Here is a 144,179-nt window from a genome sequence, read left to right on the forward strand (position 1 = left end):
CTAAATCCAGTTAACCTTCAAAGTGTTTCCATTAGAATAATCCATTGTTTAGGAATCTCACACACAATGAGATACAAAGTGAGTTTTGTGGGAGGATACGCAATGATCAGTGTCTGTCCAGTGAGATCAATATACAAAAGGCAGATATGGAGAGGCAGATAAAAGGCAGGTATTGAGTTTAACAGATTTTGTTTTCCTTCTCCAGCATCTGAGCCCCCTATTTCTATCTGGGGAATTCCTCACTGTGGGAACTTGCTGTGAGGCATGTCTTTCTACTACACCTGAAGCATCCTTTCTTCCTGCTCCCTGGCTCCCAGCGCGTGGACCTAGGCTTGATCAATGGGCTGTTCTTGCCCAGGATGTGAACCTTAAGGGAACATCTCAAGTTATCTATTGCTGTGTAGTAAACCACCTCATAGCGGAGCAGTTTAAGACCACTACCAGCATTCACTGGCTCACAGTCCTGCAAGTTGAGCAGAGCTTGCTGGACTCGTCACCATCACGTATGGCAGTGTGTGACTTCAACCGGGCAAACGTGGCAGAGGTTGGCATGTCGGGGGCTTGCCTGGGCCTCTCACTCTCTGTGGGCCATCTTGGGCTTCCTAACAGTATGGCGGCTGAATTCTAAGAAGGGGCATTTCTGTGAAAGCTAGAAGGCCTTCTCAGACATTGTACAATATCTCTTTCACTCATATAACTCAAAGCAAATGAAAATGCCAGACCAAATTCACAGAGGTGGAGAAATACACACCATGTTCATGCTGGGGGTAGCATTCAGCATTTAGTGGTGGGTGGCGGCAAGGCCAGGAACAGCATTCAGGGTAGCAACCACAATACAGCACCTTATTTAGATCAGTTTAGGATGAGATCTTGGCCATATTTCCACTGTTAGCAGGTATCCTTGGTTCTATTTTCAATATGGACATTTTTTAGTCTTTGTTAAATTTTGTTACAATATTTTTCTGTTACATGTTTTGGTATTTTGGCCATGAGAAATGTGGGATCTTCGCTCCCTGACCAGGGATCAAACCTGCAACCACTGGACCACCGGGGAAGTACTATTTTCTAAACCTAATTTTCCAGCCTTGCTATCTATCTTGGAGATGTATTGTATCCTTTAAATAGATCCCATTTCTGCCTAATTTAGCCAGAACCAATTTCTGTTGTTTGCATCTAAGAACCTTGACTGATACCTCAGTCAATAAGAGAATCATTACAGACTGTACAGTAAAATGGTAAAGTAGATAATTTACAAAAGAGAAAATGCACGTGGCTAATGAACACCGGAAAAAGTTCTACTTCACTAACAATGAAAACAAAACACATCTAAATTAAAACAATAGCTAGCAGATGCCTTTTTTTGGTCTATAAAATTAGCAAATAATATAACCAATGTTGTAGAGGGCAAGGTGAGACAAGCGCTATTTAGACCTCTGGTAGGATTGTAAATTGGTCTCATCTTTCTGGGGATTTGGAGGCAATACTCACCAAGAATCAATTGAATCAATCTTTTTCAGTTACATCCAGAAATCCAATCTGATCAAGTACTTAGAAATTTAGATAGAGGGCACCTCTCTGGTGGTCCAGTGGTTAAGAGTCTACCTTGGGATGCAGGGGACTCTAGTTTGATCCTTGGTCAGGGAACTAAGACCCCCCATGCTGAGGGGCAACTAGACTTGCATGCCACGACTTCTGAGCCCGCTTGCCATAACTAAAGAATCCTCATACCACAACAAAAGGTCCCCATGTGATGTAACAAAGATCCTGCATTCCACAACTAAGAGGTCACCTGATGCAACCAAAAAACCCAAAAACCAACGCCCCACCCCCCGCAAAAAAACCCCGGTTCTGAATGTTTAGAGAAAAAAAGAAATGTAGATAAAAATTTATTTACAACAATGTTCATACCAATGTTACAATCTAGCAAACGTTACAGATTTGAAAAACACAAATCCATTAAGGTGTGATGTCATGAGACATTGCTGCTAAGTCACTTCAGTCGTGTCCGACTCTATTCGACCCCATAGATGGCAGCCCACCAGGCTCCCCCGTCCTTGGGATTCTCCAGGCAAGAACACTGGAGTGGGTTGCCATTTCCTTCTCCAATGCATGAAAGTGAAAAGTGAAAGTGAAGTCGCTCAGTCCTGTCCGACCCTCATCGACCCCATGGACTGCAGCCTACCAGGCTCCTCCGCTCATGGGATTTTCCAGGCAAGAGTACTGGAGTGGGGTGCCATTTCCTTCTCCACATGAGACATTATGCAGCCATTAAGAAAGATTTTTAAAGAAAAAAGATACTGAAAAACCTTTATAGAATAATATTGGGTGATAAATTAACCAAAAAGTATAGGTGTGAGTGACATATGTCAGTCCTAGTCAAGAAAATAAAGGGCATTTTCCTGCCACTCTAGGCATTTTAAGCAAAGGGAATTTATCATGGGAAATGATTCACAGGAAGTGGAAGGGCAGAGAAGCAATCCTTATGTTGAATTTACCCAGAGATGAGTGACAGCCACAAGCCACTGCACTCCCAGGGCAGGAAAAGGTGATGTCATCAGAACCCAGAAACTGGGCACTTGGTGGAAGCTAGGACCACAAAAGAGATATAGCCACTGCTGGAAAATTCCTCCCCAAAGCAGAGGGGAACTAATGCTTTGGTTTAAGCCTTCTTCCCACCCTAACCTTTTGCCAGAGCCTCCCATCACCCGACTAACCAATGGCGCCAAGGGCAGAAATGCATCTGCAAGTAGGTGGAGCATGATCTCGACCAATTGAAAATTACGCATATTAAATAGTGTTGAAAGTAATAGTTATTTTGCTGATGGAATCATATGTGACTTTTATTTTCATGTGTTTTTCTGTATTTATTTGTTTTGGCCATGCTGTATGGCTTGCAGGATTAATTCCCCAACTAGAGATTGAACCCCAAGCCCTTGGCAGTGATCCTAATCACTGGACTGCCAGGGAATTCCAGTGTTTTTCTGTATTTTCCAAAGAATCCAAACAATATTACTAAACTAAAAAAATGGTGAGTATGTGCAGGGGAGATGTCAAATATTTTTACAAAGGTAATACACATATAAGGATGGGTGTGATGCAGTCAGACGATGGAGTTTTAGATACGGAGTCTCATTCATCTCCAGGCTTTAGGGAGTGATCCTCCAAGCCCTGGGGCTTCCCAGGTGGCTCAGTGGTAAAGAATCTGCCTGCCATCCCTGGGTGGGGTAGAGCCCCTGGAGGAGGAAATGGCAACCCACTCCAGTATTCTTGCCTGGAAAATCCCCAGGACAGAGGAGGCTACAGTCCACAGGGTTGTCAAGAGCTGGGTGTTGTCTCTTCACGATAACCAGCAGGGGGCTCTCCAGCCCAGCACACCAGGCTTGCTCTGCCTGCTGGTTGGCCGACTGGGATTCATGGTGGCCCTTGCTGAGTGGGACCCAAGTGGACAGCTTGCCCTGTTGACTATCCTTGGCTCCAACAGGTTTGTCTCTGGCGTTCCCCATCTCAGAGCTGCCCCTCCCTTCTATTTTAGACAAGTTATTGCCAGGATTCATGAGAAAAACAAGGCATGCACCACTGGAACTGGAGGGTCTTTGATTTTTCCTTTGGGGTGTTGGACATGTGTTTCCAATGAAGCTTGACCCCCACTGTACTGATAAGGCCTGGTCTAAAGAGACTTTCCCAGATGTGCCAGTGGTCAGAGTTCTCGGTCCTAGATGTCACGTAATAGTAAATGCTGTTTGAATCTATCTCAGCCTTTCCTCGAATCCTTATCTCAAATTGCTGTGTGCAAATCTCTGTATTGTGCAGTTTCTGCTGGTTCTTCAAACCATCTCACCCAAAGTGACTGATGCTAGTAGACCAGCTTGGGCAAACTAACCAGCCAAGGGTCAGAAGTAGTTTGAGCTGCGTTAGTGAGTGGCAGGGGATTTTTCTTTTTTCTTTTTTTTTTGCAGTCAAGACAAGAAAGGTACTTCGGTTCATCTAACCCTTGCCTCCATCTGTTCCCCTGGATGCACAGAGCTTTCCCATGGCTGGAAGTGCAGGCTGGGCTGAGCTGTGCTGGAATTCCCACCTCACCAAAACTCCTCCATGACCTCTTCAGGCAGACCATCTTCCCTGGACAGCTACATACAAGTCCCCTGGGGTCACAGGAGATTGCTCCAGGGTTAGGGAGTGGGGAAGCTTGACTGGGGGATAAAGAGTCAAACTCTGAATAGTGAACACTGTAAAATGTAGCAGATCTCTGATACAGAAGGCACCTGCAGCCCCTGCAGGAGCCTCACTGGGCTGCCACTAGGGCTCCCACAGTGAGTGCTGCCAATCTGCTGCCTGTGCAGAAACTCTGGGGTAAGAGCTGGGCCCTGGCTCTCACCCAGGCTGAGTGTGTGTATGTGTGGAGGGGTGGAGGGGTGGCTGGGTGGGTTTGGAGAATCCAGAGGAAGCCCAGGGAGGTGGAAACATAATTTCATATCATTCCAGGTAGTTGGTCTTTTCCAATTTACTTACTTTTCCAACTTACTCCTCAGCTGAGAGAGTGTGCTTTCATTTCTGTGGTTTCCTTTCCCTCACTGAGCATAGAATGCTTTTCAACTTTATGCTTTTCTGATTTGGGAAACGAGGAAGGAAAAGATTGCTTTAGTGAAGAGGAAATAAAGAGATTGTGTAAGCAAAATACAGTTGCGAGGGGTTGAGGTGGTAGATGCAATTTTGTTTTTTTTAGTTTTATTTTAATTGAAAATAAATTTTCAACTAAAATTAAGTTTTAAGTTGATTTATAGTATGTTAGTTTCAGATGTACAGCAAGTGTATATATATATATATATATGTATGTATATATATTATTTTTCAAATTCTTTTCCCTTATAGATAGATGTAATTTTAATTGGAGAAAATAAGCATAGTTTCATCAAAGTAGACTATTTTAAGCATGAAAAGTTAAGTCTCTGAATAAGCATGAACCAAGGCTGCTAACACTTGTAAATGTGGATCTGGAAATTTTTTTAACTTTTTATTTTGTATTGGGGTACAGTCAATTAACAATGTTGTGATAGTTTCGTGTGAACAGTGAAGGGACTCAGCCATACGTATACATGTATCCATTCTCCCCCAAATACCCTTCAACATGGGAAATTCTGGAGGTACTTTGCAGACCTGAGAGCTGGGTCCTTTGGGCTGATGGCTTAAATCAGCTTCTTTCCCTCAAGTACAATTTCTTGGGTTTTATTTAATGCATTCTTATTTTTTATTGAGATATAATTCACATAGAGTAAAATTCACCACAATGAATTCATCGTCCTAAAATTGATGGTTATTATGTGAGATGTGGCTATAAGTAGCTTTACATTTAAGTTTAAAAGTTTTGAGGAGAAAGGAGGACTTCTTTCTCTAAGTAATCTCATTGACTTTTGTTTTCAATTATGGCAAGTACTTGTTAATTATAATTTTTTCTTTGTTTCTATATTTTTTTCTTTTTAAAATTTGAAGTGTAGTTGATTTACAATGTTTCAGGTGAATAGCACACTAGTTCAGTTATAGACATTTACATATATATATTCTTTTTCAGATTTTTTCCATTAGAAGGTATTACAAAATATTGAATCTAGTTCCCTGTGTTATACAGTTGGTCCTTGCTTGTTTTATATATAGTAATGTATAATATTTGTTAATCCCAAATTCCTAATTTATTCCTCCCCTCTCATTAATTATAACTTCATTTAATGGGATAAAATATATTTTCTGCATGCCCCTTTCTATAGGAACCTCAGTGGATCATCTCATTCATGTATATCAGATATAAATAATGGCAATGAATTGCTATTGTTATTTAGTCACCCAGTCGTGTCTGACCCTTTGCAACCTCATGGACTACAGAACGCCAGGCCTCCGTGTCCGTCACCATCTCCTGGAGTTTGCCCAAGTTCATGTTCATTGCATCAGTGATGATGTCCAGCCATCTGGACAGCAATGAATAAATGACCCCAAATATTTATTCAAATAAGAGACTGAATTCTAGAACTTATTTTTAGAATACTTTTCTGTAATTAAATGATTAACACTTTGATAACTTGAATTTTTATATTAAGGACAATTCTAAAAGAATTTCAAAAGTTTTGGTTTGGAAGTAGAAGTATTACTTTGCTCTATAGGGAGAGTTTTGGAGAAGGCAATGGCACCCCACTCCAGTACTCTTGCCTGGAAAATCCCACAGACGGAGGAGCCTGGTGGGCTGCAGTCCATGGGGTCGCTAAGAGTCGGACACGGCTGAGCGACTTCACTTTGACTTTTCACTTTCATGCATTGGAGAAGGAAATGGCAACCCACTCCAGTGTTCTTGCCTGGAGAATCCCAGGGACGGGGGTGCCTGGTGGGCTGCTGTCTATAGGATCGCAGAGAGTCAGACACGACTGAAGCGACTTAGCAGCAGCATAGGGAGAGCTTATACAGTGTGTAACTCTAAGTCTCGCTTCTTGTTATGACTTTTCTAACACTTCAGGTTTTGGTTTCAGTCCACTTTTATTAAAAATGTACTTTAGAGCTAAAACATTGTTTTCTTCTGTACTGTATGAACGTTTTATCAAGTTCATGGATTACTTTTCCAACAATTAAATAGAAACATTCTCAGTAAAATATTCAATGCCTTTCAGTGTTTTTCATTAACCTATTTTTGCCTTTTAAAGTACTTTCCAGAGTGGAACTAGGCAAATGAATGTGAGAAGTTAGGGAGAAGTTACTTAATTGACTAAAGCGTGTATCTGTCCCTCGACATGCAATGTCAATTTATTTTAGACAATTGTCTAAATGTAAAGTATTTTCAGTTTTCAATACAGAATGGCTGAACTTATTTTTATTGTTCATGTGTCACTTGATAATAAAGGATAATTTTGGATTCTGAAAAGTATTTCTGTAACTGGTAGAATTTAACCTTTCAAACCACTTAGTTCAAACTGTTAGGAAACAATAAGCTCCCATGTTTGTCAGGTTAAATAATGGTGCTTTATTTACTCTAGGCAGGGTCTCCATGGCTGGAGAATGATCTGCCCAGGGCCTCGCACAGAGCTGTGCCCAAGAGGGATTGTGTGTGTGTGTGTGTGTGTGTGCTCTCTCAGTCGGTCAGTCGTGTCCAACTCTTTGTGACCCGATGGATGATAGCCCGCCAGGCTTCTCTGTCCTAGGAATTCTCCAGGCCAGAATACTGAAGTGGGTTACCATTTCCTTCTTCAGGGGATCTTCCAGACCCAGGGATTGAACCCATATCTTCTGTGTCTCCGACAGTGGCAGGTGGATTCTTTACCACTGAGCCACCTGGGAAGCCCTTTGATCTATCCAAATTGGAAAATAAAACAATGGTTTATTTCTGACTTCCACTGTGCAATCTTAGCAATGTTTTCCCTGTCCTAAATATTACTTATTGGAAAATTATACTCTGATAACAAAAACTTGGAAGAAAGTTCATAAATTTTCACTTTAATAGAACAGCTTAATGTTTTGTCCATGTTTTCTTTTCCGGCCTTGCTTGTAGGCACATGCATTTTTACATGTGTGAAAACATGTAAAAGAACAAATTGTACGTTTGATTGGGCTTCTCTGGTGGCTCAGATGGTAAAGAATCTGCCTGCCAATGCAGGAGATCAGAATTTGATCCCTGAGTCGGGAAAATCCCCTGGAGAAAGGAATGGCTACCCACTCCAGTATTCTTGTCTGGAGAATTCCATGGATAGAGGAGCCTAGAGTGCAGAGTCCATGGGGTCACAAAAAGTCAGACATGATTGAGTAACTAACCACTATACTAGGTTTGCTATTAATCTTAGCTAATCATCAGAGTCACAGAAGGAGAGTAGACAAAAAGAAAAATGCCCTAGTTCAGAAATCACAGGAACCCCTTACAATGGTGAAGCCCTTTATAGTTTACAAAACTCTTGTACACTCAGAAGTATGAATACATAAAATCAAATTTATTTGCTATTTTATGAAATAGTTTCTTAATTGGCCAACATTTTGCCCCTTTATAGTACTACGGTAATCTTTTGTGAGATTCTGAAGTGACATTTGCTTTATCAAAGAAATAAAATTACTAGAGAAAGGAAACCAGATCTACTGATTTCCTTTCCTTCCTGGTTTTATTTAATTTCAGTCGTGATCTTTTAAAATCTATTTAATTTATTTTAACTAGAATAACACATCCGTTAGGTAAGGCAGCAAAAAGGGAATTTTCTGAGGTTTCTTAACAAATTTTGGCAATTTCATTAGCCCTGCACTGGATGTTTTAATTTCGACTTCTGTGAAAGAAATGGGGTTTGTGGATTTTGATAATGGCACACAACAGATATTAAGTCATCAGGTTTTGATAGAACCAGGAGGTCTAATGACAGGATTTAAACTGAGATTCACAGAATCCTTTGAGTTTGAGTGTTGGGTTCTTGGGAGGAGGAGGAGGAGAATGGTAGAGTGTATCCTGCTTTATTGTTAGTGGAGCTCTGAAGATGGGATTGATAGCTCCTGTTCCAAAGTGAAGAAACTCCAGGAAGTATTTTGTCTAAACTTGCAAATAGTAAAGCAACGCCTGTGTGTAGGTTGATAAAAAGAACAAGGGTACTTTCTTTTAACCTAGGCCCTGGACTTGGTTCTTTCGTGGTGTCTCTGTTCTTACAGTAACCTTAAAGAGGTGGTCTGTTAATATCTTAAAATTACAGACTAAGAAACTGAGCTTTTGAAAGTGTCACTTACTTGCTCAAAGCCAGTCACCCAAGTTATAGCAGAGTTGGATTCAAAGTCAGGTCTGCCTGCTCTGAAGTCCATCATCTTTTCATTGTACTTTTATTATTATACTGAGGAAACTATGATTAAATTTTTTTTTTTTTGCTTTTCTTGACAATTTGTTCCAAGATTGAATGATTTCCTTTTTCTGGACATGAGTGGGTTCTTAATTTCTCTGCCTCTGACCTATGGCTGGGCTGGACCAGACCTTCTGTTGTTTCCTATTCCTCCTGCTTAATCCACTCATGGGAGTGGGAGAAGGGTACTCGGCATGAGCCAGGGTATTAAACAATCCCTTTCTTTGACTTTTCCTTGGCTTCTCTGTGACTCAGATGGTAAAGAAACTGCCTGCAATGAGGGAGACCTAGGTTTGATCCCTGGATCAGGAAGATCAGCTGGCAACCCACTCCAGCATTCTTTCCTGGAGAACTCTGTGGACAGAGGAGCCTGGTGGGCTACAGTCCATGGGATCGCAAAGAGTCAGACATGATTAAGCAACTAACACTTCACTTCTCTTTTTCTTACTTTTTCCTTGGTACTAAGAGGACAAACTTTGTAGTAACTGAAATTGGGAATCTTAGGAGGAAAGGTCCCACTCATGGGGTACACATCAGCAGCATTTTGCTCCTCCATTGTGGCTTAAGCAACCTGTGAGTGGACCCTCACTCCAGCGCAATAGTGAGAAGAGCCTGTTTTCATTTCTTCTTTTACCAAGCCCAGCTGGATAGCACAGGTGCAGGGCTGGGCTCTTAAAATAAAAAGTCTTTGTTCCATGTTGACGTGGCGCTATGGAAACCCCCTTGCTGCTTCACCTGTTGCTCAGATTAATGAAATGATGATGATCTGTTTTCCATTGTGCTGTTTTCAACTTCTCTGAGACCTTTCATTTATCAGTGGGCATTTCTACTATCTTCACTTGTTAAATACAAGGGCTTATTCATGGTAACCTTGAGGATTCCTTTCAAGCTTTGATATTCTGTGCCTGTGTTTCTGATGAGGGCTCAGATCTTAGAATTCACAGTCTTTATTTTGTTTCATTTTCTCAGCAATATTATTCTAGCAGGAGTAGCTGGGCCTGCAAATGAGTCTTGGTGGTTAGAGTAGGTTATCTCATTATTTTGACTTCCCTTTTGCTCTGTATCAGCAACCCTCTGGAAAGCAAGGGTCAAGCATCATTTAAAACCTTGAAGAAATCTCCATGTGTATGTATGGGCTCACAGAAAACAATGGATGATTTAATTTCATCAGGGAGGGTTATTTCCATGACAGTGGTTCTTCCTTTCTGACTTAAGAGTTAAAGATTCCTCTCAAAAGTTGTAAATCTTAAGAAATTAGACTTTAAGAAATTGATATTTATATATCATACGACATCCCTTATATGTGAAATCTAGAAAGAAATGATACCAATGAACATACTTACAAAACAGAAACAGCCTCATAGATTTAGAGAATGAACTAATGATTATCCCGGGGAAAGTTGAGGGGAAAGGATAGTTAGAGAGTTTGGGTTAGACGTGTACATACTGTTATATTTAAAATGGAAAACCAACAAGGACCTACCGTAGAACACGTGGAACTCTGCTCAATATTATGTGGCAGCCTGGATGGGAGGCGAATATGGGGGAAAATGGATACATGTCTTAATATATGCATGGCTGAGTCCCTTTGTTATCCACCTGAAACTCTGAAAACATTGTTAATAGGCTATACTCCAATGCAAAATAAAAAGTTTATAAAAAAGAAATGGATATTTATAAAATGGCTATGGCATTTTTTCTGATGGTCAAATCAATCTTTGAGTCTTATTCTTCTTTGTTGGGGGGTGGTTTCCTTGGTGGCCCAGTCAGTAAAGAATCTGCCTGCAGTGAGGGAGACTTGGGTTCAATCCCTGGGTTGGGAAGATCCCTTGGAGAAGGAAATGGCTACCCACTCCAGTAATCTTGCCTGAAGAATCCCCATGGACAGAGAAGCCTGATGGGCTGCAGTCCATGAGCGACTAAGTCAAATCAATCTTTGAGTCTTATTCTCCTTTTTTCTTTTTCTTTTTTTTTTTGTAATTTAGGAATAGTAGTACCTCCTTTATGGGATTGTTGTGGTAAACACATGCGAAAAAGGATGTAGCCCTACTTAGCAAATGTTTGACACATTTTAGGCATTCTGAAAATGTTCACTTAGGGTCAAATAATAACTTACATTTTTTCTGCTCATGAGTGCTAGCTATTGATTAACCTTGAGGCTAAAAAATTGGCCCCATGATCTTGAGAAGCTAGCAATATTTTTTTAAGCTAACAATATTTTAATGAAACAAAACAAACATATATGAAACAATTAGAGAACAGCTGAAGTCAGGACACGACCGGTTGTTGTTCTGGAGACAAAATACCCCAACCAGAGCAGACAGATTCTCACAGTGATGGTCTTTGAGTCAGATTTTCAAGAAGAGTGGTGTGCCAGCATAGCTGACCACCCTAAAAGTCAAGGCCAACAATAAAGAAACGACTAAGTAAAATTACACACTATCAATAGGAGAGAATGATGTGTATCTGTCAAAATGATCAAGATAACATCTAAGTCAAAAACAGAAGTGCTGGCTTGAAAATGTACGGGTTATTTTCAAATATCTTTTGATAATGATTTCTAACGTAATTCCACGGTGATTAGAGAACTGACTCTGCGTCGATTTCAATACATTTAGATCATGAAATTTTTGTACCTTGTTTTATGTCCCTGGATATGTTCCAGTGTCTCCTAGTTTATAGTCTATGGGAACTTGAATAGAATTTGTATCTTATTGTTGTGTGAAAATTGTACAAATCTTAATTATGTTGAATTGGTTCATGGTGCTTTTCAGGTCTACTATATCCTTCTACTCTGCTGTATGTTCATTCTATTAATTTTTGAGAGTTTGATCTTGAAGCTCCAACTAAAAATCTTAATTTATCTCCTTAAAAATAACTGTAATATATAGTAGAACTATATGTAACATTTTTCTGTATTTTCCAAGTCTTCTGTAAATGTGTTATCATGCTTTTATAGTTTAAAAGATTTAAAAAGGAGAAAAAAACAGAAGTGCTGGGAAATAAAAGTAAATGAAAGAAGTTGTACACAAAATTATGGTAATAGTGTGACTTACTCCTATCAGTATGAATGAAATACACAGATAAATATTAGAAAGTAATATGACATGAGAAATGAAAATAATAGATGTATTAGGGTTATGGAAATGATAAAATTTCATAAACATGCTCTTTAGTAGGGTTTCACTTATAAAAATTGACATAGACCAAACATTTTAGATAATTTCATACTGGATAATGGCTGGGATTGAATATCGTACCAGTCCATGAGTGAAGGTTCCACCCTTCTCTGGGCTAAGACTTCCTCTCTGATGTTCAATTCACTGTGATCTGTCTTGACTGACTCAATTTTTTTTTTTTAAGAGAAAAAAAATACGAATCCAGTAGGTTGAGAAGCCCTCTTCCATTTACATTTCTGTGGCTCTTCCGTCTGCAACCTGTTATTGAATCCAAAGGAAGGAAGAAGCCCTAGAAACTCTGAGTTTGAGCTTTATGAATTTGTTTTGCTACTTCTGTAGAAAATGTCTGGTTCCACTAAGAATCAGTCAACCCCAATAGAGGCTCATATCCCTTTAAGATTAAAAAATATACCCATAGTCAACTTGGCAAACTTATGTTTTATTTTGGTAGATGGACCCTTCATTTTCAAAGAATTCTCCATAAATGTCCCTTAAAAATATATTAACCTTTCAGGGACACATTGATTCCATGCAATGATTTGCCTTATAGGTCAAGTCATGAATACTTAGGACTGGTTCTTCCACAGTTTGATTAGGTGGGTTCTTATTAAGGGAAAGATTCTGAGAAAATGCAGCACAACAGGGACCCTCAGTCAAACTGATTCAACTCTATGCAAGCCCATCTATTGAAAGCTAGTCTCATCTAACCAATCAAGAAAACACGTGGGTATTTAAGCCAGTGACTCGGAGGATCAGTCATTCCCTTTAGATCAGAAGTTAACAAAGCAGCCTGGCCCAGGTTGCCCTCTAGTCTTTCCTGCCACCTCAGGGAAGCCTGGGGTCCTTTTCCACTCACTCTATGCGCCAACCTTTCAAAGCCTCCTTGGCTAAGTCTGCTTGAAAATGTAGAGGAAGGAGAAATGGACAGAGAGCCTCAAAACTGACTTCTAATGTTGGCTCAACGTCAACTACTAAATCATTGGAAGTTAAGCTTTGTTACTGTTGTTCTGTCACTAAGTTGTGTCTGACTTTATAAAAATTAATCTATTTTTTAATTGAAGGATAATTGCTTTACAGAATTTTGTTGTTTTTCTGTCAAATGACAATATGACTCAGCCATAGGTGTACACATGTCTGACTTTTTATGACCCCATTGACTGAAGCACTCCAGGCTCCTTTGTCCTCCATTATCCCTCAGAGTTTGCTCAGATTCATGTCCATTGAGTTGGTGATGCTGTCTAACCATCTCACCCTCTGCTGCCGCCTTCTCCTCTTGCCCTCAATCTTTCCCAGCATCAGTATTTTCCAGTGAGTTGGCTCTTTGAATCAGGTGGTCAAAGTATTGGAGCTTCAGCTTCAGCATCATCCTTCCAGTGAATATTCAGGGTTGATTTCCTTCAGGATTTACTGGTTTGATCTCCTTGCAATCCAAGGGTCTCTCAAGGGCCTTCTCCAGCACCACAATTCGAAAGCATCAATCCTTCGGTGCTTTCAACATTTTGCAGTTAACTAGTTAATTACTTAGTCAACTACAAAGTCAGTCAGTCAAACTTTTGAGGGCTTAGTCTCTCCTTTTTTTATCTGACTGATTTTTCTGGCCACTTTTCCTCAGTCCTAATGTTCTGTGAATTCACCTTTAACTCTCTTATCCAAACTTCATGATTAACTCAAACCAAATCCCAATCACTCTGATACTTTTACCTGGTTCTTCTTGGGGTGATAGTGTTCAATTTGGCACTGTTCTAATTGCCCTTGTTTTTACCCATTTTAGGGGATGAGGGTTATGTTTTATTTTTTACACAGACTTCTTGAGGGTAGAACTTGTGACTTCCATGTCCTTATATCTCTTCACAGTGAGTTGACGTCTCAGGGCCATTGTCAAATGACATTCTTCCTGGTGAGTCTATCCTTTATGTTAGAGTTTTTCTCATGTCTATAAAACATTCTTAACTCAAGAATAGAATGTTATTAAAATTTTAAATAAATACTGGAATTTTTATAACTTTAATATTTCTTTTTGGAGTAAGTGTTGGAAATAACTTTATACACACAATTTATTTTGAAAACTTCTTCTTATAACTGAGGTTGTTTGATAAATCTGTCTGGTGAGAAACATAAGCAATCCTTTCCAGTTGTGAAAGAGCAGTGATTCTTAGTCATTTAGTGCAAATAAGTTCTTTCCTGTCAACTCAATGACTTCTTACCTCTGGTCAAACCATTCTACCCAAAAGTGTACTTGCTTTCCACTCAAAGAGGAAATGCCCATCATGTGTGCGCACAGAGTAGAGAGAGTGGCAAGGTGGTGGGCGGGGGTGATGTTGGTGGATTTGAACTAGAATATTTGGGATTGTGAGAAATGATGCTTAATTTCTAGGTGGCTGGCTCCAGAAGGTGCAATCTCCCATCCTTACATGAAATCAGAACTTCATAATTTATTAGCTGTGACTGAAGACACAATTCATTGTGACTGAAGGCAGCATAGAGCAGGTACACCACACATGGACAGCAAAGCAAGAAGACCAGTCCCTGAAGGTCACTTTTGGAAGGTGGATTCCAAATGCAATGGGACTCTTCAGGAAGATCTGGATGGTCAGATCCAATGGTGTTTCAAGCAGTTGGTTGTGTTGAACAAAAGGAGGTTTGAAATCAGAGGGCAGGTATCTGAGAGACGGCTTTTCCACTTGGGCAAGTTTCTCAGTCTTTCCTGTTCTATTTCTTCATCTGTAAACTGGGGTAATAATGTCACACTCTATGAGTTTGTCTATCCAAATAACAAATAAGCACAATCACACACACAGAAAAACAACCCCTATAATAGTTACACAAACATGTATCAACCATAAATAATTCATATTCATTTACTCATTTGTTTATTTAACAAATGCTTTTCAACCAAGGCACTGTGCCTCATATGAGGCACTAAAACAAGTATACAACTGCATAAAGATGAAGGTGCAAAAATTCTAGTTCGAGGTCTTAATACATGGTAGATGGATCATCAACCAAAGTATGAGAATAAAGAATGACTTTCAGTTGGTTCTCAAACTACTATTGTGATCTTCAAATATTGTTTTGTTGCATAGTTTTCAAGAAAAACACTATCAGTTTCTTTATAATGGACAGAATTCCCTGCCTTTTAGGAGCTTATATTTTGATGGGAAATAAAGACAGAAATCTTTGGGTCTCACACAAATCAAATACATGAATGATGGATGGTATGTACTGAACACAGTGATGCAGGGAATCAAGAGAGTAGATTGGGTGAAATCAGCAGAGTTTCTCATTTTTCAGAGATGATCTTTTAGAGGAGATGGGATCTCTGGAGGTCAGCTGAAAATAGAACCAAGTTTTCATTGATTTTCAGACATACCTGCAGATAAATAGCTAATAAATTATGAAGTGAACAAGTTTGATATTGTGTCATTGCACAAATCACTTGTGCTTCATTATTTCGGAGTGTGTCGTGAATCTGACAACACAGGTTAAAAGTATATTTGAAATTGTCATATCAGATAGTCCTATGAAAACACAATTTGTTTGATTTCATTTGTTAACTCTGACTACAGAATACAGTAACTGGAAGACATGCATTCGTTTTTCTTATGTAAAAATCAGGTGTTACTGTATTTCTGAGCAGAATGCACAATTGAAAGCCATGTTGAGATTGAGGGTGGAGATGCTCTTGTCAGATACCAGTCTGTGGGTCTGCGTGTGTGTTGCACTATGTCATTTTCATCTCTCTGATTACTGTCTCCTGTTTCAAGAACTTTGGATTTTTAGTCAGTTTGGGAGAAGAATCCAAGAATAGGTGTTGGGTCAGAAGTTGTAACAGAATGAGTTGTTCTGAGTCCCCAAGTTACTTTTCTATTTATTTTCTTAAAATGTTCTGTGATGTTTATTTTTCCTTGTTATGTGTCTTCAAGCTTTTTCAATCCTCAAAGAGTGGGCAGGGGGAGGGGAGGAGAAGACAAGCTCTCAAGGAGAAGAGCAGGAGGCCTCAGACCTAACCAGCCCTTGGGCTTGGGGCTCTCTTCACAACTGCTGAAATCTGAGGAAATCTTTCTATCTTAGGGTGGCTGCTCTGGTCAATAAAGTCAGTGGAGACTCTTTCCTAGATCACCATTACTAGAGTATTTAATTGCTAGGTTATCATCTAGCAGCGGAACCCTAGATGATACAGTGCATGGCAGACAAGCTGATCACCACCTCAACAAAGAAGTTCTCAGAAGCCTGTGGCCTGGGCTCTCAGGGGAAAGACCTAATGAGAACTCTCTTGAGAGCTACCCAGTTTCTCTGTTTCTTTTTGTCTTTCTCTTTTTTATTCCAATTTCTATTATCTTTTGCCTTTCTTCCAGCTCTCTTTGGGCTTCCCTGGTGGCTCGGATGGTAAGGAATCTACCTGTGATGCAGGAGACCTGGGTTTGATACCTGGGTCAGGAAGATTCCCCTGGAGAAGGGAATGGCAACCCACTCCAGTATTCTTGCCTGGAGAATTCCCTGGACAGAGGAGCGTGGCAGGCTATAGTCCATGGGATCTCAAAGCATCGGACACAGCTGAGCAACTAACACTTTCTTTCACAGCTCTCTTTATTTTTCCTTTTCCCTCTAATTTTTTAAAAAATATTTATTTATTTGACTGCACCAGGGTTTAGTTGCTTTACATGGGATCTTTGATCTTCTTTGCAGGATGGAGGATCTTCAGTTGCAGCTCGAAAACTCTTAGTTTCAGCATGTGGGATCTAGTTTGGTGACCAGGGATCCAACTGGGCCCCCTGCCTGGAAGCCCCCTGTTTTAGCCACTGGACTAGTAGGGAAGTCCCCTTTTCCCTCTAATCTTTTTCCAAATGTTCTTTAATTCAATACACTGTGGAATTAAATTACAAACATTAATTTGTTAAATAAAACACTGTGTGCTGCTGCTGCTGCTAAGTCGCTTCAGTCGTGTCCGACTCTGTGCGACCCCATGGACTGCAGCCCACCAGGCTTCTCCGTCCATGGGATTCTCCAGGCAAGAACACTGGAGTGGGCTGCCATTTCCTTCTCCAATGCATGAAAGTGGAAAGTGAAAGTGAAGTCACTCAGTCGTGTCCAACTCTTAGCGAGCCCATGGACTGCAGCTCACCAGGCTCTTCCATCCATGGGATTCTCCAGGCAACAGTATTGGAGTGGGGTGCCATTGCCTTCTCCAAAACACTGTGTACCCACACACAAAATATTTTCTATTTGTTAAAACAGAAGAAGAGAATTTAAGCAGCTCCCCCAGAATGTAGACGTCTAGGATAGATTATCCATTTAGATTGGTGATCCTCAATCCAGAATTTCCTCACTTCTGGATCATTGTCTTTGGTGGGCAGTGAAAGAAAACATATGTGGGAAGCTCATATGTGGATCTTTGAGTCTGTGGCAAGTACAGAGACATGAATGGGAGTAGGGAAAGGTCCTTATTTTATTCAGGTCCAGGGAACACATTCAAGCTTCTGTGGTGGCTGAGGATCTTAAAGGTCCCAAGGTGAGTGTTTGTAGGTCATCTGCAGCCTTGTGAAGTTAGGGACATCTGTGTCTTCCTCTTTACTGTGCATCTTCCCTCACCTACCCACCAGCCCCCAGGACACAGACCCAAGTGCTCGTAAATGTCTATAGAATGAAAGAATCCAGGAATAGGTGTAGGGGCAGAAGTTGTAAGAGAATGAGTTGAATATATTCTGACTCCCCAAGTTATTTATCTATTTATTTTCTCATTCCTCTCTATCTGTGGTGCTCATTTTTTCCTTGTTATGTGTCTCTTTCCAATAGGGAAGGGCAAAAAACCCAGATCGGGTTTTTAGAGGACTTCAGTAAATGAGCCGTCACCTGTGCCCATGTGAACCCAGGTGAGAAGCCAGGTCTCGGCTGGCAGGTCGTCCAAGAAGAGTCTGTGATGTCTTAGACTCCAGAGCCTCCTTTCCACAATGATATAAACACACTTTTAGTTCACCATACTTCTGGTGAGAAGAGAGCTGAATGGTTGGACCACTTGAAACCATGTGCTGATGTTTGGAGAGCTCGTTTCTTTTTTTTATTTTTCCAGTACGAAATTTTAGTCTTTTGGGAAATGCACCTTCCACCTAATCCTACAACACTTAAAATATTTTTATTTTGTATTGGGGTATGTGGTCATGTATGGATGTGAGAGTTGGACTGTGAAGAAGGCTGAGTGCCGAAGAATTGATGCTTTTGAAGTGTGGTGTTGGAGAAGACTCTTGAGAGTCCCTTGGACTGCAAGGAGATCCAACCAGTCCATTCTGAAGGAGATCAGCCTTGGAATTTCTTTGGAAGGAATGATGCTGAAGCTGAAACTCCAGTACTTTGGCCACCTCATGCAAAGAGTTGACTCATTGGAAAAGATTCTGATGCTGGGAGGGATTGGGGGCAAGAGGAGAAGGGGACGACAGAGGATGAGATGGCTGGATGGCATCACTGACTTGAAGGACGTGAGTCTGAGTGAACTCCAGGAGTTGGTGATGGACAGGGAGGCCTGGCGTGCTGTGATTCATGGGGTCGAAAAGAGTCGGACATAACTGAGCGACTGATCTGATCTGATCTGATCTGATAGCCGATTAACAATGCGGTGATAGTTTCAGGTGAACAGAGAAGGGCCTCAGCCATATGTATACAAGTATCCATTCTCTCCCAAATTCCCTCCCGTCCAGGCTGCCACACAACATTGAGCAGAGTTCCTTGTGCTATACAGCAAGGCTACCATTCTTCAGGTCATTGAGTGCAGATACAATCCCAAACCTATAGGATTATGATTAGAAAAGGAATGAAATTAAGGCTCAGAGCATAATTCCTCAAATAGCTACTGTCCAGTAATTTCAAGGACTGTTTGCCAATCTTGCAACATTTTATGTTCCATAACAGTGTCAGGCAGGATGCCCTGGAGGAGGAAATACACTGAACTGAAGTTGATCCTTAGGCCTGTGGGCGAGATATTGTATCAATAAATGGTTCTACTTTGTGTCTCAGTATTTCCATTTTTCAGAAGGTTGAGAGAATTTTCTTGCCTTTACATATCAACTAGGTGAAGAGGAACAGAAGGACTGTGGTGTATTATTGCAAACTGGAAGAAATGAAGATTTCACACAAAATTAAAAAGCTTCCTTGTGGAATCACTGCAGGGAGAATATTCACTGAGCTCAGCCATGGAAACCAAGAACCTATGAAACATTAAAAATCAGAAAAGATTGTGGATTGTCCACATTCTCTGTGACATGCCCTATCCTAAGTGAATTACACACAATATTTCATTTAATGTTCATAGTAATACTGAGACAGAGGTTTTATTTCTATTGCTTTATTATAGACAAAGAACCTAAGACCTAGACAGGGTAAATGGGTTTCCAATTGATGGATCCCCATGTCACAGTGCCTTAGCCCATGGCTTCCCACTCAAAGGGTTGGAGCACTGGAGTGATTCATGAGAACACCCTTTTGTTGTTGTGTTTAGTCACTACGTTGTGTCTGACTCTTGCTATCCCCATGGACTGTGGCCTGGCAGGCTCCTCTGTCCATGGGATTTCCCAGGCAAGAATACTGGAGTGGGTTGCCATTTCCTTCTCCAGGGGATTTTTCTCCACCCAGAATCAAACCCACCTCTCCCACATTGACAGGCAGATTCTTTACCACCGAGCCACCAGAGAAGCCAGAGAACACCCTGGGGTGTTTACCTGGGGTCAGGTAAATCCCAGGTTGGCTACTCTTTGGGCAGGAGGATGAAGGTATGTATCTTTCCTTGTATGGAGGTTTTCTGACCTCCAACGTGTGTTATGGGCCCATCCTGTGTGGTTCCACAGGGCCCTTAGACATGCCACTGCTCTGGTGGGATTTCTGCTAGCTTGTTTCCACACTAGGTTGGGAGCTCCTTGAGGTTGAGAGCTCTATCTTGTTCACCATGTTTCTGCAGAACATAGCACAGAGCCAGGTACTGAAGATGCTAATAAGAAAATCTGTGGAATGAAGGAGTGTGGGCATCCATACAAATGGATATTACCTATATTAGTTAGGGTTGCTTGGTGTAGAAGTGCAAACAATTAACCCTGTGACTTGAGTGAGGACCAACACATGGCTGAATGGATGTGTACATGGCTACATGCATAGATGGAAGGGGGGAAAGTAGAGGAGACTGCTTCTGTCCTGGGAGCTGGGAAATTTACTGAAATGTGATCTGAAATGTTTCTGTGAATCATCCCTGTGTTCCCAGCCTCCTATCCCTGAGATGCTCAAACTATTCAACATGAATGGTTTCTTTAAAAATTTTTTTAAAATTTAACCTTTTTATTTTGTATTGAAAGTGAAAGTGAAGTCGCTCAGTCGTGTCTGACTCTTCGTGACCCCATGGACTACAGCCTACCAGGCTCCTCAGCCCATGGGATTTTCCACGCAAGAGTACTGGAGTGGGTTGCCATTGCCTTCTCCTATTTTGTATTGGGATATAGCCAATTAACAATACTGTGATAGTTTCAGGTGGACAGCAAAGGGGCTCAGCCATAAATATACATGTGTCTCCATTCTCTCCTAAACTCCTTCCCATCCAGGCCACCACATAACATTGAGCAGAGTTCCTTGTGTTATACTGTAGGACCATGTTGGTTATCCATTTTAAATATAGCAGTGTGTACATGACCATCCCAAACTCCTAAATATCCCTTCACCCCTGGCAACCATAAATTCATTCTCTAAGTCTGTTGAGTCTCTTCCTGTTTTGCAAGTAATTTTGTTCGTATCATTTCTTTTTAGATTCCACTGAATTGTTTCTTGTTTCTCTCAGACACTTCTTCAGGGGCCTCATGAGGAACCTGACTGCTCACAGCTTCCTTCTCACATACAGTGTATATGCGTTCTGTTACCACATCAAGCCACTTAGAGGATGCTGACCTTTCTGGGCTGAGGTTTTCAAGCCTCTAGGACTGGAGATGGGGCAGTGGGGTTAGGCAGGATGGTATTAAACAAGGGTAGGGTCCATGCTGCTTCCATCCTAGTGCTGGACACAGACTTGGTCGGGTGCTGTGGGGGTCCCAGGTGCAGGGGGCCATGGAAACTAGTGCAAGGGTGTGGAGTGTGTGAACCACACAGGCTGTTGAAGGAGGATGGGAGTGAAACCAGCAGATGTGCTCAAGGTTCTGTTTTCAGTTCCCCAAAAGATCTCCTTGACCAAAGCACTGTGACCGTTGCTATGACAGTTGCTATCTTGGTCCTTGGGGTTCTCCCTTGTTACGATTTCATTACTTTTTTGGTCTTAGGCCAGTCACCATGAAACTCAGTAATAACCAGTCTGGGGTTGGGGTGGTTTGGGCATGGTTGGGGCCTGAGTGCTGTGATGGTGGAAAACACTGGGGATCCAAAAAGGGACCTTTGGTTAATGAGTTATCTTTCCAAACTAGACCAATACTCCTAGTTGTCTTGGGCTTGGATGACCCTCCATTTTTGCTGAAGGTCATGAATTCCTCCCTTGAGAAGTCTTTAATTAGTTCATTGCTGCATCTGGTAAAAACAAAACAGGTAGAAAGAACACTGACTTCAAATCTTGATTCTGTCTCCCAGTGACCATGTCATGCCATACTTTTTAGTCTCTAAATCTGTTAATGAGATATTCAATTTCCAGCTCCTCTCATTCAAAGTTCGGTGATTCTTCGATCCTGAAAATTGCAACCATGAATAGTAGTTATCAAGGGACTGCATTTTAGAATTTGGCTCTTGATCAGGCTGCCTGAGTTTGAAAACTGATTTTAGTATTTCCTGACTTAGGAAATGACCTTGGATGTAGTATGTACTCTAAGTCTTAGTTTGCTTATAATACAAACTACAAATGGGTTGTTGGTGGATTCAGTGACATGATCTCTGCCAGTGTTGAGACATTACTATCCATTACTGTATCATAGTGTACAAATCTGTTACAACTTGGTATGTGTTGAGCCACCAACAGTATTGCAGAAGGTCTTCTCTGTGTAATTTTTGTTTCCTACCTTGACCATCAATATTTTGTTACTACGTCATAGGTTGGAGGTTGTTCTTTGAGCCTTTAATGAAATAAAAATTTGTGTTTTTTCCAGATAAACTTACTTGCAAACAGAAACAGACTCACCAACTTAGAGAGCGACCTTATGGTTGCCAGGAAGGAAGAGACGGGGAATTCGGGATGGCCATGTACATTCCACTATATTTAAAATGGGTAACCAACAAGGCCCTACTGTGTAGTACATGGAACTCTGCTCAATGTTACATGGCAGCCTGGATGGGAGGGAAATTTAGGGGAGAATGGAGACATGTTTATGTATGGCTGAGTCCCTTTGCTGTCCACTTGAAACTATCACAAAATTGTTAATCGGCTATAGCCCAGGATAAAATAAAAAGTTTAAAAAAACATATATATATATATATTTTTTTTTTTTTTGAGAAGGACTAATAGAAAAGATTCATATTCACTGTAAAGTTCAACTGTTTTGTTAGTATTGAAAAGTGAAAGTGAAGTCACTCAGTCCTATCGACTCTTTGCAACCCCATGGAATGTAGCCTACCAGGCTCCTCTGTCCATGGAATTTTCCAGGCAAGAGTACTGGAGTGGGTTGCCATTTCCTTCTCCAGGGGATCTTCCCAACTCAGGGATCGAACTCTGGTTCCTGCATTGCAAACAGACGCTTTACCATCTGAGCCACCAGGGAAGCCCTTTGTTAGTATTAGAGAAGTTAATTGAGGCTTAACTAGTACTGTTACAAACCAGTAACATTGAAAACTTACACAGAACCTGCCATGTGCAAAACTATGAGAAAAACTGCTGTTTTGGGCTTATGGTTTAAGACATAGTTCTACCTCATATGAACTCTGTAATCTTAAGCACATTACATAACATCCTTAGTAACAGTTTGCACGTCCACAAGGAAAGGTTAATGTCATCAGTGCCTGTGGACACCCCTTTCTCTTCTGTTATGGGGTGAGCTGTCTGTGTTCCTAGGTAAGGGTAACATCTCTACTTGTGGTCCCCCTTTCCCACCTCACATACTAGATATGCCTCAGCAATTTTTCCTTCTCTCTCTTACAGCACCGATCTTCTTTCTCTGCTAGACGATTTTCACAAGCCTTTGTCAGGAAGGAATACATTTTTCTCTACTGCTTTAGATTCTTCTGGCTGGTCTGACAATTAAATTGACCTGAGACACATTAACAGGAGAAAACAGTTTAATCACATGGATAAGTGGGAGAGATCTAGAAAAACTGAGTAACTTGCCCAAATGGCTGAAACCGTCATCTTAAATATCATCTTCAGCTAAAGACAAAAGAGGATGTTGGAGGTAGTGATTTGACACTTCAAAGGAGAGGAAGGCAATTCATATGAAGATGGAAAAGTAATGTTTGGTATCACTTCATGGCAAATAGATGGGGAAAAAGTGGAAACAGTGACAGATTTTATTTTCTTGGGTTCCAAAATCAATGCAGATGGTGAATGCAGCCATGAAATCAAAAGACTCTCCTTGGAAAAAAAGCTATGACAAACCTAGACAGCTTATTAAAAAGCAGAGACGTCACTTTGCTGACAAAAGTCTGTATAGTCAAAGCTATGGTTAATCCAGTAGTTATGTACGGATGTGAGAGTTGGACCATAAAGAATATTGAGTGTCTGGAGAATCCCCATGGACAAGGAGCCTGGCGGGCTATAGTCCATGGGGTCACAAAGAGTCGGACACTACTGAATGACTAACGCTTTTTCTTTCACTTTTATGGTTAACTGTTTTTCAACAAATGTGCCAAAGTAATCCAACAGAGAAAATTAAAATCTTTAAAAATAAATGGTGCTGGGGCAACTGGGTATCTGTATGAAAACATAATATTTATGTTGACTCTCACACCTCATACTCTATGCAAAAGTTAATTCTAGATGGACCAAATTGAGCTTTTCTCCCAGACTTGCAACTTCTGTAAGCTTCCTCATTTCATTAAAGCAACTCTATCCCAATTCCTCAGGCAGAAAATCCTGGATGCAACCTTGTCTCCTCTGTCTTTTTCTGCACCCACATTGTCAGCATGTCCTGTTAGTCCTGCTTTCAAAGCAGTGTGACCTCTTGCCTTAGGTTATTCTAGTAAACTCCTATCGATGGGTCCTATCCCACCCCTGACAGTGTATTCTCATCAGAGCACTCAGGAGGGTCCGGTTATGTATAAGTCATGTGAAATTATTTTGCTCAAAACCCACTGTTTGTCTTACTTGGAGTATAAAAAATTTTCCTGTACCCAACGGGCGCCTGTAGGACCTGCCCCTCCCCGCTGTGACTCTGTGCTGTCAACACTCTGGGTACACACCTACTTTAGGACTTTTCATCCATTGCTCTTCCCGCTGCCTAAAATGGTTATCCCTTATCATGATTCACTTCCTCACTTCATTTAGGTCTTTAAATCTAAATGTTACCTTATTAGTGACAACATTCCTCATGACTGATCTGACCTTATAACCTCACTCTAACAATCACTGCCCTCTTTCTCTGCTATAAATTTGTATTTAATACATATAATTATTTAAGATATTGTTTATGTATTAATCTTATTTATCATTTATTTCTGCAGCTAGACTATAATCCTCACAAGGGCAGGGAATTTTACCTATGTTGTATCTCCAGCATCTAAAACAGTGCCAGCAATATTTTAGGCATTCAATCACTACTAAATGAGAAAAGGAATAAAAGGAAGTGAGAAAAGGAAGTCTCTCAAGGAAAACTTGGGGGCCCTACACTGGCATACCCCCACCTTCAGCTGGGTTGGTAGTCTTTTCCTGGGCAGAGACAGCGTTTCAACAGTGTTCGAGACTTACCAAGCATGAAATATCAATCATTCGTGAGAAAAAAGAGGTCCACATCTATGGCATGGAGCTGGGCATCACCTGTTGGGAATAAAAATAATTGGACATCTTGAAAGCAGCATATGGATTGCATATACACTAAGACACAGTTAAAAGAACCAAAACTTCCTGGTAGTTGGGAGTGGGTTTAGAATAATAATAAATGTTTAGTGTCATAAGATTGGGATAGTCCAATGGCTAAACCCCTACTTCCACCCACCACTCCTAAGCCACCTGTTCCACCCACCACACCACCCCAAGTACTCTTGGATGCATCATTTCCCCTCTGGGTTTGTATGATATAAGACATTTGCATTATATTAAGACAAAGCTATGGATTATGGATCCTGGAGTCTTTTTTTCCAGCTCTAATGTCTATTAGAGTACATTAGAGTAGCTTCAAAACTATGCTGTAACTTTCTATTAACTTTCTTTTTTTTTTAATAAGAAAAGACGTTTCCAGAATTAACCATGGGTCTTAGATTTGGTGCTAACACATCCCCATAGGTTCTTAAACAGGTTGATAATTAAATGTAAAATTTGGATAAAACAGAGAGAAAAGAGGGTGAGTCAAGAAATAGTAACAAAAAAACAATCAAAAAATGGATGGTGGAGAGCAAGAACTGGGGGACCAAAAGGGAGATAGAGGAGGAGGAAGCAGCAGCAAAAGCTGATCGATGGAGGATAAGCAATGAAAGAGGAAAGGGAAAGAGGAAGTGAAGACAGATCCTTGTCTGTTTATTTTTTTACACTGTACCTGGTCCAAGCACTGACAATTCCAAGACCTAGCTGTTTCATTGTGTCCCCCAACCTAGTAAGTCTCTTTGTATTTTCTTGAGTTGCTGGACTTTGGTGAGCCCAGGTGGCTGCCAGGCCTATAGAAGGTGCCACAGATCTATAGACTACTGGTTTTTTCAATTTCCCTAAACCATTTTCTTTTCTGATGCTGTCATTTCATGGGGCTGATTCAGCTTCCTTGTCCTATTAACCAATAAGAGAATTAATGATTTTCTGATGCTGACTCATTCATCTGTACAGATGGAAGTTTGTTGAGAACTGAACTCTCATCCCTGTTATCACCATTATGTTAGTTTGCTTGGGCTGCTGTGACAAAGCATTTGTTGTTCTTCAGTCACTAAGTCATGCCCGACCCCATGGACTGTCACCTGCCAGACTCCTCTGTCCATGGGATTTCCTAGGCAAGAATACAGGAGTGGGTTGCCGTTTCCTCCTCCAGGGAATCCTCCCGACTCAGGGACCAAACCCGTGTCTCCTGCATTGGCTGGTGGATTCTCTACCATTGAGCCACCAAGGGAGCCCAACAAAGTATTGGGGTGGCTAAATAGTTTCATAAGATGGTACGGGCAAACCAGAATGAACTTTTTGGCCAACCTGATACCACGAACTTGGTGACTTGAAATGACACAAATTTATTCAGTTCAGGAGGCCAGAAGCTTGAAATTAAAGTGGTTCCTGCTTGAAGCTCTGAGGCAGAAGCCACCACAAGCCTCTTTGCTAGCTTTTCTGGCTCTCCAATGATCCTTGGGGGGCTTTCTTGGTGGCTCAGGGATAAAGAACCTGCCTGCAATGCAGAAGACATGGGTTGGATCCCTGGATTGGGAAGATCCCCTGGAGGAGGGCACAGCAACCCACTCTAGTATTCTTGCCTGGAGAATCTTATGTGCTGAGGAGCCTGGTGGGCTTCAGACCGTAGGATTGAGAAGAGTCTGGCATAGCTGAAGCGACTGAGCACACACGCACGCTCAGTGATCCTTGATGTGAATTACTTTGCAGTTGCTTTATTCCAATCTTTGCTTTCATCACCACATGACCTTCTCCCTGTGTGTCGCTGCATCTCTAATCTCTTTATAGAAGGACACTGGGCATTGGATTTAGGGACCACCCTAATTCAAAATGACCTCACTTAAAAAAAGATTATTTTGAAAAAAACTAGAGAATAACAGGAAGCTGCAGTGACAGAACATAGATGTCTGGTGTGCTCTTCACCCATTTCCCCCAGTGGTTACTTCTTACATAATTACAGCACAATACCAACCTCAGCAATGTCACATTGCTACAATGTGTATGTACCATGCTATGTCATTTGAAGGAATGATGCTGAAGCTGAAACTCCAGTACTTTGGCCACCTCATGCGAAGAGTTGACTCATTGGAAAAGACTCTGATGCTGGGAGGGATTGGGGGCAGGAGGAGAAGGGGACGACAGAGGATGAGATGGCTGGATGGCATCACTGACTCGATGGACGTGAGTCTGAGTGAACTCCGGGAGTTGGTGATGGACAGGGAGGCCTGGTGTGCTGCGATTCATGGGGTCTCAAAGAGTCGGACACGACTGAGCGACTGAACTGATCTGATGAAAGTGGAACTGTTAGTCACTCAGTTGTGCCTGACTCTTTGAGACTCCGTGGACTGTAGCCCACCAGGCTCCTCTGTCCATGGGATTCTCCAGGCAAGAATACTGGAGTGGGTTGCCATTCTCTTTTCCAAGGGATCTTCCCGACCCAGGGATCCAACCCATGTCTGCTGCATTGCAGGCAGATTCTTTATTGTCTGAGCCACCAGAGAAGCCCTATCACATTTCTAGATGTATATAACCACTACTGCAATCCAGAAATAGGATTATTCCCTTATCACCAATTTCTCCCCATATTTTTAAATTTTTAATTAACTGTTGGATGCACTGGGTCTTGGTTGCTGCGTTGGGGTTTTCTCTAGATGCAGTTGTGGTGAACCTGGTTGTGGTGGTGCTACTCTTTAGTTTCGGTATGCAGGCTTCTTATTGTGGTGCGTCTCTTGTTGCAGAGCACAGGCTCTATAGAGTGAGTTCGGGCTCTGTAGTTGTGGTGCACAGGCTTAGTTGTATCACAGCATGTGGAATACTCCAGAGAAGGGATTGAACCTGAGCCCCCTGCATTGGCAGGTGGATTTTTAACCCCTAGACCACCAGGGATGCCCACCAAGTTCTCCCTCTATAGTTACATTCAGTCTTCTTTTCCCCCACCAACCCTCACCCCTGGCAACCAGTAATCTGTTCTCCACCTCGATAATAATATAGTTTCAAGAGGGCTGAGTGCTGAAGAATTGATGCTTTTGAACTGTGGTGTTGGAGAAGACTCTTGAGAGTCCCTTGGATTGCAAGGAAATCCAACCAGTCAATCCTAAAGGAAATCAACCCTGAATATTCATTGGAAGGACTGATTCTGAAGCTCCAATATTTAGGCAACCTGATGCGAACAGCCAACTCATTAGAAAAGATCCTGATGCTGGGAAAGATTGAGGGCAGGAGGAGAAGGGGACGACAGAGGATGAGATGGTTGAATGGCAACTGACTCGATGGACACGAGTTTGAGCAAGCTTCGGGAGGTGGTAAAGGACAGGGAAGCCTGGTGTGCTGCAGTCCATGGGGTCACAAAGAGTCAGACATGACTGAGCGACTGAGCAACAACAACAGTAATGTCATGTAAAAAGAATCTTGTACTGTGTGACCTGTTGAGACTGGCTTTCTTTTTTTTCCACTCAGTATAGTACACTTCAGGATCATCCTAGTTGTTGCATATATATCAGTATTTTGTTTCTTTTTATTGCTACATGGTATCCATAAAACGGATATATCACAATTTGTTCAGCCTATTAGTTAGAGGCATGTTGAGGGATCTGCTGAGTCACCTTTCGAGTCATGTATAGGGGGCCATGTTGGTGGTTTGCAGTTATTACATACAAAACTGTTATGAATAACTATGAACAGGTTTTTGTGTATGTGTACTTTCTTATTTCTTGGGGATAAATGCTGTGGAATGCAATTACTGGTGTATTTTGTTTAGTTTTTCAGGAAACCAGCCAACTATTTTCTAGTGTTACCTGTAACATCTTACATTTCCGCTAGCAATGGATGAAAGATCCAGTTTCACTGCATCTTTACCAGCATTTCAGTATAATCTCACTTTAATTTGATTACATCTGCGAGAACCCTATTCCCAAATGAGGTCACTTTTATAGGAATGCGAGCTGGAATTTGAACGTATCTTTTTGTAGGATACAATTATTACCCGTAATACCTGTTTCTACTTCCTTGAGTCACAGTGGGTCTGTCTTCAAAGTTTTGCTTTATGAAAAGACCCTTGCATGGGATCAGAGATGCTATTGACTGTTGAGTTTTGCCTCCAGAGATGGATGAGAAAGTTTATGTCATTTGAAGGGACCTTACTAAGTCTTTCTGAACTTTGTTCAGACCTCCAAAATTTCAGAGACTTGATAAAAATAAATATTCTCAAGATGTACAATGTCAGTGTTGTCTCCCTACCCTCTTTTCCCATGAGAGTCCTTTCCCACTTGCTCCAGTACTGACAAAGGAAAGGGAAAAAATGGAAGAAAAACTGGATTATAAAGTTCTTGAGGGAAAGGACACCATCTTAGTTACTTGTGTACCTCTTTCAGGGTATCAGCTGAAAAAGGTGCTCAGTAAATGTTTGTTGGATGGGTAAGTAGATGAGATGGGAGAGGCTAGGATGCCTGCACAGAAGTGGGGGAAGAGAGTCAAGGTTGGTATTATATGTGGCCTCCTCCTGACCTCCCCGCTTCGCAAACACATAACCTCTCATTCATGGGATCCTAATATATGGATCAGGTTAACTACATTCTTTTGCCCATAGCTGAACGTCTGTTCCTTTCCATTGCTACTTATGTATGTATGCCTCTGATTTCCAAATGGAGAAGTCCCTGAGAAGGTAGCATTTGAGTTTCTGTTCTGTGCAGCACCCTAAGCACCGGCAGGCAGAATGATTATATAGATGTCAAGAGAGCAGAATTGGGCAGGAGGGGATTTGATCCTTGGCCCACCATCTGTGTGGCTTTGATCTATTACTTATTCCTCTTGGCCTCTCTTATCTGTAAATTGGGTATAAGATATTGATGTGAGCATATCTTGAAGTAGAATGCATATACAGAATCGTGCACAGATTATAATTTCACAGCTCAATACATTTTCACAAAATGGCATGCTTCACATTACCAAGAATACAAGAAGCCCCATCTTATATTCTCTTAGGCACTACCTCCGCTGCTGCTGCTGCTAAGTCGCTTCAGTCGTGTCTGACTCTGTGCGACCCCATAGATGGCAGCCTACCAGGCATCGTTGTCCCTGGGATTCTCCAGGCAAGAACACTGGAGTGGGGTGCCATTGCCTTCTCCTATGCATGAAAGTGAAAAGTGAAAGTGAAGTCACTCCGTTTTGTTCGACTCCTGGTGACCCCATGGACTGCAGCCCACCAGGCTCCTCCATCCATGGGATTTTCCAGGCAAGAGTACTGGAGTGGGGTGCCATTGCCTTCGCGGCCCAAAGTAATTCCTATCCCAATTTCTAATTGTATTTTTCCTGGTTTTGAACTCTTCATAGATGAAAATATAGGGCATATCTTTTGTGTTTGGTTTCTTTTGCTGATTGTCATGCTTATGAGAATCATCTATATTGTTTGGTATAGTTATAGTTTAATATACAAACATGCTACAATTTAATGACTCATTCTACTGTTGGTGGACATTTGGGTTGTTTCTAGTTTGGGGCTTTTATGAATGAAGATGCTCTGAAAAATTCTTACATAAGTTTTTTTAGTGGGCAGGGACATATTCATTCAAGGGCAGGATTGGTAGGTATTAGGGTATGAATATCTCTCAGCTATATAGAACCTGACTTACACTTTAATAAACATTTTGTGTTTTAACTGTGTTTTCTGGTAGCTCAGCTGGTAAAAGAATCCACCTGCAATGCAGGAGACCCAGATTGGATTCCTGGGTCAGGAAGATCCAGTGGAGAAGGGATAGGCTACCCACTATTCTTGGGCTTGGGCTTCCCTGGTGGCTCAGCTGATAAAGAAACCATCTGCAATGCTGGAGGCCTGGATTCTATCCCTCGGTTGGGAAGATCTCCTGGAGAAGGGAACGGCTATCCACTCCAGTATTCTGGCCTGGAGAATTCCATGGACTGCAATGGGGTCACAAAGAATTGGACACGACTGGGCAACTTTCATGTTCTTTCATTTTAACTGTGTAGTGTAGTAAGAATTAAATTAGGTTGTGGAAACATTTAATGTGGTCTTTGGCAGATAGGAGGCCTCAACATCTATTGCATTTAAAATGTAATGAAGGCATCGTATTCCCTTAAGTCAAAGTGCCATAATGGACTTAAATATCTCCCTATTGCTTCTTCACCTACATTATTATCATTGTATAGCCACAATGAATGAATCTGTTTCTAGCCATTCCATTCTTTTGAAAGATTTTCTGTTGGTAAATTAGATTCAACTGGATCAAAGACTATGTTATCATAAGAACCATCACCCTGCAAAGGGCTCTGAAGCCTGCTGAGAAGGGGAAATCAAAGAGGCAAGAGTCTCAATCCCAATGACATATATAACTAAGGAAAACTTATTGTATAGCCCAGGAAACTGTACTCTATACCCTGTGATGACCTGTATGGGAACAAAATCTAAAAAAGAGTGCATATATGTATATAGACAACTAAGTCACTTTGCTGTACATCTGAAACTAACACAACATTGTAAATCAACTATATTTCAATAATAAAAAAAAAAAAGAAGCAAGCCTCTCATACCATGGCCCAGGAGAGGGCTATGAATATAGATGGCTTGTGGGTTTCATGAAAGAGTAAGGTAGGGTAGGCTAGAATGGAGGCTGATGATTTTTATAAATGATGGTATGGTTTTTATCAACTCAATATTTAATTCCTTAGAAGATAAACTGGGGTCATTAGAAAAACAGTGTTTAAAAACCTTTGATCAAGGAACTTCCCTGGTGCTCCAGTGGTTGAGAATCTTCCTGCCAAAGCAGGGGACTTGGGTTTCATCCTTGGTCTGGGAAGATTCCACATGCTGTGGCTGGGCAACTACTGAGCCCCTGTGCTGCAACTACTGAAGCTCACATGCTCTAGAACCCATGCTCTGCAACAAGAGAAATCACCTCAGTGGGAAGCCGGTTCACCGCAACTAGAGAGCAGTCCCTGCTCTTTGCAACTAGAGAAACTCCGTGCAGCAATGAAGACCCAGTGTGTGCGTGTGTGCTAAGTCCCTTCAGTTGAGTCCAGCTCTTTGTGTCCCTATGGACTATTGCTTGCCAGCCTCCACTGTCCATGGAATTCTCCAGGCAAGTACACTGGAGTGGGTAGACCCAGTGCAGCAGCCCCCCATCCCCCCAAAAATTTAAAAAACAAAACAAAAACCCTTAAATCAGAAAGGAGAGAGAAATCACAGGTGCAAAGATTTACTTTATTTATTCATTGTCCCCCCAACATTAGCACGATTAAAGCCAAAGAGGGGGAGGGGGATGAGGTGGGGAGATGGGTCAGAGGATTGCAATAGGGGTTGATCTGTGGACAAAGGGCCTGAGGAGGGGTGAGGGGCTGGGACCGAATCAGCACAGGTGACTGGGGAGCTTGTAGACCTCTTGCTCTAACACTCGTTCTTACTGAAGCTCTTGACGAGGGCGGTAGTCAGGCTCTTGTGGCTGACCTCACACGTATAGGCGTCATGGCTTTGGTACTCTGAGCTGGGCAGTGTCAGGATGCTGCTGAGGCTGTAGGTGCTTTTCTTGCTGTCCTGGTCTGTGAAACTGTTTTGGAAGTTGCTGCTGCTCTGAGTAACCCCATCCACTTTCCACTTGACATTGATATCTTTGGGGTAGAAATCATTCACCAAGCACACGACAGAGACAGTTCCGGTCTTCAGCTGCTCATCAGATGGTTTGAAGAGGAAGACGGATGGCTCAGCATCAGACCCTGAGGAAGGAAGAACAGAGAAGGGTGTTTAAGTAACAGTGAAGTTGTCTACTGGGGTGCACTGTCTGGAGGTGACCTTGGAAATGCAATAGAAAGATGTGCAGAGAGCCACATGCTCTTTTTGTAGTATCCAGGGGCCACCCAGGGAAGTCAAGAAGCAAACTCACAATTGCCATGATTTTGAGTTTTTCTGTAGCCCCCTACTCCTTAAGAAAGCTCTGAATTTTTTGTACTCTTTGCAGCCATTCTAAGGCTGCAAAATAATATGAATTTTAGAAAAAAATGAAGTGAAATATCCCATGAAGATACTCCTCTTTGGGTCAATCCTTGATAGCTTTAAACATTCTCTCCTGCATTAAAGTATTAAATAATTAGCATATTTGATACAAAAATTCTTGTAAGTCCTTATATCTTCCAGGGGATTGTCCCAACCTAGGGATCAAACCCAGGTCTCCCACGTTGCAGGCAGATTCTTTACTGGCTGAGCTATCAGGGAAGCCCTATCAACTTTTTAATGGAATTTAAAAATTCATTAAAAGATTTTTTTAAAGCCCTAAATAATTTTAGAACTGTTTAAAATACTTAAATAGTTTGAGCAGTTTGAAAAGAGTTTTAAGTTTTCTGACCTTATCTTTCTTTCCTTCATCTGTGTTCCCTGCCTCCTACAAGGGAACCCAGCGCAAGAGGCCAAGAAACAAAACCACTTCATCAGACCCTCTTGGAGTTTAGAAGTGAGAACAGATCTAACAAGATCACTTCCCCCTTGCCTCTCCTAGTCCTGTGCAGTGATGTCAGGCTGTCTTCTACTTCCTGGGCTTCCTTTGGGTGTGTTGGGGTCAGACCCACCCTTCATGGGTGAGCCCTAAACTCTGAGTCTGGGTCCGAGCATGTGTGTGTGGGTGTCAACCCCTTCACCGTCTGTGATCAAGCCAGCAACTCTCCCACTCCTTGCAAAAGGCCTCAAAGGGAGACCCCCAGCCCTGGCCTTATGACTGTCACCATATGGGGCAAGTCTCAGGCAGACTCGTAGGGTCAACTGTAATTTCAGCCACCTGCCCAGGAGAAGCTGATGAGCTGCACTTCTGAGCAGCTGTCAGATGGCCTGCTAGAAATCCCCTTGGTGGGCCTTTGAGTTCTTGAATGGGGGAGTGTGAATTAAATAACAAAGAATTCTTTGCTGGGAGAAGTCACAGATCAGTGAACAGATTTTATAAAGCTATAAACCTCCATGTTAACCAAGCAGTTCAATATCAGATACTGAATTTTTAATGTTTTGATATTTTCCTTTCTTTTACTCTTCGTATTATTTTTTTCAGAGAATTTTATAAAATAGCCTATGCAGTAAAATAAGTTGAATTCTAGAAAAAAAGGAGATGAAATATCCTATGAAGATACTCCTATTTGGGTCAATCCTTGATGGCTTTAAACATTCTATCCTGCATTAAAATATTAAACAATTATCATATTTGACATGGAAATTCTTGTAAGACCTCATATTAACTTTTTAATAGAGTTTAAAATTAATTGAAAGATTTTTAAAAGGCCCCAAATTATTTTAGAACAGTTTAAAATACTTACATAGTTTAAACAGTTTGAAAAGAGTTTTAAAATGTCCCTAAAATAGTCCTGTCAGGTTGTCCACAAACCAAAAATAATCTTTTTCAAGTATCACTTTTGAAATTAGCCAGAGTAAACAACAATGACAATAACGAATTTTAAAATGATTTTAAAGGGTAAAACACCCAGATTGAAAATTTTCTATCATGGAATGAGGGGGTTGGAAAATACTTTCCTGTTTTTTATAAAAAATTTATAAAAAAATGCCATTTATAAAAAAATGCCATTGAGTTTTTATCAATGGCATTTATATACATTTAGATATTTTGTACGCCTGAAATATAATCTTACTGAAGCCATTACATTTCTGAAAATTAAAAACACCACAAATTTATCTAATTTTTTTTCAGCAATATAACTATAATGATATTTAGTTTGAACTTTTAACTCAGTAAGTTAACTGATCAAAACCTGAATGGCCAGATTGCTAGTCTTCAGTTAGATTTTTGCTGGTCTGAATTTTGCCCTAAGAGTTATATGTATAAAGAGAAAATTATATATATATATAAATATATAATGTTAACTTTTATATATATTTCATTTTGATTGAACATTTATTACTAAATATATTTGATGAGAGGATATTGAAATAATTATAGATCACTGAAAAAAAAACTAAGTTCTTTATAGTCCCCTACTGGTAATTTTTATTAAGCAGATACAATAATATAAGTTTTATTTTTGTAATTGCTGTCAAAAATCAGGCTTCTCCCTATTTTCCCCATGTTAGCTCACGTCCATCACATTTCTGTTCTCTACTGTTAGCGACATGATTCGTATCACTGTGTCAGGAAAGTGGGCCATAACACAGCTGAATGGGCGATCACCGGGTTGGCCATGCCTTTTGAGGCCTTTAGCGGCCAGGTGCGTGGCCACTAGAGCCCAGGGGCCTGGCCGCCAACGTCCTTCAATCATGAAAGAAGACGCCCCGAAGTCTAAAGACAGCCGCGAGGTCTGCAGACCACGTTAGCGGCCACAGCCCCCACAGCGGTACAAAGACACCGCCAAGTAATAAGAAAAATCATACTCATTAAAATATTTCCTATCTTTTTAACGTCTGTGGGCATCTAAAAAGTGCAGTTATTTTCTTTTCCTTCGCTTAAATTTCTTCAAAGCTGAGCTTTTGGGAGCAACCCTCTTGCCTTCATTTATAAGAGGAGATGTATTTATACATTTCCAGTACAGTCTAATACAGAAATTTGGCTTTTTTTTAGAGTCATCTGTCAAGGTATAGAACCCCTATAGCATTTCTGAATATTGACAGTTTTTCATTTATTTTAGACTCTAAAAATAACACAGCTGCTGATTCTCAATCAAGCAGAAACTTTAACATAGACAAGTATATTTTTCTAATGTCTTACTGATTTTTTAGTGCATTCCATTAATTTTTATTGGTATAAAATAATTTATCAGACACATTTCTCTACTTTTCTGTTTTGTACATCTAGCAAAAATCAGTACAATATTTGGCAAATCTCAATGAAAATTAATTCACTTTGGCTCTTTAGAGCTGCAAAGATTCCTTGTTATGGAGATATTTGAAAAAATTTTAATATCCTATCCCAGGGACATTCTACAAATCTTAAGATGTAAAAAATTTAAGTCTCTGTTATGATTTTTAAAAGCTAAACATCTTTATCTTTGGAAAAGTGTCCTTTTTCATCGACACTTATTTTTTCCCCCTTTGAGTCATTTGGTTTAGATTAAATTAATCTTTTTTGTCTACAAATCCAGTTTTGGAGCTGAGTTTAACTTTTCAAACTGATAATAAATCTGAAATAGTCTCATTTACCCATCTCTACAAAACTCATACTTAAGCCTCTAAAAGTCCATACTGGCATTTAGACCCATATTTCAGAAGGTAATAGAGAAAAATTATTTACGTCTAATCTTCAGACGTGTCCCTTGGCCAAAGATGATCCACAGATTTAACTTACTTTCCTCTCAACAAAAAACACTTTTTGCTGCTAATCTCTTTCAATGGTCAGATACAGAGAAAACCTGGTCATTTAGGTGCCACATTAACTAACTAGCTTTTTGCTCTTTCTTGAGACAAACTGATTTCCAGCCCCCGACTCATCTGATTTTTCAGAAGAACCCCATTCTCTTCAAAACTGACCTCAACTCATATCCCAAGCATTAAACCCCCCAAATTTCACAGCTCTATAAGAAAAAGGAGTTGAAAAGTGCACTTACGATTGATTTCCACCTTGGTCCCGCCGCCGAACGTAATTCACAGCGAAGTCCCTGACATATCCCCCTTAACAAAAACCTCCTTCTGAAGCCAATCACAGGAAAGAGCCCAGTCCACAGAAAAATCCAGTCATTTCTCTGCCTTTCTCTCCACAAACCCTACTCTCCTTACAAATTCAACGATGTGGCTGTTTGTTCAGCTTAAAAATTGACTATCTTCTGATTTTCTGTCTTTTACTTTTGGGGACACCAGGCATGGCTCATGTAACCAAAATATCACAAACCCGCACAACTGATACAACAGGACAGAAGTCTCCAGTACAAACAATTGAACAAAAGTTTACTCACATTTGATCTCCACTCTGGTCCTTGGCCCGAAAGTGAACCACAGTGATTCCCCCTAATTTCTGCTTGTACAAATACCTACCCTGAAGGGGCATCAAGCCCCCTTCCCCAATTACGTTAAAATTAATCTTAAATTTACCATCAGCTAGCCTCCTATGGAAGAATTTCCCTTCCCCTCCTCTGTACCTAACCTGGGAATGAAATTTGTTTTAGCCCTGACACCGAATTAATGAAAACAGGCAAAAAGGAACAAAAAGTAAACCAATTAGACAGAAACAGCAAAGGATTAGCTGAAAACAATACTTACTTTTGATCTCTACCTTGGTTCCTTGGCCGAAAGTATTTACACAACAGTTCCTCTTAACCTTGTTCCTATACAAAAACCCTTTCCCTTCCTGACCACTGAGCAAAGCTCTGTTTCAGAACAGACCCTTTGCTCCCCAATACATTTCTGAAACTATCACTCAGACAAGTTATTCTCACCCAGAGACTGGTTCTTCATAGAAAATGTGCAATCAGTTCTCCTGTTTGATTACGGATGGATTATAGCTTTGCCCTGGAGAATGGCAGAGTCTGGTTTCATAGAGTCAATGAATGTATGGATCATTTCAGAGACACAGGGATCATAAGACACAGACAACTGAGAAAGGAAAGTTTGGATTTTACTCACGTTTGACTTCCAGCTTGGTTCCTTGACCTAACGTCCATCACAATGATAGCTGTACGTTATCTCGCTGTATAAAAACCCTTCTCACTAAAGGGGAACAGAGCCTCGGGTCAAGCCGCTGAAGCTTAACTCCCATCTCAAGCAGGTGGGGGGGCCCTGGGGCTTTTCTGATAGAGAATGTTTGTCATTCTTAGGTGAATTCTAAAATCCTTAGATGATTTATTTATGTCGATGGCCTAAATAAATGGTCCCATACGTTAGCAATCTCCCACCTCTGGACTGCTACTTATTTACTGGAAAGCAGGTTGAGTATAAATTAGAAAGAAAGATAAACTCATTTTATAAAACCCTGTACTTTTAGACAGTTGAAGCTTAGTTGATTTACAGTGTTGTGTTAGAGACATCAAAGTGATTCAGCTATATACACACACATATATATTCTTTTTAACATTCTTTTCCATTATACATTATTATAAGGTATTCCAGTAGTCATGTATGGATGTGAGAGTTGGACTATAAAGAAAACTGAGTGCTGAAGAACCAATGCTTTTGAACTGTGGTGTTGGAGAAGACTCTTGAGAATCCCTTTGACTGCAAGGAGATCAAACCAGTCCATCCTAAAAGAGATCAATCCTGAATGTTCATTGGAAGGACTGATGTTGAAGCTGAAACTCCAATACTTTGTCCATCTGATGCAAAGAGCTGACTCATTGGAAAAGACCCTGATGCTGGGAAAGATTGAGGGCAGGAGGAGAAGGGGACGACAAAGGATGAGATGGTTGGATGGCATCACCGACTCAATGGACATGAGTTTGAGAAAACTCTGGGAGTTGGTGATGGACAGGGAGGCCTGGTGTGCTGCAGTCCATGGGGTCGCAAAGAGCTGGACACGACTGAGAGACTAAACTGAACTGAACTGACTGAATGTATTTCCCTGTGCTATATACAGTAGGGCCTTGTTGTTTATCTCTTTAATATCATGTATCTGTTAATCCCAAACTCCTAATTTATCTCTCCCCCGTCTTTCCCCTGTGGTAACCATAAATTTGTTTTCTATGTCTATTTCTGTTTTGTAAATAATATCATTTTAAAAACTGTACTTCTTTATACCTTCTCCTGGGGTGAGGGGAGGGGCGGGGCTTGCACATGACAAACCTCATTCAATGTTATTATGAAACTTCTTAGCTTTTCTCAGTTAATAATACTGAAATAATGTTTTTTTCTATTTGAAACTCTCTTTTGCCACCATGTTGTTTTAAAAAAAGACTAAATGTATTAATATATCAAACCAAGGCCCATGTCTTATTTTGAAATATATTTTGGAGTGAAGCTGTAGATGGCCCATGAAACAAAAACAAAGATCAAAAGAGTAGAAAAGTAGACTTTTCTTGGTTAGTTGTCTGTTGTCATAGGACAGGTAGAGCTGGAGGGGTACCCACCATGCCACAATGAGCTGAACCAGGTGTATGCTGTCTTTGGAGCTGCTAGAGAATTGTGGCATGCCTTGATGTTTCCATAGTAACCCCATCAAGGGCCCTGAAGACCTCATTTTGCTGTGAGCCCATCTCTACTTATTCTGGTCCTGTTTCCCTTTTAACTTTCCATTCCCACTTCAGCATACTAAAGTCCTTACTGTTCTCCTGAGACCTCCAGCTTCTACAAAGCTCCCCCTCTTCTTGGAAACACTTTTGTTCACCTGCCTTACTTGTGAACAACTAATTGTCTTTCAAGACTCAATTTAAGAGAGACTTTCTGTTGGATTATCTCCCAGCAAACAACTCAATGTTGTAGAGTACAGAGGCAGGTCACTGAGCCTGTAACACCTAGTTGCTCTTATCTGCAGTTAGATTCTTTCTGCCCTACTGGATTGTAAGCTGTTTGATGTTTCATTGCCTTATATTTGGAAGGTCCAGTCTAGTATCTTCACTTGGTAAATGCTCAACAAACATTTGCAGAATGAATGAAAACAACAAAACAAGGGACAAAAACAAACCATAAATAGTTGAAAAATCAAGACTAGATCAGAGCCGATAAATTATAAAGGACCAAGGATTAATACTGACTATGGTAATAGTAAGTTTTACAAAAGAAATTGTAATAGTAATTCTGAAGTAGGTTCAATACTATATACAAGACTACACATGAAATGTTGTTTAAAAAGTAAAAAAAGAGAAGTTGTGTTAGGCATATACAGTGGAATATTACTCATCCATAAAAAGGAACGAAATTGGGTTATTTGGAGTGATGTGGATGAACCTAGAGTATGTAATACAGAGTGAAGTAAGTCAGAAAGAGAAAAATACCATATATTAGTGCATATATATGAAATGTAGAAAAACGGTACTGATAAACCTATTTGCAAGGAGGAATAGAGATGTAGACATAGAGAATGAACTTGTGGATGCAGCAGGGGAAGGAGAGGATGGGATGAATTGAGAGAGGAGCACTGACGTATATTGTGTGTAAAATAAATATTAAGAGCTAGTGGGAGACTGCTGTATAGCACCGGGAGCTCAGTTCAGTGCTTAAGGATGACCTAGAGGTGTGGGATGGTGGGGGGAAAGGGAGGCCCAAGAGGGAGTGAATATATGTATACTTGTAGCTGATTCACTTACAGCGTATAGTAACTAACACAATGTTGTAAAGCAGTTATCCTCCAATCAGAAAAAAAGGTAAAAGAAGAGAAAAGAACTGACATCTTCATCATAAACTAATTATGTCAGAGCTTTGCAATGGAGCACAAAACAGCCACTAAGGGGATAAAGTAGGTTTCTGCATAGTCACGTAGAAGGTGATACAGAAGATATAGGCTGAATGGTATATATTGTATGATACTATGATCCCATTTTAATTGAATATGTATGGATATGAATAGAGGCTAATTGCAGAAGGAAATACAATCAACTGTGCTCAGTAATTGTCTCCTAAAATTGATTACAGTGGTGTGTTGTTGTGGAAGAAAGGGGAGCAATGTCTTCTCTTTCTACTGTACTATTGTAGATTATTTGGTTTTTAAAAATTATGGAAATATATTCCCATAGAAACACTAAGGCTGTACCAATTTTGATAGCTTGATATCATCAAGTAGAATTCTCCATAGTCATGAGCAATTGTAAATATAATTTTTAAATGATATATACATGTTTAATTTTTCTTTGTCATTCAAATACTGTTTTAATAATATTTAAATTAAGAGTGCAAAAAAAGGTAGGAGTTCTCCTGTTCTGTATAGAGGATATTGTTTTACCAATGTAGGACATATGGGTGTGATGTGGGGGCTGAAAAATGTATATTCCTAAGTGAGTAAATAGGAGATTGAAAGTGAAGCATGTAAGTAAATGACTATTAAAAGCAGAATTTGCTACTAATAAAAGATTCTTATTATAAGAACTGTTGTGCAAAAGCTAGTTTTTTTGACTACACGCAATAGGATCAATAGGAATGGTTGTGATGTTTGCTGTAACACCACATGGATCACTGAAAAGTGGCTAAAAACCTAATGTGTATGTGGTTTATTATTTGAAGGCAAAGGATGTCTTAGAAGCATCTGTGAGGACCTACCATTCTACAGAGTGTCCAGGATGGGCCTTGATAAGATTGATTTACTAAGGAAAAATAGAGTCAATAAACTGGTCTGAGGGGTTCTTAGATTTATGCATGAGTGATGGAAACAGAAAATTTAGGGGAGCATTCCAAAAAACTCATCACTAAAGCTGCTTTCCATGTGGCTGCCAACAAAGTCAGATTCTTAGAATAAATTCTCAACTGCTCATGGTGTGTGTGTGTGCTCAGCTGCTCAGTCGTATTTGACTCTTTGCAGCCCCATAGACTGTAGCCCACCAGGCTCCTCTGTCCTAGGGAGAGAAAGAAAACATGAAAGAGAGAAAGACGAAATACATGTGGATAAGTCATCCTGAAAACTGTTGAGAAGCTTTCTAATCAGTGTTCTCAGGTCTAGCATTTCAAGAAACACCATTTTTTTTTTTAAGTTTGACACAAGTAACCAGCCTATTTGAAAGGTCTGTCTCCCATCAGTACCATACAGAAAACCACCCAACATGTCAGAGACACAGTGACACAATTTTGCAAAGTTTGAGGACTGAGGGATTCCCTACCTGGCTCCTGAATGTTTGCGTCTGATAATCCATCCAGAAGTCTGTGGTTCAAAATTTTTTCCAGCTCATCATTCACAATCGGAGAAGGCAATGGCACCCCACTCCAGTACTTTTGCCTGGAAAATCCCATGGATGGAGGAGCCTGGTAGGCTGTAGTCCATGGGGTCACTAGAGTCGGACACGACTGAGCGACTTCATTTTCTCTTTTCACTTTCATGCATTGGAGAAGGAAATAGCAACCCACTCCAGTGTTCTTGCTTGGAGAATCCCAGGGACGGGGGAGCCTGGTGGGCTGCCGTCTATGGGGTCGCACAGAGTCGGACACGACTGATGCAACTTAGCAGCAGCAGCCAGAGCAGCAGCATCATTCACAGTAAAGTCCAAAGTAGGTGTGGTTCTTTTGGCTTCAGCTTGATTCCTTCCTCCTTAAGATCATACTGTCTGTCCTTTGTACTTGACTTAAGCTGATAATTCAAAAAATGAGGAGGAAATTCTTGAGCCACATTCAGTGGTGATCAGAACCTGATCAAGTGCTGTTCTCCAGGCTAGAGTGCCACAAATAGACATCTGACTTGAATCCCCAAGGGGCAAGGATGGCCTGCATTTGGCCAGAAGGAGGAAGACAGAGGAGGTCACTTGAGACCTGGAGATCACTGCTTCTTTGCTGCTTTGGGGCTGTGTCTATTTCCATCCATTTCTAAAGAAAGACATGCTGAGAGAAGCAAAGTCCTTTGCCCAACCATGTACAAGCACATAAGCTGTACTCCTGACCCGAAAGTCTGGTCCCGCTCTGGAAAATGTAGACGCTCATCTTGTTTCTGGGGCTTTCCAGGTGGCGCTAGCGGTAAAAGATCCGACTGTTGGTGCAGGAGATGCAAGAGACTCAGGTTCAGTCTCTGGGGCAGGAAGATCCCCTGAAAGAGGAAATGACAACCCACTCCAGTATTCTTGCTTGGGAAATTCAATGGACGAGGAGACTGGCAGGCTACAGCCCATAGAGTTGCAAAGAGTCAGACACCACTGAGTGCCTGAACATGCACACAAACACACATATCTTGTTTCCACGAAGACATGAAGGCTGCAGGTGTTTTTTTTTTTTTTTTTTTTTTCACTTTCTAGAGTGAAAGATAAAACAGTAGCAACATACCAGGGCTTATGAACCCTTGGAGAAGCTCTGACAATGAGATTTATATATTGAATGTTGTGGTTTCCAGTTGGTTTTACACTAGTGATGAATCTTTCAAGCTCTACCCTGGAGTTCCCTGGCCCCTTGTCTGTCTACTTGGCATGCAACTCTGTGTCCCCCTCACCCTGCTGCACAGAAACCCATTGCAGACAACTACTGTGATTGAGCCAGCTCTGCGAGCAGCCATGGAGTCCCTGAATTCAGGCTTGGTTCTGTCACGCGAGTGTATGTTCCTTGGTTCTTTGTCTCGTCACAACAAAGATTTGGAGCGACAGACATTAAAGCCCTCAGTGCGTCACAGCTCTCAGGTCTTGGACAAACCGTGTTATAGCTCTTAGGCAAATCAGTGTTACAGCTCTATTTTATTTAGAAGATAGCAGGAGAATCCATCCTCAAAGCGTGAGGGCATGCCAACCCAAAGACTCGAAGAGAAGAGTGTGGAGGAGAGTGCGGGGACAGAGAGAGAGAGTGAGCGAGGGAGAGAGAAAGAGCGCACGCATGTGGGAGAGAAAGAGAGCAAGAAAGTGCTTTGGCTCCTCCTTTTATATGTTTTTTCCTCCACCTGGGCCTGCCCTATGCAAATTGGGCTTAGCCAAGAGTGCTGTTTGTTCTACCTGAAGTCTTCACTCTGGTCCTCAGACCTTCCTTTGACCTTCCTTTGTTCTATTTTCGCAGGCTTTTCCCTTCCTTGTCTTTTAGCCACCGCCATTTTGGACTCCTTTTCCCTATTCTACTTACCTAACAGTTCCTCACATTTTTGCCTTTGTTGTCAAAATCTTCAAATCCTTCATGAACACTCTACCCTGCTTTCTGCTGACTCAGGACTACTCAGTGAGAGGCCCCTCCCACCCCTCTGACCACTCCCCACTTCCTCCTCTTCCCAGTTTTGCTCATTTTGACTAAGAACCTGGGCTCTGGATCTTTTCTGTCCACTGACCTGCATTGCCTCCTTCCCTTGATATGTACGTCCTGATTCCATTTCAAAAGGATTTCAATCTCACTCTACTTTCCAATTCTGCCCCCCCACCCGCAATTCTGTTCAGCTCCAGGGGTCAGTTAAGCTGCTTACCACACAACCTAATATTTTGCTGCTGCTGTCTCTGCCCTGTTCTTTCTGTTGTGGGTTTCTTTGTTTCTTTTTTCTGATTATACCACAAAACTTGTGGATTTCAGTTCCTTGATCAAGGATTGACCCTGGGGCCCTTGGCAATGAGAATGTGGAGTCCTAACCACTGGACTGCCAGGGAATTTGCTTTGGGTTTATTTCTTTAAAAAATCAATTTTGCAATTAAGGTTTAAAAAATTTTTTGTATTTATTTATTTAAAATTTACTTATTTATTTGACTGTTCTGGGTCTTAGTCAAGGCACACAAAATCTTCTTCATTGCAGCCTACCAGATCTTTAGTTGCAGCATGAGGGATCTTTAGTTGTGGCATGTGGGATCTAGTTTCTTGACCAGGGATGGAACCCAGGTCCCCTGCATTGGGAGCATGGATTCTTAAGGGGAAATATTGTGATTGAATGTGTGAGTTTAATCCCTCTTCTTAAACTTGATTTTTCTTAAATTGGCTCCTTTGGTTTCTAAGTGGGGTTAAACTAGGCTTGTTCTTGGCTCTTACTCCCATGTTGCTGTTCAGTTGCTCAGTCATGTCCAACTCTTTGTGACCCTGTGCACTGCACGCCAGGCTTCCCTGTCCTTCACCATCTTCTGGAGCTTGTTCAAACTCATGTCCATTGGATCAGTGATGCCATCCAACCATCTCATCCTCTGTCGTCCCCTTCTCCTCCTGCCCTCAATCTTTCCCAGCATCAAGGTCTTTTCAAATGAGTTAGTTCTTCACATCAGGTGGCCAAAGTATTGGAGCTTCAGCTTCAGCATGAGTCTTTCCAATGAATATTCAGGGTTGATTTCCTTTAGGATTGACTGGTTTGATCTCCTTGGGACTCTCAAGAGTCTTCTCCAAATCACAGTTCAAAAGTATCAATTCTTCAGTGCTCAGCCTTCTATATGGTCCAATCTCATATCCATACATGACTACTGGAAAAACCATAGCTTTGCTAGACGGACCTTTGTCAGCAAATTAATGTCTCTGTTTTATAATATGCTGTCTAGATCTGTCATAGCTTTTCTTCCAAGGAGCATCTTTTAATTTCATGGCTTCAGTCATCATCTGCAGTGATTTTAGGGCCCAAGAAAATGAAGTCTGTCACTGTTTCCATTGTTTCCCCATCTATTTGCCATGAAGTGATGGGACCAGATGTAGGGTTGTCCAGTGAGGGGACTTCCCTAATATTTGGAAACCCAAAGAGAAGTCTTCAATATTATCCACGGGTTATATATGCGCATGCATGCTCAGTGGTGTCCGACTCTTTGAGACCCCGTGGACTGTAGCTCACCAGGCTCCTCTGCCCATGGAATTTTGTGGGCAAGAATACTGGAGTGGGTTGCCATTTCCTTCTCCAGGCGATCTTCCCAACGCATGGATCAAACCCACGTCTCTTGCAGCTCCTGCACTGGCAGGTCGGTTCCTCACCACTGAGCCTTTCTGCAGGATAATATATGGACAGAGGTGAGAACCATAGGATCACCTAGTGAGGTGCTCCAGGCAGGTAGGAGCATCAACATCCTTCCCCCTAGGTTTCCTACCCAAGTCTGAGGACCACACGGTTAGGCAGTCTGTGTCTCCAATAGCAGAGGTGCTCTGGCTTTGGGGAAACCATGTGGGAATTTTCCATTTCTGGCATCCACTTCCCTTATTAGCATATCCCCAAGCATGTGGATATTGTACTTTAGACCCTAGTTTCTTGCTTTAAACAACTTCTGTTTGAACTATCTAGAGTGACTTCTTTTTGCTGCATGAACCCTTGTGTGTGTGTGTGCATGCCTGGTCAGCAGCTCAGTCGTGTCTGACTCTTTTTTGACCCCATGTAGCCTGCCAGGCTCCTCAGTCCATGGGATTCTCCAGGCGAGAATACTGGAGTGGGTAGCCATTTCCTCCTCCAGGGGATCTTCCCAACCCAGGGATCAAACCCACATCTCCTTCATTGGCAGGAGGATTCTTTACCGCTGAGCCACGTGGGAAGCCCAAATCAGGCTCCTCAGGGCAAATCATCTCTGTTTATGTTAAATCAGGAGTGACTTGGCCATGTCTGTGCTGCTGGTGCTGTGGAGGAAGAAAGAGGGTTAGGGTGTACTGAGGAGACTCCTGCCGCTTCTGCCAAAACCTTCCAGTGACTTTCAAAGTGCGGGTGCATCCGAGAGTATTTGTGCATTGTTTTCAATAGATGGAGGAACTAGGAGGAGTAGCTGGGGCGGCCCAGCTTCACCCATCTGCTTCCTTGGGTGGTCTATGTTCGTGTGTGTGACACTGTGGGAGGTAAACCATGATCCTGCTGACAGTAGTAAGTTGCAATATCATCAGCCTTCAGACTGCTGATGGTGAGGGTGAAATCTGCCCCAAATCCACTGCCACTGAACTGGGAAGGGAACCAGGAAGGCGACCTGGGTACTGCATAGATGAGGAGCTTAGGAGCTTTCCCTGGTTTCTGTTGACCCCAGGCTAATTTAGTGTCAATGCTCTGACTGGCCTGGCAAGTGATGGAGACTCTGTCTCCTAGAGATGCAGACAAGGAGGATGGAGACTGGGTTACCTGGATGTCACACCTGGCACCCGAGATTGGAAACATAAAAACATATATCCACAGGATTAACCAAGTTATAAGAGGACTTCCCTGAAGGGCCAGGTAGTACTGACCACACTGGGCTGCACAAATCCCCAGTGTTCTCCCTCCTTTCCTGGGAGCCAGAGCAGCAGGAGACCAAGGAGCTGCCCAGGGGCCCTCATGTTCACTGTGCATTCTAACCGGGACGGACTCCTGCCCAGGCTGTGATCAGACTATAAGGAAATGTCTGGGGTAGTGGGCTGAGCTCTGGGGACATGCAAATCAGCAGGGGAAGGGCAGGGCTGGTCGAGGCTGCAGGGCTGGTTGAGCTCAGTAACCGCACAGAAGCAATGAGTTCCCAGCATCCCACGTTAGACCAGAGCAACACAAATTAGCCTGCAGAGAACATGTTTCTTCATGCAGGCCATAGGGCACAATCAGCCTACCATGCTATGATTAGAATGTTTGATTTTGCTCCCTTCGGAGTTGAAAACTTGCTTTTCTTGCTATCTCTCCAACTAAGGCAGAGTCTTTCAGGTATGGCACACACTGAAAACTTCAAAAATTTTATAACTTTCTTCAAATGAGAACCTATGTACATGATGGAGGCCAGTGGGGCCTTCTCTTTGATCCTCTGATGCTCTTAGTAAGATAAATTATTAGCAGTACCAGCAAGAAATGCTATGAAGTAGAAGAGCAATAAAAATGCACACAGTCATGATTTGTAAACAAAGCACTAGACATTGGGTATCTGTCATCACTAACCTTTCATCTCCAGCTAAGCATTTATGTATGGTCTGTCCCATTATCTCCATCAAGACCAGCCAAGATAAGAAATTTTCTATCTGCACATCTGAGAAATATCAGCCATCTTCCTAATTCTGTGTGCTCTTACTTTGACTGTGTGGATCACAACAAACTGTGGAAAATTCTTAAAGAGATGGGAATACAAGACCACCTTTACCTGCCTCCTGAGAAATTTGTATGCAGGTCAATAAGCAACAGTTAGAACCAGACATGGATCAACAGACTGGTTCCATACTGGGAAAGGAGTATGTCAAGACAGTATATTACTTCTATGCAGAGTACATCATGTGAAATGCTGGGCTGGATGAAGCACAAGCTGGAATCAAGTTTGCCAGGAGAAATATCAATAACCTCAGATATGCAGATGACACCACCCTTATGGCAGAAAGTGAAGAGGAACTAAAAAGCCTCTTGATGAAAGTGAAAGAGGAGAGTGAAAAAGTTGGCTTAAAACTCAACATTCAAAAAACGAAGATCATGGCATCTAGATGGGGAAACAGATGGGGAAATAGATGGGGAAACAATGGAAACAGTGACAGACTTTATTTTCTTGGGCTCCAAAATCACTGCAGATCATGGCTGCAGTCATGAAATTTAAAAACACTTGCTCCTTGGAAGAAAGCTATGACCAATCTAGACAGCATATTAAAAAGCAGAGATATTACTTTGCTGACAAAGGTCCACCTAGTCAAAGCTATGGTTTTCCAGTAGTCATGTATGGATGTGAGAGTTGGACTATAAAGAAAGCTGAGCACTGAAGAATTGATACTTTTGAACTGTGGTGTTGGAGAAGACTCTTGAGAGTCCCTTGGACTGCAAGAAGATCAAGCCAGTCAATCCTAAAGGAAATCAGTCCTGAATATTTATTAGAAGGACTGATGCTAAAGCTGAAATGCCATTCCTTTGGCTACCTGATGCAAAGAACTGACTCATTTGAAAAGACCCTGATGCTGGGAAAGATTGAACAAAGGAGGAGAAGGGGATGACAGAGGATGAGATGGTTGGATGGCATCACCGACTCGATGGACATGAGTTTGAGCAAGGTCCGGGAGTTGACCTATGGACAGGAAAGCCTGGCGTACTGCAGTCCATGAGGTCACAAAGCAATGGACATGACTGAGCGACTGAACAGATTACACATATTTATGCTAAATGTTCCCTGAATTATACATATTATTCCTCATGCTTTCTCTCCTGTCTTTCCCCAAGGTCTTCTTATTTAGAAGCTGAGGTCTTCCCTAGACCAAATGCCCATTTATACCCTTGCACCTATTAATACTATGTTCCTTAAACTTCATATTGCACCATCCTATCACAAAATCTTTTCAAGATCCTAAGAGAGTCTTGGATTTAAGACATTAGAACCCAAGCGTGATGAGGAAGCAGTCACATAGGAAGATGAAGGTGGAAGACCCGTGTGGAATATGGAGTCCATAATATGATAGGGCATCTTAGAATCTTGCCTGGGAAACTCCATGGACAGAGGAACCTGGTGGGCTACAGTCCATGAGGTTGCGAAGAGTTGGACACGACTGAGAGACTGAGCACATAAATTAGTTTTTAGGTTTTCTTCAGTTGGCTTGAAAAAGTACAGCTGATAGCAAGAAAATTTTACATTTAGGAATTTTTGCTGAATGGTATTGAGGAATCACAGTTTTAATTTGGTTGCCAAGCCTCTCATAGACCATACATTTCCTGGAGTAGTCATATGATATTTTTGTCTCCTTTTCATCGTGCATTATTTGTCTTCACAGCTCACGGCATATGTACTTTTGATGCCATGCTCTGATGCTTTGCCTAGGCTCCTGGAGCTCTAGGCAGGATGCTCAGGGCTCTATTAAAGGGGTTTCCTGAAGATGGGGCCTGAGTGCGTCAGAAGAGTGAGAAGCAGCAAGATAATGCCACAGCCATAACTCCTTATCTTTCTGGCCTTCTGGGTCTCGGGTGAGAGATTTAGGGAAGAAGTATCTTTATAAAATTAAAAGATGATTTTACCATGCAAAATGAGTAAATCATTTTACTTAAATGGTGTAATTAGTTATGATAAGGAGCAAACCCTACATTTTATATATATATGCTTTAATATATGAATGATGCAATGTATAATCGCCATTCCATCATGATTGCAGGTGTCTCTGGGGACGTCATGATGACCCAGTCTCGAAGTTCCTTGGCTGTGTCTGCAGGAGAGGAAGGTCATCATCATCTACAGGTCCAGCCAGAATCTTCTATACTTCAACCAGAAAACCTAGTTTGCCTGGTACCAGCAGAAACTGTGGGCTTCCCCAGTGGCACAGTGGTAAAGAATACACCTGCCATGTAAGAGCTTCAGGAGATGTGGGTTTGATCTCTGGGTCAGGAAGGTCTCCTGGAGCCAGATTAACAGACTTTTTTTTTTCCCCATCTTCTTCCTTTACAACCACTAGTACCTTGAGTAACTTAAGCTCTAAGTACTTCTAAGTAGCTCTAAGCACTAATGATTGTTCATCATTAGGGGGGTTATTATGAGATAATTGCTATAGGTGAATAAGCCCTTGCTACAACATTCAACACTTAGTAAATCTCTAAGACTTCATTGATCACTGAGGAAGGCTTTCTTATCTCTCCTTGCTATTCTTTGGAACTCTGTATTCAAATAGGTATATCTTTCCCTTTCTCCTTTGTATTTTGCTTCTCTTCTTTTCACAGCTATTTGTAAGGCCTCATCAGACAAACTTTTTGCTTTTTTTCTCTTGGAGATGGTGTTGATCCCTGCCTCCTGTACAGTGTCATAAACCTCCATCCATAGTTCTTCAAGCACTCTGTCTATCAGATCTAATTCCTTGAATCTACTTGTCACTTCCATTGTATAATTGTAAGGGATTTGATTTAGGTCATACCTGAATGGTCTCTGGATGCTTTTGAACTGTGGTGTTGGAGAAGACTCTTGAGAATCCCTTGGACTGCAAGGAGATCCAACAAGTCCATCCTAAAGGAGATCAGTCCTGGGTGTTCATTGGAAGGACTGATGCTAAAGCTGAAACTCCAATACTTTGGCCACCCCATGCGAAGAGTTTACTCATTGGAAAAGACCCTGATGCTGGGAGGGATTGCGGGGAGGAGGAGAAGGGGACAACAGAGGATGAGATGGCTGGATGGTATCACTGACTCAATGGACATGAGTTTGAGTGAACTCTGGGAGTTGGTGATGGACAGAGAGGTCTGGTGTGCTGCACTTCATGGGGTCGCAAAGAGTCAGACACGACTGAGTGACTGAACTGAACTGACTGAATGGTCTAGTGATTTTCCCTACTTTCTTCAATTTAAGTCTGAATTTGGCAATAAGGAGTTCATGATCTGAGCCACAGTCAGCTCCCAGTCTTGTTTTTGCTGACTGTATAAGGTTCTCCAGAAAATGGCAACTCACTCCAGTGTTCTTGCCTGGAGAATCCCAGGGATCGGGGAGCCTGGTGGGCTGCCGTCTATGGGGTCGCACAGAGTTGGACACGACTGAAGCGACTTAGCAGCAGCAGCAGCAGCATAGAGGTTCTCCATCTTTGGCTGCAAGGAATACAACTGATCTGATTTTGATATTGACCATTCTGTGATGTCCATGTGTAGAGTTTTCTCTTGTGTTGTTGGAAGAGGGTGTTTGCTATGACCAGTGCATTCTCTTGGCAAAACTCTATTACCCTGCTTCATTCTGTACTCTAAGGCCAAATTTGCCTGCTATTTCAGGTATTTCTTGACTTCCTACTTTTGCATTCCTGTCCCCTATAATGAAAAGAACATCTTTTGTGGTTGTTAGTTTTAGAAGGTTTTGTAGGTCTTTATAGAACCGTTCAACTTCAGCTTCTTCAGCATTACTGGTCGGGGCATAGACTTGCATTACTGTGATACTGAATGATTTGCCTTGGAAATGAACAGAGATCATTCTGTTGTTTTTGAGATTGCATCCAAGTACTGCATTTCGGACTCTTGCTGACCGTCATGGGTACGCCATTTCTTCTAAGGGATTCTTGCCCACAGTAGTAGATATAATGGTCATCTGAATTAAATTCACCCATTCCAGTCCATTTTAGCTCGCTGATTCCTAAAATGTTGACGTTCACTCTTGCCATCTCTTGTTTGACCACTTCCAATTTGCCTTGATTCATGGACATAACATTCCAGGTTCCTATGCAATATTGCTCTTTACAGCATTGGACTTTACTTCCATCACCAGTTATATCCACAACTGGGTATTGTTTTTGCTTTGGTTCATCTCATCAGTCTTTCTGGAGTTATTTCTCCACTGATCTCCAGCAGCATACTGGGTGCCTACCAACCTGGGGAGTTCATCTTTCCGTGTCCTATCTTTTTGCCTTTTCATACTGTTCATGGGGTTCTCAAGGCAAGAATACTGAAGTGGTTTGCCATTCCCTTCTACAGTGGACCATGTTTTGTCAGAACTCACCACCATGACCTGTCTGTCTTGGGTGGCCCTACACGGCATGGCTCATAGTTTCATTGAGTTCCAAGGCTGTGGTCCATGTGATCAGATTAGTTAGTTTTCTGTGATTGTGATTTTCAGTCTGTCTGCCCTCTGTTGGAGAAAGTTAAGAGGCTTATGGGAGCTTCCTGATGGAGAAAAGGAAAGATACACCCATTTGAATGCAGAGTTCCTAAGAATAGCAAGGAGAGATAAGAAACACTTTCTCAGTGATCAAAGCAAAGAAACAGGGAAAAACAATAGAATGGAAAAGACTAGAGATCTCTTCAAGAAAATTAGAGATACCAAGGGAACATTTCATGCAAAGGTGGGCTCAATAAAGGACAGAAATGGTATGGACCTAACAGAAGCAGAAGATATTAAGAAGAGGTGGCAAGAATACAAAGAAGAAATATACAAAAGAGATCTTCATGACCCAAATAATCATGATGGTATGATCACTCACCTAGAGCCAGACATCCTGGAATGCAAAGCCAAGTGGGCCTTAGGAAGCATCACTCTGAACAAAGCTAGTGGCAGTGATGGAATTCCAGTTGAGCTATTTCAAATCCTAAAAGATGATGCTGTGAAAGTGCTGCACTAAATATGCCAACAAATTTGGAAAACTCAGCAGTGGTCACAAGACTGGAAAAGGTCAGTTTTCATTCCAGTTCCAAAGAAAGGCAATGCCAAAGAATGCTCAAACTACTGCACAATTGTACTCATCTCACATGCTAGCAAAGTAATGCTCAAAATTCTCCAAGCAGGCTTCAACAGTACGTGAACCATGAACTTCCAGTAGTTCAAGCTGGATTTACAAAAGGCAAAGGAACCAGAGGTCAATTGCCAAAATTCGTTGGATCATCAAAAAAACAAGAGAGTTCTAGAAAATCTTTTATTTCTGCTTTATTGACTATGCCCAAGCCTTTGACTGTGTGGATCACCACAAACTGTGGAAAATTCAAGAGATGGGAATAACAGACCATCTGAACTGCCTCTTGAGAAATCTGTATGCAGGTCTGGAGGCAACAGTTAGAACTAGACATGTAACAACAGACTGGTTCCAAATAGGGAAAGAAGTATGTTAAGGCTGTATATTGTCACCCTGCTTATTTAACTTATACGCAGAGTGCATCATGAGAAATGCCAGGCTGGATGAAGCACAAGCTGGAATCAAGATTGCTGGGAGAAATATCAATAACCTCAGACATGCAGATGACACCATCCTTATGGCAGAAAGCAAAGAAGAACTAAAGAGCCTCTTGATGAAAGTGAAAGAGGAGAGTGAAAAAGTTGGCTTAAAACTCAACATTCAAAAAATGAAGATCATGGCATCTAGATGGGGAAATAGATGGGGAAACAGTGGAAACAGTGACAGACTTTATTTTCTTGGATCAGTACAAAATCACTGCAGATGGTGACTGCAGCCATGAAATTAAGACACTTGCTCCTTGGAAGAAAAGCCATGACCAACCTAGATAGCATATTAAAAAGCAGAGACATTACTTTGCCCACAAATTTGGTCTAGTCAAAGCTATGGTTTTTCCAATAGTCATGTATAGATGTGAGAGTTGGACTATAAAGAAAGCTGAGCACCAAAGAATTGATGGTTTTGAACTGTGGTATTGGAGAAGACTCTTGAGAGTCCCTTGGACTGCAAGGAGATCCAACAAGTCCATCCTAAAGGAAATCAGTACTGAATATTCAATGGAAAAACTGATGCTGAAGCTGAAACTCAAATACTATGGCCACCTGATGTGAAGAGCTGACTCATTGGAAAAGACCCTGATGCTGGGAAAGATTGAAGGCGGGAGGAGAAGGGGACAGCAGAGGATGAGATGGTTGGATGGCATCACCAACTCAAAGGACATGAGTCTGAGTAAACTCCAGGAGTTGGTGATAGACAGGGAGGCCTGGCTTGCTGCAGTCCTTGGGGTTGCAAAGAGTCAGACACAACTGAGCGACTGAACTGACTGAAGACTTCTTAAATGGCAATTGGCCATGTAGTTATTGTTTGTGTATATTATTTTTAGTAGTAGTAGTATTAGTAAAAATATCAGTAGTATAAATAGGCATATTTCCTTGAATTTGTAATAGTAATAGTAGTAGAAATAGTCATATTCCTTGAATATGGGTTCTTTTTGTTGGTCTAGTTTTCTGTCTTTATTTATTTATTTTTTTAATTTATAATTAATTTTATTTTATTTTTAAACTTTACATAATTGTATTAGTTTTGCCAAATATCAAAATGAATCCGCCACGGGTATACATGTGTTCCCCATCCTGAACCCTCCTCCCTCCTCCCTCCCCATACCATCTCTCTGGGTCGTCCCAGTTTTCTGTCTTTAAAAATACTTCTCAGAGTGCTTTTCAGAGAAGAGATTCAAAGACTGTGCCACGATGGAACTCTGCTTAATGTTATGTGGCAGCCTGGATGGGAGGGGATTTTGGGGGAGAATGGATACGTGTATATGTATGGCTGAGTTTCTTCGCTGTTCACCTGAAACTATCACAACATTGTTAACTGGTTATTCCCCAATCCAAAATAAAAACTTAAAAAAGTAAGTTATAAGGATATATTGTGCAACACAGGAAAAATAGCCAATATTTTATAATAACTATAAATGAATGTGGAACTTCCCTGGTGGTTCAGACTGTAAAGAATCTGCCTGCAAAGCAGGAGACTCAGGTTCAATCTCTGTGTCTGGAAGACCCATGGAGAAGGGCATGGCAACCCACTCCCGTATTCTTGCCTGGAGAATTTCATGGACAGAGGAGCCTGGCGGGCTACAGTTCATGGGGTCACAAGGGATCAGACACGACTGAGAGACTTTCACATAAATGAATATAACTTTAAAAAATTGTGAATCTATGTTGTGCACTGGAAACACATATTACACAACTATACCTCAATAAAAGGTAATAACAATAAACTTTTTACACACCGTGAAAAGACCGTGTTGTGGACAAACTCCTCTGCAGGCCTGAAATGGAAATCTCTTTTTAGAATAAATTAAATAGAGGTTGGAGGGTTTTGTGTTGTCCAGAAAGGAAGCTTTCAAAGGACTGAAGTCCCTCGCAAGGATTATCCTTTCACTCTGCAAACCCTTCCTCAAAGTAAACCCTGCAGCTCTGAACAGAGCACACAGCACAGTGCAGCTGCTGTAACCACCAACCCTCAGCACATAACTGGCCTGGGAGGATTGTTCATGTTTGGGGCTGTAACACCGTGGGAGGAAGTGCATAATCCTGCTGGCAGTAATACATGGCAGCATCATCAGCCTCTACTTGGCTGATTGTGAAAACAAATTCTGTCTCAGATTGAGTCGCAGTGAACCTCTCTGGGACACCATTAAAACGATTATCAGCATCATAGATGAGAATCATAGGAGCCTGGCCAGGTTTCTGCTTATACCAGCTTAAGTAATCACTAATGCTTTGATTGGCTCTGCAAGTGATGGAGATGCTCTCTCCTAGGGATGCAGCGATGTAGGCTGGAGTCTGGTAGAGCACAGCCTCCCCACTGGCAGCTGAGAAGGAAGCAAAGCACAAAGTCACCATGGTTGACAAATCCCATGCCTCTTGCCTCCCAGCAGAGTTTAACTGCACTGGGGTCTCTAAGAAGGGATTGGGGGTCAGAGATCCACAGAAACCCTGGGCAGGATTTCCCAGTTAGCAGGGAAGAATTCCCATCATCTCCAGGGTGTATCCCCTGCATTCCCCTTCTCACCCGGGAGCCAGAAGAACAGAAAGCAGGAGAGTTGAGTCAGGACACCCATGTTTCATCCAGGTTCTGCCTGAGCTTCTTTTTTCTTGCCCAGAATCACTTAGATTCACTTGCCTGAAAATCACTTGCCTCAAAATCACTATTTATGAGGCTTCTGAAGAGCAGAAATGGACTCTGGAGAAAGCATGCAAATCATGAGGGGTTAAGCAGTTTTGTCCTTACAGCTGCAGAGCCAGTGCTGCTGTGGGGCTCAGGGCCTCCTGGGTGCTCACATCATGGATCCACATTCAGTCCCAAGGGTTTTCTGTCTGGTATTTGTAAGATAAAATCATCTCTACATTTTGTGGTACTTATCTGTACTGAGGGTCTAAAATCTAATTACAATAGGAAGGTCTTTTTGTAAAAATTTAGTAAGAAAAATAGTTATATTTTTATAACTCTAAGACTTAAATTTTAATTTGAACCTATTGTGTATTATATGAGCTATCAAGCTCTCGAGATGGGTGTGAAATATTGGTTCTAACTTGATAGATCCTTTTTAATCTTTTCTGCATTTCTCTAACACTGGCCTCATGATTTACAATAAGGAGAAAGTCCTGCTGTGACTTTTGAGTTTGTTCCAGTAGTTTCTTCAGGCTTTTTAATGCAGGGCCTTTGTAACATGTCATGCTTAGAAACCTATTCCCTAGGGCCGTATTTTAAAATGGAGGATTTTATCTGTTCACGGGCCAAGAAATCATTTAATTTAGAGCAGCAGTCCACAACCTTTTTGCCACTAGGGACTGGTTTCATGGAAGAAAATTTTTCCACGGACGGGGGAGGGGGAATAGTTTGGGGATGACTCGAGTGCAGTAGGGTTTGCGCTCTTATGAGAATCTAATGCCGCGCTGATCTGACAGGAGATGGACCTCAGGCAGTAAGGTGAGCAATGAGGAGCAGTTGTAAACATAGATGAGGCTTTGCTCACTTGCCCATCCCCCCTCGCCTCCTGCTGTGTGGCCCAATTCCTATCAGGCCTTGGACTGGTAGCATTCCATTGCCTGGGGTTTGGGGACCCCATATTCAGAGTGTCATGACCAGATAGTTTAATGACAATAGCTAGAATAATGGAATAAAATAAAATAGAATGGAAAACGAATATGTGATATGGTCTTATGGTAAGTCTGTTTTGTGGGTTTTTAAAATATGTATTATACCTATGTTGTGTATATGTGTGTGCTGTGCTGTGCTTGTTTGCTCAGTTGTGTCTGACTCTGTGCAACCCCATGGACTGTAGCCCGCCAGGCTCCTCTGTCCATGGGGATTCTCCAGGCAAGAATACTGGAGTGGGTTGTCATGCCCTACTCCAGGGGATCTTCCCAACCCAGGGATAGAACCCAGGTCTCCCGCGTTGCAGGCAGATTCTTTACCATCTGAGCCACCAGGGAAGCCCGTATATATATGTGTGACTGTGATCTAAAAACCTAAGGGGCACTGGCTTAAGGATGCCTACTTTACCCAGTGTAGATGTCTTGCCTCTCTAAGAAAGCATTAGAGACCCTGACAATGTGGAGATGTATGTGCAAATCAGTCTTTGGGAGGTGAATGGGCATCTTGCTTGGTTTTCTCCTAGCTAATTGATAGAAGGAAACAGCTTTCATCCCCATTAGTATTGATCTTCAAGTTTTCTCCCCAAAACATCATGGACTTTAGTTACCTTGAGTAATCTGTCATGTTCTATCACCTGGTTAACTGTTTAAGAATTTTAGAGCCAAGTATTAGAAACTGTCTTTCTCCAGTACCTAGTGAATTAAAGTTTACAAAGCATTCAAGTGACTTGGGTCAAAAGAAATTTATCCGGCTAGAAAAATCTCGTTCTTCTGACTAAAAAGCTTATAGTCCCTATTTAAGGCAAAAGACAAGAAAACAGAATTTCGTGCCTCAGGCAGTGAATGTGAAATACTTGGGAACCAGTTGTTATAGACTGGTGACTATCACATTTTGAATAAATATACCAGATTAATCAAAGGATTTCTTAAGAGAAAAATTTCCTTGGAATAGTAGGAGAGAATGAACAAGGAATATTTTCATATAAGTATATTATCTTTTTTCTGAATGGTTATAAATTCTTTTCATATCAACTTTTTCTCATCATGTATTTGGTTGGCCATAGTCTTGAATCTACAGTTTAAAAGGAAATTCTGTATGTTATAATGAGAACAAATCTACTCTTTTAATGTCTCAGTGTTCTGTACCTATGACTGACATTTTCCTGGGCTTTCGTCAAAGATGATCACTGTATGTGGATGGGCCTAGAGTCTGTCATACAGTGAAGTAAGTCAGAAAGAAAATGACAAATGTCATATGTCAATGCATGTATATGGAATCTAGAAAAACAGTACTGGTGAACCTATTTGCAGGACAGGAATAGAGACACAGATGTAGAGTAGGGACATGTGGACACAGGGCCAGGGAAGGGGAGTATGGGATGAACTGAGAGTAGCATTGACATATATACACCACCATGTGTAAAACAGCTAGTGGGGAGTTGTTGTATAGCACAGGGAGCCCAGCTCAATGCTCTGTGATGACCTAGAGGGGTGGGATATCGGATGAAGGGGAGGGTGGTCGACGAGGGAGGGTATATATGTATTTATATAGCTGATCATTGGAAAAGACCCTGATGCTGGGAAAGATTGAAGGCGGGAGGAGAAAGGGATGACAGAGGATGAGATGGTTGGATGGCATCACTGACTCTACGGATATGAATTTGAGCAAGCTCCACGAATTGGTGATGGACAGGGAAGCCCAGTGTGTTGCAGTCTGTGGGGTCTCAAAGAGTTGGACACGACTGAGCAACTGAACTTACAGCTGACTTACTTCATTGTACAGCAGAAACAAACACAATATTGTAAAGCAATTATACTCCAATTTTTAAAAAAGTGAAAAGAAAATATGGTCACTGTAGAAAACAGTGCTGGATCAGAACCCCTCAGGGGTATTAATTTTAAACTTTCTGCCTCTGGAGCTATGAGGGAATAAATTTGTATTGTTTTAGGTCTCTATGTTTGTGATACTTGGTTATGGCAGGCCTGGGAACCTAGTCACTCATTACCTAATACGGAAACTTCTATAGTGAAAAAATAAGAGTGGAAATAAGGCTGTATTTTCTTCTGTTGTAAATCAATTCTTTTTTTTTTTTAATTAATTTTTGGTTGTGTTGGATCTTCGTTGGTGCATGTGGGCTTTCTCTAGTTGCGATGGGTGGGGGATGCTCTTCATTGCAGTGCGTGAGTTTCTCATTGTGGTGGCTTCTCTTGTTGAGGAGCACAGGATCTAGGCACACGGGCTTCAGGAGTTGTGGCTCATGGGCTTAGCTATCCTGGGCCCTATGGAATCTTCCAGGACCAGGGATCAAACCCATGCCCATGTCCCTTGTTTTGGCAGGCATATTTTTATCCACTGTACCACCAGAGAAGTCCCAAATCAACTCTTTAAAAGGCTACTTTTACAAAGTATTCTTTAGCTTGAATTTCATATAGTATTGCTATTTTCTGTCAAATTAACATAAAGTTTTAAATTCTGATTGATGTTTTATTTTACCATCTGTTGCCTTGAAATACACAGAACAAGTAAATGCTTATAAAAATTATTTCTTTGTCAGAAAAAGGCTTTGAAATTTTCTTAAAGAGCCTGTACACAGAGAACATAATATCCTTAATTCTAAAAAAGAACCTCTGCTTCCTACATGTTATCAGATAGTGTTGTTGGTAGAATCATTTGAGTGTGTTATCGTGGAGTTAGAATTTGTGGGGTGGACAGTGTGATATGGTTACATATTTTGTAGTCATTGTTGTTCAGTTGCTCAGTCGTGTCTGGCTCTTTGCAACCCCACAGACTGAAGCATGCCAGGCTTCCCTGTCCTCCACTATCTCCCGGAGTTTACTCAAACTCATGTCCATTGAGTTGGTGATGCTATCTAACCATCTCATCCTCTGCTGTCCTCTTCTCTTTTTGCCTTCAATCTTTCCTAGCATCAGGGTCTTTTCCAATGAGTCAGCTCTTCACATCAGGTGGCCAAAATATTGGAGCTTCAGCTTCAGTCCTTCCAGTGAATATTCAGGGTTGATTTCCCTTAGGATTGAATGGTTTGATTTTCCGAAGGCAATGGCACCCCACTCCAGTACTCTTGCCTGGAAAATCCCATGGATGGAGGAGCCTGGTAGGCTGTAGTCCGTGGGGTCACTAAGAGTCAGACATGACTGAGTGACTTCACTTTCACTTTTCACTTTCATGCATTGGAGAAGGAAATGGCAATTCACTCCAGTATTCTTGTCTGGAGAATCCCAAGGACGGGGGAGCCTGGTGGGCTGCCGTCTCTGGGGTCGCACAGAGTCGGACACTACTGAAGCGACTTAGCAGCAGCAGCAGCAGCAAGGGACTCTCAAGCGTCTTCTCCAGCACCACATGTTTTTTAGACTTTGATCTATAGACTTTGTCAGCCCAAATAGTACAAGTCCACGTTGCTTTGGCCAAGATTAGAGACAGACATAGGATTGTGTCATGACAGGTCCAAACGGAGGTTCTTTCTGATGAAAAGTGAGAGTTTCTCCTTGGGTGATAACTGAGATAAAGCCATCCCTCAGAGGGAGCTCCCCACCTGCAGGTCACTGGACTGGATTCCTGAGCCCTGAGACGTATGAATGAAGTGGGTCATCTTTCCTAAGTAACTGCACCTGTTATTGGCTATAAGAAAAATTCACTGATAAATATTCTAGTTTAAAGGGAGCTCAGGGAAGGTTTTGTAAATGTCTTTATTATCTGAGTTGGTGGGGAAAAAAGTATGTTAGTTGCTCAGTCATGTCTGACTCCTTATGACCCTGCCAGGCTCCTATGTCCGTGGGATTTCCCAGGCAAGAATAGTGGAGTGGGTTGCCATTCTCTTCTCTGGGGGATCTTCCCAACCCAGGGATCAAACCCATGTCTTTTATATCTCCTGCATTGACAGGTAGATTCTTTACCACTAGCGCCACAAGGGAAGCCACTCTGTTTATGGAAATATTATCTTTACATGCCTGATTTTTCTGTTTTCTCATGGCCATATTCTCTCCTTCTGTTATTTATTTCAAGTTAAGCAACATTTTGTGATTTTGGTTTCTATCCCAATATATTCAATTTTGAAAAAGAGCATAAGATTTGTGATGCACCGAGGGCTCTCTGCAAGTCACCTACAACATCCCCCTCTTTCTGTGTCACAGTCTTCACCAGAGGATAGGTCCTTTTTCTTTCTAGAATGTTCCTCAGACTCATAGACCTAAACATCACATATCTCTTCCCAAAGGATAAAACATATGCCTCCAACTCCTGGACAAAACAGACATGGAGGGCAGTGGTGGCCCCAGAACTCACCCCCTATCCTCTTTCTCATCCCCACTCCATCCTCACCTGGGACCCAGAGCAGGAGGAGCCCCAGGAGCTGAGCAGAACTTCATTTTGAGAGTTCATCTGATGAGTCATGATAAGTCAAAGCAAGACTAGAGCTGATCTTTTATGTCAGACTTAAAGTTCTCACCTGAAGTGTTTTATCTGAGGCCTTTCTTAGGGACCAAAATGCAAATGCCCTGGTGGGTGCAGTCACATGGAGAGTGCCAATGGGAGGATAAGGGGCTCTCGAGAGAGGGCAGAGAAATATAAAATGTCTATGTTTGAGGGAAAACCAACAGAGATAAAATCAATGCTTCCCAATGGGAAAGAGATGTAATTAAATGTTTCCTTCATTTCCTCAGCCAGTTTTCTATTTCTTTAGTACTTTTCCAGTTACATTTACACTTCTCTTTAATAAGCTTGCTGCTGCTGCTGCTAAGTCGCTTCAGTCGTGTCCGACTCTGTGAGACCCCATAGACGGCAGCCCACCAGGCTCTGCCGTCTCTGGAATTCTCCAGGCAAGAACACTGGAGTGGGTTGCCATTTCCTTCTCCAGTGCATAAAAGTGAAAAGGGAAAGTGAAGTCGTTCAGTCATGTCCGACTCCTAGGGACCCCACGGACTGCAGCCTTCCAGGCTCCTCCGTCCATGGGATTTTACAGGCAAGAGTACCGGAGTGGGTTGCCATTGCCTTCTCCTTAATAAACTTAAGTTTCATAAATATTCAGTAATGCTTATTCTCTTTTCATGTTTTTTATTTAAAACATGAAATAAATGTTTGTACTTTTTTGTACTCGGTTTGTACTTTTTTAAAAATTGAGATTAAAACAAATGCAGGGTAAATGGCAGAAATCTTATTTGTGCAACTGAGTCAAGTTTATATAAGTTCACTGACCAGATCGTTTCCAAACACCTCTCTCAAGGAGCTTTTGGGTCAATAATAACTCCTCCTAGTGCAACAAGGTAGTTGTTATTGTCACATCTGTCACAATAGTTTGATTTTTCCTGGACTTGAACATTATGTAAATTGAAGCAAGCATTTTTTGTTTCTATCTTCTTTACCTTTGTTATTCCTTCCTGTGGATTTGAGTCAGTTGATCTGAAGGGTTTTCTTTTGTAGTTTTTATAGGCATACCTGCTAGCAATGACTTCTCTTCACTTTTGTTTATTAGGGGATATTTTTACATTTCTTTGTTTTCAAAAAATAGTTTCATTATAAAATTCTTGTTGCCTTTTTTTTTTTTCCTTTTGGCACTTTAAATCTGTCACTGTTTTGTAATATCTACTGGTCATGATAAAAATTTAGTCAATGAGATTAGTCCCTCCTTATCCGAAGTGTCACCTCCAGCAGTTTCAGGCACCAGCAGTCAAGCATTTTGAAATTACTGCTCTCCCCAGGGATCTGGTGGAGGTATGGTCAGGTCATGTGGAAATCTGTTATAAACAATACGAAGAAAATCTTTCCTGGAGAAGTAAATGAGAATTGATTTAACAGTATAGAATTACTATTTCACAAATCATGGAATACTTGATTATCAGATTCAAAGAAGGAGCACTCATTCATTTTCAGGCTAAAAAGTGTGAGAACTTGTGGATTAGAGAATGAATGGAGAATCACATTGATTAATTTGCATATATTGAAGAATCTTTGCATCCCTGAGATAAATTCCACTGGATTGTGGTGTATGATCCTTTTAATGTGTTGTTGGATTCAGTTTGCTAGTATTTTGTTGAGGATTTTCCACTCTATGTTCATCAGTGATATTGGCCTGTAATTTTCTTGTTTGTGAAATCTTTGCTGCTTTTGGTATCAAGAAGATGCTGCTTCTTAGAATGAGTTTGGGAGTATTTCACTCTCTGGCATTTTTGGCAGAGTTTGAAAAGGATAAGTGCTATATCTTCTCTAAATTTTGATAGAATTAATCTGTGAAGCCATTTGGGTCTGGACTTTGGTTCATTGGAAGATTTTTAACACAGATTCAATTTCATTGCTTGTGACTGGTCTGTTTATATTTTCTATTTCTTCCTGGAATGGATGGAGAGAGAGTGCTGGGGAAGAGGAGAAAGAGCTGTGTAATGAAGACACCTTCGCAAAACCCTAAAAGACACAGGCTTCTTTGCCTTGTGTGGAGCCAGAGAGCAGAGTGAGGACCAGAGGCACTGCTCCCAGCCTTTAGACTGTATGCATTCAATATGGTTTAAAGAAGCAATTTAAATCTCCCCATAAATAGTGACATAAAACCACGATATACTTGATGTAGAGAATACAGAAAAGTGTCCACTCCTTCTGTAAGCATCTAGTGGACACCACGTCCTGTGAGATTACTAAATGGAGTGACGCTTAGATCCAATCAGAACTGAGACCTTAAGGATCAACTTTCCTGTGCAGCCATCACCCTGTCCTCACAATACCTTCCAGGGGAACTGAGGGATGCAGTGAGACAGAAACCAAAAATTGACACATAGGTTAAACTAGCAGAGAACAACAAAAGTGTGGTATAAGCAGAGATTAACTGAATAGCTGAGGACCCCAACCTTAACCACACCACCGTAACTCCATTGCCAAGTAGAAATCCTTTGCTTTCTCTTCTTTTGTCTCTCTCAAAACACTGCTTTATTGATGTTATTCCAAATTGTAAGACAATCTCTGTACATTCAGAAATTAGAGCTTTATCCACAGCCACAGTGGTTAACACACTGAACCTTGAAGGCAAACCATCTCAGTTGGATTGGAGCTCCATAACTTACTTGGTTGTATGATATCAATCAAATTTTTGAACTCTTTTTACCTCAGTTTCCATACTTGTGAAATTGTGAAAACAGTAGTAGATACTTTACAGTATATTTCTATACATAACTATATTTCACCCACAGCCAGGGTTCAGCGTCATCTTTTATCCAACAGGTTCACAAGTCTCTTAATCTTAATTTATCCATCAGTTCTGAAGCCCATAGATCTACAGTCATGGCCCTTCAGACTCTTTCAGTGTGTTTTCTCCCACTGCCCATTATATTTTGTCCTGTGAAAGACTAGAATGTCACATTGCTGTTCTCTTTCTTACATAATCCTTATTCAATTTTTAAAATCGTTTCACTTTGTCTCCAAAACTTAGCCCATGACATAGAATAAGGAAAACTACTATTATCAGTTTGGGGCCTACTCTAGGGTATTTTTTCAAGTGTTTTGGACCTTATTTTCAATACTAAGAAGCATAAGAATAAAAAAATAAATAAAGAGTAAGTCTAAGGAAAAAAAAACACATAATTCAACTATAAAAAAAAGAAGCATATGCTTGAGAATGGTATTTTGTAATGTGGAGTGTTTTATTCAATCATGGATCAAAAAATTAATTTAGTGGGCAGTGAGCAATTTTTTAATGATATAAACTAGAATAATAAAATAAAATAAAATGAGCTAAAATAGAAAGAGGATCCCTGTGCATGTTGTGTATATTAATGAGAATTACTGCTTCATGGGTTTATTTTTCATTTATGTTAAACATATATGGTCTATATGTGTGTACTGGTGACTCAAATATTTTAGCATTGATGACTTATGGAATCCCTGTGCTACACTGGATTTTTCCAGTTTCCTTATTATGACTAAGAGGTTCAGTATTATTCCTGTTAGTTTGAGGGAAAAAGCAGAGGAAACTTATTAAGATCAAGCAGTCGAAGCAGAAGGTTGTTGCTGCTGTTGTAATTATGGAATAAAATAGGAGAAAAAATAGCTGAAAGATTTACAAGTTGTTCTCTTCCTCGTACTCACAGTTTCTTTACAGATGTACAGAGGATGGTCCAGGAATCTCTGACTCCTCCAGAGTTCATTCTATTCTAAATGTCTTTCTTGGCATGGTATTGCTTTGAGTGACATGCTAGATGGACCTGGGAGGTGGACTTGAGTATTGGGAGGAAATGTTGGAACCTCAGGTACTGGTTAGAAGGATAGGGGACTAGTGGGTTTATAGGTTTAATTAGGTGCCATTTATTTCTATGACAGAGGAGACACAATAAATCAGACTCAATCCCGGAAGAGTTATTGGATTATTTTGTATTTAGGAATTATTACTGTTATTTTTTGGCTGCACCTTGTGGCTTGCAGGATCTTAGTTCCCCAACCAGGGATTGAACCTGCACCCTCAGCAGTAAAAGCACAGAGTCCTAATTCCTGCACCCCCAGGGAATTTCCTTAAGAATTATGAATACTTGTTAAATAGGTTTTTTAAAATTAAAAGTAATTTCACATTAAAAAGTTATCTACCCCCACTGAGTTTTGGAGGATACCATCGTCTTGGCTTTGAAGTAGAGATTTGCATTACTTATGTGAGTTATATCTGTGAGGAGCAGGAAAATTCTGCATTGTTTGGGAAGAGTGCTTGAGTAGTGATCACATTTTTTGAAGGAGAATGTTCTGTCACAGCACTTTCCACACTATTAAATTTAAACAGGGCAAATCGTCTCATACCTAAAAGAATAAACAGGTCATATAGTCGCACTGTTGAAATGGAGTAGTACCCTAGGATCCTTGGGCTCCCCTCATGTCCTCTGCCTACCTTTTGTCTGTGGAAAACTTTAGTCAAAGAAAGAGTTTAATCAGAGAAGTGAGAACATATGAAAACAAAGGAAAACAATCAAAGGAGACCAAATAACAATGTAGTCATTAAGCATAGTCACGGAGAAGGCAATGGGGCAATGACACCCCACTCCAGTACTCCTGAGTGGAAAATCCCATGGATGGAGGAGCCTGGTGGGCTGCAGTCCATGGGGTCGCTAAGAGTCGGACACGACTGAGTGACTTCACTTTGACTTCTCACTTTCATGCATTGGAGAAGGAAATGGTAACCCACTCCGGTGTTCTTGCCTGGAGAATCCCAGGGACGGGGGAGCCTGGTGGGCTGCCGTCTATGGGGTCGCACAGAGTCGGACACGACTGAAGCAACTTAGCAGCAGCAGCAAGCATAGTCAAGGACCTTTAGCTATTTCTCAAGAGCTATAGATAATAGCCATATCTCAGCTGTATCCTGTGAGCCGTCTTATAGATACTAGAACACCAGGTGGAGAAGGTAACTACATGATGATCAGACTGTACCCAGGACATGAGCTGCCACAATTCAGAGAACTGGCCTCAAAGAAATGGGAATGAATGGAGCCTGGAACTGAAGATTAACTGTACCTAAAACAACCAAGCTGGTCAACCATCAGTGACCAACGTGAAGATGACTGTCAGAGCTGACCGTGCTGCTTCTGCATGTAGCCCCTTCCTTCTGTCTACAAAAGCTCTCGCCCTACTGGTTGCCAGTGGTGGTGGGGAGTCAGCCTTTGGACAGGTGTCTGCCACCCTCCCCCTACCAGATGCCAACATCTGAAATAAATCAAACGTTCCTTTCCACCAACCTGACTGTTTATTGGCTTTTGAGCGGCAAGCAGCCGGACCGACTTTGGTGTTGCTTTTGGCAACACCATCACCAAGAAGGAAACAAAGTATATGGCCCTCTTACTATTTGCAAGTGAATAAAAAAATGCTATAGAGCTCTGGATTCATTTTTTTGGGAACTTTCCTGACTTGTCATTTACTATCATGTACTGAATATTGAAATCAGAATAAAATGAGTTTTAATCATATTCCATGAAATTCAACCCTGCTTTCCTGAACTCCATCACAGTAACTCCAAGGATAGTTGTGGGAGCATAGAAAGCAACAGGTGCGGTCTGAACTCAAGGGTCAGCAGATAGCAAAAGAGGATTATTCCTGACCTGTGCACTATGTGAGGGTGGTCCAAGGCCGGTGACTCTGTAGTATCTCTAACCTGCAGGCCTCTAACTGTGGGCAAGGTACTTGTCTTAAACCAATCTACTGAACCAGAATAAAGCCTGAAATTAGAGATGGATGCACTCCTGATGAAGGTCATACGAACCTACATTGGGTTCTGCTAATACTAGGCTAAGTACCTATTGAGAATTAACTGTCCTGGCTGGTTACGGTGACTCTTTCTGAAGTCCAGAGCCTGGGTCAGTACCCTGAGTTTTTCCTTGTCCATAGACTGGAAAATTCAATATTTTTAAGATTTTATTTCTGAAAATTTGACATGTAGAGTCTATGTAATCCAACTAAAATCCACAAAGGATTTTTTGAAGTTGAAAAGATGATCCTAGAATTTGTCTGGAAATTCAAAGAACCAGGAAAACCTTAAAGAATAAAAATAAAGTCAGTAGACTTATAATATCATTCTTCTAGATTATTATAAAACTACAATGATCAACAGTGTGTGCCCTAGGTACATAGATAGATAAACAGACAAATGAGACAGAACAGAATCAGGAAGAAGAGCTGGGACTTCCCAGATGGTCCAGTGGTTAAGACTTCACCCTCCAATGCTGGGGGTGTGGGTTTGATCCCTTATTAGGGAGCTAAGATCCCATGTGCCTCCCGGCCAAAAAATTAAAACATAAAACACAAGGAATAGTATAACAAATTCAATAAAGAGTTTAAAAATCTTAAAAATAGAGAAAAAGAGCCACATGCACAATCACTTGGTTTCTAACAGATGCACTAATTGCTAAGTCGCTTCAGTCGTGTCCGACTCTGTGCGACCCCATAGACGGCAGCCCACCAGGCTCCGCCGTCCCTGGGATTCTCCAGGCAAGAACACTGGAGTGGGTTGTCATTTCCTTCTCCAATGCATGAAAGTGAGAAGTCAGAGTGAAGTCGCTCAGTCGTGTCCGACCCTCGGCGACCCCATGGACTGCAGCCTTCCAGGCTCCTCCATCCATGGGATTTTCCAGGCAGGAGTACTGGACGGGGGTGCCATTAAAGTGGGGTATAATTTCCTAGTTTTTTGCTTATTTATTTTTGTTTCACAATAAATGGTGAGGAGCTATTAGATATGGAAATGTAAATAAAATTCTGATTCATCTAACACTAGGCAAAAGTATAAATTAGAGTTAGTTTTCATGTGAGAGGTAAAATACTGAGGCTTCTAAAAGAAAGTTTAGGAAAATATCTTTGGGCCCTAAAAGTAGCCAAAATTTATTGAACAGGACACACATGTAAACTCATGAAGCAAACACAAAAGAACAATAGAGATTAACCAGTGCAAGTGTTAGCTGCTCAGTTGTGTCCACTCTTTGTGACCCCATGGACTGCAGCCCACCAGGCTCCTCTGTCCATGGGATTCTCCAGGCAAGAATATTGGAGTGGGTAGCCATTCCCATTTCTAGGGGATCTTCCTGACCCAGGATTGAACCCGGGTCTCCCACAGTGTAGGCAGGTTCTTCAAATATATATTTTATGTGTTATATATAATTCATACTACATAAATAGCATAAAAATGTCTATGTAGACATATAAAGGGATTCCCAGGTGGCTCAGATGGTAAAGAATCTGTCTGCAATGCAGGAGACTCAGTTTTGATCCCTGGATCAGGAAGATCCCCTGGAGAATGAAATGGCTACCCACTCTAGTATTCTTGCCTGGAGAATCGCTTGAACAGAGGCGCTTGGTGGGCTACAGTCCATGGGGTCATAGAGTCAGACATGGCTGACTGTCTGACTCAGTCAGACGTGCAAGCATGCAGACATATAAAGAGTCTTTGAGCATGATTGGTCATCAGGGAAATATAAATTTTCAATACAATACCACTTCATTTTTATCAATACAGATATTATAAAATGTCTGGCAATACCAAATATTGGAAAGGACTGCAGCAATTGGAACTTGTATACATGGCTGGAGGATTTTTTAATACACTCATCATTTTGGAAAACTATTTTGCAGTGTTTACCAAACCCATCCTAATCCTATGACTTGGCACTTCCGCACTTAGGAATGTACCCAAGGAAAATGAGTGTATAATTCCACAAAAGACATTGCAAGAATATTCCAGGGACTTCTCTGGTGATCCAGTGGTTAAGAGTTCACTTTCTAATGCAGGGGATGCAGGTTTGATCCCTGGTCAGGGAGCTAAGATCCCAGAGGCCACAGAGCAACGAAGTCCTTGTTCTGCAACTAGAGGAAAACCCATTTGCTGAAACAAAAGATCCTGCCTTCCACAGCCAAATAAATAAGTAAATAAATATTAAGAAAAGAATATTCCAAAAATAACTTGATTCATACAACCTAAAAACAACTCTTTAATTAAAGAATGAATAAATTAATTTTTATATGTTCATATATAAGAGAATTATTCTGCAGTGAAAAGGAACACATGACTGCCATACCACCAACACAGATGAAGTTTAAAATGTACATGTTGAATAACTAACAGGAAGGTAAGGGGATTCCGCTTATGCCCCCACAAAGTACAGCTTCCCCTATTAACAACATCACTCACCAGAGTGACACCTCTGTTACATTTGATGGACCTATATTGACACATTAAGATCATTGGAAGCCCATAGTTTACCTGAGGGAACACTGTTGGTGTACATTCTATGGGTTTGGACAAATGTTCAATGAAACGCATTCATCATTTTAATATTACACAGAATACTTTCATAAACCTGGAAACTCTCTGTGCTCTGCCTATTTATCCTTCTCCTCTACTGTACCCAATCTCTGGCAACCACTGACCTTTTAATTATCTTCATAATCCAGCCATTAAGAATGTCATATAGTGGGAATCATGTAATATGTAGCCATTCTAGATAGACGTCTTTCACTTAGTAATATGCATTTAAGTTTGCTCCATGTCTTTTGTGGCTTGATAGCTATTTCTTTTTCAGAGCTGAGTAATATTCCATGAGCTTCCCTGGTGGCTCAGTGGTAAAGAACCTATCTGCCAATGCAGGAGACATGGGTTCTATCCCTGGGTTGGGAAGATCCCTTGGAGAAGGAAATGGCAACTCATTCCAGTATTCTTGCCTGGGAAATCCTATGGACAGAAGGAGCCTGGTGGGCTACAATCCATGGGGTCACAAAAGAGTCAGACATGACTTAGTGACTAAACAGCAAAGATATTCCATAGTCTGAATGTGCAAGAATTTATTTACCCATTCATTTACTGAAGAACATCTTGATTACTTCCAAATGTGAGCAACTATGAATAAAGCTGCTATTAAATCCATGTGTAGGTGAATTTAAGTTTTAAACTAATTTTGGTAAATACCAAGAAGGGCTATTCCTGGATCAAAAGTGAGGGTATGTATGGGTATCTACCTAGGTAAACACTCTCCAGGTGTTCACAGGCTACAGCTGAGTGGGGTTAGAGTAGGTTCATCGGCTCTTCAGGTTCACCGCTTATGCTGGGTAATAAGTCCGCTTATTATTACCTGGTTCTCTGTGGGGTTAGTATCCTTCTGGGTCCCTTGATAGACAATGTTGAATCTTACAATTCCCACACCAAGGAGGGCAATTCCCACACCTGGAGCACTAGAGAATCACTTATTTCTTCCACTGCTTCACCTAGTATCACACTCCCCAGACTTTGAAAGGTTATATTTAAGACTCACACTCCATGTACTTTTCCTTTTTATTTTTTAGTGGAGGATAATTACAATATTGTGTTGGTTTCTGCCATACCTCAACATGAATCAGCCATAAGTATATGTATGTACCCTCCCTTTTGAATCTCCCTCCCACCTCCCAGCCCATCCTACCCCTATAGGTTGTCACAGAGCCCCGGATTAGAACTCCCTGCATCACGCAGCAAATTCCCACCGCCTATCTATTTTACATATGGTTGAGAATAGCATTGGAACAAACATTTTTATGTATTTAAAAAAATCACTGCCTGGAATATGGAGTCCCTGATGGCTCAGAGGTTAAAGCGTCTGCCTGGAATGCAGGAGACCCAGGTTCGATCCCTGGGTTGGGAAGATCCCCTGGAGAAGGAAAATGGCAACCCACTCGAGTACTCTTGCCTGGAGAATCCCATGGAGGGAGGATCCTGGTAGGCTACAGTCCATGGGGTCGAAAAGAGTTGGACACGACTGAGCGATGTAGACTGGCTTTTCTTTTGCTGAGTGAACTCTGACTGGTGTCACAAACCAGACTCTGCAGGTATAATCATCTGTCTTTTATTAAATCAGGTGGGGAAGAGTCATGTCTATGCTGCTGACACTGAGGAGGAGCAAGGAGTCAGTGTGCTGAGGAGGCTCCCTGCCCCTTCTACCAGACCTTCCAGTGGCATTCAAAGCATGGGTGCATCTCCAAAATGCTCTCAGCAGATGGAGGCACCCAGAGCAGCTGGGGCAGCCCAGTCGCACACATCTCCTCACTTGGGTGGTTTGTGTTTGGGTGTGTAACACTGTGGGAGGTGTACTATAATCCTGTTGACAGTAATAATTTGCAGCATCGTCAGCCTCCAGGCTGCTGATGGTGAGGGTGAAATCTGTCCCAGATCCACTGCCACTGAATCGGGATGGGACTCTGGTGTACCGGCTGGTTGCATAATAGATCAGGAGCTTGGGAGCTTCCCCTGGTTTCTGTTGATACCAGTTTAAGTAGTGGCTAACGCTCTGATTGGCCTGGCAAGTGATGGAGACTCTGTCTCCTAGAGAAGCAGACAGGTAGGAGGGAGACTGGGTCACCTGGATGTCACATCTGGCACCTGAGATTGGAAACATAAAAACACATCTCCATGTTATTACTAATGATACAAGAGGACTATCCTGTAGGATCAGGCAGTACTGATCACACAGGCAGAGTTAATTCTAAAGCTCTTCATCCTTACCTGGGAGGAGCCAGAGCAGCAGGAGACTGAGGAGCTGAGTGGGGGCCTTCATGTTCACTCTGAGTCCTGACTGGGACTGATTTCTGCACAAGATGTGATCAGAGCATTAATAAGTCTCCAGGGCAGTGGGTTGATCTCCAGTAATATGCAAATTAGCAGAGAGTTGGGCATAGCTGCAGGGCTGGCCAATCTCCATAACACAGCACAGGTGCAATGTCTGCCAGATGCCCAAGTCTGATGAGAGCAGCTCAAATTTGTCTATGGACAGTGTGTTTCTCTCTGGAGGTCAAGGCATTGAATCTGTTTAGTGTTCTTTCAGTACAGTGCTATTTTGCTATTTTCAGTGTTCATACAATGCTTTTATTGCTACTTTTTCATCTAAGACAGGTTCTACCAGACATGATGCATTCAAAGGAACTGCCAGAAATTTTAGAAGATCTCTGCATTTGATATCTGGTGATATCATTGGGCCCAGAGCATCTTCTTTTTTGATCTGATTCCCTGATGCGTTTGAGGTGATAAATTGTCAATACACAGAGAGAACCCAGGATAACTATAGAGTTTCCCCTCCATATTTAACAATGTACTGATGGATACAGACATGTGAGTAATTTACTGATATTATAGAAAAATTCCTCTGAAGTTATATTAAAGGAGAAACCTGAAGAGCGAAGATTAGTTGTTTACACTAGATGGAGCAGTAAAGCTCAAAATTCATTAGGCATCAGATGGCACACTCTGAAAGGCTTTGTTTTAGTAGTGGGGCAAAATTGCCCCTATATTAAATGCCATTTTGGTCTTTCCTAATAAAGCTTAAAAGCAAGGCTTTAATAGAGTCCAACAGTTTCAACTGACAAGATTAGGTACCATAGAAGAAAATATTAATGACTTTAGCAATAGAAAATATCTAAATTGGGCACAGTGGGAAAAAGATATTGAAGAAATACAATAAAATGAGCAGAGCATGAAATGAGCTATGACAACTTCAAGTCATCTATTGTGTATATAACTGAAGTTCTAAAGAGGAAGAGGTAGTGAGAGGAAGCACAAAAAATATTTGAATGCATCACTAGAGTTTTCCAGATTTTAAGAAGTTATTCCCAGGGCTTTCAAAATTAAAAAGCCAAAGTCAGCTCAAAACCATGAATTCAGTGGCTAAATAGAGAAGCCCAATAAAAATCACACACCTTTTCCATAACTCCCACTGCGGTCCTGGCTGTAGTTGTAAATACGTTTCTAACATGTGGGTGGTCAGGGGAAAATCAGGAAATTATCTTTGAAATGAAAACACCAGCCGCACAACTGAAAAGTAGAGTTAATATTGGTTAGTCCTCTTGGGATTATGAAGGCAACATATACATTTTGGCTCAGATGGTAAAGAATTTGGCTACAATGTACAAGACCTGGGTTTGATCCCTGGGTTGGAAAGATCCCTTGGAGGAGGCCATGGCCCCACTCCAGTATTCTTGCCTGGAGAATCCCTATGGACAGAGGAGCCTGGTGGGCTACAGTTCATGGGGTCACATAGAGTCGGACATGACTAAAGCATGCATGCACAGTCAACAAAGATTGACAATTTAAGTTGTTGCTGGAGGAAATAATTAATACAGGAATTTACATATTGATGGAATATGGATGCATGTTACTGACCGCAGCAGATCCAGCCCATGTCTCAAGAGGAGGAATGATATCTTGCTTCCCTCAGAGACCACAGTGGGGCCCTTGGTTTCTTTCCTGTGTGTTGTAAGTTGGGGCATCTCACAGTTTCAGATCAGGTCATCTGTACTGTTTTCAGCTCTTCAGGACAAGTGTGTAGCTCTGGGGTTTCCGTGGACAAGACTGAGAGGAGTGAGGTTTGTGAAGACCTTCTGGGATGTCAGGCATCTCCTTCAGTCTTCTCGCATCTCCTTGGAGCATGCTAGACAGCATGTCTGGTTTAGTCTGGTTTCCTTCTTTCTTTCTCTGGGTTTAACTGTCCATTGGCAACCTTCCTAAGGAGGATCCTGTCAGTTACCATAAGAGGTAAACTGAACACAGCAGGGAGATGAACTGGTAGGCAGGTCTCTAGGGATAAGACACAGTCTTGTGGTCACCCTACAGTGCAGGAGATGCGGGTTCAATCCCTGGGTTGGGAATATCCCCTGGAGGAGGGCATGGGAATCTTCCTAGCTCACGGGTTTTCTCCACCACTCAGCACAAGGCAGCTCCTCTCCAGGTGTCCCCATCACATCTGAGCCCGTTCAAGCCTTAGGGGCTCCTGTTGAAAATGGGACAGTAGCACTCAGGATCTCAGCACTCCTAAGAACAGCCTTCTGTCTTGTGTTTCTGCTGCGTTTGTCTGCCATCTAATGGCAGTTTTGTGATACAGTTATAAAATTTTCAATGTGGAATCTCAAAGCATTTTGACTGTGAGATTTTTACTGGTATTAATACTTCTGAAGCTGATACTGTTTCTTCCACACAAAATTTCTATCCTCAATAATCCAGTCATCTAAATAGGAATTCAGGAAAGATATTGGTCATAAAAGAGTTAGGGCTAGGTGCTTGATCCACATGAAATGTCAAAGACATCTCATGGTTTTGGGAAAGAGCATATGGGACAGGAGGGTCCCTGCAGGTACAGTGGCAAGGGCCAGGCAGGTAGGAGCAGGCTCCTAGTCTAGAACTGTCAACCCAGCCTCATCCTCTCATCCCAGAAACCCCTATAGAGAAGTCCTGAGAACCATAGTAGCTGTACCAGCCAAGGAAGCATCAGGACCAAGAGTGTGTGAGGTCTGTGCTCTGAGCCATAACACCACTGAGTGACCAGGGGTGATCTTTTGGACCATTACTGAATAATTGAATTTTCTGTGATGATGAAAGTGCCAGCATTTGCATTGTTCAATATGGCAACCACTGGGGATTCCCAGGTGGCTCTAGTGGTAAAGAATACACCTGCCAACACAGGAGACAAAACAGATGAGGGTTTGATCCCTGGGTCAGGAAGATCCCCTGGAGGAGGGCATGGCAATCCACATTAGCCACAGGTGGCTACTGAGCACCTAGAATGCAGGTAGTGCAACTGAGAAGCTATGTTTTTAATTTTAAGTAATTCTAATTTAAGTTGTGAAGCTATATGTGGTTCATATTTAATATGTTAGAGGGTACAGTTTTAAACTTTCAGTTCGGTTCAGTTCAGTTCAGTGCTCAGTCATGTCCAACTCTTTGCGACCCCATGAATCGCAGCACACCAGGCCTCCCTGTCTATCACCAACTCCCGGAGTTCACTCAGACTCATGTCCATCGAGTCAGTGATACCATCCAGCCATCTCATCCTCTGTTGTCCCCTTCTCCTCTTGCCCCCAATCCCTCCCAGCATCAGAGTCTTTTCCAATGAGTCAACTCTTTGCATGAGGTGGCCAAAGGACTGGAGTTTCAGCTTTAGCATCATTCCTTCCAAAGAAATCCCAGGGATGATCTCCTTCAGAATGGACTGGTTGGATCTCCTTGCAGTCCAAGGGACTCTCAAGAGTCTTCTCCAACACCACAGTTCAAAAGCATCAATTCTTCGGCACTCAGCCTTCTTCACAGTCCAACTCTCACATCCATACATGACCACAGGAAAAACCATAGCCTTGACTAGATGGGCCTTTGTTGGCAAAGCAATGTCTCTGCTTTCGAATATGCTATCTAGGTTGGTCATAACTTTCCTTCCAAGGAGTAAGTGTCTTTTAATTTCATGGCTGCAGTCACCATCTGCAGTGATTTTGGAGCCCCCAAAAATAAAGTTTGACACTGTTTCCACTGTTTCCCCATCTATTTGCCATGATCTTCGTTTTCTGAATGTTGAGCTTTAAGCCAACTTTTTCACTCTCCACTTTCACTTTCATCAAGAGGCTTTTTAGTTCTTCTTCACTTTCTGCCATAAGGGTGGTGTCATCTGCATATCTGAGGTTATTGATATTTCTCCCAGCAATCTTGATTCCAGCTTGTGTTTCTTCCAGTCCAGCGTTTCTCATGATGTACTCTGCATATAAGTTAAATAAGCAGGGTGACAATATACAGCCTTGATGTACTCCTTTTCCTATTTGGAACCAGTCTGTTGTTCCATGTCCAGTTCTAACTGTTGCTTCCTGACCTGCATACAGATTTCTCAAGAGGCAGGTCAGGTGCTCTGGTATTCCCATCTCTTTCAAAATTCTCCACAGTTTATTGTGATCCACACAGTCAAAGGCTTTGGCATAGTCAATAAAGCAGAAATAGATGTTTTTCTGGAACTCTCTTGCTTTTTCCATGATCCAGCAGATGTTGGCAATTTGATCTCTGGTTCCTCTGCCTTTTCTAAAACCAGCTTGAACATCTGGAAGTTCACGGTTCATGTACTGCTGAAGCCTGGCTTGGAGAATTTTGAGCATTACTTTACTAGCATGTGAGATGACTGCAATTGTGCGGTAGTTTGAGCATTCTTTGGCATTGCCTTTCTTTGGGATTGGAATGAAAACTGACCTTTTCCAGTCCTGTGGCCATTGCTGAGTTTTCCAAATTTGCTGGCATATTGAGTGCAGCACTTTCACAGCATCATCTTTCAGGATTTGAAATAGCTCAACTGGAATTCCATCACTTCCACTAGCTTTGTTCATAGTGATGCTTTCTAAGGCCCACTTGACTTCACATTCCAGGATGTCTGGCTCTAGGTCAGTGATCATACCATCATGATTATCTGGGTCGTGAAGATCTTTTTTGTACAGTTCTTCTGTGTATTCTTGCCACCTCTTCTTAATATCTTCTGCTTCTGTTAGGTCCATACCATGTCTGTCCTTTATTGAGCCCATCTTTGCATGAAATATTCCCTTGTTATCTCTAATTTTCTTGAAGAGATCTCTAGCGTTTCCCATTCTGTTGTTTTCCTCTATTTCTTTGCACTGATTGCTGAGGAAGGCTTTCTTATCTCTTCTTGCTATTCTTTGGAACTCTGCATTCAGATGCTTATATCTTTCCTTTTCTCCTTTGTTTTTCACTTCTCTTCTTTTCACAGCTATTTGTAAGGCCTCCCCAGACAGCCATTTTGCTTTTTTGCATTTCTTTTCCAATAGCAGTAGCAAAACTTTTGAAAAAAATATTATGTCTGATTTTCCAGGTTTTACAAAATCATTTCCATGACTTCAATCGTTAAAAATCAAGATCAGGTCAAAACCATGAATTCAGTGGCTGAATTTAGGGAAGCCTGAGAAAAATCACACACAGCTCCTTCTGGTGTCCTGGCTGTAGTTGTGAATATGTTTCTAGCATTTGAATGGCCAGGAGAATATCAAGAAATGAAATGAAATTCATTTGAAATGAAATTGTATTTTCAAATGAAAGTGAATTGAAAGTGAAGTCGCTCAGTTGTGTCCGATCCTTAGCGACCCCATGGACTGCAGCCTACCAGGCTCCTTCATCCATGGGATTTTTTAGGCAAGAGTACTGGAGTGGGTTGCCATTGCCTTCTCCATTTCAAATGAAAATACAACCCTAATAACTAAAAAAGAGGCAACACAACTTAGTTTTCTTTGGAGTCTGCAAACTACATATGCATTGTGGAGTCAGTTGTTGTGACTCATTTCTTAATAACTTGTATGTTTGTCAGTTCTGAGTGATCCCAGAAGACAAGAAGACTCTGCACTAAGTACAACCTGCAGTAGACCTTATGACCTACTGGACCAATGATGCTACCGTGCCTGGGGTAGATAGGGACAGTGGATGGATATTACAGAAAGCTCCAGCAGGAGAACCACAGTTCAGACCTCTAGAGTATTATGTTCATTAGACTTGATGGGCAAGAAGTTGCTGGAATGAGAATGACTGGTAAGATATATGTGTGCCAAAGGATGAGATGTAAATCCTACAAAAATTCATGGGCTAATGATTAGTGAATATGGCAGGGGTTCAGATCAATGTGATCTACTCTCCAGTGGTCAATACAATGCCTCTCTCAGTTAGAGGTCATTAGGACACAGGTTGATTTAGAATTCATTCTTGCTGCCTATCTTGGTCACGGCTGGACATAGGATGACTTTTTCAGTTGGCCCCTTCAAGTTGTCCAATATCAATAATCTATACAATGTTAGGGGACTTGCCTAACACAGTGGATGAGAATCACCTGCCAATGCAGGGGACACAGGTTTGATCTTTGGTCTGAGGATTCCACACATTCAGAGCAGCTAAAGCCCATGTACCACGCTACTGAGTCTGCTCTCTAAAGCCTGTGAGCTGCAACTTCTGAAGCCTGAGCACTCCATAGCCTGTGCTCCATGGTAAGAGTAGCCACCACAATGAAAAGTCAGTGAACTGCAATGAAGAGGAGCCCATCCTCATAGTAACTAGACAAAGCCTGCATGCAGCAAGAAGATCCAGAGCAAAAAAGGTAAAATAAAGAAACAATTAAATTATTTATAGAGCTTCCCTGGTAGCTCAGTGGTAAATAACCTGCCTGCAATGCAGGAGACCCCAGTTCAATTCCTGGGTTGGGAAGATTCTCTGGAGAAAGGATAGGCTAACCATTCCAGTATTCTTGGGCTTCTCTGGTGGCTCAGCTGGTAAAATTTTTATACAGCATTAGGAAAGTTGGCTAAAGAATGACCTAAAGAAAAAAATCTTAAAAATTACCGTGCATTTTAAAGTGTAGTTTGTCCTCTAATCTACCCAAGAGGTCTGGAGAGTCACTCAACCAATATTTGTTACACAGTCCAAGAGCTGGTCCAGGAAACAAATTATATGCTGGTACAATATTTGTAGCATAAATATGGGACTTTAACATCTATTGGTAAATAAATCAATTCTTCATAACTGTCTCTCCTGAAATTCTGATATGCTTCCCACTTTTAGGCTGATAATTGTTGCTTATACTGTACTTGGAAATATCTGATTTTATCCATGGCAGATGGTGACTGCATCCATGAAATTAAAACGTGCTTGCTCCTTGGAAGAAAAGCTGTGACAAACTTAGTGTAATAAAAGGCAGAGACATTACTTTGCTGACAAAGGTCCATCTAGTCAAATCTATGGTTTTTCCAGTAGTCATGTATGGATGTGAGAAAGTGAAAGTGTTAGTTGCTCAGTTGTGTCCCACTCTTTGTGACCCCATGGACTGTAGCCTCCCAGGCTCTTCTGCCCTAGGGATTTGCCAGCCAAGAATACTGTGGGTTGCCACTTCCTTCTCCAGGGGATCTCCTGACCCAGGGACCGAGCCCGGTCTCCCACATTAGAGGCAGACTCTTTAAGGTCTGAAGCACCAGGGAAGCCTAGAGATGTGAGAGTTGGACCAAAAAGAAAGCTGAGTGCTAAATAATTGATGCCTTTGAACTGTGTGGTGTTGGAGATGACTCTTGAGAGTCCCTTGGACTGCAAGGATATCCAATCAGTCAATCCTAAAGGAAATCAGCCCTAACTATTCATCGAAAGGACTGCTGCTAAAGCTGAAGCTCCAATACTTTAGCCACCTGATGAGAAGAGCCAATACATTAGAAAAGACCCTAATGCTGGGAAAGCTTGAAGGCAGGAGGAGAAGGGTATGACAGAGGATAAGATGGTTGGATGGCATCACTGACTCAGTGGACATGAGTTTGAGCAAACTCCAGCAGACAGTGATGGACAGGAACACCTACAGTCCATGGGGTCGCAAAGATTCAGACACAACTGGGGGACTGAACAACAGCAATTTATTTTTCAGCGATTCAGTCTTCTGTTTGTTAATTGGTCAGTTTAATCACTATTATCTTTATAAATCACAAGTAATATATTGGTGAGAAAATTATTAACCACATTTCAACTTAAAAGGAAAAAAAAAAGACTGAATAATGAATATCTCAGACCCAGAACATATAGCATCATTGTGAACATAACTATAATGAGAATTTTCATAGCCTGCAATGATTTACATTTTAACTTTAGACAATATTATCTCCATTCACGCCCTTTGAACTAGGACTGTGTTGGAACAGTATTTCAATGTGAGCACAACCAATGTGGGAGTTTTAAAAATAGTGTTTAAATAGGACAATGCTATAGCTGAAGCTGATGCATGAGTTTGAACAAACTCTGGGAGATAGTGGAGGACAGGGAAGCCTGGTGCACTGCAGTCCATGGGGTCGCAGAGTTGGACACGACTTAGCGACTGAACAGCAGCAACAAAAGCTGGTACTATACCTCATTTGTTTCATTTATGTAATCACTTTGCTCAAATGCATGTGTTGTGGGTAGAAGTATATATAAAAACGGTATATATTTAGTTACATAAACTTCTATATACATTAAACATGTATAAATATCTGCAGCAGTAATACATCAAATAAATATATGTGCACAGATTGCATATTATATAAAAACACAAATTTTCCACAAATGAGGTATTTGTCTCAAATTTTCATCAGCTTTGATAAAAAGTTTTTAGTGTCATATGCTTCATCCCAAACAAAGTGAAAATATACATTACAAGAAGTGATATTTCTACATAGAGTGTTTAGACACACAATCACCAATTTTCTCCACACAATAGTATAATGTGATAGAATATTATATGGAAGTAATCTGAATTGTGGGCCTTGATAACATAAACCCAAGTGTAAAGAAAGCTGAGGAAGAGATAAGATTTTGAGATAGTTCAGTTTTCATAAATGTGACCTAATTCCATGTTTTGAAACACACTGTTTTCAACCTATATCCCACTGTTTCCATGAGGTTATAAGATCTGTGCCTATATTCATTTCATTTTTAATTTTGCATTGATTGGAAAGCGAAGCTGGTTTTTTCAGTATATGGCTTTAAAAAGAAACCCTCTTAAATGGCTTCAGTGGGCAAAAACAAACAAACAAACAAACAAACAAAAAAACTCTTCAGCAGAATGAACATACCCTAAAACATAGTTTTTAAGAAGTTGTATAGATCACCTGTTATCTTGTTAAAAAGTAGACCCCTCTTTCTTTTTAGACACCAAAAAGCTATGACCAACCTAGAAAGCATATTAAAAAGCAGAGACATTACTTTGCCAACAAAGGTCCGTATAGTCAAAGCTATGGTTTTTTCAGTAGTCATATATGGATGTGAGAGTTGGACCACAGAGAAAGTTGAGCACTGAAGAATTGACGCTTTTGAACTGTGGTGTTGGATAAGACTCTTGAGAGTCCCTTGGACAGCAAGAAGATCAAAACAGTTGGTCCTAAAGGAAATCAGTCCTGAATATCCACTGGAAGGACTGATGTTGAAGCTGAAGCTCCAATACTTTGGTCACCTGATTCGTGGAACTGACTCATTTGAAAAGACCCTGATGCTGGGAAACATTGAAGGTGGGAGGAGAAGGGGACCACAGAGGATGAGATAGTTGGATGGCATCACTGACTCAATGGACATAAGTTTGAGCAATCTCTGGGAGTTGGTGATGGATCGGAAAGCCTGGCGTGCTTCAGTCCATGGGGTCACAAAGAGTCAGACATAACTGAGCAACTGAACTGAACTCTTAAACCTGAAAACTAAATTTAAGGTGAGTCTGCTCTATTTTTCATTTTGTAATAAGCAACTTCTCAGTGATTCTGATGATGCTGTTTAATCCAAACAATTTTTTAGCAACAAGGTATTTTAAATAAATAGGTAAAAGAATGCTATATCCACATTTTGGTGTTTGGAGTGTTTTGGAAAAGAAAGCTTTTTCAAATGCCTTTGTCAAATGATGTCATATATTTCATGCAGTTTCTTCAGTTTTCTATTTACTGTATTGTTTAATGATTTTCACTTGTTATGAGCCCAGTCTTGCTGTACATATTCAGAAGCACAATCAAATGTATTCTGGGCCCATTATAGGTGGCAATTTTCTGAGATATGATATATATGACCATATGGATTAACCTGCTTTCAAAATTTTCATTATCATCTTCAATTCTGGAAGCACATTTTAAAAACTGATTTTTTGGTGTGGTTTCCTGTAGAGTTGTTTAATGATGGACACTCCAATGAGATTTGGAGGTCAGAAGAGGAATATTCAATATTTATCAGCAACCGCAGGCAGATACATGGACACAGGCAAGACTTAAGAATCACCTGAGGGGCTGCAGGCATCTTGCAACATCAGCATCCCCAAGCCTGGGCATCAGAGACAGGCCACATGAACCCTACATGTGGGTGAACACAGCCTACACTTCCAGTGGCAAATGTGCTCTGGCCTTTGGGGAAGCACCAGGGAATCACTTATTCTACTACTGCCTCACATTCCCCACACATTACAGGTTATAGTTTAGAGTCACATCCTGTGTTAAAAAAAAAAAAAAAAAACCTACTTGGAAGACGTAGATTTGTTTTTCTCTTGCTGAAAATCCTGGTTAGAACCATAAATTAGACTCATGTGTAATCATCCATCCTTTACTTAATCATAAGAGGTGTCATCATGTCTGTTCTGATGGCACTCAGGAGAAGGAAAGAGAGTTAGAGTGCTGGTCCTGCCTCTTCCACCAAAACTTCTAGTCACATCAAAAGCCAGGGTGCATCTCAGAAATGCTCTCAGCAGATGGAGGCACCAAGAATTTCTGGACAGTCTAGCCTCACACATTTGCTCCCCAGGGTGGTTTATGTTTGGGTGTGTAACACTGTAGGAGGTGTACTATCAGTTTGTAAACAGTAATAAGTTGCAGCATCTTCAGCCTCCAGGTGAGAGTGGTGAGAGTGAAATCTGTCCCAGATCTACTGCCACTGAACCGGGATGGGACCCCAGTTCCCAAATTGGATGCTGCATAGAACAGGAGCTTAGGAACTTGCCCTGGTTTCTGCTGATATCTGTCTAACCATTTGCTAATGCTTTAACTGGCCCAGCAAATGATGGATACTCTGTCTCCTAGAGAGGCAGACAAGGAGGATGGAGACTGAGTCATCTGGATGCCACACCTGGCATCTGAGATTGGAAACACAAAAACCCATATCCATGTTATTATTAATGATATAAGAGGACTATCCTGTAGAACCACAATACATGGGCAGAATAAATTCCTATAGTTTTCCGTCCTTACCTGGGAGGATCCAGAGCAGCAGGAGACTGAGGAGCTGAGTGGGGGACCTCATGTTCACTCTGAGTCCTGACTGGGACTGATTTCTGCACAAGATGTGATCAGAACATTAATAAGTCTCCAGGGCAGTGGATTTATCTCCAGTAACATGCAAATCAGCAGAGGATGGGGCCGAGCTGGGCACAGCTGCAGGGCTGGTAGTGTCCATAACACAGCACAGGTGCAGTGTCTGAAAGTGAATGTCACACAGTCATGTCCGACTCTTTGCGACCCCTTGGTCTGTAGCCCTCCAGTCTCCTCCGTCCATGGGATTTTCCAGGCAAGAATACTGGAGTGGGTTGTCATTTCCTTTTCCAGGGGATCTTCCCAACCCAGGGATTGAACACAAGTTTCCTGCATTGAAGGCAGATTCTTTACCATCTGAGCCACCAGGGAAGCCCAGTGTCTGCCAGATGCCCAAGTCTGATCAGAGCAGCTCAAATTTGCCCACGGACAGTACATTTCTCCCAGGAGGTCACAGAATTAAATTATTCTTCTGTTATTTTAGCAGAGTGTTCCATTATTATTTTCAATTTTGATACATTTTTTCCCTGCTACTTTCCCATCCAAGACAGGTTCTATCATGGATGACATATTTCAGGAAACTGCAAGAAATTTTTACAAGATCTCTGCATTGGGTATCCAGGGATATTGTTGAGTCTAGAATGTCTTACTGTTTGACCTGATTCCATGATGCACTTGGAGTGATAAATTATTAGCAGAGAGACAGAACTCAGGATAACTCAGAGTTTCTCTTCCATATATTTAACAATGCACTGCTGGATACAGACACGCAGAATCTACTGATGTTGTAGGAAAATTTTCTGAACTTGTGTGTGCGTGTTAGTTGCTTAGTCTTGTCTGATTCTTTGCAACCCCGTGGACTGTAGCCCACCAGGTTTCTCTGTCCATGGGATTCTCCAGGCAAGAATACTGGAGTGGCTTGCCATTTCCTTCTCCAGAGTATCTTCCTGACCCAGTGATTGAACCCATGTCTCCTGCATTACAGGCGGATGCTTTACCACCTGAGCTTCTAGGGAAGCCTGTGTTTAATGATGTACTGATGGATACAGACATGTGCAGAATCTACTGATGTTGTAGAAAATTTTCTCTGAATTTGGTAGAGGAAAATCCCTGCTGCGTTCTCATAGAGCTGGGATTAGGTTTTTTCACAAGCCAGCGCACAGTCTCATCATTCATGAGGCATCAGGATGCATACTCCAAAAGGCTTTGTTTCAGTAGATGGTGAAATTATCCCTATAGTAGATGCCACTTATGCCTTTCCTAATTAAAAAAAAAAATAGGCTCAAACAGTATCAATTGACAAGTTTAGATTAGGTTGAAGAAAAGGTTAGTGACTTTCACGACTGAAAACACCCACAACTGAGCACAATGAGAAAAAATATTTTAAAAAATACAATAAAATGAGCAAAACATTAGCAAGCTGCAAGAGAACTTGTAGCAATCTATTGCATATATAACTGAAGTCCTAAAAGGAAGACGTAGGGAAAGCTGTGCAAACATTTTTGAAAAATATGTCTATGATTTTCCAGGATTAAAAAAAAGTCACTTCAAGGACTTTCCTAGGTAAAAATCAAGATCAGGTCAAAACCATGAATTAAGTGGTTGACTTTAGAGAATGCTGAGAAAAATCACATACCTTACCACAGCTCCCTCTGGTGTACTGGCTGTAGTTGCAAATAAGATTCTAGCATTTGAATGATCAGGGGGAAGATCACGAAATTATCTTCAAAATAAAAATATAAGCCTCATAACTAAAAAGTGGAGTTGCAACTTAGTATTCTTTGGATTCCATAAGTTACGTATTGACTCAATTCTTAGCAACTTGTAAGACTGCTAGCTCTAAGTGATCCCCAGAAGAGAAGAATCTGCACTAAGTACTACCTGCAGTGGGCCTTGTAACCCAGTGGACCAGTGATGCTGCAGTGCCTGGGGTAGATAGGGGCAGTAGATGGATGTTACAGAAAGCACCTGCAGGAGAACCACAGTTCAGACCTCTAGAGTATCATCACGTTCATTAGACTCGATGGGCAAGAAATTGCTGGGATGTGGATGACTGGAAAAAATTATTTGATCCAAAGGTCCATATAGTCAAAGCTATGGTTTTTCCTGTGAAAGTGAAAGTGAAAGCTCAGTCGTGTCCGACTCTTAGCAACCCCATGGACTGCAGCCTACCAGGCTCCTCCGTCCGTGGGATTTTCCAGGCAAGAGTACTGGAGTGGGGTGCCATTGCCTTCTCCAGTGGTTTTTCCTGTAGTCATGTACAAATGTGAGATTTGGACCATAAAGAAGGCTGAATGCTGAAGAATTGATGCTTTCAGAAGGTGGTGCTGAAGAAAACTGAGATCCCCTTGGACAGCAAGGAAATCAAACCAGTCAATTCTAAAAGAAATCAACCCTGAATATTCATTGGAAGGACTGATGCTGAAGCTGAAGCTCCAATTCTTTGGCCACCTGATGCAAAGAACTGATTCATTGGAAAAGACCCTGATGCTGGGAAGAATTGAGGGCAGGAGGAGAAGGTGACAACAGAGGATGAGATGGTTGGAGGGCATCACCAACTCAGTGGACATGAGTTTGAGCAAACTCTGGGTAATAGTGAAGGACAGGGAAGCCTGGTGTGCTGCGGTCTGTGGGATCACAAAGATTCCTACAAGACTGAGTAACTGAACAACAGCAACAACAAAAGGATGGGATTGAAATTTTAGATAAATTAATGGGATGCTAATTAGTGAGTACGGTAGTGGTTCAGATGCCTGAGGCATACTGCCACATCCTATTCAAGGTAAAGAACAAGCAGCTGATCCTTGTCCTCCTATCACTGAGGATGAACCAGTGTCTTTAAGGCTCTGTGTAATGTGGACACAACACATAATACATCAGGCTACACTGGACCATGTATTTATTGGTTAATGTCAAAAGTTGCCCCTTGGAGTATGAAATAGCAACCCATTCTAGTATTCTTGCCTGAAAAATCCCATAGCCAGGGGAGCCTGGCAGGCTACAGTCAACAGGGTTGTACAAAGTCAGACACGACTGAAGCAACTTAGCATGCATACACACTAATTAAGCATGCAATTTTAATTGCAATCGCTATGGAACCCATTAGGCTGAAATAGAAAATCATGTCTAATATGTTTATTTCTTTAACCAGAAGTATTATACTGTCCTAGCACTCTGGAATTATTTTACTTCGATCATAGCATGTCACAACATGTAACTAGCAGACCCATTATTAATTCAGAAATATTTTTAAAACATTATTCACTTTCTATACAACAACAGTGGAAAAAATAGACATTAGATGACATAAAATTGCAAACTTTAAAGATCCTTTTCCAGTTAGACTAATGTCTAACTGGACATTATTCTGTATTATTAACTTTATTCTGTATTATTTTCCAAAATTGCCTATGGTTATTAGACTGGATGCATTTAATTGACAAATGTAGACAAGGCAGGGTGGAGGAGGCTGACCTTTCACTCAGTTCCCCTTTCACAGAACTGGCTGCTACAAGACACAGAACCCCTTACAGTCCCTGCTGCTTCTGCCAGGACCAGGCTATGCCACTGATGGAGCCTTAACACATGGTACCTGATGGGCAGACAAGACATTCACGGTCCAGAGCCCTCACTGCAAACTATTCCCCCGAGATCTCCACCATCTTCCTCTAACACAGACTCAGAGCATCTGCTGTCAGTTCCCCAGAGAAGCTGCACTTTGAACAGCTGAGCCACCCAGGCAGGGAGGTTTGTGTTCAGGGCTGTATCACTGTGGGAGGATCTTCTGTACCTTGGTAACAGTAATAGACTCCAGCATCCTCAGCCTGCACTCCGTTGATTGTAAGTGTGAAATCTGTCCCTGACCCACTGCCAGTGAACCTGTCTGAGACCCCAGAGTAACGGTTGGAAACCTGATAGATCAGACCCTGTGGTGATTGGCCTGGTTTATATTGAATCCAATTCAAATAGGTATTTCCATCACTGTGTACCAGGCTCTGACTAGACTTGCAGGAGATGGAGGCCATCTCTCCAGGGATGATAGACAGGGAGAGTGGAGTCTGGGTCAGCACAACATCCCCACTGGATCCTAAAGGAATGACAGAATTAGAAAGCTACAAATATTAGCAACCATTTTTATTGTTTCCATTTTCTGATTTATTTTACTAAAACATTAATACTACTTTGTATTACTCACATTGTCTGTGATCATACAGCAAAATTGTACAATCACAATAATGAACTTGATATCTGTGAAGTGTAAAGAGACCTCTAAACATCCCCTACATCATCCCCACTTCCCCTGTCACAGTCCTGACCAGAGCACAGGACCTTCTTCCTTCTGGAACATTCCTCACTATCATTGATCTAAGGTTCCCATGCTCATCTGCAGGACAAGTCATACACATCTAACAGAGAACACATGTGGAGAGCAGTGCTGCCCCAGAGCTCACCCCCATCCTCCTTCTCATCCCTCTCCGTACTTACCTGGGACCCAGAGCAGGAGGAGCCCCAGGAGCTGAGCAGAGGACCTCATGTTCAGAAGTGTGAACTGAGGAGTCCTGATAAGTCAGAGCAAGACCAGAGCTGAGCTTTTATCTCAGACTTGCAAAGGAAGGTCCTCCCTGGGGAACAACATGCAAATCCACTGGTGGGGGCGGAGGTGTGGACAGAGCCAGGGGGAGGGTGGGAGGGGTCAACTTTCAGCCAAGTGAACTAAAGGTCTTCTGTGCTGAGATGTTAACCAATGGCTACAGTCTACACTGCTTGGAGCAGTGGGACGAAGAATCTCACTGTGAGAGTGCAGATTGTTTGCAAGAACCCAGTGCACACAGGCCAGGACTCTAAGAAAGCAATGGGGACCCTACTTGTGGACACGTATGTTCAGGGTTAGTATCTGGGAGGGAAGGTCCATCTCACTCTGATTCTTCCCAGCTGATCTAGATAAGAGAACAACTTCTTCCCCACTAGTACTGACCCTCAGAGTTTCCTCCAAAGAATATCATGAAGTTGAGCTGCTTCAAGAACGGTCAGATAATTGCAGTTCCCAAGTTACCTGTTTAAGAATATTAGAATCAAGTGTTAGAATTGATCCTGGCAGCAAGTGAATTAACTCTCAAAGAATACTGAAGTCAAAAGAAATTGCCAAGGAAAAAAATAATATATACGTTGTTCAGAGAGTTAATAGTTCAGTTTAAGACAATAAAAGTTTGATAAGACTTTTATGGCTAAATCAGTGATATGAAATACCTGAAACTCAGTTTTTTTAATCTGGTGCATGTTCTACCATAATTCTATCTGTGTCTGTCTTTGTCTCTGTGTCTCTGTCTCTCTTGTCTTTGTCTCTCTGTCTCTGTCTGTCTGTCTGTCTGTCTCTCTCTCTCTCTCTCTACATATATATATATATATATTTATATAAAGCAGGTTAGTCAAAGGAGTTTTTGAGAAAAATATTCACTGGAGATGGTGGACAGTATGAAAAAAGTGTGACTGTGTTTTTTGTCTGAGTGGTGCTTAGAAACATTTTCCTCTGTGGACTCAGGTAGAATCAGGTGCTATAGGATTTCCTGGTTCCCTCAGCTCTGTGTGAGGACCTAAGGCTCTCAATACCTGTGTGTTGGAAGCTACAGCCACGTATCTACATTTCCAGAGGAGATGCTGTTTGTAAGAATTCGTGATAAAGGCAATGGCTGGATGCTTTATGTGAATGTTTCAGGGTGGCCTGTGTCTATCACTGACGCATTCCTTGGCTCTTACTTACCAAAGGTCCACGTGGAACAGGATTCTAGGCCACTAGTGTTCGGAGGCATGGTTTGTCACAGCAGCTTCCTTACATAGACAAACAAGAAGACCATTGTCCTGTGTCAGCCTGATGCAGATCATGTGGAATTGAAGAGTACCAGAAAAATAATGCCAATATGAAATTCTTTTTGTCCTGAAAACAGAATCTTGAAAATTGTAAAAGTAGACTTTGCTGTCTTTTTAAAATTGGGTAATTTAAACCCAAGTCTTGCATGCTAAGTCACTTCAGTCTTGTCCAACTCTTTACAACGCTATGGACTCTAGCCCACCAGGTTCCTCTGTCCATGGGATTTCCCAGGCAAGAAAACTGGAATGGGTTGCCATGCCCTTCTTCAGGGGACTTTAAAGCCAAAGACAAGCTTAATTGACCTTGAAGACAAATTAACTAATACAATACTCTGTAAGATTCCACAACAATGCTTGGTCTGCATATTCTCTTGGAAATATTCAAGAATAAAATTTTGAAAATGTTGAAATGATAGCTGCCAGGAGCCAGCGTGAGGAGCTCCGCCCATGGTAAAGGTCATGAGGAAGGAGGCTCGGCATATGCAAAGGCGGGATCGAGCCTCAGGAGTCCCCCTGGATATTCTCGAGCATCTACCCCCCAAAACCAGAGTCTGCCTACTTTACTGCTTTGTGCTCTCACCTCTGACTTTATGGGGGCTGTCCCCCACCACCATCTCGCTCTCTCTGAAAAGGAGTTAACTTACAGCTCCAGTTAATAAGTTCCTGGGCATTAGGAGTGTTTAAATCCAAACCCCTCAGATAGCTCTCTAACTTGCCTGACAAGTTTACCTGGACTCCTACAGCTATGCATACGATTGTTTACAGTCTCCCAGCCGCGAAAGGCACGGGAAGCTTAAGATATTCAAATAGCTTAGAACCTCTCAGAGAGTTAGAAACTGTTAGAATAAAACCAGTAAAAGATTTCATTGATGAGCCAATGCTTGCTGCCAAGTTTCCACATCCCCTGTATTGTATCCTTGAATGTGTATTAATTAATATAGTTGGTATGTAGAAAAAATAAGTAGTGGCCTTGGTGCTAGCAACTTTAGACCCTCACGACCCAGATAATCATGATGGTGTGATCACTGACCTAGAGCCAGACATCCTGGAATGTGGAGTCAAGTGGGCCTTAGAAAGCATTACTACGAACAAAGCTAGTGGAGGTAATGGAATTCCAGTTGAGCTATTTCAAATCCTGAAAGATGATGCTGTGAAAATGCTGCACTCAATATGCCAGCAAATTTGGAAAACTCAGCAGTGGCCACAGGACTGGAAAAGGTCAGTTTTCATTCCAATCCCAAAGAAAGGCAATGCCAAAGAATGCTCAAACCACTGCACAATTGCACTCATCTAACATGATAATAAAGTAATGCTCAAAATTCTCCAAGCCAGACTTCAGCAATACGTGAACCGTGAACTTCCTGATGTTCAAGCTGGTTTTAGAAAAGGCAGAGGAACCAGAGATCAAATTGCCAACATCCGCTGGATCATGGAAAAAGCAAGAGAGTTCCCTAAAAACATCTATTTCTGCTTTATTGACTATGCCAAAGCCTTTGTCTGTGTGGATCACAATAAACTGTGGAAAATTCTGAAAGAGATGGGAATACCAGACCACCTGACCTGCCTCTTGAGAAATCTGTATGCAGGTCAGGAAGCAACAGTTAGAACTGGACATGGAACAACAGACTGGTTCCAAATAGGAAACGGAGTTCATCAAGGCTGTATATTGTCACCCTGTTTATTTAACTTATATGCAGAGTACATCATGAGAAATGCTGGACTGGAAGAAACACAAGCTGGAATCAAGATTGCTGGGAGAAATATCAATAACCTCAGATATGCAGATGACACCACCCTTATGGCAGAAAGTGAAGAGGAACTAAAAAGCCTCTTGAAAGTGAAAGTGGAGAGTGAAAAAGTTGGCTTAAAGCTCAACATTCAGAAAACGAAGATCATGGCATCCGGTCCCATCACTTCATGGGAAATAGATGGGGAAACAGTGGAAACAGTGTCAGACTTTATTTTTCTGGACTCCAAAATCACTGCAGATGGTGACTGCAGCCATGAAATTAAAAGACTCTTACTCCTTGGAAGGAAAGTTATGACCAACCTAGATAGCATATTCAAAAGCAGAGACATTACTTTGCCAACAAAGGTTCATCTAGTCAAGGCTATGGTTTTTCCTGTGGTCATGTATGGATGTGAGAGTTGGACTGTGAAGAAGACTGAGCGCCGAAGAATTGATGCTTTTGAACTGTGGTGTTGGAGAAGACTCTTGAGAGTCCCTTGGACTGCAAGGAGATCCAACCAGTCCATTCTGAAGGAGATCAGCCCTGGGATTTCTTTGGAAGGAATGATGCTAAAGCTGAAACTCCAGTCCTTTGGCCACCTCATGCGAAGAGTTGACTCATTGGAAAAGACTCTGATGCTGGGAGGGATTGGGGGCAAGAGGAGAAGGGGACGACAGAGGATGAGATGGCTGGATGGCATCACTGACTTGAAGGACGTGAGTCTGAGTGAACTCTGGGAGTTGGTGATGGACAGGGAGGCCTGGCATGCTGCAATTCATGGGGTCGCAAAGAGTCGGACATGACTGAGAGACTGATCTGATCTGATCTGAAGGTAATAAATTCTTTCCTTTGTTGTAAACCCACTGCACCTCTGCCCTATAGGAATGCAACTTTATCTAACACCTTCAGAGGATGGCGCCAAACTTTAAAATAATTACTCTTAGAGAAAGTAAGTCTTATGGATTGACAAACCTTTGTCAGAGTCATAAAATGTTAATAGGCCTTCTGGCCAGAAGATGATGTAAATCACCTAAACCATTTGTATACGATAAATTTGCAGGAAAGAAACCCTGGTTTCGATAAGGATCAAAGACTGCTGACTTTGCATGATTTCACATCCCCTATTATTCTCTATGTGCAACTTATGGTATAAAAGCCCCTGTTGAAAATAAAGCTACGGGCCTTGCTCACCGAAGCTTGGTCTCCCCATGTCATTCTTCTTCTCAATTTCTGGCTGAGTCTCCATCTGGAGCGCGGAGGTCCCCTGCAACCATTTATTTGCCTGGGCTTCTAAGACCCACTCGAGAAGGTGCCTAAGGTGAGGCAACTTCCGCTATTCGAGAGGGCGCCTGCGGCCTCTGTGGTCAGAGCTAACCTGATGTCACAGGTTATACTGATTTTCCGCGTAAACCAAGCTACTCAGCCTCTTTTCTCCATTGAATTTTCCTACTGAGCTATCCTCATTCTATTACTCTTTATATCTTTGATGAATATTTAAATAAAGCTATTGTATCCAGTGAACTCGCTGAAGCCGTCTCCCCTTCGAACTCCCTGGATCAGCTGGGGCTGGACCTCGGCAGATAGCTGACCAAAAATGATGTTCATCTTTAAACTCTGAACTTTCTGGACTAATCTCATCTGCTGAGAAAATCATGGTGTTGAGTTACTTGCAGAATGACATATGCTCCGTATTTCACTAGTCACACTATTAGTTATGCTTTAATTTTATTCCATTTCTTTAAGCTTTCACTTTCTTTGACCTCGTCTTTTTCAGAATGATTCTGGGTCTTACATCTGGCTCTGAAGATACCAAGACAAGAGGGATTTCTAGTATTGGCTAAACACAGTATGCTGCTGTGCTGAGAATTCCAGCACTTTATTTAACCATGTAGTAAAGAAGATAAAAAAATTATTATAGTTTTGAAAAAGGGATATTTAAGACCCTGTGGAAAAAACAACGTCAAAGCAAATGATGTAAACTGATATCTGAAAGCAGTTAAATTCTCTGTAATCACTTCTTTTCCTCCCTTGTTAACACAAATGGAAAGATTAGAGTTGGAAAGACACAGGGATGAATAAAGTATTTAGTGGCCGTTCCTCATATTATAATGAAAATACACTGCCTGCATCAGTAAGTGAGAATGGTGATTTTCTGCCTTTAGGAAGCATTGGGCTCACAGGAGTGAATTTCACATTACTTAGTCACTTTTGACCAGAAGCCATGGATCACTCAAAGTCCAAATGCTCTTTGGAGCATCAACTGCCCCCGTTTTTCTGTGCTTCCAGAAATGTGCATATTGACACTTCTAAAGCAGTGACCTGATCAATCCGAGAATAATGGTCAGATATGAAAAATAAGTACATGAATGAAAAAGAAAATAAAATGCTCCCACTACAAACACACATCCTGGTCAATTAGAAACATTTTCAATCCCACAGGTCGGCTCTTCTCCTGGAATTCTCATAGCCTTATGTTAAATGTGAAGCTGATTGTTAGAATGTTGAAAATCCATTGTTCAAGGGAATCACATCAAAATAGTTTATTATTTTATAAATATAAGCAGGAATTGGGTCTCACCCTTTTGATACCCTTATGATAAAGTGTATAAATACAAAGATAAGAAACCTTTGATTCTATTACAGAAAATAAAGCCAATAATTGGTGGACACAACAACCCTGTTTATACCCCTAAACAGGCAGTGTCTTTTTGTTTGGAATTGAATGTTTCAAGAGTGAGTAAAATCATTTGTCTTCATATACTCGAAACTTCTAGTGTTGGTCATAACCAGAGTTTACTACACTCAGACCAAGTAGGAAAAAAAAAAAAGACAGAATGAAAAACCTGTTGTAAAATGTGTTCTGTTAACATTTGCAGAGAAAAAAGAGAACACAGTGAGATTAGAGAGAGAGAGAAGGAGAGAAGAGGCATAATATGAACTACCATCCTCCTCACATAAAGACTTCAAGGAGTGAGGCAAATAAAAACTTAAGGCCAAAACTTGCAGCAGGATGGACATGTATGTGTATTAGGACTTTGACTTGACTGTCCCTAGCATGTTTGACATAAGGACCAGGTGAAAGTAGGTACAAATGCAGATAGAATTTTCCCACTCAAGCGCTAGTTCAGAAGTTGTGTCAAAAGAAAGTCAAGAGAAATGACTTGGGAACTCTTACTGGGCTGCCTGGTGGCATTCTGGTTGTTGTCTGGTGGCCAATTTTCCTTACTTGAGGTGCTGTCCAAATGCCACTTCAGGACACAAAACTACTGGTACCAAATTGGATGAAAAAATTTCCCGCAGTGGTTATAGAGTTCTCAGATTGCTCCCTAAGCAGGTTGTAGATGTACATTCTCTTTCAGGGTGTTGAATGTTTGTCTTTCTCTTTATGAAAATAATTGCCAGACAGCTTCTCTGGTTCTAGACACAGCATAATCCACATGGAGGATTATGTGGTCTGGCTCCTGGGCCAGGTGACATGGAATCTTCCAGATCTGAGTGCGGTCAGAAAAGCAAACTGCTCTCTGTAGCCTGCAGTGCCAGCAGCCCTCCACGGGGTCCTGGAAAACACAGAAGACTTGATTGAAAACATCAATCATCTGGATCTGTTTACACTTAGAACACTGTGTAACAATAGTTAAATGGTTCGAAACCTGCCTGACATCAAAATACAACAGGGAGCTTAGTGGATGCTCCAGGGGGAACATGGCAGCCATTCCCTGGAGGCACGGTGGGGCATGAGCTCCCTTAGTGGGGAGGAGGATGGAGGTTCTGGGAGGCTGTCCTGGGGGAGCTCTGAACCCTGTTTACACAGAAGAGGACCCAGTGACTGTGACTGAGGCCTCTTGTGGCCTCCTCCTCAAGACCCTACACTCATATATGCCTCAGCCCAGCCTGGTGTCAGCCCGTTCTCTGCTCACCACAGCTCCTCCTGCCACCCTGGGGCTGAGCCTCATTGGGAAGATTCTGTTTGGAGCCTTACATTCTGTGGAGCCCAGTGAGTGTCCTGTTCACAGACATGCGTGCAGTGTGTCCAGGCTCCTCACTGCTGATTCTAATGAGAAATCAATAGACTGTTGAATAGAAATGTGTCCCCTCCTTGAACATCTGGTGAAATCCTGGTGCTGGATACTTGTGTTTCTTTGTATATGTTACAAATCGATGAAGATAAAAACACTTATAATCAAGATAATAATACAATTTTAAGCATTTCCTGTGTAATCTCAAGCTGGAAAGGAAATCATCTTTAATAAGTTTTATTCCTTTAATCAGCAACAGGATTATATTGTTCAGGGGGATTTGGAATTAGTTTATGTCAATCATACACTGTCCGAATATGCAACTAGCATGTCCAGTATTAGTTGGGAAATATGTTAGAGCATTTAAAAACTGGGATCTGTTTGAAGTATTCAGTTTCTATATAAGAATCGCTAGAAAACGTGAGAACTTCCCTGGTAGCTAAGCTGTTAAAGAATCTGCCTGCAATGCAGTAGACCCTGGTTCGATTCCTGGGTTGGGAAGATCCCCTGGGAAAGGGATCGGCTACCCACTCCAGTATTCTTGGGCTTCCCTGGTGGTCAGATGGTAAAGAATGCGCCAGCAATCCAGGAGCCTGGTTTCGATCTCTCGGTTGGGAAGATCCCCTGGAGAAGGGCATAGCAACCCATTCCAGTATTCTTGCCTGGAGAATTCCACCACAGAGGAGACTTGCGTGCTATAGTCTATGGAGTCAAAAAGAGTTGGACATGACAGAGCAATAGAGCAGAATACAGAAAATGTGACCCATATTTGATTTCAGGATATGAAGATTCATGTGAAAACTTTGCATTTATTTACTGTTTGAATTCATTTGTTTTCATAATAATCCTATACCAGGCTTATAATCTCCAAACTGTATTTTGGTTAAAAATAAGAAATGTGAAATAATACAAAAGGTGAATCACTATTGCTAGGGAGAACACTGGATAAGCCAACCACTTATTTGGTAACCAACCACTGCAGAAGGTACAACATAATAAAGGGGTAAAGTGAGGAATACATATTTTCAGAACATCAGAAAAGAGCGGAAACTATGAGAACTAGATGACACGAAAAATCAAAGCTTTCAGTTTTGAGGTGATATTTACCAAGCAATCTGTCCTTCTGTATTATCTTCAAAATGGCATATGAACAGAAGTTCTGATTTGGTTCTAACAGAGGAATGTAGCTGGAAAGAGAGAATCCATATGAGGGCTATGGACTCAAAAGGCTACTTCTAGCATAAGGGCAGTTCCCTAAAGGGGACATTCTGAGATCTGAGTCAGCAGTCATGGGAGGAGATGCTGGGCCTAAAACCAGGAATCCTCCCCATGGGTCTCCATCTCCTCTGCATCTGCTGTTCTGCACCCTTCAGGTCTTTCTGTTCAGGCCTACAGATGCCTGTAGCATCTCCCAACCCAACCACATGGCCTCTGCTGGACTGTCTCCAGGAGCAAATAGGTTTTAGAGACTCTCCTCATCTGAAGTAGGTTGACAGTGACTGTGGGACATGACCTCAGGTTTCTGCACAGGGACATCACTGAGCCCTTGATAACAACAGACCTCAAGCCTGTTCCACACACTCATTTCCTCTGACACTAACAGTGGCCTAGACATCACAAAGAAACCCAGGCCCACATCTCTTCCTCTCTGTGATTCCATAAGGAACACACTGGATCTTCTTTCTGGGTTCCTATTTTCAGTTCTCAACCCCACCACCTTTTTGAATTCCACCAAAGAGAAGCAAAGAGCAGAATACGTCCAACTATGAGAGTTGACTAGATTTTCCTCATGATTCCATTCCTGCTGTCTTCTCACACTATAAAATGCTTCCTTTTCAAAAAACAAACAAAACAAAACCTCTCATATCATTCTGTATTCTTCCAGGGTTCTACAGAATAAATTCTACATCTATATAATCCAGTTTATGTTTTGTCTTTTTTTTTTTTTCAGTTTTTAAATACCTACTTTTTAAGACACCTTATTCCTTATTGTGATAGGTAATTGAGAAAAACAAAAACAAAACAAACAAACAAAAAAAAACCAAAGGTCCGTCTAGTCAAGGCTATGGTTTTTCCTGTGGTCATGTATGGATGTTAGAGTTGGACTATAAAGAAAGCTGAGTGCTGAAGAATTGATGCTTTTGAACTGTGGTGTTGGAGAAGACTTTTGAGAGTCTCTTGGACTGCAAGGAAATCAAACCAGGCCATCCTAAAGGAGATCAATCTTGAGTGTTCATTGGAAGGACTGATGCTGAAGCTGAAACTCCAATACTTTGGTCACCTTATGTGAAGAGCTGACTCATTTGAAAAGACCCTGATGCTGGGAAAGATTGAAGGCCAGAGGAGAAGGGAATGACAGAGGATGAGATGGTTGGATGGCATCACTGACTCAATGGACATGAGTTTGGGTAAACTCCAGGAGTTAGTGATGAATAAGGAGGCCTGGTGTGCTACAGTTCATGAGGTCACAAAGAGTCGGACACGACTGAGTGACTGAACTGAACTGAACTAAACTCAAAAGCTTTTACTAATTTTCCCACCAACTCCCCCTGAGGCCAGGTTGCATAGACTGTGATCAGGCACATGGTGAAGGAATAGGAAGACATAGAGTAAAAAGGAGATTTAGAAAGTGAGGAAAGTGGGAAAAATCCATTTTTGATCCTTAAAGAATTTTATTATCTTAATAATATACCAGTATATAATATGATAATAATAATATATGCCAACAAATGTCTGTCTAGTCAAAGCTATGGTTTTTCCAGTAGTCATGTATGGATGTGAGAGTTGGAGGATAAAGAAAGCTGAGTGCTGAAGAATTGATGCTTTTGAACTGTGGTGTTGGAGAAGAGTATTGAGAGTCCCTTGGACAGCAAGGACATCCAACCGGTCCATCCTAAAGGAGATCAATCCTCAGTGTTCATTGGAAGGACTGATGCTGAAGCTGAAACTCCAATCCTTTGGCCACCTGATGTGAAGAACTGACTTCTTGGAAAACACCCTGATGCCGGGAAAGATTGAAGGCAGGAAGGGAAGGGGATGACAGAGGATGAGATGGTTAGATGGCATCAACAACTTGATGTGCATGAGTTTGAGCAAACTCCAGGAGTTGGTGATGGGCAGGAAGCCTGGCGTGCTGCAGTCCATGAGGTCGCAAAAGGTTGGACAGGACTGAGCAACTGAACTGAACTGAACTGAATAATATATTAAAAAGTGTGAACTGCTAACAGGTATTGCACTTGTTTTGATATAAATTCACCTCACTTGTCCCCTGATATACTGACTGTATTGATTCTACACGTCACTGTACACAAGGGGAGAAGTAGGATGACCTCTCATTCGCCTCCCCTTCCTCAGGTCTATTTGCTCAAAGGACATTTAAACTGTCCTTTCTCCTGCTGGTGCTGTCATTCAAGTACCCACACGGGGCCTTAACCTCCTCCTTCTCATCCCCCTCCATCCTCAGCTGGACCCAGAGCAGGAGGAACTCCAGGAGCTGACAGGGAACCTCATGTTCAGAAGTGTAAACTGAGGAGTCCTGGTAAGTCAGAGCAAGACCAGAGCTGAGCTTCTATCTCAGACTTGCAAGGGAAGGTCCTCCCTGGGGAACAACATGCAAATGCCCTGTTGGGGGCAGCAATGTGCACAGAGCCCAAGGGGGAGCAAAGGAATAGAAAATGTTTATGTGTGGAAGAAAGACCTTCAACTTCATTACAGATGAAATTCATGCTTTGCAAGGGTAAAAAGCACACAGTTAAATGTGTCCTTCCATTTTCCCTCCCGGTTCTCTAGTTTCTTAGAACTTTTGAATTCATGTTATTGTGGTTCAGTTACTAAATGGTGTCTGACTCTGCAAGCCCATGAACTGCAGCAAGCTGGGCTTCCCTGTCCTTCACAATCTCCTGGAGCTTGCTTAAACTCATGTCCATTGTATCAATGATGCCATCCAACCATCTGTCAACTCCTTGTCCTCCTGCCCTCAATCTTTCCCAGCATCAAGTTCTTTCCTAATGAGCTGGCTCTTTGCATCAGGTGGCCAAGGTACTAGAGCTTAAACTTCAGCACCAATCCTTCCAATGAATACTCAGGGTTGATTTCCCTTAAGATTGAGTGGTTTGCAGAATTGAAAGAGACATGTGTACCCCAATGTTCATTGCAGCACTGTTTATAATAGCCAGGACATGGAAGCAACCTAGATGTCCATCAGCAGATAAATGGATAAGAAAGTCCTGGTACATATACACAATGGAATAGTACTCAGCCATTAAAAAGAATACATTTGAATCAGTTCTAATGAGGTGGATGAATCTGAAGCCTTATTATACAGAGTGAAGCAAGCCAGAAAGAAAAACACCAATACAGTATACTAGCACATATATATGGAATTTAGAAAGATGGTAATGATAACCCTGTATGTGAGACAGCGAAGGAGACACAGATGTATAGAACAGTCTTTTGGACTCTGTGGGAGAGGGCAAGGGAGGGATGATATGGGAGAATGGCATAGAAACATGTAATTATCATATGTGAAATGAATCGCCAGTCCAGGTTCAATGCATGATACAGGATGCTCAGGGTTGGTGCACTGTGATGACCCAGAGGGATGGGATGGGGAGGGAGGTGGATGGGGGGTTCAGGATGGAGAACACACGTACACCCATGGCAGATTCAAGTCAATGTATGGCAAAACCAATACAATATTGTAAAGTAAAATAAATAAATAAATAATTGGGGGGGGATATTGACTGGTTTGATCTCCTTGCTGTCCAAGGGACTCTCAAGAGTCTTCTCCAGAACCACAGTTCAAAAGCATGAATTCTTCGGCGCTCAGCCTTCTTTATGATCCAAGTCTCATATTTGTGCATCATATTACACTTCTCTTTAAGAATGCTGAGTTTCCCTCTCTATGTGCTAATTTTTGTTCTTGTTTAAATATTTGTTTAAAGACTCTGGATTTGTTCTTTTTCATTTTCATTGTGATATTAAAAAACATACAGGAAGAACAGGCAAATATGTTAAGTATACAGCACATGAAGGTTTACATATATCACCATCTGGATAAAAATATAAAATACGTCATACCCTACAGATGCCTGACTCTTGCACTTTGAAAACCACTAACTACTCCAACCAAGAACATGGGGAATCTGAGAGTTAGGGGAGAAGATGTCTACCTTGAGGGAAACCTGAGGTCATGTAGTCTAGGACAGAAGCAGGAGCTGAGATGCATGGAGCAAAGGAAAGGCATGATTATGATTCAAAGCCAGGAAATTCTAGAACTGATTTAGTTGAACAAACTTAGAAGTTGTGACTACATGATACTCACATGAAGTTCAAATTTCATCATAGTATTCTGTCTCTAATATGAGGATAATTTCCAGATTTTTAAGAGAATATACATCAGGATGATTAAGATTCTCTAGACTAGGATTTTCTGCCAGAGAGATGAGGGAAAGACAGTTTTCTCAGAATCACTGACCAGTCCCTCCCTGGGGCCCCAACCCTGTCCATGAGCAAGTGCCTGAGTCTGGCAGGTAAATCAGTGTGGGGAAGGTCTGTGCTCCACAGGACTGGAGAGCAGGTGGTTGGTCCTTCACAGTCAGTGATGCTGAGAGCTGAGGGAGAGTCAGCATGGAGCCATCTGTGAGCATCTCAGCCAGAGGTCCAGAACCTTGGGGAGGTGATGACAGGGACTCCTGGGCTCTGGACCTGAGGATGTTTCCACCTCTTTCCCGGGCTCCCCACCATTTCCTCCTCCCCCAGTTTGTCCTCCACCGAGAGGAGCAGCTGCTCTGACCCCGATTCCCTGGGGGAAGCAGCTGCTCAGCTGAGCACAAGGGCTGAGCTCACGGGGGAGGGGTGTGTTTAGGGCCATGACACCTGTGGTCCCAGTGAGGGTTCTGTGCACAGAAGTCACATGCAGGGACCCCACCCTGGTGAGTGTAAGTGTGAAATCCGTCCCAGACCCACAGTCACTGAGCCAGGCTGGGACCCAGGAGCCTGGGGAACCCCTATGATCAGTGGTTGAGGAGAGTGTGTGGTTTGTACAGGAAGCATGGCAGGCAGGTGTGTCCATTACTGTGGATGAGAACAGATGGCCTTCAGGAGATGGCTACGCTCCCTCCATGGCCACAGGCCAGAGGGAGGAGATGGAGTCAGCACAGCAGCCCTATGGGAAACTGGGAAAAGAAGGAACTTAGTGTGAGTGGAAATATGGAACAGGAGTTATGAAGGAAAAAATGATGTTGCTTATTCAGGTTTTTTTTTTTTTACATCAATGTAGTTCTGTGCATAAATTTTCTCTAGTTTTAAGTACCTATAACCTAAGCAACGACTAAAATATCCCTAGGATGTAGATAAAGCTAAGGACATGGGCATGATGTAATTATAACCTGGTATGATATGAACGGAGGAGGATATGGCACCCCACTCCAGTACTCTTTCCTGGAAAATCCCATGGATGGAAGAGCCTGGTAGGCTGCAGTCCATGGGTTGGTGAAGAGTCGGACATGACTGAGTGACTTCACTTTCACTTTTCACGTTTATGCATTGGAGAAGGAAATGGCATCCCACTCCAGTGTTCTTGCCTGGAAAATCCCACGACGGGGGTGCCTAGTGGGCTGCTGTTTATCGGGTCGCAGAGTCGGACACGACTGAAGCGACTCAGCAGCAGCAGCAGCATGATATGAACATTTTGCCTTATTTTTATCTTTGACCAAGGATATTATTGAAAGCTGTGCTTGGCTTTGAGGCCTCCACCATCTCTTTTTTTTTCCTTAAAAATTTTTAGCTTTGAGGATTCCTTAGTGAGATGGCAAAAGTGTCATTAAAGAGAAATAGGGCTCACTTCCCTAGGCTTCACTACTTCTCACCTTTTGAAGTACATTCTCTCTTTGTACTCCCTGTACATGAGATAGAATTAATTATTAAGAATTTTCTTGAGTCTCCAGACAGCCCCCATACCTATATAATTTGAGAGAAAGATTATCATTTACATAAGCAAATTCCAGGTGGAGTAAGGTGGGCACTAGCTGGAGCAGGCTGGGTTGAAAGAGGCAGAAGTTTGGGCTTTTAAAAGGGTTGCGGAGGGACTTGGTAAAGTCACCTTGTGTGGACTTGGGTTTGTGAGTTTTGAGTGTCCCTGTGGTTGTTGGACAGATATAGGGCAAAGTGGAAGTTGGAGAACAGGCTGAGAGGTGTCGCTGATCCCATATTAACAATGGAGTCAGACTCCTTGTTATCTGGAGCCCGTCTGATGTCTATATAAAGACTCTGCTTGCCATTGCCAATGCAGGAGATCAGGTTCAATCCCTTGGTCAGGAAGATCCTCTCAAGAAGGGAATTGCAATCTGCTCTAGTATTCTTGCTTTGGAAAGAATGATGGGCTGTAGCCCTTCCTTTTTTCCCCAATATTTATACACTTCTTGGTAGGTTATAGAAAATACGATACTCCACCACTTAACAAAGTTGGAGTTACCAAAGATAAAGAGAATCTAAGGAACGATTTGAAATTACGATACTGTGCAAAAGACCATATCTCTCTAAGTACAAGATAAAGCAAACTGAAAATGGCAACAAGTATTTACTGAGTGAAAACCTGGAGAATTCCATGGACAGAGGACCCAGGCAGGCTACAGTCCATGGGATTGCAAAGCCATGACTGAGCGACTCACACTGCCACTCACTTTTCATTTTCACTTACAAACTTTACCAGTTATATGATAACTATTTTGTATGTATTCATCTATTTAATTCTTATAACAAGTTTTAGCATTTTTATTGCTAAAGAAAATAAAATCTTTTCATTGCCTTCATTACCGATCAATAAACCAAGGGGAAAGGGCTTTCCTGATCACATTAGTGGTAAAGAACCCTCCTGCCAATGGGGAAATATAAGAGATGTGGGTTCGATCCCTGGTTCGAGAAGATCCCCTGGAGAAGGAAATGGCAACCTACTCCAGTATTCTTGCCTGGGAAGTCCCATGGACAGAGGAGCATGGCAGTCTACAGTCCATGGTGTCGCAAAGAGTCAGATACAACTGAAGTGACTTATCATGCATTCAAACCAAGGGGAAACGGTTCAATAAATCTCCAAATATATACAACTATTAAATACAAGTCAAATTCTGAACAAGAATGCATGGTTTCATCCTTTTTGTCTCAGATGGGAGTAAATACCATTGTTATGTTCCTTTCCCTGAGCTTTCCTCCATTTCACCCCAATGAGACAATGGTAACCTGGGTGAGAAGAAATACCTGACCTTTTACTCGGCCCCCCTTTCACAGAACTGGCTGCTATAGGACACAGGACCCCTACAGTCCATGCTGCTTCTGCCAAGACCAGGCTGTGCAGCTCATGGGATCTTAACATGTGGTGCCTGAAGAATAGCTAAGACACTCATGATCCAGAGCCCTCACTGCAACCTCTTCCCCTGAGACTGCTACCTCTTATACAGACTCGGAGCATCCGCTGTCAGTTCCCCAGAGAAGCTGCACTTTGAGCAGCTGCGCCACCCAGGCAGGGAGGTTTGTGTCCAGGGCTGTATCACTGTGGGAGGAACCTGTGTACCTTGAAAACAGTAATAGACTTCAGCATCCTCAGCCTGCACACTGCTGATCGTAAGTGTGAAATCTGTCTCTGCCCCACTGCCAGTGAACCTGTCTGGGACCCCAGTGTAACGGTTGGAAACATAATAGATCAAACTCTGTGGTGATTGGCCTGGTTTATGTTGAAGCCAGTACAAATAGGTTTTTCCATCACTATATTTCAGACTCTGAGTAGACTTGCAGGAGATGGAGACCGTCTCTCCAGGGATGACAGACAGGGAGAGGGGAGTCTGGGTCAGCACAACATCCCCACTGGACCCTAAAGAAATGACAGAAAAATTTCAAGTTACATACAAGTATTATGAGCTCTAATTATCATTTCCAATTTCTTATTTATGTTAGCTAAAATACTACTTCGTTTTCCTCTCATCATCAATACCTTTCATCCATACAACAAAAATGTACAATCGCGATAATGAACCTGACATCCTTGAAGTGTAAAGAAGCCACTAAACATCCCCTACATCACCCCCACTTCCTCTGTCACCGTCCTGACCAGAGTACAGGTCCTTCTTCCTTCTGGAACTTTCCTCACTCTCTCAGATCTAAACGTCCCATGTTCTTCTGCACGACAAGCCATACACATCGAACACGCAGACAGAACACACATGGAGAGTGGAGATGCCCCCAGAACTGAGGCCCCCATCCTTCTCTCATGCCTCCTCTGTCCTTACCTGGGACCCAGAGCAGGAGGAGCCCCAGGAGCTGAGCAGGGAATCTCATGTTCAGGAGTTTGAACTGAGGAGTCCTGATAAGTCAGAGCAAGACCAGAGCTGAGCTTTTATCTCAGACTTGTAAGGGAAGGTCCTCCCTGGGGAACCACATGCAAATCCCCTGGTGGGGGCAGCGGTGTAGACAGAGCCAGAGGAGGGTGGGAGGGGTCAAGCTCAAGCAAAGTGAAATAAAGCTCTTGTGTGTTTAGATGAATATCATTAGCTAAAGTTTATACTGCTTGGAACAGTGGGAAGAAGAATTTCACTGAGTGCAGATTGACTGTCAGGACACAGTGTACAAGGCCTGGGGCTCTAAGAAAGCACTGAAGACCCTGACATGTAGACAGGTGTGTCCAGGGTCAGTATTCGGAAGGGGACCAGCATCTTGCTTTTCTTCCCAGATGATCTAGATAACAGAACAGCTAGTACTGACCTTCAGAAATTTCTCCAAAGAAGAGTGTGGAGGTGAGCTGGTTCAAGATCTGTCCAATAACTGCAGGTCTCAGGTTACCTGTTTAAGAATGTTGAAATCAGGTGTTAGAACTGCTCTTTCCTGGCACCTAGTGAATTAAATTTCAAAGACACTTAAGTCCAAAGAAAATGGCAGAAGAAAAATGATATAGCTTGTGCAGAAAGTTGATAGTTCAGTTCAAGATAAGGAAAAATGTGTAAGAATTTTATGTAAAATGAAATATCAAATGAAATATCAAAAACCCAGCAGCTTCAACCTAGTGCATATGCTATCATGATTCTATCTGAGTCTGTCTTTGTCTCTGTTTCTGTCTCTCTCTCTGTCTTTCTGTCTGTCTCTCGATAGATCTATATGTATATATGCTGCTGTTTTTCTTTAGTTGATGAGATGTATCAAACTCTTTGCGATGCCAAGGACTGCAGCCCACCCACCAGGCTCCTCTGTTCATGGGATTTCGCATGCAAGAATACTGGAGTGAGATGCCATTTCCTCTTCAGGGGATCTCTCCAACCAGGAAGCCACATATATATATATGTATGTATATATATACATATGTATATACATATATATGTATGTATGTACATGTGTATATATATATATATATAATCAAAGAAGTTCTTGAAGAAAAAGTTCACTTGAGATGATGGGACAACATGAAAAATGTATGACTGCGTTTTCTTTTTTTCCCAGTGGTGCTTAAAGAGAGCTCTTCCTCTGTTAACTCCCATTAGGTAGAACCAGTTTCCGCAGGATTTCCTGGTTTGTCAGTTCTGTGTGAAAAACTAAGGTTCTCACTGCCTGTATGTTGGAAGCCACAGTCATGAGCCTGCATTTCAAAAGGAGATAGTGTTTGTGAGAAGAGCAATGACTGGATTCCTTATTTGAAAGTCTCAGGGAGGCCTGTGTCTATCACTGTCACCTTTCTGGGCTTTTATTTCAGTCCAGTTCTTATGGAATCAGGCTCCAGGCCACCAGTGCTCAGGGGGTGAGTCTGTCACACCAGCTTTTATTAAATAGGAAAACTACAGGACTGTTCTCATGGGTCAGCCTGATGCAGGTCATGGTGAACTGAACTGTTCCTTAAAAATAATGACAATGTCAAATTCCTTTTGTACTGAAAACAGAATCTTGGCAATTATAAATGTAGACTTTGTTTTCTTAGACTTTGGGCAATTTAAATCCAAAATCAGACTAACCTAATCAAGAGAAATGAACTAATACAGTATCCTGCAAGATTCCATAATAATATTTGGTCTGTATATTCTTTGAGAAATACTCAAGAATAAAATTTTGATAACTGAGCAAAAATGATGCTTGCCTTTCAACTCTGAACTTTATGGTAATAATCTCACTCACTCAAAAAAAACCACGGTGTAGAGGGAGATAAAGGATTTTATATGTTCTATAGTTCACTGAAGTGTGACTCACCCTTTTACTTATTTATTACTTCTTTAAGTTTTTGCTTTCTTTGATCTTGTCTTTTTTAAAAAAAATTCTCCTGGGTTTTCTTCCTGCTTTCTGAAGCTACCAAGACTAATAGGGGTTTCTAGCAGGCGGCAGGCAGGCTGCTGTTCTGAAAATTCCAGCCCTCTAATTAACGATGCAGTGAACGAAGTCAAAAGATAAGCATCTGAAAGAAAAGCAAACCAATACGAAACAAAGGGAAGAAGCTATTAGAAATATTAATACTAGTTTTATATGAGTCCTTTAGCATCTATTAAAGTAAGAATTGCTTTTGTGTACTATTACTGGCTGAATTCTGTTCCCCTAAAAATTATAGTGACATTTTGGACTCGAGGACCTCTGAACACGACATTATTTAGAAAATAGCCTGTATTGATATCATTTGGTGATCATGGTGTGGTTATACTGTGCTATGGTGGGCCTTTAATATAAGCAGCCTTCTAAGGGAGGAGAAAGGACACAAAGACAGAGATTCAGAGAAGAGACCATGTGAGGACAGACGCGGTGACTGGACTTATGGTGCCAATGGTTAAGGAAAACCTGGGGCCCAAGAAAGGGAAGAAAGGTGAGGAGAGCCTTCACTTCAGAGGGTAGCTGCCCTGGCCTGGACAACACTTGGTTTCATTCCTCAGGTCTTCAGTCCTGACAGAATACCTTTCTGTTGTTTTAGCCCATCAATCTCTAGTACTTTCTTATAGAAGTCTTAAGAAACAAATAAATTCAGTCCTGAGAATGGAAACATAAATTGTGGGGAAAAGAATTAAAGTGAGAATTCTGTGGTATTTTCTTTTATGACAAATCAAGTGTTCAGAAACTCCTTTTACAAAATATTCTTTAAGATGGGTTAATTTCAGAGAGAATTTGTCTTTTTTGTGAACTTACTAGAAAACTTTTAAAGGTCTCTATTAATACTTATCTTATCTCATAGACAACTATCCTAAAATCTACAGAAAATGTAAAATCTCTTAGAAATTGATCCTCTGTCAGGAAAAAAGTCTTTAAAACATTCCTCTCCTACTTCAGACAGAAAGTATAAGATTTCTCATTTTAAAAAACACTCTCTGCCTCAAGTATGTTAGCAAACCAGGCTGAGGCCTGTAAACAAAACTAAATAGCAGCCCACACTAGTCACGTCACACCACCCAGCAACAAGGAGAGTTTGTCAGGGTTGAATGTATAAGCTGTATGAGTTCCAGGTGAGGGGGAGGCCTCTGTGAGCCTCCAGTCTTGACTGTAGTCAACTGGATGAGGAAGGCCTCAGGCAGGCAGGTTCATTGCACTTTTGACTCTGTTGTCAGATACTATTAGTTTCAGTTCCTCAAAACCAGAAGCCAGTGTGTGATATGCATGACCTTGGAGACTGTGCTGTTGGTGTTTGAATTTGTGTTCCTGCTGTCATTTTCTGTGGAATGGCGACTGTAACATTGTGACACCCTCTGTGTAGCATTTTCTATGGAACTGGCCACCCTCTCAGACAAGCCCATGCTGCCATGGGCAAGGTTAGAGACACATAGAGGCCTGTTCACCTCCTGGATCCAAACCCAGATCCCTCATGTGAACAGGTGAGAGATTGTCATTGAGGAAGAGTTGGGAGCAGTCCACCCAGCAGAGGGCGCTCCCTGCTGCAGATCTGCTGGGCTAGATCCTGCACCCAAAGGGTTTTGTGATGTCTAGGGAGCTGATTGCCTTTTAAACTTGAAAGCAAATTGTCACCCACAGTCTTTGGAAAAGCATTTTAGTTTCTAGGAAATAAAGACAAGTCTATGTGAATGTATTTATCCTCTGACTGTTGCAGGAAGGGGGACCCCTTCCAGGGCCCGAAACTGGGCTCTTGTCTAACACTTGGAGATGAATTGCCTGAGGAGACACATGTGCTGACAAAGCAAGAGATTTTATTGGGAAAGGGCACCTGGGTGGAGAGCAGTAGGGTAAGGGAACCCAGGAAAACCGCTCTTGCGCGTGGCTCACAGTCTCATGTTCTATGGTGATGGGATTAGTTTCCAGGTAGTCTTTGGCCAATCATTCTAATTCAGAGTCTTTCCTGGTGGCGCACACATCACTCAGCCAAGATGGATACTAGCGAGAGGGATTCTGGGAAGTGGATGGACATGGGGTGTCTCCTTTCGACCTTTTCGAACTCTTCCGGTTGATGGTGGCTTATTAGTTCCGTATTTCTTATCGGGATCTCCTGTCATAAAACAACTGATGCAAATGGTTACTATGGTGCCTGGCCAGGGTGGGCGGTTTCAATCAGTGTGCTTCCCCTAACATGACTGTATAAGCCTTCTCAAAACACAGGTGAAACAGGTTTGATCCATGCCCATCTGTTTCACATCATTAAGACCTTACTTTTCATGGTCATGATAGAATCGGTATCTAAATGTTTGACTCATTTTTGTTTCCTTTCTCTTAAAATAAGTAAAAAATTCTGTCGATCTACACAACTGATCAATACGATGAGAGAGGAAATCGTGTGCTGGAGATGGAGCCTTTGTCTGTAATAGTTTTACTCTGCACTGTATCCCACTCACCCGTAGACAAACTGGACAAAGTAAGACAATACTTTCACTGCATTGCCCGCCCAAGCTTTCTCTGCCATATAAGCTCTTCATGTCCTCTGGGATCTTCACTCAAAACTCACCCTTGTACTCAAAATATATTCTCCTACAAAAGCACAGATTCTCTGAATGTTTAATATTTTTCCACTGTCTACATGTGTTTTTTTCTTTGGCCTCTAAGAATGTGTAGTTCACTTGAGAAATGGGGAGTGGAGAACACTGGAAGATTTTAGGCAACAAATCACAGATTCTAGTCCCTTAAGTTTTAGTTGAAGCTGTCTTTGAATGAGAATTTGTATGGTATACCAAGATTGCAAAGGAATAATTTTCTCCAATTTTTCATCCAGATAAGCAGGTGTACCTGAAAAAAAAGGAAACTATAAGCTGAGAATTCTCAAATTTAATGCTTTTTTTAAGCTACTCATGATTTCAGGAGTTTACAAATCCTAACACAGAAGGGATATTCAAGATATTGTAGGGGAAAAAATCAAGTTAAATCACTTAAACTGATATTTAAAATCAACTGAATTCTCTATAACCATTTCTTTTCATCTCCCATTAACTCAAATATAGGGTTTTGAACAGGAAAGACACAGGGATGAATAAAGTATTTTGTGGCCATTCCTTATCTTAAAATGAAAATACTTTGCCTTCATGAGTAAGTGAGAGTGGTTTTTCTCTGCCGTGAAGTTCGTGTCTACCTAGTCACTTTGACCAAGACCAGGACTGAAGTTCAAACGCTCTCTGAAGCATTAGCTGACCCCATCTTTTGGTGCTTCCGGAAATTTGCATGTTGGCTTCTTTAAAACAGTTACCAGACCAAGGAGAGAATAAGAATCAGATATTAAAAGTAAGTACATATGTTGAATATTAAATAGGATTACATTTGTACTCCATGGAGAAGACAAGAAGGTATAAGATTAAGGAAGAACTATAGTCTATGATAAATTGCTGGAAACTTCCTTGTGCAGATGTTACTCACATTCCATACCCTATTCCTAACAATCAGAAACATGATCCCACAGGTTGTCTCTGTGTTCTGGTATCCCTACAGCCTATGTGAATTATAAAACCAGTTATTAGAATATATAAAAATCTATTATTTCAGGTAATTCCCCACAAATAATTTATTATTTTATAAGGAGGACAATTTGTTTATTCTATTATATAAATATACCAAATAATTGCTGGTCACAATCAACCTAAACATACAAAACCTCTTTGTTTGAAACAGACAATAATGTTTCAAGATGCAGTCAAATCATTTGTCTTGGTATAAACTAAAGTTCTGGACTTCCCTGGTGGCTCAGTCAGTAAAGAAACCAGCTTCAATGCAGGAGATTCAGGATCGACCCCTGGGTCAGGAAGATTGCAGAGGAAGGCATGGTAACCCACTCCAGTATTCTTGCCTGATGAATCCCACGGACAGAGGAGTCTGCTGGGCTACAGCCTATAGGCTCACAAGAGTCGGACATGACTGATGCGACCGAGCACTCATGCACAAGCTAAACTACTAGTGTTGGTCGCTACACTTCTAGTGTTGGGAGTTCATGACACTTAGAACATGTAGAAAAAAGAGAGAAAGAGAAGCAGGTGAGAAAATATGTCTATGTTAAAGAATTGCAGAAATAAAAGAAAACAGAGATTTAGAGAGAGCACGAGAGAGAGAGAGGACGCATAAAGTGAATTTCCAGCCTCTCAGCATCAACACATTCAAGGTGATAGGCAAATAAAGAGAAACTTAGGAATGAAACACGCAACGTGTATTAGAAAATGGACTTGACTGCCTCCTGTTGTGCTTTTGACACAAAGACCAGGTGACAGTAGATACACGCCAAGATAATTCCAATTTAAGCCCTCTTAACTGAAGCACCAGTTCAGAAATTGTGTCAAAACAAAGTCGTGTGCAGTGAGTTGGGAATCTTTTCAGGCTGCTTGGTGATTTTCTGGTCATTGTGTAGTTGATGATCTCCCTTGGTTGGACGTACTGCCCAGATTATATTTCTGGACAAGAACACTTGATACCAAATTGCACAGAAAGTTTTCCCCCAATGGTAAGAGAGTTTTCAAGGGTGTCATAAACAAGACTGGAATGTGCATCACTTTCCAGGGTTATGAATGTGTGTCTTTTTCTTAAAGGAATTGTCTGACAGCCTCTGTGACTTCTGGACACTACATAATCCACATGTAGGAGGGCTGGTCTGGCTCATGGACCAGGTGACACTGAATCTGCCAGATTTCAGAGGGCTGTGCAGTAGGTTCAGCCTGTGGTGCGAGCACCCCTGCCTCTGGGTCAGTGTGGACAGAGAGAGCTGATCAAAGACATCAGCCATCTGGACATAACCGACACTCAGAGATCAGCCTGCTGAGCAACAAGAAATCCATCAGGGAACCTAGTGGATGCTCCAGGGGGGACATGGCAGCCCTTCCCTGGAGGGACAGTGGGGCGTGAGCTGCCTTAGTCAGAAGGAAGGAAGAGGCTATGGGAGGCTGTCTTATGATGCCCTGATCTCTGTTTACAAAAAGAGGACTCAGTGCCTGTGACCGAGGTGCTCATAGTGTCTTTCTCGAGGCTCCAAGGCCATTTCCACTAGAGCCCATCCTGGTGTCAGCTCATCCTCTGGGCACTGCAGCTGCTCCTGCCACCGTGAGAAGCTGAGTCTCCCTATGGTAAGTTTGTGTTTGGATCTTTATACACCATTCAGGGTCCAGTGAGTTTCATGCTCGAGCAGAGGAAAACGTGTAGCATCTCCAGGCTCCTCACTGATGATGGTAGTAAGAAGTCAACTGAATTGGTATAAAACTGTTCCTTCTGTGAATATGTGTAGAAATACCTCCTGAAGTCCAGCGGTTCTGTGCATGTGTTACAAATTCCCTGTGTATACCATTTCTTAAAACTTCTATTATAATCAAGAATCTAGCTTTAATTGCACTTACTATGAAATCCATTGTCTGGAAAGAAATGACCTCTAATAAGTTTTATCCCTTTAACCTAAACAGTATTATGTAGTCCAGGTGGATTTGAAATTATTTAATGCAATCCATGCCATGTCAGAGAATGTGACTAGCATGCCTGTGATAAACTCAGAAGTATTTAGAGCACTTCTAAAAATGGGATCTATTTGAAGTATTCACATTCTATACAACTATCACTAGAAACAGGAGTCAGGTGCACTTTTAGGAAATGAACATTCATGCGAACCCAAAGTATTTATTTATTGTTTGAATTTTTTGTTTTTATGACAATTTACTACCAAGTTTCTAAGCTCCTGATAAAGTGATTCTGATAAAAATGTGACATAAATCTCCATGCTGTTGCTGTTACTGCTAAGTCGCTTCAATTGTGTCTGACCCTGTGACCCCAGAGACGGCAGTCCACCAAGCTCCTCTGTCCCTGGGATTCTCCAGGCAAGAATACTGGAATGGGTTGCCATTTCCTTCTCCAATGCATGAAAGTGAAAGGTGAAAGTGGAGTCGCTCGGTTGTGTCCGACTCTTTGCCACCCCATGGACTGTAGCTACCAGGCTCCTCTGTCCATGGTATTTTCCATCAAGGGTACTGAAGTGGGTTGTCATTTCCTTCTCCAAAATCTCCATGAATGTTGGACAATTTGGAAATCTAGCTACTGAAAAAGTTACCAATAAAGAAAATGTAAAGTGGAAAATTCATATTTGTATAATATCAGGGGAAAATGGAAGGTGTAAGAATTAGATGTCTTGAAATAACAAAGTAAAAAACGTTCTTTTCTTGTTGAGCCAATGTTACCCAACATTTCACTCTTATACTGTTTTCCAAAATTTCATGTGGACAGAAGCTCTGACTTGGGTCAAGTGCACCAACCCAGCTGGAAACCATAAATCCACCTGAGGTTTGAGGCCTCATAAGGTAACTTCCATGAGAGAGGAGAGTCCTGAAATCTGAGTCAGACGGCAGGCTAGGGGTGCTGGGTCAGAAAATAGAAACCTCCTACTTATTCAGACAGTTTCTTTTTCTTTACTCAAGGCTGCTATGTGCAACTTTAATACTTGTCTGACTCCTGGAAGTTGGTCTCCATCTCCTCGGCCTCTGCTGGACCACCTTCAGGAGCAAGTATGTCTGGAGACTGCTCGGCTGAATTAAGGTGACAGTGACTAGGGGACATGACCTTGGGTCTCTGCCCAGGAACATCACTGAGCCCTTGATGATGGAAGATCTCAATCCCTGGCCACACACTCATTTCCTGTGACATGTGCAGTGGCCGAGACACAGCAGGGGCTTCCCAGGTGGCACTAGTGGTCAAGAACTAGTGCCTGCCAATGCAGCAGACATAAGAGACATGGTTTCAATCCCTGGGTTGGGAAGATCTCCTGGAGGAGGGCATGGCAAACCACTCCAGTATTCTTGCCTCGAGAATCCCACGGACAGAGGAGCCTGGAAGGCTACAGTCCACAGGGTCACACACAGTCGGACATGACTGAAGCGACTTAGCAGCAGCATACACAACCCAGGAAACCAGGCAGATGGCCCTTCCTCCCCGTGATTCCATAAGGAACACACTGGGTTTTCTCTCTGGGTTCTTCTTATCAGTCCTCAACAGCACCACCATTTTAAATCCCACTGAATAGAAGCCAAGAGCAGTATGCTCAGTTGTGTGTGTCGACTTGAATCCATTCACGTTTCCGTTCCTGCAGTCTCCCCACAGCTTAAAATTCTTAACTTTGAGGAAAAGAACTTGGCATATTATTCTGTATCCTTCCAATGTTCCTTGGTGTAAATTCTATACCCTACCCTGTCTAGTTTATGTTATTAAAAAATTTTTGTTTTAACCCAAGTTAAGGAATTCAAATACTCATATTTTTTCTGTCTGAAGGTTAATTGAGACAATTAATGCTAGCATTAGGATATTGTGCTTGCTATCACTTCAAAAAAATTTTGAACATTCATAACTCGAAATTTTCAGTAAATTTTCCCCAGTAAGTCTGTCTGGGGACTCCTTGTAGAGACTGTGATCTGACACATGATTAAGAAATAGGAAGATATGTAGGAAAAAGAAGATTCAGAAAGTGCAGAAAGTGGAGAAAACTACTTTTTAATATTATGACATTTTATCTCCCTAAAAATCCCACCACCTATTCTGCTACAAATCTGCCTCATTGTCTCCCTGATATACGAACTGTATTGATTCTACACGTCACTCTACGCAAGGGGGAAAGTATGATGCCTCTCACTTACCTCTCCCTCCTCAGGTCTGTTGGCTCAGAGGGCACTTAGACCCCCCATTGTCCTGCTGGTGCTGTCAATCAAGAACCCCCATGGCCTTAATCCGTGTTGTCTGAAGTTGAGCAAAGACACTTCAACACCTTCCTGAGCCCTCAGACACATTCTGTTCCCCTGGTTCTCCAGCATCTTCCTCCTACACAGACTCAGAGACTCTGCCTGCCTGCTTACCACACAATCAACACATGTGAGCAGCTGGGCCACCAGGAGAAGGGGGTTTATGTTCAGGGCTGAATCACTGTGGGAGGAGTTTCTTTACTTTGGTGGCAATAATAAACTCCAGCATCCTCAGCCCCCACCCTGCTGCTTTTGAGGGTGAAGTCTGTCCCTGACCCACTGCCAGTGAACCTGTCTCAGACTCCAGAGGCCTGGTTAGAAGCTCCATAGATCAGGAGCTGTGGAGACTGGCTGGGCTTCTGCACATACCAATGCAAAAAAATTGTCTCCATATCTATTTTGAACGCTCTGACTGGCTCTGCAGGAGATGGAGGCCGTCTCTCCAGGGATGACAGACAGGGAGCGTAGAGTCTGGGTCTGCCTTATAGCCCCAATGCACCCTAAAATAAATAGAGAAAAGCACAATATTTCAGACAAATTTGAAGAGGCATTTTCTGAAATTTTCTCTTGCTTATTTCAGACTAAGTTATTTTTTTAATCCTGATTAATACCCCAAATTTCCAGTTTCAAAATAATCCAAGATTCACAATGTAAAAGGTCTCTAGGAGTCATGCACACTTGCCCACACTTTGTATCTCACAGTATTTAACAGGGAACACCTACTTACTTCCTCTGCATTTATCCTCATTCTCATGTTGATAAACATCACATGCCCTTTACAGAGGGCAAGGTGTGCATCTAACATGGGGACAAAGACACATGAAAAGCAGTGCTGCCCCAGAGCTCACCACTCTCTGCATCTTCCTTCTCATCCCCGCTCCATCCTCACCTGGGACCCAGAGCAGGAGGAGCCCAGGAGCTGACAGGGAACCTCATGTTCAGAAGTGTGAACTGAGGAGTCCTGGTAAGTCAGAGTAAGACCAGAGCTGAGCTTCTATCTCAGACTTGCAAGGGAAGGTCCTCCCTGGGGAACAACAGGCAAATCCCCTGGTGGGGGCAGCGATGTGCACAGAGCCCAAGGGGGAGCAAAGAAAGAGAAAATGTTTGAAGAAACATTTGGAAGAAAGACCTTCAACTTCATTACAGATGAAATTCATGCTTTGCAAGGGTAAAAAGCACACAGTTAAATGTGTCCTTCCATTTTGCCTTCCGGTTCTCTAGTTTCTTAGAACTTTTGAATTCATGTTATTGTAGGTCAGTTACTAAATGGTGTCTAACTCTGCAACCCCATGAACTGCAGCAAGCTGGGCTTCCCTGTCCTTCGTAATCTCCTGGAGCTTGCTTAGACTCATGTCTATTGGGTCAATGATGCCATTCAACCATCTGTCAACTCCTTGTCCTCCTGCCCTCAGTCTTTCCCAGCATCAGGTTCTTTCCCAGTGAGCTGGCTCTTTGCATCAGGTGGCCAAAGTACTAGAGCTTAAACTTCAGCACCAATCTTTGCAATGAATACTCAGGGTTGATTTCCCTTAAGATTGAGTGGTTTGCAGAACTGAAAGAGACACGTGTACCCCAATGTTCATCGCAGCACTGTTTATAATATCCAGGACATGGAAGCAACCTAGATGTCCATCAGCAGATGAATGGATAAGAAAGCTGTGGCACATATACACAATGGAATATTACTCAGCCATTAAAAAGAATACATTTGAATCAGTTCTAATGAGGTGGACAAAACTGGAGCCTATTATACAGAGTGAAGTAAGCCAGAAAGAAAAACACCAGTACAGTATACTAATGCATATATATGGAATTTAGAAAGATGGTAATGATAACCCTGTATGTGAGACAGCAAAAGAGACACAGACGTATAGAACAGTCTTTTGGACTCTGTGGGAGAGGGAAAGGGAGGGATGATATGGAGAATGACATTGAAACATGTAATTATCATATGTGAAACCAATCGCCAGTCCAGGTTCAATGCATAGTACAGGATGCTCAGGGTTGGTGCACTGGGTGACCCAGAGGGATGGGATGGGGAGGGAGGTGGAAGGGGGGTTCAGGATGGAGAACACAAGTACACCCATGGCAGATTCAAGTCAATGTATGGCAAAACCAATACAATACTGTAAAGTAAAATAAATAAATAAATAAACGGTGGGGGAGGGGGGGAGATTGACTGGTTTTATCTCCTTGCTGTCCAAGGGACTCTCAAGAGTCTTCTCCAGAACCACAGTTGAAAAGCATGAATTCTTCAGCGCTCAGCCTTCTTTATGATCCAGCTCTCATATTCGTGCATCATATTACACTTCTCTATAAGAATGCTGAGTTTCCCTCTCTATGTGCTAATTTTTGTTCTTGTTTAAATATTTGTTTAAAGACTCTGGATTTGTTCTTTTTCATTTTCATTGTGATATTAAAAAACATACAGGAAGAATAGGCACATATGTTAAGTATACGACACATGAAGGTTTACATATATCACCATCTGGATAAAAATATAAAATACATCATACCCTACTCTTGCACTTTCAAAGCCACTAACCACTCCAACCAAGAACACGGGGATTATGAGAGTTAGGGGAGAAGATGTCTACCTTCAGGGAAACCTGAGGTCATGGTAGTCTAGGACAGAAGCAGGAGCTGAGATGCATGGAGCAGAGGAAAGGCATGAGTATGATTCAAAGCCAGGAAATTCTAGAACAGATTTAGTTGAACAAACTTAGAAGCTGTGACTACATGCTACTCACATGAAGTTCAAATTTCATCATAGTACTCTGTCTCTAATATGAGGATAATTTCCAGATTTTTAAGAGAATATACATCAGGATGATTAAGATTCTCTAGACTAGGATTTTCTGCCAGAGAGACTGAGGGAAAGACAGTTTTCTGAGAATCACTGACCAGTCCCTCCCTGGGGCCACAACCCTGTCTATGAGCAAGTGTCTGAGTCTGGCAGGTAAATCAGTGCTCCACAGGACTGGAGAGCAGGTGGTTGGTCCTTCACAGTCAGTGATGCTGAGAGCTGAGGGAGAGTCAGCATGGAGCCGTCTGTGAGCATCTCAGCCAGAGGTCCAGACCCTGGGGAGTTCATAACAGGGACTTCTGGGCTCTGAACCTGAGGATGTTCCCACATCCTTCCAGGGCTCCCCACCATTTTGTCCTCCCCCAGTTTTCCTCCACTGAGAGGAGCAGCTGCTCTGACCCCGATTCCCTGGGGGAAGCAGCTGCTCAGCTGAGCACAAGGGCTGAGCCCATGGGGGAGGGGTGTGTTTAGGGCCATGACACGTGTGGTCCCAGTGAGGGTTCTGTGCACAGAAGTCACATGTAGGGACCCCACCCTGGTGAGTGCAAGTGTGAAATCCGTCCCAGACCCACAGTCACTGAGCCAGGCTTGGACCCCTGAAGCCTGGGGACCACCTATGATCAGTGGTTGAGGAGAGTGTGTGGTTTGTGCCAGAAGCGTGGCGGGCAGGTGTGTCCATTACTGTGGATGAGAAGAGATGGCCTTCAGGAGATGGCGATGCTCCCTCCATGGCCACAGGCCAGAGGGAGAGATGAAGTCAGCACAGCAGCCCCACGGGAAACTGGGAAAAGAAGGAACTTAGTGTGAGTGCAAATATGGAACAGGAGTTATGAAGGAAAATGTGATGTTGCTTATTCAGGTTTTTTTTTACATGACTGTAGTTCTGTGTGTAAATTTTCTCTAGTTTTAAGTACCTATAACCTAAGCAATGACTAAAATATCCCTTGGATGTAGATAAACCTAAAGACATAGGCATGATGTAATTATAACCTGGTATGATATGAACGGAAAAGGCGATGGCACCTCACCCCAGTACTCTTGCCTGGAAAATCCCAAGGATGGAGGAGCCTGGTAGGCTGCAGTCCATGGGGTCACGAAGAGTCGGACACGACTGAGTGAGTTCACTTTCACTTTTCACGTTTATGCTTTGGAGAAGGAAATGGCATCCCACTCCAGTGTTCTTGCTGCAGAATCCCAGGGAAGGGGGAGCCTAGTGGGCTACTGTCTATGGGGTTGCACAGAGTTGGACACGACAATAGACTTAGCAGCCGCAGCAGCATGATATGAACATTTTCCAGAGGGTATACTGCTAACTAGACCCCAAACAACAAAGCACTGGAAGAAGCTCAGTCAAGTCTCTTGTTAATGTAGGTACTTAATTCTTCCTGGTCATTTTTAAAAGTTTATGGTTTCATGAAAATATTCTACATCCTGTCACATGTATGATAAGCATATAATAAGTAATTCCCCTCATAGCTATGAATCCTCTGGCTCTGTCTTGACGTCCATTATATTCCACCTGTGTTCATTCCCTTCTCTGAAACTGAGTATTTTTCCCTCTTGATAATGTATGCCTCTGTGTTTTAATAAAAGTGAGACTGTAATGTATACACTTAATGTTTATGTACATTAACATACACTTTTACCCTAAAAATGTTAGAGATGATTTTAGACCCTGGAATGATTCATGTCAGTCAGAAATGATTTACTTTGGAGACAGCAAAAGTGATGCTGATGTATGGAACAGTCTTATGGAATCTGTGGGAGAAGGAGAGGGTGGGAAGATTTGGGAGAATGGCATTGAAACATGTAAAATATCATGTATGAAACGAGATGCCAGTCCAGGTTCAATGCACGATACTGGATGCTTGGGGCTAGTGCACTGGGATGACCCAGAGGGATGGTATGGGGAGGGAGGAGGGAGGAGGGTTCAGGAGGGGGAGCACATGTATACCTGTGATGGATTCATTTTGATATTTGGCAAAAACTAATACAATTATGTAAAGTTTAAAAATAAAATAAAATTAAAAAAAAAAAAAAGAAATGATTTACTTTGGAATCTGGCAAAATGCTAGCTGTTGATCACTTTCATCCAATCAGGGAGACATGAATTTGAGGCTGGTCCTCAGCCTGGTGATTCCTTGCTCTCGCTGGTTCATCTCCTCTCCCAGGAGTGGCCCTTCCCCCATTCTACCTGAAGGCTTTGTTCTAATCAGGATCCAACCTTCTCTGGTGCCCTTGGAGCGTTATTTTCATCTCTGACCAAGGATATTACTGAAAGCTGTGCTTGGCTTTGAGGCCTCCACCATCTTTTTTTTTCCTTAAAGATTTTTAGCTTTGAGGATTCCTTAGTGAGATTGCAAAAGTGTTTAAGTGTCATTAAAGAGGAATAGGGCTCACTTCCCTAGGCCACTGCTTCTCAACTTTTCAAGTACATTCTCTCTTTGTACTCCTTGTACATGAGATAGAAATAATTATTAAGAATTTTCTTGAGTCTCCAGACAGCCCCCATATGTATATAATATGAGAGAAAGATTATCACTTACATAAGCAAATTCCAGGTGGACTAAGGTGAGCACTAGCTGGAGCAGGCTGGGTTGAAAGAGGCAGAAGTTTGGGCTTTTAATAGGGTTGCAGAGGGACTTGGTAAAGTCACCTTGTGTGGACTTGGGTTTGTGAGTTTTGAGTGTCCCTGTGGTTGTTGGACAGATATAGGGCAAAGTGGATGTTGGAGAACAGGCTGAGAGGTGTCACTGATCCCATATTAACAATGGAGTCAGACTCCTTGTTATCTGGAGCCCGTCTGATGTCTATATAAAGACTCTGCTTGCCATTGCCAATGCAGATCAGGTTCAATCCCTTGGTCAGGAAGATCCTCTCAAGAAGGGAATGGCAACCTGCTCCAGTATTCTTGCCTTGGAAAGAATGATGGGCTGTAGCCCTTCCTTTTTCCCCCAAAATATATACACTTCTTGGTAGGTTATAGAAAATACGATACTCCACCACTTAACAAAGTTGGAGTTACCAAAGATAAAGAGATTCTAAGGAATGATTTGAAATTCAGATACTGTGCAAAAGACCATATCTCTCTAAGTACAAGATGAAGCAAACTGACAATGGCAACAAGTATTTACTGAGTGAGAACCTGGAGAATTCCATGGACAGAGGACCCAGGCAGGCTACAGTCCATGGGATTGCAAAGCCATGACTGAGCGACTCACACTGCCACTCACTTTTCATTTTCACTTACAAATTTTACCAGTCATATGATAACTATTTTGTATATATTCATCTATTTAATTCTTATAACAAGTCTTAGCGTTTTTATTGCTAAAGAAAATAAAATCTTTTAATTATCTTCATTACCGATCAATAAACCAAGGGGAAAGGGCTTTACTGATCACGTTAGTGGTAAAGAACCCTCCTGCCAATGGGGATATACAAGAGATGTGGGTTTGATCTCTGGGTCGAGAAGATCCCCTGGAGAAGGAAATGGCAACCTACTCCAGTATTCTTGCCTGGGAAGTCCCACGGACAGAGGAGCATGGCAGTCTACAGTCCATGGTGTCGTAAAGAGTCAGATACAACTGAAGTGACTTATCATGCATGCAAATCAAGGGGAAAAGGTTAAACAAATCTCCAAATATATACAACGATTTAATACAAGTCAAATTCTGAACAAGAATGCATGGTTCCATCCTTTTTGTCTCAGATGGGTGTAAATACCATTGTTATGTTCTTTTTCCTGAACTTTTCTCCATATCACACCAATGAGACAATGGTAACCTGGGTGAGAAGAAATCCCTGACCTTTCACTCAGCCCCCCTTTCACAGAACTGGCTGCTATAGGACACAGGACCCCTACAGTCCCTGCTGCTTCTGCCAGGTCCAGGCTGTGCAGCTCATGGGACCTTAACATGTGGTGCCTGAAGACGCTCATGATCCAGAGTCCTCACTGAAAACCCTTCCCCTGAGACTGCCACCACTTATAAAGAGCATCCTCTGTCAGTTCCCCAGAGAAGCTGCACTTTGAGCAGCTGAGCCACCCAGGCAGGGAGGTTTGTGTTCAGGGCTGTATCACTGTGGGAGGTTCATATGTACCTTGAAAACAGTAATAGACTCCAGCATCCTCAGCTTGCACACTGCTGATCGTAAGTGTGAAATCTGTCTCTGACCCACTGCCAGTGAACCTGTCTGGGACCCCAGTGTTACGATTGGAAACCTGATAGATCACACCCTGTGGTGATTGGCCTGGTTTATGTTGAACCCAACGCAAATAGGTTTTTCCATCACTATATTTCAGACTCTGAGTAGACTTGCAGGAGATGGAGACCGTCTCTCCAGGGATGACAGACAGGGAGAGGGGAGTCTGGGTCAGCACAACATCCCCACTGGATCCTAAAGAAAGGACAGAAATTTTCAAATTACATACAAATATTATGAGCTCTAATTATCATATCCAATTTCTTATTTATGTTAGCTAAAATACTACTTTGTTTTACTCTCATTATCAATACTTTTCATCCATACAACAAAAATGTACAATCACGATAATGAACCTGACATCCTTGAAGTGTAAAAAGCCACTAAACATCCCCTACATCACCCCCACTTCCTCTGTCACCGTCCTGACCAGAGTACAGGTCCTTCTTCCTTCTGGAACTTTCCTCACTCTCTCAGATCTAAACATCTGCACGACAAGCCATACACATCGAACAGGCAGACAGAACACACATGGAGAGTGGAGATGCCCCCAGAACTGAGGCCCCCATCCTCCTCTCATGCCCTCTCTGTCCTTACCTGGGACCCAGAGCAGGAGGAACCCCAGGAGCTGAGCAGGGAATCTCATGTTCAGAAGTTTGAACTGAGGAGTCCTGATAAGTCAGAGCAAGACCAGAGCTCAGCTTTTATCTCAGACTTGTAAGGGAAGGTCCTCCCTGGGGAACCACATGCAAATCCCCTGGTGGGGGCAGCGGTGTAGACAGAGCCAGAGGAGGGTGGGAGGGATCAAGCTCAAGCAAAGTGAAATAAAGCTCTTGTGTGTTTAGATGAATACCATTAGCTAAAGTTTATACTGCTTGGAACAGTGGGAAGAAGAATCTCACTGAGAAAGTGCAGATTGACTGTCAGGACACAGTGTACAGGGCCTGGGGCTCCAAGAAAGCACTGAAGACCCTGACATGTAGACAGGTGTGTCCAGGGTCAGTGTTCGGAAGGGGACCAGCATCTTGCTTTTCTTCCCAGATGATCTAGATAACAGAACAGCTAGTACTGACCTTCAGAAATTTCTCCAAACAACAGTGTGGAGGTGAGCTGGTTCAAGATCTGTCCAATAACTGCAGGTCTCAGGTTACCTGTTTAAGAATGTTGAAATCAGGTGTTAGAACTGCTCTTTTCCTGGCACCTAGTGAATGAAATTTCAAAGACACTTAAGTCCAAAGAAATTGACAGGGGAAAAATCATATAGCTTGTGCAGAAAATGATAGTTCAGTTCAAGATAAGGAAAAATGTGTAAGAATTTTATGTAAAATGAAATATCAAAAACCCAGCGGCTTCAACCTAGTGCATATGCTATCATGATTCTATCTGAGTCTGTCTTTGTCTCTGTTTCTGTCTCTCTCTCTGTCTTTCTGTCTCTCGATAGATCTATATGTATGTATGTTGCTGTTTAAATCCAAAATCAGACTAACGTAATCAAGACAAATGAACTAATACAATATCCTGCAAGATTCCATAATAATATTTGGTCTGTATATTCTCTGAGAAATACTCAAGAATAAAATTTTGATAATGAGCAAAAATGATGCTTGCCTTTCAACTCTGAACTTTATGGTGATAATCTCATTCACTCGAACAAAAAAGCACGGTGTAGAGGGAGATAAAGAATTTTATATGTTCTATAGTTCACCAAAGTGTAACTCACCGTTTTATTTATTTATACTTCTTTTAGTTTTTTCTGTCTTTGATCTTGTATTTAAAAAAAAAATTATCCTGGGTTTTCTTCCTGCTTTCTGAAGCTACCAAGACAAATAGGGGTTTCTAGCAGGTGGCAGGCAGGCCGCTGTTCTGAAAATTCCAGCCCTCTAATTAACGATATAGTGAACGAAGTCAAAAGATAAGCATCTGAAAGAAAAGCAAACAAATACGAAACAAAGTGAAGAAGCTATTAGAAATATTAATGCTAGTTTTATATGAATCCTTTAGCATCTTTTAAAGTAAGAATTGCTTTTATGTCTTGATAACTGTAGCTTTGTAGTAGAGCCTGAAGTCAGGTAGGTTGATTCCTCCAGTTCCATTCTTCTTTCTCAAGATCGCTTTGGCTATTCGAGGTTTTTTGTTTTTCCATACAAATTGTGAAATTATTTGTTCCAGCTCTGTGAAGAATACTGTTGGTAGCTTGATAGGGATTGCGTTGAATCTATAAATTGCTTTGGGTAGTATACTCATTTTCACTATATTGATTCTTCCAATCCATGAACATGGTATATTTCTCCATCTATTAGTGTCCTCTTTGATTTCTTTCACCAGTGTTTTATAGTTTTTTATATATAGGTCTTTAGTTTCTTTAGGTAGATATATTCCTAAGTATTTTATTCTTTCCGTTGCAATGGTGAATGGAATTGTTTCCTTAATTTCTCTCTCTGTTTTCTCATTATTAGTGTATAGGAATGCAAGGGATTTCTGTGTGTTGATTTTATATCCTGCAACTTTACTATATTCATTGATTATTTCTAGTAATTTTCTGGTGGAATCTTTAGGGTTTTCTATGTAGAGGATCATGTCATCTGCAAACAGTGAGAGTTTTACTTCTTCTTTTCCAATTTGGATTCTTTTTATTTCTTTTTCTGCTCTGATTGCTGTGGCCAAAACTTCCAAAACTATGTTGAATAGTAATGGTGAAAGTGGGCACCCTTGTCTTGTTCCTGACTTTAGAGGAAATGCTTTCAATTTTTCACCATTGAGGATAATGTTTGCTGTGGGTTTGTCATATATAGCTTTTATTATGTTGAGGTATGTTCCTTCTATTCCTGCTTTCCAGAGATAAATCCACGCACATATGGACACCTTATCTTTGACAAAGGAGGCAAGAATATACAATGGATTAAAGACAATCTCTTTAACAAGTGGTGCTGGGAAATCTGGTCAACCACGTGTAAAAGAATGAAACTAGACCACTTTCTAACACCATACACAAAAATAAACTCAAAATGGATTAAAGATCTAAACGTAAGACCAGAAACTATAAAACTCCTAGAGGAGAACATAGGCAAAACACTCTCTGACATACATCACAGCAGGATCCTCTATGACCCACCTCCCAGAATATTGGAAATAAAAGCAAAAATAAACAAATGGGACCTAATTAACCTTAAAAGCTTCTGCACATCAAAGGAAACTATTAGCAAGGTGAAAAGACAGCCTTCAGAATGGGAGAAAATAATAGCAAATGAAGCAACGGACAAACAACTAATCTCAAAAATATACAAGCAACTCCTACAGCTCAACTCCAGAAAAATAAATGACCCAATCAAAAAATGGGCCAAAGAACTAAATAGACATTTCTCCAAAGAAGACATACAGATGGCTAACAAACACATGAAAAGATGCTCAACATCGCTCATTATCAGAGAAATGCAAATCAAAACCACTATGAGGTACCATTTCACACCAGTCAGAATGGCTGCGATCCAAAAGTCTACAAATAATAAGTGCTGGAGAGGGTGTGGAGAAAAGGGAACCCTCTTACACTGTTGGTGGGAATGCAAACTAGTACAGCCACTATGGAGAACAGTGTGGAGATTCCTTAAAAAACTGGAAATAGAACTGCCTTATGATCCAGCAATCCCACTGCTGGGCATACACACTGAGGAAACCAGAAGGGAAAGAGACACATGTACCCCAATGTTCATCGCAGCACTGTTTATAATAGCCAGGACATGGAAGCAACCTAGATGTCCATCAGCAGATGAATGGATAAGAAAGCTATGGTACATATACACAATGGAGTATTACTCAGCCATTAAAAAGAATACATTTGAATCAGTTCTAATGAGGTGGATGAAACTGGAGCCTATTATACAGAGTGAAGTAAGCCAGAAGGAAAAACAGAAATACAGTATACTAACGCATATATATGGAATTTAGAAAGATGGTAACAATAACCTGGTGTACGAGACAGCAAAAGAGACACTGATGTATAGAACAGTCTTATGGACTCTGTGGGAGAGGGAGAGGGTGGGAAGATTTGGGAGAGTGACATTGAAACATGTAGAATATCATGTAAGAAACGAGTTGCCAGTCCAGGTTCGATGCGCGATACTGGATGCTTGGGGCTGGTGCACTGGGACGACCCAGAGGGATGGTGTGGGGAGGGAGGAGGGAGGAGGGTTCAGGATGGGGAACACATGTATGCCTGTGGCGGATTCATTTTGATATTTGGCAAAACTAATACAATTATGTAAAGTTTAAAAATAAAATAAAATTAAAAAAAAAAAAAAAAAGAATTGCTTTTATGTACTATTACTGGTTGAATTCTGTTCCCCTAAAAATTACAGTGACATTTTAGACTCGAGGACCTGTGAACACGACATTATTTAGAAAATAGCCAGTATTGATTTCATTTGGTGATTATGGTGTGGTCATACTGTGCTATGGTGGGCCTTTAATATAAGTGGCCTTCTAAGGGAGGAGAAAGGACACAAAAACAGAGATTCAAAGAAGAGACCATGTGAAGACAGATGCGGTCACTGGACTTATGGTGCCAATGGTTAAGGAAAACCTGGGGCTCAAGAAAGGGAGAAAGGTGAGGAGAGCCTTCACCTCAGAGGGTAGCTGCCCTGGCCTGGACAACACTTGGTTTCATTCCTCAGGGCTTCATTCTTGACAGAATACCTTTCTGTTGTTTTAGCCCATCAATCTCTAGCACTTTCTTACAGAAGTCTTAAGAAACAAATAAATTCAGTCCTGAGAATGGAAACATAAATTGTGGGGAAAAGAATTAAAGTGAGAATTCTGTGGTGTTTTCTTTTATGACAAATCAAGTGTTCAGAAACTCCTTTTACAAAATATTCGTTAAGATGGATGAATTTCAGAGAGAATTTGTCTCTTGTGAAATTACTAGAAAACTTTTAAAGGTCTCTATTAATGCTTGTCTTATCTCATAGACAACTATCCTAAAATCTACAGAAAATGCAAAATCTCTTAGAAATTGCTTCTCTGTCAGGAAAAAAGTCTTTAAAATACTCCTCTCCTACTTTAGACAGAAAGTGTAAGATTTCTCATTCTAAGAAACACTCTCTGCCGCACGTATGTTAGCAAACCAGGCTGAGGCCTGTAAACAAAACTAAATAGCAGCCCACACTAGTCACGTCACACCACCCAGCAATAAGGAGAGTTTGTCAGGACTGAATGTATAAGCTCTATGAGTTCCAGGTGAGGGGCAGGCCTCTGTGAGCCTCCAATCTTGACTGTAGTCAACTGAATGAGGAAGGCCTCAGGCAGGCAGGTTCATTGCACTTTTGACTCTGTTGTCAGATACTATTAGTTTCAGTTCCTCAAAACTGGAAGCCAGTGTGTGATATGCATGACCTTGGAGACTGCTGTTGGTGTTGGAGCTTGTTTTCCTGCTGTCGTTTTCTGTGGAATGGAGACTGTAACATTGTGACACCCTCTGTTCAGGGTTTTTTGCGGACCTGGCCACCCTCTCAGACAAGCCCATGCTGCCATGGGCAAGGTTAGAGACACACAGAGGCCTGTTCACCTCCTGGATCCAAACTTGGATCCCTTATGTGAACACTGGAGAGACTGTCATTGAGGAAGAGTTGAGAGCAGTCCACCCAGCAGAGGGCGCTCCCTGCTGCGGATGGGCTGGGCTAGATCCTGCACCCAAAGGCATCTGTGATGTCCAGGGAGCTGATTGCCTTTGAAACTTGAAAGCAAATATTCACCCGCAGTCTTGGAAAAGCATTTTAGTTTCTAGGAAATAAAGACAAGTCTATGTGAATGTATTTATCCTCTGACTGTTGCAGGAAGGGGGACCCATTCCAGGGCCTGAAACTGGGCTCTTGCCTAACACTTGGAAATGAATTGTCCGAGGAGACACATATGCTGACAAAGCAAGAGATTTTATTAGGAAGGACAGCTGGGTGAAGAGCAGTAGGGTAAAGGAACCCAGGAGAACCACTCTGCCACGTGGCTCGCAGTCTCGGGTTTTATGGTGATGGGATTAGTTTCCAGGTGGTCTTTGGCCAATCATTCTAATTCAGAGTCTTTCCTGGTGGCGCAGGCATCACTCAGCCAATATGGATGCTAGCAAGAGGGATTCTGGGAAATGGATGGACAGGCGGTGTCTCCTTTCGACCTTTCCCGAACTCCTTCGGTTGGTGGTGGCTTATTAGTTCCATATTCCTTATCAGGATCTCCTGTCATAAAACAACTCATGCAAATGGTTACTATAGTGTCTGGCCAGGGTGGGCGGTTTCAATCAGTGTGCTTCCCCTAACATGACTGGATAAGCTTTCTCAAAACACAGGTGAAACAGGTTTGATGCCATGTCCATCTGTTTCACATCATTAAGACCTTACTTTTCATGGTCATGATAGAATCAGTATCTAAATGTTTGACTCATTTTTGTTTCCTTTCTTTTAATATAAGTAAAAAATTCTGTCGATCTACACAACTGATCAATAAGATGAGAGAGGAAATCTTGTGCTGGAGATGGAGCCTTTGTCTGTAAAAGTTACACTGTGCGTTGTATCGCACTCACCCATAGATGAACTGGACAAAGTAAGACAATAATTTCATTGCCTTGCCCACCCAAGCTTTTTTCTGCCATATAAGCTCTTCATGTCCTCTGGGATCTTCACTCAAAACTCACCCTTGTACTCAAAATATATTCTCCTAAAAAGGCACAGATTCTCTGAATGTTTAATATTTTTCCACTGTCTACATGTGTTTTTTTCTTTGGCCTCTAAGAATGTGTAGATCACTTGAGAAATGGGGAGTGGAGAACACTGGAAGATTTTAGGCAACAAATCACAGATTCTAGTCCCTTAAGTTTTAGTTGAAGTTGCCTTTGAATGAGAATTTGTATGGTATACCAAGATTGCAAAGGAATAATTTTCTCCAATTTTTCATGCAAAGAAGCAGGTGTTTCTGAAATAAAGGAAATTATAAGCTGAGAATTCTCAAATTTAATGCTTTTTTTTAACCTATTCATGATTTCAGGAGTTTACAAATCCTAATACAGAAGGGATATTCAAGATATTGTAGGGGGAAAAGTCAAGTTAAATCACTTAAACTAATATCTAAAATCAACGGAATTCTCTGTAACCATTTCTTTTCATCTCCCATTAACTCAAATGAAAGTTTCTGAACAGGAAAGACACAAGGGATGAATAAAGTATTTTGTGGCCATTCCTCATCTGAAAATAAAAATACATTGCCTTCATGAGTGAGAATGGTTTTTCTCTGCCATGAAGTTCATGTCTACCTAGTCACTTTGACCAAGACCAGGACTGAAGTTCAAATGCTCTCTGAAGCATTAGCTGACCCCATCTTTTGGTGCTTCCAGAAATTTGCATGTTGTCTTCTTTAAAACAGTTACCAGACCAAGGAGAGAATAAGAATCAGATATTAAAAATAAGTACATATGTTGAATATTAAATAGGATAACATTTGCACTCCATGGAGAAGACAAGAAGGTATAAGATTAAGGAAGAACTATAGTGTATGATAAATTGCTGGAAACTTCCTCGTGCAGATGTTACTCACATTCCATACCCTTATCCTAGACAATCAGAAACATGATCCCACAGGTTGTTTCTCTGTTCTGGTATCCCCACAGCCTATGTGAATTATAAAACCAGTTATTAGAATGTATAGAAACCTATTATTTCAGGTAATTCCCTCCAAATAATTTATTATTTTATAAGGAGGACAATTTGTTTATTCTCTTATAAAAATATACCAAATAATTGCTGGTCACAATCAACCTAAACATACAAAACCTCTTTGTTTGAAAGAGACAATAATGTTTCAAGATTCAGTCAAATCATTTCTCTTGGTATAAACTAAACTTCTGGGCTTCCCTGGTGGCTCAGTCAGTAAAGAAACCAGCTTCAATGCAGGAGATTCAGGATCAACCCCTGGGTCAGGAAGATTGCGGAGGGAGGCATGGTAACCCACTCCAGTATTCTTGCCTGATGAATCCCACAGACAGAGGAGTCTGGTGGGCTACAGCCCATAGGCTCACAAGAGTCGGACATGACTGAAGCGACCGAGCACTCATGCACAAGCTAAAGTACTAGTGTTGGTCGCCACACTTCTAGTGTTAGGGGTTCATGACACTTAGAACATGTAGAAAAAAGAGAGAAGGAGAAGCAGCTGAGAAAATATGTCTATGTTAAAGAATTGCAGAAATAAAAGAAAACAGAGATTTAGAGAGAGCACGAGAGAGAGGAGACAAAAAGTGAATTTCCAGCCTCGCAGCATCAAAATATTCAAGGTCATAGGTAAATAAAGAGAAACTTAGGAATGAAACACCCAACGTGTATTAGAAAATGGACTTGACTGCCTCCTGGTGTGCTTTTGACACAAGGACCAGGTGACAGTAGATACACGTGAAGATAATTCCAATTTAAACCCTCCTAACTGGAGCACCAGTTCAGAAATTGTGTCAAAACAAAGTCGTCTGCAGTGAGTTGGAAATCTTTTCAGGCTGCTTGGTGATTTTCTGGTCGTTGTGTAGTTGATGATCTCCCTTGGTTGGACGTACTGCCCAGATTATATTTCTGGACAAGAACACTTGATACCAAATTGCACAGAAAGTTTTCCCCCAATGGTAAGAGAGTTTTCAAGGGTGTCATAAACAAGACTGGGATGTGCATCACTTTCCAGGGTTCTGAATGTGTGTCTTTTTCTTAAAGGAATTGTCTGACAGCCTCTGTGACTTCTGGACACTACATAGTCCACATGTAGGAGGGCTGGTCTGGCTCATGGACCAGGTGACATTGACTCTGCCAGATTTCAGAGGGCTGTGCAGTAGGTTCAGCCTGCGGTGCGAGCAGCCCTGCCTCCGTGCCAGTGCGGACAGAGAGAGCTGATCAAAGACATCAGCCATCTGGACATAACTGACACTCAGAGATCAGCCTGCTGAGCAACAGGAAAACCATCAGGGAACCTGGTGGATGCTCAAGGGGGGACATGGCAGCCCTTCCCTGGTGGGACTGTGGGGCATGAGCTGCCTTAGTCAGAAGGAAGGAAGAGGCTGTGGGAGGCTGTCCTAGTGATGCTCTGATCTCTGTTTACAAAAAGAGGACTCAGTGCCTGTGACTGAGGTGCTCACGGTCTCTTTCTCGAGGCTCCAAGGCCATTTCCACTAGAGCCCATCCTGGTGTCAGCTCATCCTCTGGGCACTGCAGCTGCTCCTACAACCGTGAGAAGCTGAGTCTCCCTATGGTAAGTTTGTGTTTGGATCTTTATACACCATTCAGGGTCCAGTGAGTTTCCTGCTCAGAGAAAAACGTGTAGCATCTCCAGGCTCCTCACTGATGATGGTAATAAGAAGTCAACTGAATTGGTATAAAACTGTTCCTTCTGTGAATATGTGTAGAACTACCTCCCGAAGTCCAGTGGTTCTCTGCTCGTGTTACAAATTCTCTGTGTATACCGTTTCTTAAAATTTCTATTATAATCAAGAATCCAGCTTTAATTGCACTTACTATGAAATCCATTATCTGGAAAGGAATGACCTCTAATAAGTTTTATCCCTTTAACAAGAAACAGTATTATGTAGTCCAGGTGGATTTGAAATTATTTAATGCAATCCACGCCATGTCAGAGAATGTGACTAGCATGCCTGTGATAAACTCAGAAGTATTTTTAGAGCATTTCTAAAAATGGGATCTATTTGAAGTATTCACATTCTATACAACTATCACTAGAAACAGGAGTCAGATGCACTTTTAGAAAATGAACATTCATGTGAACCCAAAGTGCCGGGAGCCAGTGTGAGGAACTGCGCCCATGGCAAGGGTCATGAGGAAGGAGGCTCAACATACACAAAGGTGGGATCGAGCCTCCGGAGTCTCCCTGGAAATTTTTTAGCATCTACCCCCAAAACCAGAGTTGCCTACTTTACTGCTTTGTGCTCTCACCTACACCTCTGTGTTTATGGGGGGCTGTCCCCCACCACCATCTCCCTCTCTGAAAAAGAGTTAACTTACAGCTCCAGTTAATAAAGTTCCTGGGTGTGACAAGAATGTTTTAGTTCACAAACCCCTCAGATGGCTCTCTAACTTGTCTGACAGGTTTATCCGGACTCCTACAGCTATGCATATGATTGTTTACAGTCTCCCAGCCAGGATATTTAAATAGTTTAGAGCCTCTCGGAGAGTTAGAAATTGTCAGAATAGAACTAGTAGAAGATTTCAATGTTGAGCCACGCTTGCTGCCAAGTTTCCACGTCCCCTGTACTGTATCCTTGGAAGTGTATTAATTAATATAGTTGGTATGTAGAAAAAAATAAGTAGTGGCCTTGGTTTTAACAACTTTAGACCCTTAAGGTAATAAATTCTTTCCTTTGTTGTAAACCCACTGCACCTCTGCCCTATAGGAATGCAACTTTATCTAACACCTTCGGAGGATGGCGCCAAACTTTAAAATAATTACTCTTAGAGAAAATAAGTCTTATGGTTGACAAACCTTTATCAGAGTCATAAAATGTTAACAGGCCTTCTGGCCAGAAGATGATGTAAATCACCTAAACCATTTGTATACGATAAGTTTGTGGAAAAGAAACCCTGGTTTCGATAAGGATCAAAGACTGCTGACTTTGCATGATTTCACACCCCCTATTATCCTCTATGTGCAACTTAGGGTATAAAAGCCCCTGTTAAAAATAAAGCTACAGGCTTTGCTCACCGAAGCTTGGTCTCACCATGTTGTTCTTTCTCTCACCTTCTGGCTGAATTCCCATCTGGAGTGTGGAGGCTCTTCAAGCCTACTAATTTTGCCTGGGCTTCTAAGATCTGACTGGGGAGGCCTCAGTGTCTTCTCTCCTTCGGGAGAACGGGAGGACGCCTGCGGCCTACGTAGGTGATGCAAACTCCTTGTCTTGGAGTTTTATTGGTTTTCCACGTAAACCAAGTTATTCAGCCTCTTTTATCCACTGAATTTTCTCACTGAGCTATTCCTATTCAACCACTCTTTATATCTCTAATTAATACTTAATTAAGCTATCGCTTTTCTAAATCGCCGACGCCATCATCCTGAGGAAATCCCTGGATCCAACAAGGGCTGGACCCTGGCACAAAAGTATTTATTTATTGTTTGAATTTTTTGTTTTTATGACAATATACTACCAAGTTTCTAAGCTCCTGATAAAGTGATCCTGATAAAAATGTGACATATCTCCATGCTGTTGCTGCTGCTGCTAAGTCGCTTCAGTCGTGTCTGACTCTGTGACCCCATAGACGGCAGCCCACCAGGCTCCTCTGTCCCTGGGATTCTCCAGGCAAGAACATTGGAGTGGGTTGCCATTTCCTTCTCCAATGCATGAAAGTGAAAAGTGAAAGTGAAGTCGCTCAGTTGTGTCCGACTCTTCACGACCGCATGGAGTGTAGCCTATCAGGCTCCTTTGTCCATGGGATTTTCCAGGCAAGAGTACTGGAGTGGGTTGCCATTTCCTTCTCCAAAATCTCCGTGAATATTGGACAGTTTGGAAATCTAGCTACTGAAAAAGTTACCAATAAAGAAAATGTAAAGTGGAAAATTCATATTTGTATAATATCAGAGGAAAATGGAAAGTGTAAGAATTAGATGACTTGAAATAACAAAGTAAAAAATATTCCTTTCTTGTTGAGCCAATGCTTACCCAACATTTTGCTCTTATATTGTTTTCCAAAATTTCATGTGGACAGAAGCTCTGACTTGGGTCAAGTGCACCAACCCAGCTGGAAACCATAAATCCACCTGAGGTTTGAGGCCTCATAAGGTAACCTCCATGAGAGAGGAGAGTCCTGAAATCTGGGTCAGCAGGCAGGCTAGGGGTGCTGGGTCAGAAAATAGAAACCTCCTACTTTTTCAGACATTTTCTTTTTCTTTACTCAAGGCTGCTGTGTGCATCTTTAATACTTGTCTGACTGCTGGAAGTGGTCTCCATCTCCTCAGCCTCTGCTGGACCACGTTCAGGAGCAAGTATGTCTGGAGACTGCTCGGCTGAATTAAGGTGACAGTGACTAGGGGACATGACCTTGGGTCTCTGCCCAGGAATGTCACTGAGCCCTTGATGATGGAAGATCTCAATCCCTGGCCACACACTCATTTCCTGTGACATGTGCAGTGGCCGAGACACAGCAGGGGCTTCCCAGGTGGCACTAGTGGTCAAGAACTAGTGCCTGCCAATGCAGCAGACATAAGAGACATGGTTTCAATCCCTGGGTTGGGAAGATCTCCTGGAGGAGGGCATGGCAAACCACTCCAGTATTCTTGCCTCGAGAATCCCACGGACAGAGGAGCCTGGAAGGCTACAGTCCACAGGGTCGCACACAGTCGGACATGACTGAAGCGACTTAGCAGCAGCATACACAACCCAGGAAACCAGGCAGATGGCCCTTCCTCCCCGTGATTCCATAAGGAACACACTGGGTTTTCTCTCTGGGTTCTTCTTATCAGTCCTCAACAGCACCACCATTTTAAATCCCACTGAATAGAAGCCAAGAGCAGTATGCTCAGTTGTGTGTGTCGACTTGAATCCATTCACGTTTCCATTCCTGCAGTCTCCCCACAGCTTAAAATTCTTAACTTTGAGGAAAAGAATTTGGCATATTATTCTGTATCCTTCCAGTGTTCCTTGGTGTAAATTCTATACCCTACCCTGTCTAGTTTATGTTATTAAAAAATTTTTGTTTTAACCCAAGTTAAGGAATTCAAATACTCATATTTTTTCTGTCTGAAGGTTAATTGAGACAATTAATGCTAGCATTAGGATATTGTGCTTGCTATCACTTCAAAAAAATTTTGAACATTCATAACTCGAAATTTTCAGTAAATTTTCCCCAGTAAGTCTGTCTGGGGACTCCTTGTAGAGACTGTGATCTGACACATGATTAAGAAATAGGAAGATATGTAGGAAAAAGAAGATTCAGAAAGTGCAGAAAGTGGAAAAAACTACTTTTTAATATTACGACATTTTATCTCCCTAAAAATCCCACCACCTATTCTGCTACAAATCTGCCTCATTGTCTCCCTGATATATGAACTGTATTGATTCTACACGTCACTCTACGCAAGGGGGAAAGTATGATGCCTCTCACTCACCTCTCCCTCCTCAGGTCTGTTGGTTCAGAGGGCACTTAGACCCACCATTGTCCTGCTGGTGCTGTCAATCAAGAACCCCCATGGCCTTAACCTGTGTTGTCTGAAGTTGAGCAAAGACACTTCATCACCTTCCTGAGCCTTCAGACACATTCTGTTCCCCTCTTTCTCCAGCATCTTCCTCCTACACAGACTCAGAGACTCTGCCCACCTGCTTACCACACAATCAACACATGTGAGCAGCTGGGCCACCAGGAGAAGAGGGTTTATGTTCAGGGCTGAATCACTGTGGGAGGAGTTTCTTTACTTTGGTGGCAATAATAAACTCCAGCATCCTCAGCCCCCACCCTGCTGCTTTTGAAGGTGAAATCTGTCCCTGACCCACTGCCGGTGAACCTGTCTCAGACTCCAGAGGCCTGGTTAAAAGCTCCATAGATCAGGAGCTGTGGAGACTGGCTGGGCTTCTGCACATACCAATGCAAAAAAATTGTCTCCATATCTATTTTGAACGCTCTGACTGGCTCTGCAGGAGATGGAGGCCGTCTCTCCAGGGATGACAGACAGGGAGCGTAGAGTCTGGGTCTGCATTATAGCCCCAATGCACCCTAAAATAAATAGAGAAAAGCACAATATTTCAGACAAATTTGAAGAGGCATTTTCTGAAATTTTCTCTTGCTTATTTCAGACTAAGTTATTTTTTTAATCCTGATTAATACCCCAAATTTCCAGTTTCAAAATAATCCAAGATTCACAATGTAAAAGGTCTCTAGGAGTCATGCACACTTGCCCACACTTTGTATCTCACAGTATTTAACAGGGAACACCTACTTACTTCCTCTGCATTTATCCTCATTCTCATGTTGATAAACATCACATGCCCTTTACAGAGGGCAAGGTGTGCATCTAACATGGGGACAAAGACACATGAAAAGCAGTGCTGGCCCAGAGCTCACCACTCTCTACATCTTCCTTCTCATCCCCCCTCCATCCTCACCTGGGACCCAGAGCAGGAGGAGCCCAGGAGCTGACAGGGAACCTCATGTTCAGAAGTGTGAACTGAGGAGTCCTGGTAAGTCAGAGTAAGACCAGAGCTGAGCTTCTATCTCAGACTTGCAAGGGAAGGTCCTCCCTGGGGAACAACAGGCAAATCCCCTGGTGGGGGCAGCGATGTGCACAGAGCCCAAGGGGGAGCAAAGAAAGAGAAAATGTTTGAAGAAACATTTGGAAGAAAGACCTTCAACTTCATTACAGATGAAATTCATGCTTTGCAAGGGTAAAAAGCACACAGTTAAATGTGTCCTTCCATTTTGCCTTCCGGTTCTCTAGTTTCTTAGAACTTTTGAATTCATGTTATTGTAGGTCAGATACTAAATGGTGTCTGACTCTGCAACCCCATGAACTGCAGCAAGCTGGGCTTCCCTGTCCTTTGCAATCTCCTGGAGCTTGCTTAGACTCCTGTCTATTGGGTCAATGATGCCATCCAACCATCTGTCAACTCCGTGTCCTCCTGCCCTCAATCTTTCCCAGCGTCAAGTTCTTTCCCAATGATCTGGCCATTTGCATCAAGTGGCCAAGGTGCTAGAGCTTAAACTTCAGCACCAATCCTTGCAATGAATACTCAGGTTTGATTTCCCTTAAGATTGAGTGGTTTGCAGAACTGAAAGAGACATGTGTACACCAATGTTCATTGTAGCACTGTTTATAATAGCCAGGACATGGAAGCAATCTAGATGTGCATCAGCAGATGAATGGATAAGAAAGTCCTGGTACATATACACAATGGAATAGTACTCAGCCATTAAAAAGAAAACATTTGAATCAGTTCTAATGAGGTGGATGAAACTGGAGCCTATTATACAGAGTGAAGTAAGCCAGAAAGAAAAACACCAATACAGTATACTAATGCATATATATGGAATTTAGAAAGATGGCAACGATAACCCTGTATGTGAGACAGCAAAAGAGACACAGATGTATAGAACAGTCTTTTGGACTCTGTGGGAGAGGGCAAGGGAGGGATGATATGGGAGAATGGCATTGAAACATGTAATTATCATATGTGAAACCAATCGCCAGTCCGGGTTCAATGCACGATACAGGACGCTCAGGGCTGGTGCACTGGGATGACCCAGAGGGATGGGATGGGGAGGGAGGTAGAAGAGGGGTTCAGGATGGAGAACACAAGTACACCCAATGCAGATTCAAGTCAATGTATCGCAAAAGCAATACAATATTGTAATGTAAAATAAATAAATAAATAAATAAACAGAGGGGAAAAAAAAAAGATTGATTAGTTTGATCTCCTTGTTGTCAAGGGACTCTCAAGAGTCTTCTCCAGAACCATAGTTCAAAAACATGACTTCTTCGGTGCTCAGCCTTCTTTATGATCCAACTCTCATATTCGTGCATCATATTACACTTCTCTTTAAGAATGCTGAGTTTCCCTCTCTATGTGCTAATTTTTGTTCTTGTTTAAATATTTGTTTAAAGACTCTGGATTTGTCCTTTTTCATTTTCATTGTGATTTTTAAAAACATAAGGAAGAACAGGCAAATATGTTAAGTATACAACACATGAAGGTTTACATGTATCACCATCTGGATAAAAATATAAAATAGGTCATGCCCTATAGATGCCTGACTCTTGCACTTTGATAACCACTAACTACTCCAACCAAGAACATGGGGATTCTGAGAGTTAGGGGAGAAGATGTCTACCTTCAGGGAAACCTGAGGTCATGGTAGTCTAGGACAGAAGCAGGAGGTGAGATGCATGGAACAAAGGAAAGGCATGATTATGATTCAAAGCCAGGAAATTCTAGAACAGATTTAGTTGAACAAACTTAGAAGCTGTGACTACATGGTACTCACATGAAGTTCAAATTTCATCATAGTATTCTGTCTCTAATATGAGGATAATTTCCAGATTTTTAAGAGAATATACATTAGGATGATTAAGATTCTCTAGACTAGGCTTTTCTGCCAGAGAGACTGAGGGAAAGACAGTTTTCTCAGAATCACTTACCAGTCCCTCCCTGGGGCCCCAACTCTGTCTATGAGCAAGTGCCTGAGTCTGGCAGGTAAATCAGTGCGGGGAAGGTCTGTGCTCCACAGGCCTGGAGAGCAGGTGGTGGGTCCTCCACAGTCAGTGATGCTGAGAGCTGAGGGAGAGTCAGCATGGAGCCATCTGTGAGCATCTCAGCCAGTGGTCCAGACCCTGGGGAGGTCATGACAGGGACTCCTGTGGTCTGGACCTGAGGATGTTTCCACCTCCTTCTGGGGCTCCCCACCATTTCCTCCTCCCCCAGTTTGTTCTCCACTGAGAGGAGCAGCTGCTCTGACCCTGATTCCCTGGGGGAAGCAGCTGCTCAGCTGAGCACAAGGGCTGAGTCCATGGGGGAGGGGTGTGTTTAGAGCCATGACACGTGTGGTCCCAGTGAGGGTTCTGTGCACAGAAGTCACATGTAGAGACCCCACCCTGGTGAGTGTAAGTGTGAAATCCATCCCAGACCCACAGTCACTGAGCCAGGCTGGGACCCCTGAAGCCTGGGGAAGTCCTATGATCAGTGGTTGAGGAGAGTGTGTGGTTTGTGCCGGAAACATGGTGGGCAGGTGTGTCCATTACTGTGGATGGGAAGAGATGGCCTTCAGGAGATGGCGACGCTCCCTCCATGGCCACAGGCCAGAGGGAGGAGATGGAGTCAGTACAGCAGCCCCATGGTAAACTGGAAAGGAAGGAACTTAGTGTGAGTGCAAACATGGAACAGGAGTTATTAAGGAAGAAAAATGATGTGGCTTATTCAGGTTTTTTTTTTTTTAACATCAATGTAGTTCTGTGTGTAAATTTTCTCTAGTTTTAGGTACCTATAACCTAAGCAAAGGCTAAAATATCCCTAGGATGTAGATAAAGCTAAGGACATGGGCATGATGTAATTATAACCTGGTATGATATGAACAGAGGAGGCACCCCACTCCAGTACTCTTGCCTGGAAAATCCCATGGATGGAGGAGCCTGGTAGGCTGCAGTCCATGGGGTCGCGAAGAGTCGGACACGACTGAGTTCACTTTCACTTTTCATGTTTATGCTTTGGAGAAGGAAATGGCATCCCACTCCAGTGTTCTTGCCTGGAGAATCCCAGGGACGGGGGAGCCTAGTGGGCTACCGTTTATGGCGTCGCACAGAGTTGGACACGACTGAAGTGACCTAGCAGCAGCAGCAGCATGATATGAACATTTTGCAGAGTGTATACTGCTGACTGGACCCCAAACAACAAAGCACTGGAAGAAGCTCAGTCAAATCTCTTGTTAATGTAGGTACTTAATTCTTTCTGGTCATTTTTAAAAGTTTCTCGTTTCATGAAAATATTCTACATCCTGTCACATATATGATAAGCATATAATAAGTACTTCCCCTCATAGCTACGAATCCTCTGGCTCTGTCTTGATGTCCATTATATTCCACCTGTGTTCTCTGAATCTGAGTATTTTTCCCTCTTGATAATGTATGCCTCCATGTTTTAATAAAAGAGAGACTGTAATGTACACACTTCATGTTTATGTAGATTAACATACATTTTACCCTAAAAATGTTAAGGATGATTTTAGACCCTGGAATGATTCATGTCAGTCAGAAATGATTTACTTTTGAATCTGGCAAAATACTAGCTTTGATCACTTTCATCCAATCAGAGAGACATGAATTTGAGGCTGGTCCTCAGCCTGGTGATTCCCTGCTCTTGCTGGTTCATCTCCTCTCCCAGGAGTGGCCCTTCCCCCATTCTACCTGAAGGCTTTGTTCTAATCAGGACCCAACCTTCCCCGGTTGGCCTTGGACCCTTATTTTTTTTTTTTGCTACAACAGAAGCTTTATTCAGTTCATTCAGAAAACATTGGCAAAATAAATTTCAATTGCAAATTCACAGATACAAGCTTCAAAGTATAAAGTTGTATATAACAAAAAATACAGGTAATATTTATAACAATAACTTACAGATACAAACTAATGATAAACTACAATTTCACAAAGGATTGTAAACATTTTGCACACTTGTCAGTCCTTTCTTTTAGGCAAAGTGCTCTTTTGATGACAAATAAATTAACAGATACACACTTGAGTGAACTATTTTCATACAACACACAAAAAAAGTTTTGATTTATTTTCTTCTTGTAAACATAAGTTTTACAAAAAATGAAGAATCAATAAAAGTGTCTTGCAGGCCAACTAGAGATACATACCTGGGCAGCAAAGTGATGTTGGAAATGCTTTGGGTGTTAAATAATAAATTAACATTAATATATTTTCAATGGTATTTTATACATAACAAATGACAAGTTTATATCCTTAATCATTTCTATCCCTGAAAAAAGGAATTAGGTATGACTTATTGGCAGTTGTGTAATTGAATGGGGTAACAGGGGCTGGAGTCCAAGAGTTGTTGGTGAATGAGCATCCATATAACTATGCAGTGCAGTTAACGGACCCTTATTTTTATCTCTGACCAAGGATATTACTGAAAGCTGTGCTGGCTTTGAGGCCTCCAACATCTCTTTTTTTTCTTAAAATTTTTAAGCTTTGAGGATTCCTTAGTGAGATGGCAAAAGTGTTTAAGTGTCATTAAAGAGAAATAGGGCTCACTTCCCTAGGCTTCACTGCTTCTCAACTTTTCAAGTACATTCTCTCTTTGTACTCCCTGTACATGAGATAGAATTAATTATTAAGAATTTTCTTGAGTCTCCAGACAGCCCACATACCTATATAATTTGAGAGAAAGATTATCACTTACATAAGCAAATTCCAGGTGGAGTAAGGTGGGCACTAGCTGGAGCAGGCTGGGTTGAAAGAGGCAGAAGTTTGGGCTCTTAATAGGGTTGCGAAGGGACTTGGTAAATTCACCTTGTGTGGACTTGGGTTTGTGAGTTTTGAGTGTCCCTGTGGCTGTTGGACAGATATAGGGCAAAGTGGATGTTGGAGAACAGCCTGAGAGGTGTCACTGATCCCATTTTAACAATGGAGTCAGACTCCTTGCTATCTGGAGCCCCTCTGATGTCTATATAAAGACTCTGCTTGCCATTGCCAATGCAGGAGATCAGGTTCAATCCCTTGGTCAGGAAGATCCTCTCAAGTTGGAAATGGCAACCTGCTCCAGTATTCTTGCCTTGGAAAGAATGGTGGGCTGTAGCCCTTCCTTTTTTCCCCAAAATTTATACACTTCTTGGTAGGTTATAGAAAATACGATACTCCACCACTTAACAAAGTTGGAGTTACCAAAGATAAAGAGAATCTAAGGAACGATTTGAAATTAAGATACTGTGCAAAAGACCATATCTCTCTAAGTACAAGATGAAGCAAACTGACAATGGCAACAAGTATTTACTGAGTGAGAACCTGGAGAATTCCATGGACAGAGGACCCAGGCAGGCTACAGTCCATGGGATTGCAAAGCCATGACTGAGCGACTCACACTGCCACTCACTTTTCATTTTCACTTACAAACTTTGCCAGTCATATGATAACTATTTTGTATGAATTCATCTATTTAATTCTTATAATAAGTTTTAGCATTTTTATTGCTAAAGAAAATAAAATCTTTTCATTTCCTTCATTACCGATCAATAAACCAAGGGGAAAGGGCTTTCCTGATCACATTAGTGGTAAAGAACCCTCCTGCCAATGGGGAGATATAAGAGATGTGGGTTCGATCCCTGGGTCAAGAAGATCCCCTGGAGAAGGAAATGGCAACCTACTCCAGTATTCTTGCCTGGGAAGTCCCATGGACAGAGGAGCATGGCAGTCTACAGTCTGTGGTGTCGCAAAGAGTCAGATACAACTGAAGTGACTTATCATGCATGCAAACCAAGGGGAAATGGTTCAGTAAATCTCCAAATATATACAACTATTAAATACAAGTCAAATTCTGAAGAAGAATGCATGGTTTCATCCTTTTTGTCTCAGATGGCAGTAAATACCATTGTTATGTTCGTTTCCTTGAGCTTTCCTCCATATCACCCCAATGAGACAATGGGAACCTGGGTGAGAAGAAATCCCTGACCTTTCACTCAGCCCTCCTTTCACAGAACTGGCTGCTGTAGGACACAGGACCCCTATAGTCCCTGCTGCTTCTGCCAGGACCAGGCTGTGCAGCTCATGGGACCTTAACATGTGGTGCCTGAAGAATAGCTATGACACTCATGATCCAGAGCCCTCACTGCAACCAATTCCCCTGAGACTGCCACCTCTTGTACAGACTCAGAGCATTCGCTGTCAGTTCCCCAGAGAAGCTGCACTTTGAGCAGCTGCGCCACCCAGGCAGGGCGGTTTGTGTTCAGGGCTGTATCACTGTGCGAGGATCATGTGTCTCTTGAACACAGTAATAGACTCCAGCATCCTCAGCCTGCACACTGCTGATCGTAAGTGTGAAATCTGTCTCTGACCCACTGCCAGTGAACCTGTCTGGGACCCCAGTGTTACGATTGGAAACCTGATAGATCAGACTCTGTGGTGATTGGCCTGGTTTATGTTGAAGCCAACGCAAATAGGTTTTTCCATCACTATATTTCAGACTCTGAGTAGACTTGCAGGAGATGGAGACCGTCTCTCCAGGGATGACAGACAGGGAGAGGGGAGTCTGGGTCAGCACAACATCCCCACTGGATCCTAAAGAAATGATAGAAAATTATCAAGTTACATGCAAATATTATAAGCTCTACTTATCATTTCCAATTTCTTATTTATGTTAGCTAAAATACGACTTCTTTTTCCTCTCATTATCAATACTTTTCATCCATACAAAAAAAGGTACAATCATGATAATGAACCTGACATCCGTGAAGTGTACAGAAGCCACTAAACATCCCCTACATCATCCTCACTTCCTCTGTCACCGTCCTGACCAGAGTACAGGTCCTTCTTCCTTCTGGAACTTTCCTCACTCTCTCAGATCTAAACATCCTATGTTCGTCTGCATGACAAGCCATACACATCGAACACACAGATAGAACGCACATGGAGAGCTGAGATGCCCCCAGAACTGAGGCCCCCATCCTCTTCTCATGCCCCCTCTGTCCTTACCTGGGACCCAGAGCAGGAGGAGCCCCAGGAGCTGAGCAGGGAATCTCATGTTCAGAAGTTTGAACTGAGGAGTCCTGATAAGTCAGAGCAAGATCAGAGCTGAGCTTTTATCTCAGACTTGCAAGGGAAGGTCCTCCCTGGGGAACCACATGCAAATCCCCTGGTGGGGCAGCGGTGTAGACAGAGCCAGAGGAGGGTGGGAGGGATCAAGCTCAAGCAAAGTGAAATAAAGCTCTTGTGTGTTTAGATGAATACCATTAGCTAAAGTTTATACTGCTTGGAACAGTAGGAAGAAGAATCTCACTGAGAAAATGCAGGACACAGTGTACAAGGCCTGAAGCTCTAAGAAAGCACTGAAGACCCTGACATGTAGACAGGTGTGTCCAGGGTCAGTATTCGGAAGGGGACCACCATCTTGCTTTTCTTCCCAGATGATCTAGATAACAGAACAGCTAGTACTGACCTTCAGAAATTTCTCCAAACAAGAGTATGAAGGTTGAGCTGGTTCAAGATCTGTCCAATAACTATGGTCTCAGGTTACCTGTTTAAGAATGTTGAAATTAGGTGTTAGAACTGCTCTTTTCCTGGCACCTAGTGAATTAAATTTCAAAGACACTTAAGTCAAATGAAATTGACAGGGGAAAAATGATATAGCTTGTACAGAAAGTTGATAGTTCAGTTTAAGATAAGGAAAAATGTGTAAGAATTTTATGTAAAATGAAATGTCAAATGAAATATCAAAACCCCAGCAGCTTCAACCTAGTGCATATGCTATCATGATTCTATCTGAGTCTGTCTTTGTCTCTGTTTCTGTCTCTCTCTCTCTGTCTGTCTGTCTCTGGATATATCTATATGTATATATGTTGCTATTTTTCTTTAGTTGCTGAGATGTATCAAACCCTTTGCAACATCGAGAACTGCAGCCCACCCACCAGGCTCCTCTGTTCATGGGATTTCGCACGCAAGAATACTGGAGTGAGATGCCATTTCCTTCTTCAGGGGATCTCTCCAACCAGGAAGCCACATATATATATGTATGTATATGTATACATATGTATATACATATATATGTATGTATGTACATATATATATATATATATAATCAAAGAAGTTCTTGAAGAAAAAGTTCACTTGAGATGATGGGACAACATGAAAAATGTATGACCGTGTTTTCTTTTATTCCCAGTGGTGCTTAAAGAGAGCTCTTCCTCTGTTAACTCTCATTAAGTAGAACCAGTTTCCGCAGGATTTCCTGGTTTGTCAGTTCTGTGTGAAAAACTAAGGTTCTCACTGCCTGTATGTTGGAAGCCACAGTCATGAGCCTGCATTTCAAAAGGGGATGGTGTTTGTGAGAAGAGCAATGACTGGATTCCTTATTTGAAAGTCTCAGGGAGGCCTGTGTCTATCACTGTCACCTTTCTGGGCTTTTATTTCAGTCCAGTTCTTATGGAATCAGGCTCCAGGCCACCAGTGCTCAGGGGGTGAGTCTGTCACACCAGCTTTTATTAAATAGGAAAACTACAGGACTGTTCTCATGGGTCAGCCTGATGCAGGTCATGGTGAACTGAACGGTTCCTGAAAAATAATGACAATGTCAAATTCCTTTTGTACTGAAAACAGAATCTTGGCAATTATAAATGTAGACTTTGCTTTCTTAGACTTTGGGCAATTTAAATCCCAAATCAGACTAACCTAATCAAGAGAAATGAACTAATACAGTATCCTGCAAGATTCCATAATAATATTTGGTCTGTATATTCTTTGAGAAATACTCAAGAATAAAATTTTGATAACTGAGCAAAAATGATGCTTGCCTTTCAACTCTGAACTTTATGGTGATAATCTCACTCACTCAAAAAAAACCACGGTGTAGAGGGAGATAAAGAATTTTATATGTTCTATAGTTCACTGAAGTGTGACTCACCCTTTTATTTATTTATACTTCTTTAAGTTTTTGCTTTCTTTGATCTTGTCTTTTTTAAAAAAAATTCTCCTGTGTTTTCTTCCTGCTTTCTGAAGCTACCAAGACTAATAGGGGTTTCTAGCAGGCGGCAGGCAGGCTGCTGTTCTGAAAATTCCAGCCCTCTAATTAACGATGCAGTGAACGAAGTCAAAAGATAAGCATCTGAAAGAAAAGCAAACCAATACGAAACAAAGGGAAGAAGCTATTAGAAATATTAATACTAGTTTTATATGAGTCCTTTAGCATCTATTAAAGTAAGAATTGCTTTTGTGTACTATTACTGGCTGAATTCTGTTCCCCTAAAAATTATAGTGACATTTTGGACTCGAGGACCTCTGAACACGACATTATTTAGAAAATAGCCAGTACTGATATCATTTGGTGATCATGGTGTGGTTATACTGTGCTATGGTGGGCCTTTAATATAAGTGGCCTTCTAAGGGAGGAGAAAGGACACAAAGACAGAGATTCAGAGAAGAGACCATGTGAGGACAGACGCAGTGACTGGACTTATGGTGCCAATGGTTAAGCAAAACCTGGGGCCCAAGAAAGGGAAGAAAGGTGAGGAGAGCCTTCACCTCAGAGGGTAGCTGCTCTGGCCTGGACAACACTTGGTTTCATTCCTCAGGGCTTCAGTCCTGACAGAATACCTTTCTGTTGTTTTAGCCCATCAATCTCTAGTACTTTCTTATAGAAGTCTTA

General features: G+C 41.9%; 1 long non-coding RNA gene, 1 other non-coding gene and 1 gene segment (V, D, J or C); 1 reads left to right on the forward strand and 2 right to left on the reverse strand.

Moving 5' to 3' along the window:
* Nucleotides 1–32,151: 32,151 nt before the first annotated feature.
* On the reverse strand, nt 32,152–82,630 carry LOC147363176 (immunoglobulin kappa light chain-like). The segment is given in 6 exon segments: nt 32,152–32,681; nt 37,144–37,177; nt 71,106–71,401; nt 71,525–71,607; nt 72,712–72,826; nt 82,531–82,630. Coding segments are annotated over 5 exon segments (795 nt in total).
* TRNAS-GGA (transfer RNA serine (anticodon GGA)) lies at nt 70,596–70,667 on the forward strand. The gene has a single exon. It is a non-coding gene; the product is annotated as a tRNA-Ser (tRNA).
* A 58,353-nt stretch (nt 82,631–140,983) lies between the features above and the next one.
* Nucleotides 140,984–141,602, reverse strand: LOC147363178 (uncharacterized). The gene is made up of 2 exons (XR_015136816.1): nt 141,515–141,602; nt 140,984–141,100 (listed from the first exon to the last, which is right to left on the reverse strand). It is a non-coding gene; the product is annotated as an uncharacterized LOC147363178 (long non-coding RNA).
* Nucleotides 141,603–144,179: the final 2,577 nt, after the last annotated feature.

The sequence above is a fragment of the Bos grunniens genome, chromosome 11, assembly GCF_055505025.1.
Source record: "Bos grunniens cultivar Pamir isolate PY7600 chromosome 11, Bosgru_T2T1.0, whole genome shotgun sequence".
In the NCBI taxonomy this organism is placed as follows: Eukaryota; Metazoa; Chordata; class Mammalia; order Artiodactyla; family Bovidae; genus Bos; species Bos grunniens.